Consider the following 144,179-nt stretch of genomic DNA (forward strand, 5'->3'; position numbering starts at 1 on the left):
CATATGGTCAAATCTTTATTTCTAATTTGAGAGTGGAACTTGGGAGGTTCCCAAGTTCTCTACTATAGTGTTATTTTCCTTCAAGAATAGGTAGGGGGAACTACAAGAGGCTAGTGGATCTAAGAATGATGTCCTTGTTCTGCTAGCATGAAATACATTTGATCACAAAATCCTTGACATCTCTCCGTAAGCCTTTCTAATGAAAGATCCAGGCAATTCTATAATATGTTTTGAAAACACCTAAGTGTCTAGCAATGGGGTAAGAATGCATCTCTTCCATGATATTTTGTGTGAAGGGAGAGGTGTGGGAAATGACAATCTTGCCATGGGACCAAATAAGGCCATGTTTGAGCTGATATTAGGGGTTTTTAACCATCACCCCATGCGGTAATTTTTGAAATATATAGTTGAAATCCTCATTCAACAAATAAGCTTCCTGAAGTTCCTCAATCTAATCACTATGCAACTCTGAAATGGAAGATACTCTACATGCCCACATCCATGAGAGTGAATTAGCTACGATATTATCTTTGCCTCGAGTGTGAGAGATGTCAAAATCATAGTTTTGCAAGGTTTTCACCCATCTCCTTTGCTTAGGAGTCAAAGTAGACTGAGTCAAGGAATACTGGTGGACTCGATGGTCGCTCTTCACTTTAAAATGACTGCCACATAGGTAGGGGTGTCATTTCTTAATAGCATGGAGGATGGCTAACATCTTTTGGTCATAAACATTCATTTTCATCTCCTTTTCATTAAGCTTAGGCTCTCAAAAGAAACCACACCATGATCTTGCAAAGCAATACAGTACCAATACCTCATCCACTAGCATCACATTGAATGGAAAACTCCTTAGAGAAATCATGGCATATGAGGATGGGGGCTGAAGTAAGCATTTTCTTCAGCTACGTAAAGCTCTTATTAACAATAGCATCCTAAAAGAATGATTTTGCAATGGTGGTATAATGCTTAATGAAGCGTCTATAAAATGAAGAGAGACTGTTTACCGCAGCACAGAGGAGCGGGAAATGGAAAAAAGGACATAGCAAAAGGCGCAGGACAAAAGGAAGAAAAAGGTGCCTTAACCGGTAACCAGACCCTGAAAAAATTAAAAGCACGGGCACGACCCTCGGAAAGTCTTAGAGTCGCCCAAGGAAAGTAAAAGAGTAAAAAGCGCACCATTAAGTGTGAAAGCGCTCCCGAATCCTTGTAAAAGAGCGCCAAGCTCACTCCTGTGCAAATTGTATGCATTAGTTGGGAATAGGATAGATTAGAACGATGGAAAATGAGAAATGGGCCTAGGCTAATGGCCGGCCATGTAAAAAGGGGAAAAGGGGATGACCGCCCAAAAGGGATTTAGGGTTTTGTATATAAAGTTGAAAAGTGAATGAGAAGCTCATTCTTGTGTGTGGCCAAAGCTTCTTCTTCTTCTTCTCTTGTTTCTTGCCTTCTTGCTTGTGCTTGAGAGAGGGATTGAGAGAGTGTGAGGGAGTGAGGGATCTTGGAGAAGAAGCTCTCCATCTTCTCTCTTCATCTTCCCCTCTTCTCTTCTCTTCTCTTGTCTCGCGCGTGGCTATGGAGGATGAAGCTCATGGGAGAGGGATTGAGGTTGCTTGAGCTTGCCTCAAGGATCGTGGAGCTACCAGTGTGCAAGAAAGAGGAGGGTACTCGATCGAGCATCAAGGTAAGCTCACTACACCCGTAAGGTAGGCATTACGCGTCGGCTATGTGAGAGGTAGCCATGGCCGCTCGGTTCGAAACACTTGAGCAATAAGTGGTCCGTAGGTCTCGGGGTAGAGCTTGTAGCTCCCCTTCATTTTGGTTCCGTTGCCGGGACAGACGGAATCGAGCCTTGAGCGTCGCACGCATCAAATCGAGCATAGAAGTAGGGTTTGCAGCCCGAACCGGTGCTCGAGATAGCTAGGAGATTTAGGAGGTTTTAATCCGTGAAACAAGTAAGTGTTTTGGTTTGTTGGAAGCATTAGTGTAGGACTACCATTGTACATCTCTATTTTGCATTTTGGTTGCACTAGATTAAGGTTAGATTAGATTAAGAAAAGAGAAAACAGAGGTTTTGGCTGTTGTTGGAAACAGGGAAACAGGGGACCAGATTCAAGTTTCTGGGTAAAACAGGGAAAAGGGAACTGGCTTTAAGATTTTGCAGTGCAAAGAAGGACCTTAAGAGGCTTGGGAGGCCAGGACAAACCTCATTTCACTGGTTAGCTTTATGAGAGAGAGAGAGAGAGAGCTTCTGGTTGCCAGAAAGAGGGAGCGCTATCACGATTCTGGGTGCCATCGATTTGTGCTGCTCCAGGTGAGTCTGGTGCTTCTTAATAGTGCCCTAATCAGATCTGGAAAGTCTCTTGTGATTGTGTGTAGCAGGCATCAAGTGGGATTGAAACACGTCGGAATCGCGCTTGCCGCCAGACGCAGTCGGACTAGGTCTCAGTGGTCCGATTCCCAGAATCGGACCACCCAAGTCCTGGAGTCGGACCGTCCGATTCCGTCCGACTGAGGGAGTCGGACCAGCCCTGTCCGATTTCCAGAATCGGACAGTCCGATCGGATGTGCCACGTGGCACTCGGACCGCCCAGCATAGTCGTACCATCCAACATTTGGATCAAACCAAACAATTTTAAGACTCGAACCACGCTGTCCGACTGCTGGACTCGGACCACTCTGTCCGACTACTAGAGTCGGACCAGCCCTGTCCGATTCTCAAAATCGGACAGTCCGATTTTGGAAATTGGACCATCTTGCCAGAAGGAAAAATAAGGATCTTTAGTTGACCCTGCCAGACCTGACCCCCAGGACACAACCGTGAACACCCCCAAGACCTAATTTGACCATTAGAACCTCAGAGACCAATCAAACTTAGAGCAAAATGGAAAACGTAGCACAGACCTTTAGAAAGACCATAGAATAGGCGGGAACCGAGCTTAGAACTCAAATCAGGCTAAGAATGTGGAGAGAAACAGAGTGGAGTTCGCATTAAACGCTTTCTACATCGGCACTTCACTCTTGTGTTCCACTAAGTTTGCACTGCAAGAAAAGAGAAAAGCCTGTTTTCGCACCAAGCACCACGAAAGCACTAAGCATAACATGTGAATAAGGATTGCAGCTGCTTTCAAATAACAAGGAACACATCAGGATATCTAATAGCATTAAGGAACCCACTAGTAGGAGAAGACCCCAAGACTTAGACAGGTACCTAAGTGCCCTACTAGTAGGACCTGGAGAAGACACGAAGACACGGAAAGCAATAATATAGAGGATTGGACGCTGCCGGAGCTGCTTGGATTTATTGACAACCTCGTGGAGCTAGAAGCAGAAACAATGTCGGGATCAAGAGGCGAACGAGGAGAGGACCAATTAGACTTAGGAGAATTTTCAACCTCAGTCCAGGAACTGGTCCACAACTACGATCTACTCACTAGGACTGTGATCCAGGGCAGACCTGTAGAGGAAGTGGTAGCAAACCTAGAAGAAGAGAGAAGAGCAATCAAGAGAGCGCTAGAAGGCATAATTGCCTACAACCATGAGCAAAACAAGTTATGACCCCCTTTTCACCACACACTACCTGTAGACTACACACTATTTAAGAACCATTTTGTGCCTACCTAAATTACAACCATGTGCTTCCTACATGGGCTGAAAGTATACATCATAAGCTTTGTTTGGACATGATACATACCCGATTTGAGCAACTTATCAAAAGTTATGGAAAATTTACCCCAACATACATATAGTGGACAGCATGATATCCACAGTCTTCCCTTACCCCTTTTCATTATAATGTGGATCAGAGTAGTACTCTGCACCCCACTCCTTAGCCCCTATGTTAAGTCCCTCCAGTTGTCTTTTGTTTTTTAGGGCAAAAAACTCTCAAGCTGGGGATGGAATGTAGGGTGTGAGATACACATGAACTAGGGGTCAAATACCCAGTCACGCTAACTGAGGTATATAAGGTGTGAGAGAACAAGTTTAGGGCATCCAAATATTATCAAGAATTGACTCTTCACCTTCATTTCAAGCTTCAATGGCTTTCTTCTTCTTTCTCCTTATTTTATGTCTTTCTCCCTCCTCTTCTTGTCCTTCTTCCTCTCTTTCTCTCTCTTCAACTCATTGTTCTCTCTTCTCTTAGCTTCATTCATTAAAATCCTAGCTAAAGAAGTGTTCTTTCACTTGTTCTACCCAAGTCTGTATTTGTTCCTTCCCTATTAAACTTAGGAGGTTTAACTTGCTTGATAAGAAATGTATTCTCCCACTTATCTATCATATTAGCTCAGAGGTTCGCATACTTGGAATACTAAACCCTCTTGGTTATGCCATCAATAATATGGTACAAAATTTTCATTACAAAACATTATCCCTTTTATTGTAGATTGAAAGACTTTCTCAACCACGAGGGAATTTGGTTCTCTAAACAAATCAAAATTTCCCTAAACTAATTCAACATTGCATCCATATCATTCCCAAATGTCTTTCTAGATATTGCCCTAGTGGTTGATCAAGATTTTCTTGAGATTTTTATAAAGGTGTTGCATATATATTAATCCCTATATATATATATATATATATATATATATATATATATATATATATATATATATATATATATATATATATATATATACACATACATATAGATAGATATATACATATATATGTATATATATACATATAGATAGATATATACATATATATGTATCTATATACATATACATATATATGTATATATATACATATATATATATGTATATATAAAGATCATACCGTGGATTACTTTGAGCCTAAGTACACAAGATTAATATACTTGAATTCAAAAAGTTTCACCAAAAAATAAAACCATATATTTATATTTTCCTTGTTATTTTCTCGTATGAAAAGTCACGTAGGGAAGTTCAAAAAGTTTCCAAGGGCGTTAATGATATAGGGAAGCTCATGATATTTGCATTGTATCACCCATAGAATTGATGTGAAGTGATGGCATAGTAGATAGGGGTCTCTCTCAAGGTATCTAGCATACTAGGTAGGTTAGGAAGCTGATCAATCTTATAGCTAGAGGTACAATACCAATTAGATACAATTATGCAATTAGGTCGGATGATCATTGTGAGACAATAGACCCACTGATTCTGGGCCATTATCTCTAATGAAAATCTAATCCATTACTCATTATATCTCCTCCCACAAGGTATGGCTAAAGTGGACCCCCTAGTAAATTAAAGGAAACATCCCTCGAAACTGATGTAACTCCCCGTACTACAAAACACCAAGAAGAGTGAGGAGAAGAATTTATCCCCATGTTATCATTATTATTTTCTTTGTTTTTCCCTATTATTGCATTCTACTAAAATAGCTTACAATAGTCTTCATTCACTAATCAGTTTTAGTTTTCCCATTTCAGAATATGGCTTCTTTTTTGTTTACAATTCTCATCAAATCACTATTCTCGTGAAGTCCAAAATACTATTTGATAATTAAGTTACTATGATTTCTCCATTCCATGATCCTAAACTTTTTTGGATGAAATATAATGATCCAATCACTCTTAGTTACATCATTACTTACTTCATTACTTTTCCAAAACAATCTTGTTTCCCTTCTATCAATTTTTCAAAATTTCACTCAGCTCTTTCGTCGATCCTTGTTTCCTTAAATTTATTATTTTCATGTTTGATTTATTTTGATAGCTTGTAACACTTTATTAAACAAAACATTTTTTAGTTGTTTAATTTTCCCTAATATCATATGAAATATACCTGCCCCATGTTGTTCCATAGGAGGGTATTATTCAATAGTCACTTATGGCCCTATCCAAATTGATGTCATCTAGAACCCATAGAGTTCACATATTTTGCTAATTGGATGGTCCTAGGTTTACCTTGCATTAAAGCACCACAACTTCAATCTATAAGAATTGACCTACGGTTCCTATGACTCCTCGGTCTCTATCAACAATCCAACACCCAATCAAGAAATATTACTTTGCAATCAATCAAGGTTAAGAGTAAACTAGCACCGTATTTCTTTCAACGAGAGTGAGAGACAATGAGGAGTTGAATATTAACACCTTTGCCTTAGCATAATCTTACTCCATCCCCCTAAAACAATGCTTAGTTAGGTTCTAAGACATTGAACCTAACTAGTCATTGTTTAGCTCTCTATCTAGTTATTTTGCTAGCAAAGTAGATGACTAATCAAGTCCATCTAGTTACCATTGAGCACTCCCATTGGGCGAGGCACCCACCCACTTCCACACACATCTAAACATTTTTAGTTGTCCAAAAAATGTACACTATGCATAATGTGTTACGTACATGAAAACAAGGCAAAACTTTCCAAATAGTTTTTCTTTGATATTTTCTAGTCATTCACAATCCCAAAATTTCACTCATGAATAGTCATACTCAAAAAAGTAACCACCCTTCTGGAGGGTAACCACCCGGTAGCAAGCCTTCAATGCCAACCACGTCAAACAGGAAGCGGATTCCTTCCTTATTATAGGATCGAACATGAGGGTACCATATCACTAGAGCCATGTGTAGCATTCTATTTATTAAAAATCCAAATTTTGTAATGATCTTTTCCAAGTTAATGTTGCTATAATTTTTCCTAACATTTCTAAACTAAAAAATCAAGCATTCAATTTCTCTAATAATTTTTTTAAAATTAATCTCGCTATAATCTTTCCAACAACTTTTCCTAGCATTTTGACTAAATACTTAAACAGTTAAATTTTCTAATAATTTTTTCAAGTGATTTTTGTGCATGATTATCTTGTCGTCGTTTCTAGAATTCATAATTTATATGTAACTAATTTTTTAACTATTTCTACAATTATTGTATTGCTAAGATGCTTACTAAATTTTTAGTTTCTCTATTTAATATTATTTCGTATTATTGTAACTTATGTTTTTCGTTTTTTAATTATTTAATAAAGAGGTGTCTATAGAAATTTGAGCTTAAATGATCGAACAAAGTAAGGTTGGGACTTGGATGGGTGGCATTTGAATGTTTTATTTGCGCGGGACTGGAAGGTCCCATGTGAATGTTTTATTTGCGCGGGACTGGAAGGTCCCACGATGTTAGTACGTCTCAAAGGCGGCTTGATGATGCGATAATGAAAGAGAGAGAACAAAGAGCGTGGGGGAGGAAGCGTGTAATGAGAACGTGCTTTCATATGTCCCCCTTTGTACACACCACCCTTGAACCTCATCACCACATATACAAGGAAAAACAACTCGCAAAGATGTGGAAACACCCAAAATACCATATGGAAAATGGAATATATGGCACTTCAAAGTCAAAGTATGTTACTTGGATATGGCCTAAATACCAAATTTTGACACAATACTATTGTTGCTTCTTACTAATGGCAACAAGGCATCATGATAAAAATAGATTCAAACACCTTTCTTAGATTGCATTTTTCATTTAACAATGTAACTTCACTAAGTGCAATTTGATAATTCAAGTTACCTACAGTTGTTATCTACACGCAATTTGGTGCAAAAGCAATTTGGTGCAAAAGTTTAGTCTTATCTAGATTTAATTAGTCGACACTACAAGAGCTCAAAACATATGGCCTTTCCAAAGAGTTAATCATCTTTTAACATCAAGGAAAAGAGGACCTTATTGTTCTTGCCATCTTTTAACTTTTTCAATGTCTCAACATTATCTTCATTTTCTTGAATCAATATTAAATGCGTTATTTGAATTCTTTGCTTGGGATGGAAATCCTTTAAAATTGTTCCTTGATGTGCTTTACATTTATTGTTTGTTTTTCCTTTAATAAGAAATTTCATCTATTCATAGAACAATTGTTGCATGTACTTACAACATAATCATATTCTAGAGGCTTAAACCTCAACAGCAAAACTATTGCAATGCCTTCAACCTTTAATGAGAGGCTATCGTTAAGCTTCACACGTGATTAATGTGAGAGGCATGTGAAATCAAATACTCTTTCTAACATAAAAGGCTTTATAAGTAGCTCAACTTAGAATTCTTCGCTTGACCACCAAATCAAGTGTCTAATTATTCCTATGTTGCCTTGGTGACCTCAACAAGATGCATGAAATGTTGCAGAGCTTGAGGGTGATGATAACTCTTGCCTTGCCATCACATACCTAGCATGGGCCGACTTCCTCTTCCCATTATTGTATAGGCATTCCTCACAAGGATTAGTTTAATCCTCATCGACCCCATGTGAAAATAATAACCCTTAAAACTCAAAGAAAACATTCTTTAAGCCAAAAGTATCAAAAGAAAAGAATGCAACTAACTTTGTTTGCCTAGATTAAGTTGAGGTAGTTCTAAGAGCTTGGAGTGTATTGTTTAAGTCATAGACATGATGAAGTTTAAGTACATAATATTATTGACAAGAAAGGTTTGACCAAAGCTACACTCCATCGATCACTTTATTTCTCTTCTCAAGCTTGACCTCTAAGCTAAGTTTGAGATTTGAAGCACCTCACCTTGCTTGAACTTGTGAAGTTGATCTTAGACCTTATTGCCTATGGTTAGTACTCATGCTCCTATGTATATCAAGAACCATGCCAACTATGCTACATCTTCTCTATTAGGAGAAAACAAGCATTAAAAATAGTCTATACAAGAACAATTAGGAAAAATTGCAATGTTCTCCAAACAATGTATATGTTGACTAACATAGTTATAAAAAGCACCAAATTTTGATATGGACCCTCCATTAGCTATCCAGGTTCTCCAAACAATGTATATGTTGACTAACATAGTTATAAAAAGCGCCAAATTTTGATATGGACCCTCCATTAGCTATCCATCCAAAATCAATAATTGTAACAAAATCATAAAAGTTCCAAACAAACAAATTGAGCAAGTAAAAAGACGCAAATGGAAATTCGAACTAATGAATAACCTAGCTCTAAGTTATTATCCTGAGAACCTTGAGAGAAAAGAAAGCATAAATGCATAATGGAGCTTGTATACATGAAATGGCTATGGAGGTTGGACCCCCAACAATGCCACTACTACACATGCACAGCTAGATAAGTTAAATTGATATACGAGAAAGGATACAAGCAAAGCAAAAGAAATATACTTGGAAAGTATACCTAGATTGAGCAAGAGAGGGGCCTCTTGGGTAGGTGAGGTGCCTCTTAAAGTGGTTAACACAAGAAAACATATTGAGTAGGAAAGGGGCATTTCCTTCGTTTTATCTAATCCAGAGAGCCTTGTATGCTTGCAGCCAAAGGATGCTCCTCAAAACAATCAAATCAGACTTGGTTAATAGAGCATAACATTACTTCCATGGTTAGTAGGACCGGTGTTCTACCACCCTATTCCCCTAAAATGAGTTGACCAAAGGTTTTGATATAATAAGTCTAGCCTATCTGCCATGTGGTCAAGGTTTTGGACAGTTGCTCATTGATCAGATCAATCTCTTAGTGAGTGCATCCATTTCACCATAAATAACAATCATGGATGGTGTGGCATTGTTGACATTTATGTAAACCATTTACAAAGGAGGATACCAAAAAATAAAAATAAAACAATCCAAAACCAGAGAGGATTTCTGCTAGGGCTTCAAAGAAATTGGCATGCGAATGAATTCACCAAAAAACTTTACACAAGGCTAAGATATTGAAATATGTTGTGGAGGCTTACTACACTCAAATTATAACAGCATAGTGGATGTTCAAAAGGCCCTTCAAAATTTCTATATCTCCAAGCATGACTCTAACAGACCTCGAAAAGAGAATACTTGTTCGTTCTAACTCCACCTGGAAAGGGGGGATAAGAGGGTTGGAAAAGGAAGGAATGTACAACCATACCAAAACAAGAGGTCCATTTTGTACAACCGTCTTTGTTATCCTTTCCTTGATACAAGTTTCTGTATATTATTTTCCATGCACCTATCATATCGTGTAACATTTCTACCGTGAACCTTTTCGCCCTCGTTTCTTGGTTCATATGCATGGCATGGTGCAAACCAGTATATATAATTTTCTAATTGTCGGATTCAAGATTTTCAATTGCAATATTTCTAGTGCGCACCATCATATACTTGAGTTGGCCAAGTGGTGATATTAAATTGGGAGAAAGGGGATTTATGATCGTTAAGCATCAGCGCAAGTCATCGGCACAATACTTGAATTTCACAAAAGTTACAAGCACATCTACCCTCTACTCTTTGAAATACAGATGGGTAGTGTTACACTATGTATGTTCAATTGTGTAATACGCTGAGGCAGAACCTAACACACTTATCATGGATGCTTTTGGGTGTACATCTCATGTACGGAGCTGTGGTCTTTATGGAATGTTAGGATGGAGTTGCTCAACAAGATATTCAACTTTCAGCTATCAAACAGCATCACCTTGGAGAGAGGGTTGATTGATATTTGAATGGGTGATGTCCAATGCTCATAACAATTTTGAACAAGAGTTTGTTTTTTCTTCAATATTCATGCAGTAGGTCTACTACAGCTGTGCCTGTAGTCCATGAAAATTAAAACATTCACAATGAGGAACAAGAAATAAAAAAGCCTGTAGATATGTGACTCTTTCAACAGGAGAAGGAAGATCCCAGTTCTAAGACTAAACAGTATTACAACAAACAATTAAAACTAGAAAACCATGAGAAAATGCTAGAACAAGTATGGATGTCTTACATGAGATTCAACTTTCATGACACATCAAGCAGGGTGTTGGAGTTCTGTGCCATCATGTAATGCACAACAAACAGCTGCCTTGTCATGCCCTTGGTATGTGCGAATTGCATTCCCAGATGACAGTTCCCAAAGTTTGGCAGTTTTGTCAGAGGAAGCTTGAGAGGAAAATTCAACTTCAGTTACCTAACAGTATAAACTTGGGCTGCCATTTCTACAATGATCATGACAGCAAGTACTTACCTGTGACAAGATAGGCCCCATCTACAGAAAACACACAATCCCATACCCACCGTTGATGACCTGCACATCAGCAGCTCACATAATTATGAATCGACTTTTTCTCCAGTGAAACAGAGCAGACACAGAGTTACAGGTCAAAAAAGGAATTACCTGTAAGAGTTCGTTCTAATGTAAACCCATCAACATTCCATATTTTTACCGTATGATCTGAGGAGGTTGTAGCTAGATAGCTGTGACAAGAAGAGTATCAAGTGTATTACACAGCCACATTACCATCAGCAAACCGAGCCTCCAAAATATTCCAAAGCAGAGGCGAGAAGACCCAATTGCTTTACCGATTCTCACAGAACTCTGGAGAAAGAAGGCACTTCAGGATGTAGGTATTGTGCGCTTGGAGTCTATGCCATGGGTTGAAACTTGCCATGGTCTGCAACCACCCCAAAAAAAAAAAATCTTAAAACCTACATTGAAAAGCAGGTGCCAAATTGTTTTTCCACTTCCAAAAATGCAGAATACAGGGTTTGCATTGTGGGGGAAATCACAAACCTGGTTTAAACGAGAGACAGACCAGACATAGCAGGTCCCATTGTTATTTGCAGCAACGACCAAACTCCCATCCCACATGACAGTCAATGATCTAATAGCTGTATCCACCTCAGGTACCTGGACATTCAACCCACATGAGTTTGTTGGCATGACTGCAGCCTTGTATGGGATGCATATCCATGGATATGTTGGCAAGAGAAGGAAGGAGATTCACTAGGCCTATAAAATTGCCATTAAATGTACAAAGTAAGAAGGTAAAAGTTGGAAAAGAAACAGTAGCAAAACAAATAAGGCAAATTACTTCAAAAAACAGAAACTAGATACATTAATGGCAAGACACTTTTACAGAAAAAGGCGAATAGGCATTACATGTTGCAAATGGAGAGAGAGAGAGAGAGAGAGTGTGTGTGTGTGTGTGTGAGAGAGAGAGAGAGAGAGAGTGTGTGTGTGTGTGTGTGAACACAAGACAATGAGCAAGGATGAGCAAGTATTGGAATGACAGAATGAAAGTACAATAGGTCTAAATTTAGACCTATCCCTAACTTAACTAGAGTTAAACTAACTCTGGAGATAGTGACACAACTTACTTGGTAAATGTGTCCACGCTACAGACTGAAACATTATGCACTGCCCAGAATTGACCAATACTAACACCTCCTTGGATTGTGATTCGGAAGGGACAGCTATCACAGGGCAACTGTTCTCCTACAGGAACCTCCCCAATGCATGCTGCCCTGAATTAACACCCAAGGAACCCTCAGTGAAGCAGAATCATCAAAAGACTGCAGATGAGGGATTCCAAACAGTCCAAAAGAAAGGGAAAAAAACAATAATAATACTGCTAACAACAACAATAATCAGGGGACCCAAAAAAAAAAGTAACAGTAATAGATGCTCTCCCCTCTTCCCAGAGATTCCTTTGACTCAGCTGGACCCAAACCAGTGGAAAGAAATTTTAAAGAGATCAGAGACAGAAAACGACGAGATATTAGCAAAGAACTTGCAAGAAAGGGATACTACTAACCTAGACCTCAATGAACAATGTGATGATGTTCTAATAGAAGATGTGGAAGAAAATGAAGACACTGAAGATCAATGCCAAAATCATTCAACATTCATTGACCACTAAGAAGGTGGATTCCGACCAGAAAAACAAAATAACCAAACAGAGATACTCTTAAGATTGGAGAGAGCGAGAGCAATTCATTTTCCAAGAACAAAGATAGTGGTAGAAAAGGTAAAGCTAAGCAATGAATTTAATGATAGGTACAATCAGAATTCTATCTCTAAACTGCAAAGGGAAAACTGACCCAAGGACAGCAAGAGTGATTAAGGGCTGCCTAGTCAACTCTAGACATACTTTGCCACCAAGAAATCAAGCCCACAGGAGGAAATCTGGATAAAAACTTAAAGTTAATCAGTAGTGAATATGAGTGGTTCTACACTCTCCACAATCATAGGAGCGGTGGGACAGTGGTTGGGATACATAGTAAATTCAAAGGATATATGATCAACCTTATAACAGATACAAATAATAGATGGCTTGCAGTCCATTTCAAAGAGCAACGGGTTTGCTGTGATCTCGGTATATGCACCCTGCAATGTGCAGGAAAGAACCCAACTTTGGACTTCAATAATGAGAGTCCAATATCCAATTATAATGGTAGGGGATTTTAACATGGTGGAAATATTGAAGATAGACTTCTTCTTAAAGGACAAGTGATTGCAGGACAGGAAAAACAAGCATGGTAGGACTGTAAGAACTACCGTAGACTGGTTGATGTAAGCACCAAGATTGGTTTCACATGATCGAACAACCAAAAGGGCTAGGCTACAAGAAATGCAAGACTAGACAGAACTTACATATTGGAAGGTCTGCTCTCATCCTTTGCTAATGTAAGCTATAGACTTCATAAAGATCTACTACTGTCTGATCATTTTCCATTAGTCACATGTTTTTCAAACAGTTAAAATCATATGAGAGCAGGGTGGTTCCACCATGACCCAACACTGCTTAAAACTAAAGAAATCCAAGATAAAATAAGGAAAATATGGGAAATAAGCTTTAAGGAAATCAACCAACCAGCCCAGGCTTTGAATGTGGTGTTTAGGAACACTCAGGAACTGCTCAAAATTTTTAAAAAAGGCCAGGATGGACTATAGAAAGGAAAAAAGGACATTGAAATACACCAAAGCTCTAGGGCTAGAGTCTCAGATCAATCAAGGCAAAATTGAATTGCAAGAGGAGTTGATAGCTGTCAAAATGGAGCTCAGAATCCTAGAGGAGGAAGCCAACAACATTCGATTGTGCACCAGACTAGTGGGCAGAGCAAGATAGATAGGCCTAAGAGGGAGATGTTTAACACAATTAGAAAAAAGAAAGAGAAGGAAGTCATCCCAATGCTGGTTCAAAAAGACAAGACTCTTGCCAAGAACAATGAGGAAAATCTGGAAACTGCTAGGCAGTTCTGATCTTTGCTGGCATCTTCTCCCCTACCCCCACAAAACTCAAACTCAAGACTATGCTAGCTAGAGCCAAGATAGCTAGAGTCAAACCTAAAGTAGTACCCACTCCTTAGCTCAAATATTAGATAGTGACTTCACAATCATAGAGTTCAAGAACACTATAGAGAGTCTAGCTCCAGGGAAAAGTCTAGGGTTAGATAGTCTCCCCAATGAGTTCCACAAAGAGTTTAAATAACTCCTAGTTAGACCCCACCATGTGTGGAAGGAAGCATTGAGGTTTGGTGCTCTTCCAATAGGGATCAACCAAGATTTATAAAAGGGACAGCATGGATAACCTTTCAAATTGGAGACTTAACACTTGTCTATCATCAACCTATAAGATCTTTGCCAAGACATTAGCAAGATGACTAAGTCCCCATTTAGACAACTAGATAAGAAAAGAACAAAAGGGGTTCATTAAGGAGAGAGATATTCTAGACTCAATCATTAGGCCTTTGGGAAGGATTTGAGTAAGCCCAAAAAAGAAATCAAGGCTTTACATTCTTCAAATTTGACTTTGACAAGGCCTATGACAAGGTGGACTGGCGTTTTATCCTATAGCCACTAAGATATGGGACATGGCGGGAAATTCATCAAATATGTTACTACACTGGGTTGGGTCAAAGAGAACGAGATCAAAGAAGGAACGCTATGAGGCACAAAACTACCAAACATCTCTGAGATGTTCTTAAACCAGTTTGCAGATGATAGCACTGGAAAAGTGAACAATGACCCCCAATCACTTCGGACTTTCTGGGACTACATCCAAATCTCTTGCTTGGCATCAGGTTCTATAATAAACCCAACTAAAACAAGGATCAAAACACTATTAGGGCTCCCTCCACAGTGGCTGGTAGAGGAAGGATGCAAAATTATTGATGAAGGACAAGTCCTTAGGCTGCTAGGAATACCAACAGGATTCGGAGTTAGCATGAAACAATGATGGGATTGGATCCTCAATAATGTGAAGAAGAAATTAGATTATGTAAAAGGCCTACTGTTCAATCTTGCAGGGAAGACCATTTCCCTTAAACATGTGCTAATTCCTTCTGCTGTTTACTTTTTGTTATGCTGGAGACCATCCAAAACTGGAATGAAAAGTCTAGAAAGTCTTGCAAGGAACTTCGTATGGTCAGGAGATGGAGAGAAGTTCAAAATACCAAAGGTAGCATGGGAAGACTGCACTAAACCAAGAGAAGAGGGAGGACTATAACTACCAAACCTGCCAAATTTGGCACACACTAAATGGGTAGTCAAAGCCTTTAGCCACTCTAAGCAAGACAAGGCTACTTTAATCTTGAATAGCTGTCACTTTTTGTGTTGTCAGTCTATCATCTCCCGGTTGTGAGCTCCTATCAAAGTCTAATGAAGAGATGGGAGCTCTAGCATTTTAGCATGCATTTCTCCTATTTTAGGCATGGTTCTTATGCCTATCAGTCGGATTTCATCTCTTGTCAGTTACACACTATCCGGACTGCCATGACATTCTTTATGGCAATTTTTTCAGCAATCAAACTGCATTTATTGTAGTCTTATCATTATTTCTAGCTGGTCAGTTATTTTCAGGTCAACCAGATTTAGGGCTTCCAGCTATTTATAGCTACCCCCCTCCCACACTTTGGTCATCATCTTTTGCAAGCTACTCCTCCGACTACGGACACTCCTCCATCTCCAATACTCCTACTGCCATTATCATTTCAGGACAGATCTGGTGCCTTCAGACATCTCGGGCTGAATGCAGGGACTGATCAATCCATCTGTTTGTATTCAACATTTATTTCAGTCAATACAGATTTATTTCTTCCTTTATCTTCCTGCTATATTCTTTCTCTGTGTTGGAGTTCCTTCTTCCATTGCGCACTCTCACATGGTATCATCACCTAACGAGAGATCACAGAGGAGCTTTTCATTGCAAAGACCACCCCAAACTATCAGCCGACCTCCAGATTTGCATTTTCTGCAAACACAGCTTTCCTAGCACTAGCTGGTTGCACCCCACTGCTTCTAAAATCCTCTGCTGCCCAGGCAACAGCCCTTCTCGCTAGGTGACTCCATTTGGCTGCTAAACACAGATTTCTGCTTTTTTTAAGTTTGTTTGCCCCTGGCGACACTCTTAACTGTAGGCGACCACTTTCTAGGTGTAGGCAACAGCGTCTAGGTGCAAGCGACAGCATCTGGTGCAAGAGACAAGTGATTCCTCCTATTTTTGTACTATTTGATAGTCAAATGCAGCTTTTTGGGTGATTGTAGGTTCTCGAAATGTCTCAACACCAATTTTTTGGCTTTAGTGACTCAGAGGATGAGGTTTTACATCATTCTTCTGAGCAACAACGAGATTATTGAAGGTCTAGGTCCCCCGTGCAGGCTCCCCGTTCGGAGCACCCCTCTCATCCTCCCTCCCTTCATGTTTCCCATAAGGCGCGGTCTACCGGCCTGAAGATGCCTTACATGGCACCTATTGTACAAGTGTACATGCTTCCTTCTTTGCCCAAAGAAAACAAGTTGGATGATTCCAACTATTCTCTATGGTCATGTAAGGTGGAGTGTATTCTCAATACGTTCGACCTTTGAGAGTTTTTTTCTCTCCCTATTCCCCGGCACATGAAAGACTCTACACATGGGTCATCAATGGATCCAGCAACCCTTTGGGATCAACTCAACTCTCACACACAACCCTTCCTCTTTATGAGCTTCCAAGATTCTATCTTGATTCATGTTCACACATTGAAGACTGCGGCGCAGGTGTGGAAGAAGCTTTCATCTCTTTACCATCCAAAGACATTTGCCCAAAAAATCTCCTTGAAGAAGCAACTTCGGATGCTCAGTGTTGATGACTCCCCTTCCATAAAGGATCACATCAACAAACTAGAGGATATGTGGGACGAGCTTGCATCCCTCGAAAGGATGATGGCTATGATTCTACTGACTCAGATACCATCTCCTAAGTATGATGTCTTATATACCAACCATCTAACTTGGAGGACCCAAGATACTCTTTTTTTGAAGGAGCTTTCACCGCTTGACTTGGAGAATGATAAGCATCTCAAAGAGGTGGGGACTAGTGGATCCGACACAACCAAGGCTTTTACTGCACGTACTAAGGGCGAGAAGAAGGGGAAGCCACAAGCTGACAAAAAGGAAGGCAAAAATGATGATTCCAAGGATGAGAAAAAGAAACAACCCTAGTGTCCATGCTGTCGTACCACTACGCGCACAACGTGTAAAAAAAATCTAAAGTGTGGCTTCCTTTTAGATTTAGAGAGCCAATGCCACTTTAGGCATTAGTGTTAGTATCCATGGTTCAAAATATTAGATTTTTTTGGACAAGTTTTTAACCAATTTTTGATATTCTAGATATTATCTCTTGCAAAAATCCATAAAACTATAGATAACTTCTAGATTAGAATGACATGTAAAAGAAAGCATGTAGCTTTCAATCAATTTGAGAGGATTTTATGTAAAAAGAGAGATTGACAAAATCGCGCGACGCGCGAACGCTGTTTTCAAGCAGTGAACAGCACTCAAAAGGGGGAGATAAAGGAGTGATCTAGCAAAATTATGGCCAAAGCGTGCTTATATTTTACCCCCCTTTCGGAGCCAATGGAAGCATCAGATTGGTGATCTGAGCAGCATAGAGGAAAGTATTGTTTTATACACGTTTTTGTCTATTAGAGTTATATCTTCTCATAATGCTGAAAGAAACTAACAAGCTTCATCTCTGTTAATATTCTTCTACATTTTCTAATTCTTTTTTTTTAGTATTCTTCTACGTCTTCAATTTCTTCAAACCCCTTCTCTTCCGTCTACTCCTCTCCCTGAATCTACCTTCATCCTGATGTCTCTTATCTTCAAAAACTTGGCTTGAAACCTTCAACCCTTCTCTTATCTCTACCATCTCCGGAGTCTAAGCTCTTGAACCCCCATACATTCTTCTCTTGCCAAACCCCTGTGGTAACCTTCAACCCTACGCGCTGCGACAATGCTGTGAGAAGGGCACTCCACCTGAGAAGTGTTGGGAGAAGGACCGCCATTTGAAGCCTAACAAGGGGTCCAAGGATTTGAAGGCTACACATGCTACCACCAAGTCTGCCTTTGTACATTTGTTTGAGGCGAAGGATAGTGGGGCCTCTTCTGACATGACTTACCGACAGGATTGTCTTCATGATACGTGATCTAGAGAGGGTTTCATCACCATTGGTGACAATTCTTCAATCCCCCTGCGTGAAGTCCAAACCATTCCATTGTTGCTTGATTGGCATTCTTCTTCGGCCAAAGTCCTCTATGTGCTAGATTTGGGCTTTAACCTTCTATCTGTTTACGGTCTTACACAACTAGATACCGAAGTCATCTTTACCCAAGATGCAATTATAGTGGAGGATGCATCTTCGAGAGCTACTCGTTCTATGGGTACACGGGAGGATGAACTCTACACACTCACAACCCTTGCAACACAATCTTCACACGAGCTTGGATTGCTTTGGCATGCTCACTATGGGCATTGGAATCTTGATGCTATTCGGTGGGTTCCAAGAAGGAAGATGGTTGAGGGACTTAGAAGTTTCCCTCCCATTCACACAGTATGCCCTAGCTACTCGAGGAGCAAGCAACATATATAGCCTCATCCAAAGGTTGCTACTCGAAGGACTTCTACACCGTTTGAGTTGGTTCACACTAACGTTTATGGATCTATGGGCACAACCTCTCTTGGAAAGACCAAGTACCCTATGCTAATTGTTGACAACTTTAGTCTCTCTTTTTTTTTTAATGCACTTTCCCATTCAGATAAGTAAAGAAATGTTTACATCACCCTTTTAGGCTCAATGCCTTGACAACTTTAGTCATTGTGTGGTGCTATTTCTTGGAGTACAAGAGCAAGGCAAACTTCCATTTCTACAAGAGGAAGGTGTTTATGGAGAAGCAAACCTCCTTCAAAGTTCGTGATGTTCAAGCCGATCACAATGGCAAGTTTCATTCTAACTTATTTTCTAAGTTTTGCAAGGATCAAGGTATTCAGGTGGAATATTTCCATTCGAGCACACCATCTAAAAATGGTGCGGTGGAGCATGCCAATCGAACCATGCTTGAGATGGCCCGCTCAATGTTGGAGCACAAGGGTGTCTTCCCCGTTCCTTATGGGATGAGGCTCTGGCTACTGCAATTCATATCCACAATAGATCACCTACTTTAGCATTGCAAGTTATAACTCCCTACCAAGTTTTCTTTGGGAAGAAGCCCTATATTACCCACTTTCACATCTTTGGATGCAAGGCATATGTCCATGTGGACAAGAAAAAAAGGCAAAAAAAACTTGATTCTAGGTCAGAGAAGCTTATCTTCGTTGGTTACAATATGACCACAAAGGACTATCGGCTCTATGACCTGACGATTCGCAAGATCCAGGTGAGCAAGGATGTGATCTTCGACGAAGTATCTTGCAAATGGGACATTGGATAAGTATAAGGCATGGCTTGTTGCCACGGAATTTTCTCAAAGGGTAGGATTGGAATATTTTGAGACTTTCGCATCGATAGCTCGAATGTCCACTATTCAAGCTATCCTAGCTTTGGCCACTCATCACCATTGGCCCGTTTATCAAATGGACGTAAAGTCGGCCCTTCTAAATGGCGTCTTGGAGGAGAACATTTATGTCTCATAACCTCATGGTTTCCTTGTGCAAGTAAAGGAGGACCATGTTTACACATTGTGGAAGGCCCTTAAAGGCTTGAAGCAAGCTCCTAGGGCATGGTATCAATGGATTGATTAATTCTTCTTGGACAATGACTTTCACCGATCCAATCATGACCCCAACCTTTATTACAAGGTTGCAAAGGACAGGTGTGTCTTAGTTATCTTATATGTTGATGACGTTATCATTATAGGGAGCGACACGAGGTTAATCATACTCATCAATAGATATTGGGTCAAGAGTTCGATAAGACGGATCTCGAGATCCTACCCTTCTTCCTTGGATTGGAGATCTATTAGATGGCACATGGCATTTTTATCTCCCAGCACAAGTACATCTCCGAGCTTCTTTCGAAGTTTCGTATGGTCGAGTCTCAACCTATTTCATGTCCCATGCAACCAAAGTCCAAGCTCTTGGTGACAGGAGATCGTCTAAGTGATACCACCCACTTCTTCCTTGGATTGGAGATCTATTAGATGGCACATGGCATTTTTATCTCCCAGCACAAGTACATCTCCGAGCTTCTTTCGAAGTTTCGTATGGCCGAGTCTCAGCCTATTTCATGCTTTTGGTGGCAAGAGATCGTCTAAGTGATACCACCCATTACAAATGCCTCATTGGCTCTTTGATCTGGCTAATCCATACTCATGTAAACATCTCTTTTTGGTAACTTTGTTGTCTTTTTTCATGAAGACTCCTAATCAAGCTCACTGACGAGCCACATTATGTGTTCTGCACTACCTACAAGGGACACGATCCTACGAAATCATGTATGGAGAGAGGGCCACTCTTTCAAGATGGAGTGACTCTAATTGGACAAGCACTGTGGACTTACAACAGTCCATCGTTGGTTATGTCTTCTCCCTTGGACTAGGAGGCATCTTTAAGAAGCAACCTATTGTGGCTCTTCCCTCTACATAGGCTGAGTACCGCACCTTTTGTTCTAGAACTATGGAAGCTGAAACCAGTCTTTATTCTCGAATAGGGTGCGATTGACAATTTGCGTGTTGATTGCATGAGAACTGTTGTCGGGCCCATTTTAGGTCCCGACACTTAGTTTTGAAACAATAGATTGCCTGAACTCTATTTCTTTTGGATTCTCTTGAAAATCCTCTTGTTGATCACAATCCTCCATTACTATGGTTTGTCGTGCTTCTGTAAACATCTCACTTGATGTAATGCTTGAGTTTTAACTTTTTTTTGTATTTCCAATCTAATCTCTTCTTCCTTTTGGCTCTTTTAACAACCATTGCTTCTACATCCTCTTAACAATCTTCCATAACCATGGAACTAAAATAATCACATTTAACTATGTGAAGTGCTCTTCGAGAGCGAGGAGATTGCTCTTATAACTTACAAGAGAAGAACTTAAAAGAGAAATTGAACTAGAACTTGATTGCAAGATAACTCGATTACAAGAGAATGCTAACAAGAGTGTGGCGTGATTACAAGACAAGACTAGAACAGGACAAGAACTAGAAGAGAACTTACCTCGCAAGAGCCTCAAAACTAGTGTTGGGAAGACTAAAGGTCTTGTAGCTCATCACCCCTATTGATACTATAGCCTAGAATGGTTAAGGGGACAAATGGCATGACATGCATTCTAACACATGACATGCTAATATCAACAATGGCATAAGTGATAATGCAAATATCTTCTAGAAGATTCTAAAATCTTCTAAAAACTTCATGGAACCAACAGCTATCCGATCTTTCATAAGAACCAAGGGCTATCCTTGCGTGAGTATCTGTTACATTACCCCCCCGAAAGGTAGAGCCCGAGTGAAAGCACACAAGCGGAAGCAAGAGCAATGGCGAATGGAGAAACAGCATATCACAACTCCCACTGCAAATGCAATGTCTAGATGAGTGGCTATCATAGCATAGATAAAACTACCCAATATGGATGCATAAGGGATCTTGGCCATCTCGACCTTTTGCTCATTAAATAGGGAACAATTTACCTACCTAACCTTCACATGAGAAGGCAAAGGATTGCCAATAGGCTTAATATCATACATATAAAACCACTCAAGGACCTTTTGAATATACAGTATACTCATGTGACAAATAAGGAGCTCCTTAAAGCGATCATGCATAATACGCATCCCAAGAATATGTGAGGCCTATCCCATGTTCTTCGTCTCAAAGCTCTTTTTGAGCTGAGTTTTCAAAGCATCCAACTCATCATGAGCTCTCCTAACAACCAACATATCATCCAACTCATCATGAGGTCTCCCAACAACCAACATATCATCCACATAAAGTACCAAGATAATATGGCTGTTTTTGAGCTGTTCTTCGTCTCCCAACTCTTTTTGAGCTGAGTTTTCAAAGCATCCAACTCATCATGAGCTCTCCCAACAACCAACATATCATCCACATAAAGTACCAAGATAATATGGCTGTGATCACGAACCTTCTTCGTGTAGAGACACGAATCCATATCACTACGGAAGTAAGACTGAGACTGCATAAATGCATCAAACTTATGATACCATTCTCTAAGTGCCTACTTAAGATCATAAAGACTCTTTATCAACTTGCATACTAGGTGCTCCATGTCCTTTTCTTGAAAGCCCTTGGGCTGCTACATATAAATCTCATCATATAAGTACTTGTGTAAAAAAACCATCGTAACATTCATCTGCTAGATATTTAGATCCAACTGAGGAACCAAGGCCAATACTAAGTAAGTGTAGGATAGTCATCTTGACTTCATGACAAAAGACCTCATCAAAGTAAACACCATGGTCCTGCTTACAACCCTTAGCAGCCAATTTGTCCTTGTATGCTAGCTTTGGGCATCCAAAGGTACTCTTCAACTTATACACCCACTTGCACGGCAAAGCATATTTCCCATTGGGCAAAGAAACCAAATCCCATGTATGGTTTCTCTGCAATGAGTCATACTCTAACTATATGGCCCTCTTTCAAGAGTAACTATCACCTCTATACATGGCCTCCTTAGTTAGAGTAATTATTACCTCTATACATGGCCTCCTTATAAGCAAGGGGCTCACCAAAATCTATCACTATAAAATAGTCCATAGAGAGCTCAAACCGATCATGTTGATGTCTAGTAAGCCATAAACAGGCTATGGGACCTGTATTTCCTATCCAACATCATGATCATGGGCCATTGGAACATCAGCTGCAGGTTGTCTAGCTAGTTGTACAATAATAAGATGCTCCTTCTAAAATATCACCTTGCGTATCTCAACTACTTGTTCAAGTTGCTTATGCATCTTCTCCTCATGAAAAACATCATGGCTACGGATGACCTTCCAAGCATGTAGATCCGATAGGTGATAGCGCATCTCACTTGCATCTCCATAACTAAGAAAGATGAATTTCACTACTATAGGATCCAACTTATTGTACTTATCCTTGGAACACAACAAAAGCCCTCACATCCAAAGACACGTAAGGCACGGAAACAAGCATATGACAGAGATTTTTCAAACCATACCTATTTTGCAACTTGACAACCAATAGTAGTGAATGGGAATCTGTTTATCAAGTATACAACAGTAGTCACTGTCTAAATGCTATGGTAAGCCTGTTTGGCTAAGCATACTACGAACTCTCTCATGAATCGTCATGTTCATGTTCTCAATCATACCATTCTAGGATGCGATATACAGCGCGGCCAACTGATGCCTAATGCCCCAATCATCGCAAAATTGCTCAAAGACTTTAGATACATACTCTCTCCCATTCTCAAATTGTAGGTATTTCAACCTATACCCAAACTCATTCTCAACAAAAGCAAGCCAACTCTAAAACATAGCCAAGACTCCCTATTTTTGCTTTACGGCGATACCCAATCCATATGTGAGTAATCATAAATGAAAGTAACAAAATACTTCATGCCCCCTAATCCCTTGCAAGACATAGGTCCACAAACATCAAAATGAACAAGAGCCAAAGGCTTACCCATGCGTGTAATGCTAGACTTCTTATACGAACTACAGATCTGCTAACCATAAAGACAATGATCACAAGAATCAAAACACTTATAGCCAAGGGACAAAAGATATTACAAACGAGTAAGCATTTTCATTCCCTTTAATGGCATGTGTCTAAGACAGCAATGCCATAACGATACATGTGATACTACAAACAACCACTGCCAAAACATGGTCAATAGACCCAAATATAAGGGATAAAGAGTGTCAAACTTGGCACCTCATGGCAGAACAAGATTCCCACGTGTAAGTTTTCATGAGGAAATTCCAAAGGATACAAAATAACTTGCATCATCTGATTGTCCAACAAAGCATAGGCATTTAGTCAAAGCCGAAACATGGTGCACATCATGCAAAGTGAACATACTGCATGAAGCAAACTGCAGTTGGATATTTTCAATACCAACAATATCCAATGCCAAGTCATTACCCAATCTAACAAACCCTATCATGCTGTGATAAAAGTGGAACCACTCTTAAATAGAGATAACATGAAATAAAGCCCTAAATCAATCAGCCAACCTTGGGCATAGGATGGACAAGGCATCAATCAACTGCGAAACATCAAGAGAAAAAACTATTAAGTATGTAATCATCATTAGAATCAATCTATATGACATTAATCTCTTCATTCTTGATCTTGACAATCAACTTGCTAGGAACAATGTTGCGATCATCATTTTTTCATGTACTTTGCATTTTTCTTTTCCTTGTACATTTCATCATGTATTTTATGGCACTGGCCAAATATGACCCTACTTCCTACAATAATGACAAGTCAATGTACAATTACAAGCATGAAATTTACAGAAAGACTATCCAAATGACTAAGAACAAGACTTCTAAGAGTCTTTTTCCACAGCGGTCATTACTGCTCTTAGCATTATTGCCTTTGATTGTCAAAGCATTAGAACTATGGGAAACCTCAACATTCTTTCTATTAACCTCTTCATTCAATAGTGCACCATCTATATCCTGCAATTTCAACCCATCAACAAGTGTCACGGACATGGCATAATCAAGTATACGGATTAATTCTTGCTCGTGCCATATGAATCCACATCCCATCCGAACGCACCCTTAACAAGAAATCCTAGAGCCAACTATGCAAACCCACCCTTGCCATGTCATCATAAAACCTTCTAGAAGATATATCATCACTTGCATCATCGATGATGTCATCATGGAACATTCTAAAAGATCTTTAGTTGCCCTCCAATACCTATAAAAGAAGAGGCTCGCCATAGAGCTCCTCAATCTTGCCAATGCCAGTCTTGGGAGCTTAAGGAGTCGAGACCTCCAAGTAAGTAACTTCGAGTTTCAATACTAGTTCTTGTCTAGTCATGGTATCTAGTCTTGTCTTGTCTTCCATTATACACATGTTGTCTTGTCACCTTGTAATCTCGTAGTACAAGATTTTGTCTAGTACTGTCTTGTATCTTGTTCATCCCCGTTGAGGGAGATCTTGTAATTTTGATATCTAGTATCCATATCTACGGTCTTGGGTTGTGGGATCCATCATATCCTATGGAGTCCTGTTGTCTATACCTACAATCCCCGTTTACGGGATTTTCCGTATCTTGTTAAGTTATCATTGTACCTTGTGCCCCTACGCGGGATTATCTTTTAATCAAAATTCTTGTAACAATTAGTCTACTCTCTCAAGCATAGTCTAGTGCTCCCATAAGAGTTTGGCAATACTGCTTTCTAGCCCTACTAAGCACCATGGAGACAACCCTTGAAAGAATCATGGCCTCCCTTCAAAACCTCCAACAAGAAATTCAAGACAAGACTTAAATGAACGACAAACATAACTTGGACTTAAATGAACGACAAGCATAACTTTAAATAGAACACCCTATGCATCTAGACCTTGCACTTCAAGAGATACAAGATCAAATCCAAGACTTGCAAAACAATAGAGAAAGTGATCAGATGATCCCACGTGTTTATTAACCCCCAACAAGAGAACCCAAGATCAACATGCTAGGCAAGTTCAATGGTGACCGTTCAAAGTTTCAAGGATTCCTGCAACAAGTAAAGCTCTATATCTGCATACAACCAGATAGGTACCCAGATGATGCTTCCAAGGTGGGATTCATTGGGACTTTGCTTTGTGGTCAAGCTTTACTATGGTTTTCCCCAATCTTGAAAAAGAATATACCGGTACTTCATAACTATGAAGCATTTCTTTGCGAGCTCACTTCCACATTTGGAGATACAAACACTAGTCAAGTAGCAAAAACAAAACTTCTGAAGCTATGACGAGATAACCGCTCTGTCTCTGCTTATGCATCTGAATTTAGGCAATTAATCTATGACCTCACTTGGCATGAGAAGTATTTTATCAACCAATTCAAATGGTGTCCTTGTTGAGCTAAAAATGCATTAGCTTTACTTAAACAGCCCCAAAACATGCATAATTAATGAAGAAACCTTGTTTATTTAAAAGAAACGCGATCCTAGAGAGATTCTGTGTTCCATAAGCACAAACCCACTTGGGAGGACCCAAACTTTCTATAAATATGTATGCTACCCTCCGTTCGGCCTTCAATCTCGTTTTTGCAAACATTGGACACTCCTCGCCTATTTCTGTCTACCCACCTTTTCCCCCTCATTCTTCCTATTAGACACACCCACCATTACAATCTTACTATCCACCTCCATCGTAACCCACTTTCACGACATCTCATGGTTTTGACTCATCTTCTGCCAACATCTTCTGCCAAGCATGCTTTCAATGATAAGACTCATTTTAACGAGTCAAACTTTACCACTTGGTCGAACTTGATGAGACATGTCCTCGACTCCCAAAACCTATGGGATCTTGTGCAAGCATGGAACTCCAACTTGATCCTGCACTTGTTCCATACGAGCTTGTCGGTTCATGGCAAGCTAGGAATGTCTCTGCTATTGTCGAGCTAACGCAAGGCTTATTGCCTAAGTTTCATTCTTAGCTTTAGCATTTTGACTTAGCGTTAGAACTATAAGCACACTTGACTAACCGCTATGTGGCTCGAGATAGGACCCGTCGTATAAATCTTGACCATGAGCTCCAACTCTTTTAAATCACAAACTAGGATAACTTGAAAGTCAAGTTGGCTGAGTATCAACGACTTCTTGCCAAATTCTCGACTATGGAAACTCCCAAGTCCTCTTATGATCAAGTCACATTGTTTCTGAAGAAACTTCCCAAGAAATACATCAATTTTGTGGAAGGTATAGTTTCAAAGCCTGCCATGCCTACTTTCTATGAATTTGAGTGTCGATTGTTGCGTTACGCACGGTTGTTCGATCAATTTCATATGAATTCTTCCTCAAAGGGGGCTCTTGTTGCTCATTCTTAAAAGGGACAACAAGAGAAAAACAAACAAATCAAACCTCTACTCAAAAATCAAAAAGAAAATCCACTTGGGAAATCCCAAAGAAACTCCCAGTCACAACTCAAACAAGGGTGGTAGAATGTACCTAAAAATAATAGGTATCGTCAACACTGTCAAAAGGCTAGTCATTTTGACGACGAGTGTCGCTCAAAGGCTCGAAGCACCACACCCAAATCCAAGTCTCAAATCCCAGCCCCTCAGTCGGGTAACCCCCAACAGGGAAGGTAGGGTGATAGCAAGGGGCAGTTTAAAGGTCAGACTCATAGTGCCACCACTCAATCATCTCAGTTGACAACGTTCTCAACTCCAGAGGGCTTGTTTGACTGGTTTGCAAAGGCCCACGTCGTCCCCATAGAGACAACAAATGCGAGTCTCATCCACATCTGTGAGTTGCGTCCCAGAAGAGTTTACCATAGAGACCCTCTCATCACAACCGAGCACTTCAGCTACTATTTGGATTGTGGAAAGTGGAGCTACATGCCCACTCGTCATAGCCGAGCACTTCAGCTCCTGTTTGGATTATGGATAGTGAAGCTACACATCATATGACTCCTATAGAGGACATTTTCTGTACTCGAGACACTGCCGCCGACGGGTCCATGTAGGAACCAACTCCTCGGTCAAGATTTAGGCTCAAGGTAGCGTCAGTTTTGCCACTGACAAGGGTTCGGATGTGGCCTCGCTATACAATGTATACCATGTTAGCTAGCTTGGGCCCACTCATCACAACCGAGCACTTCAGCTACTATTTGGATTGTGGAAAGCGGAGCTACATGCCCACTCATCATAGCCGAGCACTTCAGCTCCTGTTTGGATTATGGATAGTGAAGCTACACATCATATGACTCCTATAGAGGACATTTTCTGTACCCAAGACACTGCCGCCGACGGGTCCATGTAGAAACCAACTCCTCGGTCAAGATTTAGGCTCAAGGTAGCGTCAGTTTTGCCACTGACAAGGGTTCGGATGTGGCCTCGCTATACAATGTATACCATGTTACCTAGCTTGGGGTGAACTTGTTATCTGTTCAACAAGTTTGCCAATTGGGGTGAGCAGTTTTCTTTACGACGACCACAATCGAGATCCTTGACTCTCAAGCTCGTTTAGTTATTGCTCGCAGTGAGGCACAACCTAATGGCCTTTACCAGATGACTCCCTTTTTGACCGAGCCAACAGCCGAGGGCTCCGTGTTCCACAACTTCCAGACATTAGTCACATCTCCGGAGCCTACAAACAATGAGCGTCTTTGGCACTTTCGCTTAGGGCATATTGGTTATGACTCTCTTTATAAGTTATCCCGCCGTCAGCTTTTTCAAGGTCTTCCCTATCTAAAACTAGCTCACGATCTCTGTAAAGCTTGTCATCTTGAAAAGCAGCACCATACCCAATTCCCTCAATAGTTCACACATTGTGCTGAGGAGCCTCTTAGATTCATTCATGTTGATTTTTGTGGACCGACATCCACTGCCGCCTTCAATGGCGCGTTGTACTTCTTCATTATAGTGGATGATCATTCTAGATAGATGTGGGTGTACTTCCTTAATCATAAATCAAATGCTTTTACATATTTTTCTGCTCAAATACTGCTTGTTCATAACCAGACTTGGCATCATGTTGGTTGCATGAGGAGCAATAGCGGTGGTGAGTTTATCTCCCACGAGTTTTTCGAGTTTCTACTAAAACATGGCATCTCACACCAACTCACCTCTACTAACTCCCCCTCTTAGAATGGAGTCGTAGAGCATAGGAACCACATAGTCATAGAAATGGCATGCTCTATGATGTTCGCAACAGAGCTTCTTGAGCGCATTTGGATCGAGGTTGTTAACACTTCGGTGTATATCCTCAACCGGTACCCCACTGCGGCTCTTCCTAAGAAGGCCCCATATGAGGCATTTTTTGGCTCTCGGCCTATTATACCTACATACACACGCCTGATGATAAGATAGGAAAGCTCACTCCCCGAGCTAATCTCCTTATTTTTGTCAAATATTCCTCTGAAGTGAAAGCCTATCATTTGTTCGATTCTCGAACAAACAAGGTAATCCTTAGGAGGAACGTCGTTTTTTACGATATGGATATCGTGCAGTCCTCTACACCGGATTTAGATCTTATTTTTCCTTCCACATCATCGGAGATCGTCCCTCCTGAGCCTGATCTACTTCTCGCTCCTAACATTCCTGCAAATTCTTCATCTCCCAAACCCCCTTCACGAGACCCGTTACCTCGCTGGTACCAGCAGACCATACCGGATTCGAGGATCCTACCACCGGATTCCACTCCGGAGGGACCTAGAAGATCTACCCGATTTGCTCCTCAGGCTTCATTTGCATCATTATTTACAGCCGATTACATAGCGCATTCTAAGACGAATACATGGCAGGAGCATCTTTAGTACCTCAATGGCGAGAGGCCATGGAGAAGGAGCTAGAGAGGATTGACCGAAACGAGACTTGGACATGGGTGGATCGTTCAAGCCACAAGAAAATCATCGGGACAAAGTTAATTTTCAAGACCAAGCTAAAAGTTGATGGGACTTTAGATAAGTACAAGGCTCGCCTTATTGTGCAAGAGTTTCGACACAAACATGGTATTGATTATGAAGAGACCTTTGCTCCTACTGCACAGTTGACATCTTTCCGGTTGCTTCTCGCGCTAGCCGCTCACCACGGTTGGCTGATATATCAAATGGCTATCAAGAGTGTCTTCCTAAATAGTTATTTGGAGCACGAAGTCTATGTGGAGCAACCATCGGACTTTCCTTCAAGAAACCCGAGGGATAAGGTATTCCGCTTTGTAGAAAGCTCTTTATGGGTTGAAGCAAGCACCGCCATCTTGGTTCCATAGGATGGATGAGTTCTTACGAACTCATGGATACCATTCTACCCCTTATGACCCGAACTTATATATTCGATCTACTGCAGACGAGGTTAGCAATATCTTGCTATACGTTGACGACTTACTCATCACAGGCTCAGATTTTGCTACCATAGCTTAGTGCTACTTTTGAGATGACGGACCTTGGTTTGTTGTCTTATTTTTTGGGAATGGAGATAGTTCGTTTTGGGAGATGCATTTTTGTGTCACAACAAAAGTACGCCCTTCAGCTACTAGTGGAACAACACACTTTGGATCAAACACGGCCAATGGCCACACCTCTTGATCCTACTGTCCACTTGTCAAAGGATACCCTAGGACAACCCTTTGATGCACATACCTATCGCTCTGTTGTAGGAAAACTTCTTTGGTTAATTCACACTAGGCCAGATTTAGCTTACTCGGTCAACATACCCAGTCAGTATTTGACACCACCTAGGATGTCACATTGGATTGCATGTTTTCGTATCTTGCATTATTTACAATATACTTTTTTTAATGGCTTGACATATGGTTCTGGTTTATGTTTGCAAGGGTACACTGATTCTGATTGGGCAGGAGATCCTGACACTCGGCGTCCCCATGGCAGCTACCTCTTTACCTTGGGCACGACTCCCATTTCTTGGTCAAGCCATAAGCAGGACACGGTGGCGCTTCCACGGCCAAGGTTGAGTATTGGGCTCTCTTCGATGACACCACCGAGGCCATCTACCTAAGGAGTTTACTGACTGCACTTCATTTCCCATGGGACTCTCCCACTGTTGTCTTCTGCAACAACCAGAGAGCCATTGCCCTTGCAAGCATCCGATCATTATACCACAGATGCGGCATGTGGGAGTCCACTTCCATTTTTCCAGAGAGCAAATTGACACTATGCGCCTAAAGTTTGTACCTACATCTAACAATTTTGGAGATATTTTAACCAAAGCGGTCAACCGGTCGGTCCTTCAATACCTGTTACCCAGGATCCGTTTGGGTACACCCTCCCCTACTTCTTCAGCTTGACAGGGAGAGGATGCTTCCCTTTTGCTCTCCCTTCCAGTTTGAGAGGGGGCAGCTTCTACTCTTGATAGTGACAGTGATGATGCTTACAATTTTTAGACATTCATTCTATTGTATTGTATTATGGACATTTGTAACTTCATCCGCACTGTTAGGATGATATGATTGTAAAAGGGCACTTGGGCAAGTGAACAATTTCCCCACGATGATACTGTCCAAGTGGCACCATTGCATTGCATCTTGCGTGGGCATGACATCTTGCATCACTCTTTGCATTATCCCATACATTGGCATTCTGTTCATTAACATGCATCTGTGCGCATTTATTCGTTTTTCGGCTTTTGGAGTGGTCGAATCTGGATCCATCATATTCATGGCATTTCCCATGGCAATCTCCGAGGCAGTTTTTCCTTAGCTTGCTTGCTTGCTTTGTTTATCTTGCTTGCTTCACATGTTTACTATACCCACAGCCCTTTTTCTTCTTCACTGACACCCAAAAATGATAGACATAGTATGCTTGTTTTGTGAAGATCTTGAATAAACACACTATGCAGTGGATGAATACTGAACCTCAAACTCTAGTATCTCAAGGATCAGGGAACGAGTAATGTGATGAAGAGTGTGTCGTACTCCAAACAGATCCCAAATCGCAACAAGGCTCAGGGAATGAATAATGTGATGAAGAGTGTGTCGTACTCCGAACAGGATCCCAAATTGCAACAAGGCAACCTCCGGATGTCCAACATCAACAAACGCAACAGTGAGCAGCTGGATCTGATGCAGATGACAGTGAGGAGAGAGAAAGACTAAAAATGCAAGCAAGACAACCTACAAGAGAGAGAAATACTAAAAACGCAGAAGACTAAAAACGCAGGTAAGACACCCTGCAGGAGAGAGAAAACTGCCAAACACAAGCTGGATCCAAGCCACAGCCTGCAAAAGCTAGGCGACAGCTCCAGAGAGAGAACGTAAGCAATATGGCAGCAAGTCTATGTAGGAACAGCAATCACCTGGCTGGGATCAGCTCGAAACTGCGAGAAGAGGGCTGAAAATCAAGCACCAACTAATGTAGACAACAATGGACAGCTTCAACTAAGATGTCCTCCACGAACAAGGTGTGGGCAGCAAGCTGAAACACCTAAAATCTGTAAAAACGAGATTGAGAACTGAATGGAAGGCAGCATACACATTTATAGAAAGTTTGGGCTCTCCCAAGTGGATTTGTGCTTATGGGACACAGAAACTCTCTAGGATCGCATTTCTTTTAAATAAACAAGGTTTCTTCATTAATTAAGCAAGTTTTCGGACTGTAGAAACCTTGTTTATTTAAAAGAAACGTGATCCTAAAGAGTTTCTGTGTCTCATAAGCACAAACCCACTTGGGAGAGCCCAAACTTTCTACAAATACGTATGCTGCCCTCTATTCACCCTTCAATCTCGTTTTTGCATATTTCAGGTGTTTCAGCTTGCTGCCCACAGCCTGTTCGCGGAGGACATCTGAACCGAAGCTGTCCATTGCTATCTACATCAGTTGGCACTTGATTTCCAGCCCTCTTCTCGCAATTTGGAGCTCATCCCAACCAAGAGGCTGCTGTTCCTGCACAGACCTGCTGTCGTACTGCTTGCCGCGTCATTTGCAACCTGCGTTTGGCAGTTTTCTCTCTCCTGCAGGCTGTTATGCTTGCGTTTTTAGTCTCTCTCCTAAAAGCTGTCCGGCCTATGTTTTTGTATTTCTCTTTCCTATAGCCTATGTTTTTAGTCTTTCTCTCTCATCACTATTGTCTACATCAAATCTAGCTTCTCACTGCTGTGTTTGCTGGTGTTCGACATCGAAAGGCTGCCTTGTTGCGATTCACGATCCGTTCGGAGTACGACACACTCTTTAGCTCATTACCCCTACCCTCATCCTTGAGATACAAGAGTTCGCGATTCAATATTCATTCACTGCATAGTGTGTTTGTTGCATGAGCATTGTATATTCAACAGTTATATCACTTAAGTTATTTTCTGTGTTCATTCTTTGAGTTACACTAATCCTAACTCAGTTCTTTTATCAATCTGTACTTTGTCATACAATTGTTGTTTGTGTTTCCGTGTGAGAGTATTTCTTTACAATCTTCAAGATGACATCAAGGACCTCATGATCACTATGCCTAAGGCAAAAACATGAAGGCCTCGCCAATGGAACCCAACCCAATCAAATAAGAAACCAAGCCCGAACTAATGCAAATAGATAATACCAAATTAAATCCTTTGACCCCACAAGAAAAGCAAAGACAAAGAGAGAATCGTCTATGCCTATATTGTGGGAAACCCTAGATACATGGCCCTACATTGCCCAAATAAGAGAGTAAGAATCCCAAGAGTTGCGGTAATCATCCTCGAGTAAGGAAGCGAGGATGTTTGGTTATAAATGAGACTGTACCAACGGACCTTGATATAAAAAAGGATCTCTTGACCCCAACCACACCCATGGAAACTTTCCTTGTCACAATAAAGATGATCCTGCCAGGAAAAAACCTTCTCTCAAAGCCTTGGTCGACTCCAAGATTGCCCCATGTTGCATTGTTGATGGCTTTGTGAATAGATACCAGATTCCAGTACTCCAAAAAACTAATCCTACAGCAACTGAAGTTGTGGATGGAAGACCTCTAGCATCTGGAGATATTATCAAGAAAACCTAACCATTCATGGTAATACTTGGCGATCACAAATATCATGTTTGTTTTAATGTCATATCTAGTCCCACAAATCCTTGGGATGCCTTGGCTAAAGAAACACAACCCAAAAATTAATTGGGTCAACCAAAAGATTACACGTCATGAAAATCAAGGAAATGCAATATATCTAAGAGCCAAAATCCTTTATGCACACAACAAGGCAAGAACCAACCTACATGATATATCATATACCAACTCAAAAATCTAGTAGGGATGAGTCAATCAAGCTACCAAGCCAGTATCAAGAATTAGAAGATGTCTTTGAGAAAAAGAATGCAGATCTCTTGCCCGAACACAAACCATATGATTGTGAAATAGAACTCCATGAGGAAGCTCAACCACCTTTTGGACCCGTCTACAAGCTATCCCTTGATAACTAGCTGAACTACGCAAGAACATTGATGAGAACTTAATCAAGGGGTTCATTAGGCACTCAAAGTCTCCTGCCATAGCTCCAATTCTGTTTGTCAAGAAGAAAGACAGATCACTTTGAATATGTCTGGATTATCAAGGACTCCACAAGATAACTGTCAATAATCAATACTATTACAGGATTGCGACTGAGTATTACAGGACTGTCTTTGTGCAGACACCCCCCTGGAAGGAAGCACGAGAACTCACAATTCGCCACCCAGCCACGCTTAGGAAGATGCTGAAGAAACCCAACGTATCTCTCTTGCCAGCCATCAATTCCTGGTGAGTTATACTAATTTATAACTCGCTTCCTAAGCTCCCCTAATCCCATACGGGCGCCCAAAGCCCCCAGACGGTCATCTCTCGTGCTATTCCCAATAAGTCACATTCATTAATGTAACATTTCCTTCCCCTTTAAAATCGATATTTGGAAGGTCCAATTGTAAATTGGAAAACTTTTTTCTTAAAGTGCTTACTGGATCCCATGTTGAGTTTTCTTCTGAACAGTCTCTCCATTTTACCAAACATTCTTCATAAATAATATGCCTTGTTCGTCTATCACGAACATTTAAAACTATTTCTGGTTCATGCGAAATAGATTGGTCTCACTGAATAGCTCCTCAAACTTATCATTTAAGACTAGATTATCCATATCACCCACCTTTTTTCATATCTTGCTTACATGGAAAACTGGATGTGTTTTACTACCAGCAAGTAGTTGGAGCTTGTAAGCCTGTTCCCCCACCCTCTTAAGTATTGTGAAAGGACCACAATACCTGGGTGAGAGCTTTGGGCATCATCCTGTTTTCATAGTTTTAGTTTGTCCACGCACTTTAAGATAGACCAATTCCCCTTCTTCAAAGGAGATGTCTCTTCGGTGAGGATCTGCATAAGCTCTAGCTCGATCTTGAGCTTTCTTAATATTTTATTGAGTAAATGTTAATATACTATTCATATCCTCCAAAAAATCCTTTGCTATCTGAGCCTTTTCCTTATGCAGTCCTAGGAGCTCTGGGCTAAAACCCATCCATTAGAATAAATAGACTATATCCAGTGGAAGAGTGTTTGGCACTATTATATGCTAACTCTGCTATCGTTAAATAATCTTCCCAATTAGTTTGCCTTTTACTTACATATGCTCTCAACATATCTTCAAGGATTTGGTTAACCCATTCAGTTTGCCCATCAGTTTGCGGATGCCCCGCCGTACTCATGCTAAGTTTAGTATCCAACTTTCTAAATACCGCACGCCAAAATTGACTATCAAATTTTCTATCCCGATCAGAAACTATATTTTCCGAAAGGCCATACAATCGGTATATGTTTTCTATGAACAATCTAGCCAATTCTGGTGTTTTAACATCAGTAGAAATTGGAATAAACCTAGCCATTTTGGTTAACCTATTCACAATCACCCACACACAGTCGTGCCCCCTTTGCGTCCTAGGTAACGCGACAATAAATTCCATGGAGATACTCTCCCATTTTCCCAAAGGAATCTCTAATGGGTGGAGAAGTCCTTCCATTTTCAATCTTTCAGCTTTATTAACCTAGCGGTTATTACATTTGACTACATAGTTAAGGGCGTCCTTATTCATTCTAAGCCAATAGAATTGCCTTTTAATAAGACTATAAGTCTTATTAACTCATGGATGTCACGCACTAAGGGTATCATGACACTCAGAGTATCTGGAGCCTTATTTCTTCATCTTTCAAGACACATACCCTACCCTTGTAGAGTAAATAACCATTATCAATAGTAAAATTCTTCCATGTGAATCCCATTTGAGCAACCCCTAATGCTCCATTTCCTTGTTGAATATCCTCAGATGTTCCTTTCTCAATGGAGGCTATTGCTTCCCGTATGTTGGAATATGACGGATCAACTTGGCATTTCCCTTTTAAGGATTCAAGCAAATCAGAAGAGAATTGAGTAAAACTCAATTCATTTATGATGGGCATTCTGCTGAGTGCATCAGCCACTATATTATACTTTCCTTTTCTATACCTTATCTCATAGTCGAACTCTTGAAGGAGTTCTGCCCATCTGGCTTTACGCCCTTGTAGATCCAGTTGGTCATTAAGTCACTTAATGCTACAAGATCAAAAGTTTCGCACCATACAGATAGTGCCTCCATTTCTTCATTGAATGTACTATTGCATACAGCTCCCTCTCATAAACGAAATAATTCTGTTTTGCACGGTCTAATTTCTTGCTTTCAAAAGCAACCGATCGACCCTCTTGTAATAAGACCGCACCTACTACCCTGTCACTGGCATCAGCTTCAACCACAAATGGTTTATTGGGATCCACAATTAATAGTACTGGAGTTGTAGCAATAGCTACCTTGACTTTTTCAAAACTTTCATTTTATCCTGTTCCCCAATTGAAGCTCTTCCCTTTCCCTTTAAGTTGGTCCATCGTTGAAACAACTATCTTGGCATAATCTTGAATGAATCTACGATAAAATCCAGATAAACCTAGGAAGATCTACAGCTCTTCCAAGTTCCTTGGAGATGGCCATTCAATAATTGCCCTTAATTTTTCAAGATCCATCTTGATTCCCTCTTTCGGGATAATATGTCCTAAATATTTGACCTCTTGTGCAAAGAATTCACATTTAGTTTTCTTCACATAAAGGGAATGGGTTCTTAACAATTGGAATACTCACCGTAAGTATTCCAAATGTTCTTCTCTTGACTTACTAAAGATCAAGATATCATCCAAAAAGGCTACTACAAAGCATCCTAGATAGGGTCGTAACACATTATTCATCAGCTTCATAAATGCAGTTGGTGCATTTGTGAGGGCAAAAGGCATCACCAAAAAAATCATAATGCCCGTATCTAGTAGGAAATGTCGTCTTAGGAACATCCTGGGCCTTAATTCTTACTTGGTGATAGCCTGATCTTAAGTTAATCTTTGTAAAGAATTTTGCCCCTTGTAATTAATCAAAAAGATCTTCCATTCTGGACATAGGAAATTTATTTTTCACCATTATTTTATTAAGTGCTCTATAATCAACACAAAGTCGCATAGAACCATCTTTTTTCTTCACCAATAAAATTAGCAAAGCCCAATGTGAATTTCCAGATTGTATTAACCCCTTATCAAGGTAATCCTTGATTTGTCTTTCGACTTCTTGGTGCTGTGTTTTACTTGGCTTGTAATGTGGTTTAGAAAGGGCTTGTATCCCTATCTATGTCAATTGGGTGATTTACATCACCCCTATCTGGTGGAAGGCCACTAGGTAAGTCAGATGGAAACACATCTTTAAATTCATCTGACAAACCACTTAATTCATTATTTACATTCAACTCACAAACATAAGAAAATTGCTGCTTTAAATTACAAGTAAAAGTGTCATGTACAAGGAAGGACCATACATGTATACCTCACAAGCTTTCTTATTCATCAACTTCTGTACTTCAAGGGAACACATCAAAGGGTTATCACGTACTTCATGTTCACCTTGAATCACAAAAGTCTTACCATCCCTTTCAAATTCCAATGTATTATGATGATAACTACGCTTTAACCAATCCCCATAGCCACTCCCTCTCTAAAGCGATACGGGCCCTTTCCATATTCATAATTTGAAAATCAAGCTTATCTTTATATCCTTGCATCTCAAGTTCCAAATTGGATACCATTGTAACCCATATTTTATTATCCTGACCTCGCATCATACAAACAACATATTGATGCTCACTCTTTTGTTGGGGAAGTTTCAACTTTTTGAGGAGTGCATAACTTATGAAATTGTGGGTGGCAGAGTCATTAATCATAACTCTAACCCTCTTCCCACCTATCGATCCATGCACTCTAACTAAATCATGTGGCCCGAAGGTAGGTTGCCACAGAGAAGTTGACATACAACACCTGTGTTTGTGCAAGACCTCTAAAGATTTATACTTTTTATGCCCCTTTAATTCCAGGGTCTGCATTACATGGATTTGTTTCTCTTTTCCCTTGTCCTTGTCCTTATCCTTTCCTTTATCTTCCCTCTTTTCCTTTGAGAGCAATTCCAAGCAACATGATTAGAAGATAGGCAATTGAAACACAGTCTTTCTTTTTTGGCCTTATCAAAGTCATCTTGACTTAGCTTCGGCGTTACATATTGTTTCTTCTCAAAGGGTTGTTTCTTACCCTTGAGCAATGGCATTTTCCTTTTGGATTTACCTACAAATTTTGAGGTCTCAAATTCCTTAGTCTTGGGCTCCGTGTCGGTGAGACTAGTGAGTGCACCTCAACGCGTATTATCTTCATTGATTAATGCAAATTTAATTAATTGTCTCTTCAAGCATCTTAGGTGAACTCCTTTTCACTTCCTTTTTACAAGCCTTATCTAGTCCCCTTATGAATCCTCTTGTCTTTTGAAATTCATCTATTCCTTCCAATTTGAAGATTATCTCACGATACTCCTCGAGATATGTCAGCAAAGGTCTTTCCTTTTGTCTGACAAAATCCCAATCTTCCCAATTTCTTTCCATTTCATTTTCAAGAAGAAATTCTTTCAGAAAGACCGATTCAAATTGAGCCCAACTTTCAGGTATTTTATTTGTCTTTTTTAAAGTTCTCCACCATTTATATGCTTTTGATCCCAAGGTTAAACTAGCTTCCAGCGCTTGGAGATGTGGTAGAGTATTCTTTAATTTGTGTAAATCCTCCCATTTTTGGAGGAAATTAAAGATAGTGTCTTTATTCCTATCTTTTTCCTCCCCATGAAACTAAGGGGGTTTCATATCTTTTAACACTAGGTTATCCCTCAACTTTTGGTGGGGTTCCCTTGGGACTCGCATAGTCACATCTACATCTTTCAATGAAGATGGAATATCTGAGGTCTCTACTTTATCTTTATCCCTTTCTAGTAATAAGGATAATTGGGATTTTATTTCGGTGAGTGCTTGAGTTAGCAACTCAATTTGAACCCCATGTGCTTACACACGAGCAATTAGATCATCAAATTGCTCTGGTGCAGCAAAAAATTCTTCCTGGGGTTCTTCTTGCATTTCAATTTCATGGGGATCCACCATAGGGTGGTCCCCGGAACTAGAGCCTTCCGTTACCCCCTCTCTCTCTTTCCCCTCCATCTATACACTAGAATTAGAATTAGAAAGAAATCGTAAGAAATTTGGAAACAAAGGGTGAGACACTTCCCTGTATTTCGTCCGCCTGATTTTCGTCAGGTAGTGTGACAATAAACGAGCCGTGAAAGATGAGGTGGAGTTTTCATGCTTTCCTATCGAGTAGGAAAGCTGGGCTGTCCTATCACACTTGATACGGTTCTGAATGTATTATGTCGCTTGCAACCCGAAGAGGAGAAAATTTATGGCCGAAGGGGTGGACGTCACGGGCCACATGTATTACGGGGTCGCTTGAACTTGGGGATAGTCATAACGAATTACGAGGTCGCTTGGACCACCAGACACCAACCACGTCGCCCGTATTTAAATCGCGAGTGACCCTTAGCAACGGTGCCCATCTCCAATCGCAAATAATTCGCTCGTCTCCAGGTCGCAAAATGCTCCGATACAGTATAACGGGACTAGGACTGAGTATTACGGGATTGTCTATGTGCAGACACCCCCCCTGGAAGAAAGCACAAGAACTCACAATTTGCCACTCAGCCACGCTTAGGAAGATGCTAGAGAAACCCAACGTATCTCTCTTGCTAGCCGTCAATTCCTGGTGAGTTATACTAATTTATAACTCACTTGCTTCCTAAGCTCCCCTAACCCTGTACAGGCGCCCAAAGCCCCCGAACGGTCATCCTCATGCTATTCCCAATAAGTTACATTCATTAATGTAACAAATACCCTTTGTTGTTGATACCAAAGCTCTTCAAATGCCTTGGAAAAGCCAAGATCTTCATAAAGATTGATCTACGAGAAGCTTACAATCTTGTATGGATCAAAGAAGGAGACGAATGAAAGACAGTCTTGTACAAGGTATGGTCACTTCGAGTATGTAGTTATGTCATTTGGTCTCACCAATGCTCTTGCAATGTTTCAACATATAATAAATAATATCTTCCGAGAGCATCTATATGATTTTATAGTTATATATTTAGATAATATTTCGATATGCTCAAAAGATACAAAGGAGCATGAGTATCATGTTGAGTGTGAAGGCTCTTATGCTACTCCCGTGTATATATGTATTTACACATGTAAACAAACCCTTCGATGTAAATGTACCATACCCTAAGTATAAATACATTTTTTTTAATTCTTTGTATATATCACATTGATACACACCTATCCCTCGACTCTTCACTCTCTCACTCTGCGCATTTCCTAAGTGCTTCCTCTCACACTCTTCAAACTGGTATCAGAGCATTCATAAATGTGTCTAAATTGTCCAGGATCAAGAAAAGCAATCATTGTCAATCAGTGGTCTATTTGACTAACAAGTGCGTCAATCATGACCAACAGGCATAGAGCGACAAGCAAGTGTGGTGGGTTTCTGCAAGCATCAACTGTTGTCAAGAGCAATCGACAACCACAAACTGTAGCTGGCGGAATAGACGACAAGCTGGCGGGACAGGTGGCACGCTAGCGAGGTCGATTGCGTAGGCAAGTCCAACAACAGCAACAACATGCAACCTGTTACCTGGTCAATGGTTGGGTCATTCGTCAATTTTTTGACATTGTTTAATTCCCTCTAGTAAGCAAGCCTCTTATTTATTAACGGGGATTTACGTGTGTTAGCATAGATATGTGCAGATTTATGCCTAAAAATGCGGGGCTTTTACTAGATTTGATTTTGGTCATGTGAAATAGTGACATCCAACCCAAAAATTGCAGACATTGTGTGCATTTGCTTCAAAAATTTGGGTCTTTATTACACAAGTGAAATTTTGCTCAACTGATCTCATTTCACTGTAATTTGTGCACAATTGGACCCTGAAATTTCGGCGTTTGGCAGAATTTGTGAAATTTCTGCAACATTTGCCCGTATATGATTCTTGGAATGATTAATTAATGCAATTGGGGCAAATTTACGTCAAGAATTTTGGGGCTTTTCGCATTAGTGATGTATTTTGAGCCAATTTGTGTCTTGACTGTGAAATTACAGCAGATTCACTGCTGAGTGGGAGAAATTTGCACTTGGGATGTCTCAAATGTTAAAGGGAAGCTTCTCTTGATACATGTATTGCTAAATGCTCATTATGCAATGAAATAGTGGTATATACAGCACTTGGGTTTCATGTACATGCTGTAATCAGTACTTGGCACTGAAATTGCAGCAAAACATCTGCTTCTTGGACACCTTTGGAAGTACAAGTGTGTGTACTTGCTGTTAAATTCAGCAACCTTGCTATTGGCTGAAAGTATTCAGTATTTTATTGCAATCTCCTATTGCTGAAGATGGCTAGCAGTGCATCTACATCTAACACAAAGAATCTTTTTGAGATTCGTAAATTTGATGGCAATGGCTTTAATCTTTGGAAAGATCAAATCAAGGTATACCTTGTCTGAAGGATTGAGATGATGCTTTGGCAGAACATAAGCCTATTGCTTTGTCAGATGAGGATTGGGATAAAATGAATACGAAAGCCATTACTTACATTACAATGGTTGTCACAGATGATACCTTGGTTCATATCAAGGGACTTACAACTGCTTATGCAGTTTGGAAGAAACTCAAGGCTATGTATGAGAATACAACTCCTGTCAATCAAGTACATCTCATGCAAAAGTTAGTCAACTTGAAGCTTGATGAGTCTAAGCTCACCTCAGAGCATTTAAATGCTTTCACTAGTATTTTGAGTCAATTACAGGATGTAGGCTTGCCAGCTTTTGATCCTAAGTTGACAGCTATCTTCTTGCTCATGACTTTGCCAGATTCATGGGAAGCATTGGTTGTGTCATTGAGCGACAATCCTAACTTGACATTCGATGTTGTGCATGGCTCTATTCTCAATGAAGAGATTAGACTACCATGCCAATAAAAACTCATAGTGGTTTTCATTGTTTTGTGTCTTTTATTGATGATCATTCTAGAAAGCTATGGGTTTACTTGCTTGAGTTAAAAAGTGAGGCATTGGACGCCTTTAAAAGATTTTATGCATTTGTTAGTACTCAAAAGGGTTTAAAAATTAAAATGCATTAAAACAGACGAGGGAGAGTATGTACCTAAAGAATTCAATAAGTTTTGTGATATCAATGGGATTAAACGGGAGCTTATAGCTCCTTATAATCTGTCATCTAATGGTGTGGCTGAGAGAATGAATGGCATATTATGTGAAAAGATTCGATGCATGTTGTCCACAACTAATCTCCCGCAACCGTGTTGGGGAGAGGCACTTAAAACCACAATGCATATTTGCAACCAACCTCCACATCGTGCACTTGAAAGTGGCATCCCTATAGAGGTTTGGTCTAACAAACCTGCTTCATATGACCACTTAAGGATCTTTGGTTTGTGAATGCTATGTACATGTACCTGTTGATAGCAGGAGCAAACTTGAAATGAAATCCCATAAAGGCATCTTCACGGGTTATGGAGATGAAGGTGAAATGGGCTATAGAGTTAGGGTTCCAAGCATGAATAAGATACTACGCAGCCAAGATGTGATATTTAATAAGTCAAAGCTACTGAAAAATGCCACATCTAACGACTTGGACAAAAAGAAAGTGAAATTTCAACATGATCAGCCACTTGAACAACCACCAACCCCACTAAAAATTCCGCTCCATTTCATGTTGGTTATGATAATCAACGTATCATCATTGAGCCAGATGAAAATGGGTAGCAAAGGGATGCTGAAAATCAATTTGGGCAACAAATCAGCATGCTGAAAATGAATTATAGCAACCTAAACATGCAGTTCAACAGCGAAATAATGAGGTCATTGATATTCCTTTGGATGTGGATCCATTGCCTAATAGCACGGATCGTTGGGTAAGGTCTACACATATCAGGAGAACTATACAAAGGTTTAATCTCTCTTTGGATTGCATTTCTCTCACAGATGAGAGTGAGCCTCTCACATATAAAGAGGCATTCTTATGTGAGTTAAAGAAAAAGTTGAAGCTAGCTATGCAAGAAGAAATAAAGTCATTGTTCCAAAATGATACTTGGAATTTGGTTCCATTGCCCAAAGAAAAGCTATTCCTAACAAATGGGTCTATAAAATCAAGTGTGCGGATGGCAAAACCAAATACAAAGCCAAGCTTGTGACTAAGGGCTACACACAAAAAGAGGGGATTGACTTCCAAGAAGTCTTTTCGCTCGCAAGTCTACTAGCAAATACATATTTACCTTGACTAGTGGGGCAGTTTCTTAGTGCTCTATATTGCAAAAGATAGTAGCACTTTCTACCACTAAAGCTGAATATATTTCAGCCACTGAAGCTTCAAAAGAAGCTATTTGGCTTAGTTGTTTGGTCAAGGATTTTGGGCTGCCCATCAAAACACATGTACTTGGATGTGATAGCCAGACTGCTATATGCTTAGTTAAGAATGCCATGTTTCATGCACGTACCAAACATATTGATGTGCAGTATCACTTTATCAAACAGGTTCTAGATGATGGTCTAGTCACACTCACTAAGATCAAAACACAGGATAACCCTACCGATGTTCTCACTAAAAGTCTTGCAGATGCTCAACATGAGCACTGCATTCAACTAATGGGAGTTGGTTAAAGGTTTGATTAGGACCTGTAAGTGGGAGGTTGTTGGGTATAAAGGCCCTTACGCTACTCATGTATATATTTATTTACACATATGAATACACCCTTGGGTGTAAGTGTACCGTACCCTAAGTATAAACATATTCTTTTATTCTTTGTATGTACCACATTGGTACACACCCATCCCTCGACTCTTCACTCTCTCACTGCACTGAACAATTGCGCACACCTGGATTGACATGCGCATTTCCTAAGTGCTTCCTCTCGTACTCTTCACACCATGTAAAATTAGTTTTGGACAGAAGTGGAATTCTTGGGGTATAATGTCTCCCAAAGAAGAATCTTCATGGACCCCAAGAAGATCAAGACTATTAGTGACTGGTAGACACCCACATGTGTCCACGATGTCCAATGTTTCCTTGGCTTTGCCAACTTCTACAGGAAATTTATCAAGGATTACTCAAAGATAGTCACACCACTAACGAGACTCACCGGAAACTCAAAGAACTAGTGACTAGTAGACACCCACATGTGTCCACGATGTCCAATGTTTCCTTGGCTTTGCCAACTTCTACAGGATATTTATCAAGGATTACTCAAAGATAGTCACACCACTAACAAGACTCACCGGAAACTCAAAGAACTAATGGACCCCAAAAGCCAAGAAGGCCTTCCAAACCCTAAAGACTGCTTTCACCACTGCCCCAATCCTAGTCCACTTGGATCCTACCAAGCCATTTTTCTTGGAGACCGATGCATCAAACTATGCCTTAGGAGCCATCTTGTCCCAGTATGGAGATAGTCATATCCATCCAGTGGCATTCCACTCAAGGAAGTTCTTCCCTCCAAAGAAACTATGAGATCCATGACAAAGAAATCCTTGCCATTGCAGATGCCTTTGATACTTGGCGTGATTATCTAGAGGATGCAACCCATAAAGTTACCGTCTATACATATCACAAAAATCTAGAATACTTTATGACAACCCGCATCCTTAATCGAAGACAATCCAACTCAAGTAACTTTTTATCAAGGTTTGACTTTGTAATCACATATTGCCCATGACGCCAACAATGCCAATCAAATGCTTTATCAAGAAGATCCTACCTAGCACCTAAGAAGGGAGAAAAAGCTTTTGATCAACAACGAGCAATACTACTCAAGCCAGAGCACCTCCAGCTACCAACCATCTCCAATTATCACCAAGACGACCCTACTTAATCTAGTTAATCCATAGAGCCCTACCACATGATGATTTGGCCAACAATGTCAAGAGAAAAAATCGAGAGAGAGAAAAGGAAATAAAGTTTGTGAGTTTCAACAAACTAATGGATTGTTATACTATAAGGATCTACTTTACATTCCTCCAAGAAATGCAAGACTCCACGTACTCCAACAACATCATGACACCCCAACAATAGGATACTTTGGAGTTAATAAGACCTTAAAGCTTATTTCAAGAGATTTTCTATGGCCCCAAATGTGAAAAGTTAAGAAATATATAAAATCATGTGATACCTTCAACATTGCCAAGGTACCTCCTGACAAATCATGTGATACCTTCAACATTGCCAAGGTACCTCCTGCAACCCTTGCCCATTCCAGCACAGCTCTAGTCTTCTCTGTCTATGGATTTCATAACAAATCTTCCCAAATCAAACAAATATGACTCTATTCTTGTTGTGATAGATAGATTCACAAAAATTGTACATTTTATCACAGGTGCAACTACCGCTAGACTCTTTCTCAGATACATTTTCAGATTACATGGACTCCCAAACGACATCAACAACGATCGAGATTTTCGATTCATATCTAGTTTTTGAAAGAGCCTTTGCTACCTCCTTGGAGCCCAAGTTAAGTTATCTACAGTCAATCATCCACAAACTAATGTCAAATAAAATGGGTATATCAAGTCTTGAAACAATATCTCTACCGCACCATTAACTACCATCAAAATGATTGGTTTGAGCTCTTACCCTTTGCAGAGTTTGCTTAGAATAATAGTGTCCATGCATCTACCAAGCAAACTCCTTTCTTTGCAATTTATGGCCAACATCCAAGGATAGATGTACATCTCTCCAAACAAGTAAAGAACCCTACAACCCAAGATAAAGCTCAACACCTAGCAAATATACACCAAGAACTCAACCAACAAATCCAAATGGCTCAGAATCAATACAAGCACTATGTGGACCAGCATTATCTCCAATATTCAACATACAAAGTCAATGATAAAGTATAGTTACTTAGATACAATCTCTAGATAACAAGGCTCTCCACCAAGCTAGATCACCAAAGATTTGAGCCCTTCACTATCATAGCCCAAATCAACCTAGTTGCTTACCGATTCTAACTCCCCAACACCATGAAGATCCATCCAATCTTCCATGTTTCATTGCTCAAGCCATATCATAGGTCACCACTGAGGGGGAAGAGATCTAATTCCCCATCACCTGTCTAGATTAAAGATCATGGAGAATTTGAGATTGAGTATGTCTTAGACTCGAGGATCTCTTGAGGGGTCAATTGGAATATCTTGTTCATTGGAAAGGATAAGATATCAATGATTGCACTTGGAAACCTGCAAAATCTTCAAAGAGCACCTCTCAAAGTTAAAGAGTTTCACAAGAGAAATCCAGCAAAACTTGGACCAAACCACCAAGCTGCTCCTTGTGGAACTTGTCACTAGAGGAGGGGGTGATGTCATGGATATACCATGATCAAGTGTACGAATTAATTCTTGCTCATACCCACATCCCATACAAATGCACCCTTAACAAGGCATCCTCCAGCCAACCATACGAACCCACCCTTGCCATGTCATCATAGAACATTCTAAAAGATATATCATGCCATCGTTTGCATCATCAATGATGTCATCATGAAACATTCTAAAATATCTTTAGCAGCCCTACAATACCTATAAAAAAAGGGGTTGCCATAAAGTCGAGACCTTCATATAAGTAACTTTGAGTTTCAGTTCTAGTTCTTGTCTAGTCACGGTATCTTGTTCAACCCATTGAGAGAGATCTTGTGATTCTGATATCTTGTATTTATACCTATGGTCTCAGGTTGTGGGATCCTTCATAAACTATCGAATCCTATTGTCTATACCTATGGTCCTGCGTTGTGAGATTTTCCGTATCTTGTTAAGTTACCATTGTCCCTTGTGCCCCTACGTGGGATTATCTTGTAATCAGAATTCTTGTAATAAACCTTACATCTAGTCTAGTCTCTCTAGCACAATCTAGTGCTCCCATAACAACAAGTATATTTGCATACATAGCAGTACTAAATGTGTCCCATAATTCAAGCAATGTAACCAAAGAACAATGGTGTAAGATTATTCTTAAAGTCAATCCCTTGCGAAGACAAGTGGCTGTAAATAGAATGAAACTCATTCAAGTGGATGGACATGAAAGTCCCCTCCAAATAAAGATCCATGAGTTGCTTCAGCCAATACATCTAAGAGGCAAGGCTCTGCTTGTCATAGACATTACAAATCTTGTCCCATAATTGCCAAGCGTTCTGCCCTTCAAAGACAACACTATAGTAGACCTGCTTAGAGAGTGACAAAATGATTGCAAATCAATTGTAGATTTACATAACTCATTCAATTTAGCCCAATTCTCTGCATCAAATTGTTCGGGCTTTACATCTCCATGTCTCAATGGCTTAATCTACAATTTCTACACCAAAACTTGACATATTTATGCCCTTTAATAGCTATAATTAGTACCATCCAGTTTGTTAATGTTAAAGATAGCATTGTGATCCACCAACCATAATACAATAAATCAAAGCATAGTACAAGACAAACAAGCTGCTGTAAATGACAGCAAATCAGTCCGCAAAACTCAATCAAAACAAGGGCAAAACAAGAGAGAATACCAAAGTATAGAGCTATCCACCAATGCAAGTAATAGACTGCCAAAGTACAATGTCTGCTCTCCAAAAGAATGCTAAAAACTATAATTACAGCAATGCTGAAGTAAAGGCAGTTGTATATGTCAATCCAACTATGGGCAAATAGCCAAGAAAGCAAGCTCCCACTAATACGGATATCCGAGTAACAATCGAGATGTAAAGAATGAAACTAGCAATGACTAACCATAGACTACTAGTATCAAAGACTGCCACAAACTCAATTGTCAATAAGCCATATATTCCATAAGCATATACATCACTCACAAACTGCTAACAAAGGTAAGTGCCAATGTCCAAATCATACAAAATCAAATCAACTCACAAGCGGAGATAACTACAGCCAATAGCATACAAGAGATCATATACATGAACCAAGAGTCCCATCCGAAAACATGTGTTCAAATGACAGTTCAATACCCGTAAGTGAGTAAGAATAAAAGCAACAGACCAAAGCCCAAGTGCATCAAATGTCGCTCAAATCCAAGTGTCAAAACATGTCATAGCCATATCCGAACTCATACATCAACGCTAGACATCACTGTAGACATGTATTATACCCAAAATACCATATCTACACAATAGACATTCAAGGCATGAAGCTCACAATTGTATGATTGATGTCCAAACTCCTATGACAGCAATAAATCTCTACAAAATTGAGCTAATCAAGCTCTAAACAATCCAAGTAGCATCTGAAAGCATAACCATACCATTCGGGTACAAGAACAGCAATCGCCTGGCTGGGATCAGTGAAGGGATCGATTAGGCATGCGATCGAGGCAGACTGTCGTACGCGCAATGAGAGAGAGAGAGAGAGAGAGAGCGAGCGAGAGCAAGCAGTGTAGAGTGTGAACACATTTTTTTGGTACAATGACGAGTGTACCACTTTAGGTTTTAGATAGATATATATATATATGAAAGTACAATGTGCTAAGGGTGTGTTCACACCCGTGCACATATCAAAGGCACGATGGCCCTTTATTCCCAACAACCTCCCACCTAAAGGCAATGTGCCTTAAGAGGAGAAAAGAATCAACTAAGTCTAGATATGTACAAAGCTTAAATAAATATATCTATCCAACTCCCATCATCTGTCGGCAATGAGCAAACCTCTCTACTGGAAAACCCTTCGTGAGAAGGTCTGCAAGATTATCATCTGTATGCACTTTGACAAGCTCAATGTTCTTGCTGTCAAGTATATCTCTAATGAAATAGTACTTCACCTGTATGTACTTTGCCTTTGCATGAAAGACAAGATTCCATTCTAGCATAATAACACTCTGACTATCACAATGGAGAACAAGTAACTTTGTGATACCAAGCTCTCCCACCAGACGAGAAAGCCATAAAGCCTCCTTACATGCCTCAGTGGTAGCCACATACTCTACCTCTGTAGTAGACAATGCAACACACTTTTGTAGCTTGGAAAGCCAACAACAGATGCCTTCTGCTTTCCAAAGTAGATGCGCAACTCCTTTGTGCCTTTGAGGTATCTCATAATACCTTTCACTGCATTCCAATGCTTCTTGCCAGGAATTGCCATGTATCTGCTAACCACTTCCACTGCAAAGGCAATGTCAGGACGTGTAGCAACCATAGCATACATCAAACTGCCAACAGCTAAAGCATATGGTATCTTGGCCATTTCAGCCTTCTCATCATCAGATGTAGGGCTGCCCTCTGCACTAAGTTTTACATGTGGAGACAATGGAACCCCAATTGTTTTCCCCCCCTCCATATTGAAACGCTGCAAAACTTTGGAGATATACTCCTGTTGAGATAGATAGAGTAAGCTTTTCGATCTTTCTCTGAGTATTCGCATGCCAAGAATGTAATTTGCATCACTAAGATCCTTCATGTCAAAGCTGCCATGAAGACTTTGCTTCAGTGAGTCCAAGGCATGAGTATCCCTGCCAGCAATCAACATGTCATCAACATACAAAACCAAGATAATCAGGTTGCCATCTGCTACATTCTTGGTGTACAAGCCGTGATCCACTTGGCTTCTATGAAAGCCTTGGGACTGCATGAATGTATCAAACTTATGATACCATTCTCTTAATACTTGTTTCAGCACATACAAACTCCTTTTGAGTTTACATACCATTTTTTCCTTCCCTTGTTCAACAAACCCTTCAGGCTGCTGCATATATATGTCTTCATGCACATCACCATGAAAAAACCCAGTCTTTGCATCCATTTGTATGAGCTCCATATCCTCAACTGCAACCAAGCCCAAAATGGTTCTCAATGTAATCATCTTGACTACAGAAGAGAAAATCTCATCAAAGTCAATTCCATGCTCCTGCTTGTACCCTTTTGCAACCAATCTTGCTTTGAACTTTGGTGAGGCACCAGAAGTGACCTTTATCTTGTAAACCCATTTGCATGGAAGGGTTTTCTATCCTTTAGGCAACTACACCAAGTCCCAAGTGCCATTTCTTGTTGTCATGTCTGTCTATTGCTTCCTTGAAGCAAGACGGTTGGTTCACCACAATCTATCAACATGATATAATCAATCACATTAATTGCACCAGGAACAAACCTGTCAGGTTGTCTAGTAGCCCTAAACAATCTCTTAACCCAATGGTCATTGTTTGCTGGCTGTTCCTACAAATTTGCATTTTCAGCATGCTGTCCTACCATTTCAGCCTGCAAATCAGCATTAACAGCTTGTTGTCTTGGCTGTTCCTGCACATGTCATGGCTCATTTTCATGGGCAATAGTTGACTGATCATTTCCAGCATCATTTCCTGCATTTGTAGGTTCATTTACAACAGGTATTTGCTGCTGTACAGAGGCACATTTTGTTGTTCAAAAGGTATTTCTTCCCGGAATACAACCCTACGGACCTCCTCAATCTTTTCGGGCTGTTTGTGCATGCGATCTTCCCAGAAGATAACATCATTGCTGCGTACTACTTTCCTTTTCTCGCGATCCCATAATTTATATCCCATTTCACCCTCGTCACCATATCCTAGGAAAAAGCATTTACAGGACTTTGGCTCAAGGTTGCTACGTTTTTCTTTACAAATGTGCACAAAAGCCTCGTAGCCAAATGTGCACAAAAGCCTTCCCCCCCCGCCTCCCCCCAAAGACCTGTTTGGCAACCAATTAATTAAGTGAACGGTTGTCATAACAACCTCTGCCCAAAAACCATGGGGTAATGCAACATGAGACAGCATCGTACGGACCTTATCATATATGGTCCGATTCATACGTTCTGCAACTCCATTTTGGGGCGGATTATGAGGGGCAGTGAGCTCCCTCTTTATCCCTTTGCTATCACAAAATGCCTAAAAGGTCTTGGACACATATACCCCACCATTGTCAGAGTGAAGACACTTAAGTGTCTTATCTGTCTGATTTTCAGCCAATGCCAAGAATATTTTTAAACTTATCAAGCACTTCATCCTTGCTACGAATAGGGTAAACCCATACTTTCCGTGTAGCATCATCAACAAAGGTGACAAAATATTCCGTTCCCCTTAAAGATAATCTTGGCATTTGACATACATCCGAATGTACTAACTCTAGAGAAGAATACATCCGAATGTCAAAAAAGCCCCAAAATTTTGTACTCAAAGCCTCAAACACACATCTGCATTTCCTCTATCATACATAGAACTGTCCAATTTTGCCAAAATAAAGCAATTTCAGCAAAACCCCCAAATTTTACCAAGTGTTGATGTCCAAATTGCAGGAATTCAACCTACATGTACATAAAATGACCAAATGCTGCACAAATTTTGCCCAAATTGCAAAAGCCCCAAATTGCACGGGGTCCAATGTACCTCAATGTCGAGAAATTGGGTTAATTTCAGCCCAATTTGTGCATGTACATGAAAAGCCCCAAATCTCGGGGACAGAATGTCACAAATTCCTGCAATTTCCGAAACAGATTTGCTTGTCCTGCATCAAATCTCCCAAATCTGAGAAAAGCCCCAAATTCTTTGGCCTAAATCTACACGGATTTACACACTGTCGCCCATCACCAGTCACACAGCTGTCGCGCATGTCACCTGATGAAGCTATCGTGCCCGTCACCTAGTGAAAACGTCGACCTGCAGTCGACCAGTCACGAACAGCTGCCACCTAGCCGCCTTGTCGACACTGGTCTGCAGCGTGGTCTCAGACCTGGTTGCTTGTGCAGACTTTGGGTTTCTAGACTATCGACTGACAGTGCAGCACACACACATACCTGAAATCAATGGCGACCTGAAGATTTCGCGCAAGCAAAACACTAGAGATGTCCAACACGGACTTTGAGGAGCGCGAACACCTTAGCCGAAGCTCTGATACGAGTTTAAAGGGATCGATTAGGCACGGAGATTGAGGCAGATTGTTGTACGCGCAGTGAGAGACAGAGAGTGAGAGCAAGCAATGTAGAATGTGAGCACTTTTTTTGGTACAATGACGAGTGTCCCACTTTAGATTTTAGATAGATAGAGATATATATATATATATGAAAGTACAATGTGCTAAGGGTGTGTTCACACCCATGCACATATCAAAGGCACAATGGTCCTTTATTCCCAACAATCAGCTCCAAACTGTGAGAAGAGGACTGGAAATCAAGGGCCAACTAATGTAAATAACAATGGACAGCTTCGGCTGAGATGCCCTCCGCGAATGGGGTGTGGGTAGCAAGCTGAAACACCTAAAATCTGCAAAAACGAGATTGTGGGCTGAATGGAGGGCAGCATACATATTTATAGAAAGTTTGGACTCTCCCAAGTGGGTTTGTGCTTATGGGACACAAAAACTCTCTAGGATCGCGTTTCTTTTAAATAAAGAACGTTTCTTCATTAATTAAGCAACTTTTGGGGCTGTTTAAGTAAAGCTAATGCATTTTTAGCTCAATACCCCCTCTCACGCCCAACAACGGTGCCACGAGAAAGGATGTACATTGGCTGCCCAGCGGCCTAACCAAGCCTTACAAAGATAAAAGGAATCACCTATGGACTTTTTTTTTCTTTTTTTTGAATATGAAAGATCACCGAAAATGGTGGATCCAAAGTCGACCACTCCGAAAAGATCGAAAAGGGATAAATGCACATAGATTCTGAAAAGACCGAAAAGGGATAAATGCACACAGATGCACGTTTACATGAACAGAATGCCAATGTATGGGATAATACAAAGAGCGATGCAAGATGTCATGCCCACGCAAGATGCAATGCAACGGTGCCACTTGGACAATGCATTGTTTACTTGCCCAAGAGCCCTTTACAATCATATCATCCTAATAGTGCGGATGAAGTTACAAATGCCCATAATACAATATTGAAGATCCGGCCGATTGACTACTTTGGTCAAAATATGGGCAAAATTGTCAAATGTAAGCAGAAACTCTAGGTGCATAGTGCCTAGCTCAACTTGCTCTCTGGAAAAATGGAAGTGCACTTTCACATACTGCATCCGTGGTGTAATGATCGGATGCCCACAAGGGCAATGGCTCTCTGGTTGTCGTACTAGACAACAGTGAAAGAGTCGCATGGGAAATGAAGTGCCACCAGTAAACTCCTTAGGTAGATGGCCTCGGTGGTGCCATCGAAGAGAGCCCAGTACTCTGCCTCGGCCTTGGAAGCTGCCATCATCTCCTACTTATGGCTTGACCAAGAAATGGGAGCCGTGCCCAAGGTAAAGAGATAGCCGCCATGGAAACGCCGGGTGTCGAGATCTCCTGCCCAATCAAAATCAGTATACCCTTGCAAACATAAACCAGAACCATACGTCAGGCCATAAAAAAAAGTACACCATAAATAACACAAGACACGAAAACATGCAATCCAATGTGACATCCTAGGTGTTGTCAAATATTGATTGAGTAAGCTAAATCTAGCCTAGTGTGAATTAACTAAAGAAGTTTTCCTACAACAAAGCGATAGGTATGTGCATCAAAGGGTTGTCCTAGGTTATCCTCTGACAAGTGGACAGTAAGATCAAGAGGCATGGCCACTGGCCGTGCCTGATCCAAAGTGTGTTGTTCCACCAATATAGCTGAAGGGCATACTTCTGTTGTGACACAGAAATACATCTCCCAAAACGAACTATCTCTATCCCCAAAAAATAAGACAACAAACCAAGGTCCGTCATCTCAAAAGTAGCACTAAGCTTTGCCTTGTGTCTCCTATGGCAACAAAATCTGAGCATGTGATGAGTAAGTCTTCAACGTATAGCAAGATATAGCTGATCCCCTCTACAGTAGATCGAACATATAAGTTCGGGTCATAAGGGATAGAATGGTATCCATGAGTCCCTAAGAACTCATCCATCCTATGGAACCAAGATGAGGGTGCTTGCTTCAACCCATAAAGAGCTTTCTACAAAGCGGAATACATTATCCCTCGGATTCCCTAAAGGAAAGCCCAATGGCTACTCCACATAGACTTCCTGCTCCAATAACCATTCAAGAAGGCACACCCATCTGATATATCGGCCAACATTGGTGAGCGGCTAGCGCGAGAAGCAATCAGTAAGATGTCAACCACGCAATAGGAGCATGGGTCTCTTCATAATCAATACCATGCTTTTGTCGAAACCCTTGCACAACAAGGCAAGTCTTGTGCTTATCTAAAGTCCCATCAGCTTTTAGCTTGGTCCTGAAAATACACTTTGTTCCAATGACTTTTTTGTGGATTGGACGATCCACCAATGTCGAAGTCTCATTTCGGTCAATACTCTCAAGCTCCTTCTCCATGGTCTCTCACCATTGAGGATACTGAAGAGTCTCCTGCCATGTATCTGACTCAGAATGCGCTATGTAATCGGTTGCAAACAACGACACAAATGAAGCCTAAGGAGCAAACCGGGTAAATCTTCTAGGTCCCTCTGGAGTGGAATCCCGTGGTAGAATCCTTGAATCCCGCATGATCTGTTGGTACCAACGAGGTAACGGGTCTCACGGCAAGGGCCTGGGAAATAAAGAATCTGTAGAAATATCAAGAGCGGAAAGTAGACCAAGCTCAGTAGGCACGATCTCCAATAATATGGAAGGAGGACTAGAATCTGAATCCGGTGCAGAGGATTGCACGATATGTCTCTCGTCAAAAACGACATCTCTCCTAACGATCACCTTGTTTGTCCGAGGATGGAACAAAGGATAGACTTTCACTTTCAAGGAATATCTAACAAAAATAAGGAGATCAAATTGGGGGAGTGAGCTTTCCTATCTTGTCATCAGACGTGTGTCTGTCTGTCTCTGTGTGTGTGTGTGTGTATGTGTAGACACGACACCCAAAGACTCAAGTGAAAAATGGCAGACCAAGAGCCAAAAAATGCCTCATATAGAGTCTTCTTAGGAAGAGCCGTATCCCAGCACTGGTTAAGGATATACACTGAAGTGTTAACCTCGACCCAAATGCGCTCAAAAAGCTCTGCTACGAACAACATAGAGCATGCCATTTCCATGATTATCTGGTTCCTACGCTTTATGATCCATCCTAAGAGGGAAAATTAGTAGAGTTGAGCTTATGAAAGAAGGTAATCCTATAGCTTATTCTTCAAGGATCTGAGACTGAGGGGCTTATGAGTCTCTTGTTATCACCTTTAAATTGCTCCTTGCTATCACCCTACCTTCTGAGACTGAGGAGCGGGGATCTGAGACTTGGATTTGGGTATGGTGCCTGGAGTCTTTGAGCGACACTCGTCGTCAAAATGACCAACCTTTTGACAATGTTGACAATACCTATTCTTTTTAGGGACATTTTGCCACCCTTGTTTGTGTTGTGACTGGGAATTTCTTTGGGATTCCCCGAATGGACTTTCTTTTTTATTTTGAGTGGAGGTTTGATTTTGTCTGCCCTTCCCTTGTTGTCCCTTCTAAGAATGAGCAACAAGAGCCCCCCTTTGAGCAAGAATTCATATGAAATTGATCGAACAACCGTGCGTAACGCAACAATTGACACTCAAATTCATAGAAAGTAGGCATGATAGGCTTTGAAACTATACCTTCCACAAAATTGAAGTATTTCTTGGGAAGTTTGTTCAAAAACAATGTGACGATCATGATAGGCTTTGAAACTATACCTTTCACAAAATTGAAGTATTTCTTGGAAAGTTTGTTCAGAAACAATGTGACTTGATCGTCAGAGGACTTGGGAGTTCCCATAGTCGAGAATTCGGCAAGAAGTCGTCGATACCCAACCAACTTGACTTTCAAGTCATCCCAGTCTATGATTTTAAAGAGTTGTAGCTCATGGTCAAGATTTATACGACGGGTCCTATCCCGAGCCGCATAGCGGTCAGTCAAGTATGCCTATCGTTCTAACGCTAAGTCAAAATGCTGAAGCTGAGAATGAACCTTAAGCAATAAGCCCTACGTCAACTCGACAATAACAGAGGCATTCCTAGCTTGCCATGAGTCGATAACCTCGTATGGAACAAGTGACGTATCAACTGATGTAGACAGCAATTGACAGCTTTAGTTGAGATATCCTCCATGAACGGGATATGGGCAACAAGCAGAAACACCTAAAATATGCAAGAACGAGATTGTGGACTGAATGGAGGACAATATACATATTTATAGAAAGTTTGGGCCCTCCAAAGTGGATTTGTGCTTTATGGGACACAGAAACTCTCTAGGATCGCGTTTCTTTTAAATAAACAAGGTTTCTTCATTAATTGAGCAAGTTTTGGGGCTGTTTAAGTAAAGCTAATGCAGTTTTAGCTCAACAAGGTCTTCCACAATATACTTGAAAGACCCTTTCTACTTGGTCTTTTATCAAAATCAAAGTCAAAAGAAGACTGCAATTTTATTTTCTTCGTCTTTTTTTTTTGTATTTTCCTAACGATGTGTCAGCCACAATATTCCTCTTGATCATGTTTTTTGATGTTGCACATCCTACTCAAGTATCATAAGGACTAACTCCCATCATGCCATGGTGTTCCCAGCGTGAGGATTGAGAAGTCTCGTGTAGAAGATACCATACTTTAAAGATGTAAATGTGACAAAAGAGTCACACCCATCTCATCCAATGAAACATGTTTGCCAAGGAATACAAGTTCATCCGATATCGACTCCATCTTTGTGACATGATTCTTCATGGTCAAGGGGATCTACAACAACAAAAAGTTATCATAGCTTCATCTCAAGAGTAATCTTGTGGGTAAATATCCAACCTAATAAAGAGCAAATAATCTAGGCTATGCCTTAGAGACATAGCAAATGTGTCGCACATTGACAAGAACCGAATCACGGCAACTCAAGAAGATGAACCACCTGACTCAAGAATTGAGTCGATCCTATAAGACTACCAAATCACTATAGACCCAATCTATGGATCCATTAAGGAATAGGGAGCATAGTTGAGAAAAACTTTGAAACGGGAACGAAAATTTTCAAACGAGGCAAAACGAGAATGGCATCACCACATCATCAAGGAAAGACGAGCATTATGTGATATCCTAGTTAAGAAGATTTAAAGACTTACTTTAAAAACTTAAATTTATCAATATGAAAAAACTTACAATTGAAAGTTGGAAGATATTAATGAAGCAATAAGCTAGAATGAGTTACAAGTCCTTTTTTTTTTTTTGGGGGGAGGGGGGGGGGGGGGGGGGGGGGGGGGGGGGGGGGGGGGGTATATATAGAAAAGGGAAGCACATTCTCCTCCTTGGCATACAACAATCTCTATTGCTTCTTTGTCGTGACTTTTGTACTCTTTTAGTTGTTTGATCTTTCATAATGTGAGTTTATGCACGATGGCCTAAAGCACTTTTTATATCCCCACGCAAACTTTTTAAGAAGATTTTGACCTTGTTTTGGTGTTTCGCTCCTTCCCAAATAACATATCAAGCCGTTTCACGTAACAATGGCGAGAAGTAGGAAGGGTGATAAAATCCTAGAGATCAAATGCACACAAAATACACTTAATCTTGTATGTATTCTTGACTTGTATGGTTATATGGCCCAATTCAAAACGTTGAGCTTCTCTTTCTCCTTGAATTGAAAAAGGACATACACTTGAATCAATGGTGCCATAACGGCCATCAACAAAACAGAGGACACGGATGGTAAGGAAATATAGAAAAGATGAAGAGAAAGTGGATGGGAGGGAGGCTATGTTGGAAATGCAATCCTAGGTTAAATGCAAGAAGATTTCCATATTTGGATAGACCAAAGGTCATCCATTGCCTTAAGGTTTCAGGGGCTAGATGGCTAGCCCAATTATGGGAAACTTCCAATTAAGCGCATAGTGACGTGAACAATAGACCTCCGGGGAAGGGAAGATACAAAGGCTCCCACCTAGTTTGTAACTACGTTAGATATGCTCAATGCCCCATCCTCGTAAGGACCAATGATCCATGGTGCTCTAAGTTATAAGGTCCCCCATTATGACGAGAAGCCACATATAAACACAGACATTGGGTGGGTCTTGACTTGTATATCAAATGAGGTCTATGTGACTAGATGGCAAAAAGGCAAATGAGGTCTATGTGACTAGATGGCAAAAAGGTGACCTTTGTGGATTTAGCCTTTGGGTTAGATAGAGTAGTTATACTGGTAGCAACTTGAGACGCAATGCATCAAGTTACAAGGTGTGGGAATTATCAAGGACCCCTATTTTGGGGTTCGAGAGTTGCAAAAGTGGCCCCTGGCTAGGGGGTCTCAAACAAGCCTCCCTAACAGGGATTCGAGGACAATGCCCCCACCTAACGATGTCGTGATGTTATAAGGACACAGTGTCAAAAAGTATGGAATGCATCATCATCCGACTTCTCTATTGATCTAGAGAGTCAATGTGATTTGAGCCATTAGTACTAGTGTGAGTTGCATGGATTATCCAAAAATACTAGATTTTTGGATAATTTTAGTCTATTTTTTATATTATTTATTGTAAAAATCCGAAAAAGTTAAAAAAAGCTTCTAGATTAGGATGCAATGCAAAAAGCTAGTTGCTTTTTCAGCCAATTGAGAGATTTTTCATAAAAAAGACAGATTGACGAAATCGCGCGCATCGCAATCGCTGTAAACAAGCTGAAAACTGCAGATTGAACTGAAGGAAGGAGTAATCTGGGAGATCCGTGACCGGGTGTCCTAGTGTTTTACCCCCCTTTCGGAGCCATCAGATTTGGGTTCTGGACAACAGAGAAAGAGCTCATTTTTTTTATCCACGTTTTTTGTCTACGAAGGAGCTCCAAGAGAGCTAAGGCCTGAAGATTGCTTCTGAGTAGTGCAAAGATTCCAGATTCTTTCAATACATATTGATTCAATTCATTGTGATTTGTTTTTATCGTGTTTACCACTTGGGTATTCTCTATCTTCTCTTCCATCTCCTATCTCTACTTCCTTCTACTTATGATCCCCGGTGGATTCAACCTTTCGACAAAAACCCCTCCGACATTGGTGAACCCGACGTGAAAGGTCGTCACAGAAAAAGGAAAGATAATATGGGAGAACCTTCGAATATAATCTCCAGTGATGTTTTGCAACAATTGGTGCAAAATATAAATATGCTTATGCAAGTACAACAACAACAACAGGTGATGCAAGCTTCAGCTCAAACAAATAGTGTTGTGATGAATGCTTTGCAAGCAGTTGAGCGTGAGGTGAAGTTATTCAATGGCAGGAATGTATCTGCATATGTGCATACCTATGCTCAGAAGATGAAATTCTTTGGAGTGGCTCAATCTGCATGGAGCCGGTATTTTGTACGTATTACTGTTCATGAACTGAAAGCACGGATTACTAAATTATACTTGCAGAATGCACACTGGGTAGCCTTCAAGAAGACACTCAGGGAAGAATTTTACATTGAGGACACCAGTTTGATTACGCGCAAGACTTTTCAGGAGGGGATTATACAACCCAATAAGAATCTTGTGGCTACAGAATTGTTAAGAGAATTTGAAAGTCGATTTGAGCAGTTGGATCTTCTAGACAGCAAGCTCTTGCAAGTCAGAAAATTGAATTGTTTCTACAGGCAGCTGATCATCAAGCTTCAAAAGAAGCTTGATGATTTGTTGCACGATCAGACTACAGAGACAGGTTTAAAAACAGAGTGGAGACATGTCAAGGAAGTTGTTACTGCACTTATGAAGAAGCATAGAAAAAGAGAAAGATTGCATGTCTCTAGCTTGCCCACTGTTACGGGCAAGACAGTTGATGTATCCAGTAAGCCACCTACTTCTGTAGCTAACCCTATGACTGTACCTGCTATTGTTCCCTCTGTTAGGGAAGATGTCTTGGATGAATTGGTCAAAGGGATGCGGAATCCTTAATTGAAGGTTGCAAAATTGGATGAAAAAGAACAAGAGGAAAGGGGACGGGCAACAACCCCTAAACCTGGAAAAAGATGTATGTGATGTGACAGTTTGCAGCACGAGAGAAAGGATTGTACTGCCTATCAGGAGGCCTTGGTACGACAGCTTATCTTTTGAAAAGATGGCAAGATCCATGTACAAGAAACGGGATTGCCTCTTGCTTTGAATTTTGGAAAGGGAGAAATGCAGAAGTTGTTGGAAGACTTGGCTGTCTGAAATGCTTATGCGGCGGTACATGCTTCTACTTTTAGTCTACAATTGGATAGAATGAATGGCCAAGTGATGGTTGGTCCAAAAGCTGAAATATGGACACATGCTTTACACACAGCTGAAAAGAGAAAGGTCACTGATAGTGAAATGTCTCATGCAGGGCAAGACATTCGTGGCATAACTGGTTGGGAATCACCGGCAGATACATATTCAGTGTATGCATATTTAACAAAGGTACAAAGCACGGATGTACTTGTGGAAGAAAAACAAAAAAGAGATGAAGATATTGCAAGGACATCTAAAAGAATGACAAGAAAAAGTGTGGATCAACCTAAAGCTGCAAATCAGCCACCTCCCGAGCATGTTATGGAAGAGATCAGTCAAAAGCAAAAACAGGATAACAAACAAGAGGGCAAAAAGAAGGACAAGCAGCCAAGATATAAGTTACAATCTGACATTGAGACAACCACAGATCTTAAGAAGGTTCTTGAAGAACAGATCTTAAACAATCGGGTGGAATTTACCTTGAGAGAGGTGCTTGGCATTGCCAAGTGAGAATTTCATGATGAGATCATTGACATAATTAAAAGGAAGCGTCAGTTTCTTGGTGATACCACTAGTGCATTGCTGCAATTTGAAGAGGAAACTGGTTTGTTGGGTGTTCGGACTGAATATGAGCATGAAGTAAGTACTGGATTATCTATGCAAGATGCTACTAATCAGTGGACAGCATGTGAAAAAGAGAAGAAAGTGACTGAAAATGCATTGTCTTATAGCAATGTGCATGGTGAAGTAAGGCAAATGCAACAATATGGAGAAGAGACTCTAGGATTTATTCCTCGAAGTCACTACACAAGAAATCATTGGGCTAGAGCTACCACTGAAATGGTAGTGAAAATAGGGAAGCGTGAAACTCCTTGTGTTGCTTAACTTGACCATGGGTCTAAGATAAATGTCATTGAGCGGGGATTGTATGAAAATGGTGCATGGCCTGTGAACACTAATCATGGTTGGCGTATGAGGGCTGCAAATAATTCTTCAGCGGAGCTCTATGTTGCATGTCCTAATGTAAAAGAGACAATTGGTGATGTACAGGAAGAGCAACACTTCTTTGTGCAAGATAATTCCTCATATGCAATGATTTTGGAACAGCCCTATATTACAGAAGTGCATATGGAAACAAAGGTACTTGTTGTTGGTTCTGCTTATGCAACAGTCAAAAGCAAAGATGACAGGAAAGCAGTCCAATTTCTTACTGTTTGTGTTAATCATCTTAGAAATCATGATACGCTTCGAGAGTATCCTTTAGTTCCAAATGCAAGGGAATTCAAAGACCTGGATTTTCATTAAGCACTGCTGTAATGCGGGGCTACAATAGTGTTGTTCAGAGGGTGTACTTGCCTCTTGATGAAATGAAGCATGTATTTACCATTGGTAATTCTCAGTTTACAGCAAACAATTCATGTTGGTTTAAGCCTATGGAAGCTATGTGTAGGGCTGAATGCATATCTATGAAACGGGCTATTAAGAAATTGAGAGCATTGGGGCGGTTAGCTGAAAATGATGGCATTTCAGGCATCTTTTATGGGCTGAATATTACTGACACTATGGCTGAAATTTCAGCAACTATACATGCAGAAAATGAGGCTGAAAACAGTGTTGTCAGTATGTTCTTTGGATATGTATGATGTTATAACATTGTTTGCTCAACAAGAAGGATTACAATGGGTTGAAGCACTTGTGGAGACAAAGTATAAGACAGTTGACAAAAAGGTGAAACCAATTGTTTTGCCACTTCCACCAGAGAGTGAAGGTTTATATGAAAAAGTGTCAAGACAGCCAAGCTTACGAGATCCTAAAGATATAGGTTATCAATTTACATCTGAAACATTACAGGAATTGAAAGTTGATGCAGAAGGGTTTCTTTTGCCTGCTGAGAGAGACTGTTTTATGCAGATGTTGGCTAGACATGGAAAGGCATTTGCATTTTTCAACCAAGTGAAATAGGTTGTGTGGATCCAAATGTTGTCTCTCCTATGGTCATATTCACTGTGCCACATGTACCATGGAACTTGAGGCCTATTCCAGTGCCTAAAACTTACTTGCCAAAGCTGATGGATTTGCTAAATGAAAAGATTCGGATGAAGATCTTGGAGCCTTCTTCAGCCCCGTACTCAAATCGTTGGTTTACTGTGCCCAAAAAGAATGGGGCTTTGAGATTTATTCAAGACATGCAACCGGTCAATAAAGTGACCATAAGAAATGTGGGTGCAGGTCCTGTGGTTAATGAATTTGCAAAGGCTTTTGCAGGCAGAGCGATCTATTCTCTAGGTGATCTTTACTCGAGTTATGATCACTTTCAGCTTGCAATTGAAAGCAAGGATATCACAACCATGAAGACTCCTTTGAGGTTAGTACGAATGTGTACTCTTCCACGGGGTGGAACAAACTCAGTGGCACACATGACAAATGCTATGAATAGGGTACTCAGGGATTTTATACCACAATTGACTATGCCCTTCTTGGATGATGTTCCAATCAAGGGTGTGCAGTGGATGAAAAGAATGAAGAGATGGATGCACATGGATGCAGACAGTTTGTTGCAGATCATATTGTGGATTGTGAGAGGATTTTGATACGTCTAGAAGATGTGCATTTAACTCTTTCTGGACAAAAGTCTATCTTTGGAGTTGAGGAGGTTTTGATTGTTGGGCATATGTGTGGGCCTTATGGACGAAGGCCATCACCAACAAAAATAGATGGGATTAATAGAATGCGAGATATATACACGAATGTATCAGAGGTGCGTAGATTCTTGGGTGCATATGTGTTCTATTTGATATGGATTCCTCACTTGGCACATGTAGCAGATGCTCTTTATCAGCTTCTAAGAAAATGTCAAAAATTTCATTTAAAAAGAAAGCATCAGAAAGCAATGAAGAAATTGAAGCAACTCTTAAAATCTGCTCCAACGTTGAGAAAGGCTGACTATTCACATGGAAAGCCTATCATTATTACTGTTGATACAAGCCCAATTGAGATTGGATGGGCCATTGGGCAAGATGATGAGGAAGGGCAAAGATATGTAATACACTTTGGTGCAAAAGTATTGATTGAACGATAGAGAAGATATCCACAGGTAAAAAGAGAATTATGGAGAATTGTAACAGTCCTTAAATGTGATAAGGAGTATTTTATGGGTGCTCATGTAGTCATTGAGACTCATTGTTTGCCGATATTGGGTATGATTACTAGTTGTGCTACCCCGGACATTCTATGCTCCGGTAGATTGCATACATTAAATCTTTGAACCCTGAATTTCAGCATATTGCAAGAAGAGATAACCCAGTGGCAGACATGTTATCTCGAGCACGCTATGAGAATGAAGATGGAATGATAAATGAGGAGGAAGAATATGACTTTTTTATGGCTGAAAATGATGTTGCAAGAGTGAATTTAGCAATGCAAGGTATTGCTACAGCATTAACAGAAGCTTGGACAACAAAGAGAAGACACTTTAGGTGTTTTGTATCTTGTATAGAAGTATTTCTGAAAGACAAATATGCAGGAGAGTGACTGAGAATTGGTCAATATCTCGATACATTAACAAAGAGAGATGAATGGTCAAATGAGGAGTTTAAGAAGATCAAGACGAAAGCCTATGGATTTTTTTTAAAAGATGGATACTTATGAAAACATGCTAAAAAGAAACAAGATATGCCATTGCGAGTTTTGGGTGACAGAGCTTCACAAGTAAAAGTAATGCAAGAATTTCATGAAAGCTTGTGGGCTGGTCATAGAGGTGTTTGGGGTACTTTTACAAAGATCAAAGAAAGATATTGGTGGCAGGGTATATATAAGGATGTTGCTCACTTTGTGGAAACATGTACGACATGTCAAATGTATTCAACTGTGAGACATCAAGATGAATTGCAACCCACGTATCCATTGTCTCTTCATTTTAAGTGGGTGGTGGATTTGGTCACAATGCCTACAGGTCTTTGGCAAATGAGGTATCTTGTGCTTGCTCGTGAAGACTTGACTAATCAAGTAGAAGGGAGAGCTCTACATACTAAGACGACAAATGCCGTATGTATTTTTCTCTTAGAAGAGATCTTTTGTCGATATGCTTGTGTGGGAAAAATTAAAACAGATAGGGGTGAGTTGGATGCAAATGAAGCTCATGATTTCTTTGCACGGTTAGGGATAAAGCTTACTTTAACTTCAGCCTATAACCCTGAAGGAAATGGCAAAAGTGAAAGAGGTCATCCACCTATTGTGAAGGCATTGGCAAAAGCATGTGGAGAGAAGATAAAAGAGTGGCCACGATTGCTCCCTTATGCTTTGTGGGCTGACAGAACAACTCATAGTGCTGTTACAATATATATGCCTGCAAAATTTATGTATGGTCAAAAACCTATCATGCCGATAGAAGAGATGACAATCACATGGAGTATATTACCTTGGAAGGAGGAGTTGAATCGAGAGGAGTAGTTGGCCTTACGCATTAGACAGTTGGAAAGAAAGTCATAAGGCATAGAGGCAACAATTGCAAAGTTAAGGGCACCAAGGATACAGAATAAGAAACGGTTTGACAAAAGACATAGACTAAGACCAAGAACCATACAAGATGGGGATTGGGTATTGGTTTATGATAGCAGTTTAGATAACCAGCATAGTGCCATGCGTAAAGTTTCCAAAAGATGGTTTGAACCCTATGTGGTAAGAAAGGTGTTTGATAATGCTACTTATGCATTAAATGAGCTAGATAGGACAGTCATCAAACTTTCGGTAGCAGTGAAAAGAATCAAATTATTCAAAAGGCGGGAATCTACTACCTATGAGTTGCCAAAATTGGAAGAAAATAGTGGTCCTGATACAGGGGCTATCCAAGAAGATATGGAAGATGAAGAAGTAAAGGATATGATTGCAGAGGATGAGGAGGACTCAGAATCTGGTGACAACTAGGATTTTGACACATACCAGAGGATGTGCAGGTTCAAAGGAGGTGGATGTCGTGATGTTATGAGGACACAGTGTGAAAAAGTATGGAATGCATCATCATCCGACTTCTTTATTGATCTAGAGAGTCAATGTGATCTAGGCCATTAGTACTAGTGTGAGTTGCATGGATTATCCGAAAATACTAGATTTTTGGATAATTTTAGTCCATTTTTTATATTATTTATTGTAAAAATCTAAAAATTTAAAAAAAAAAGCTTCTAAATTAGGATGGCATGCAAAAAGCTAGTTGCTTTTTTAGCCAATTATGAGATTTTTCATAAAAAAGACAGATTGATCGTAATCGCTGTAAACAGGCTAAAAACTACAGATTGAACTGAATGAAGGAGTGATCTGGGAGATCTGTGAGCAGGCATTCTGCAGTTTTACCCCCCTTACGGAGCCAACAGAGCCATCAGATTTGGGTTCCGGAGAGCAGAGAAAGAGCTGATTTTTCTGATCCACGTTTTTGGTCTACGAAGGAGCTCCAGGAGAACTAATGCTTGGAGATTGCTTCTGAGTAGTGCAAAGATTCCAGGTTCTTTCAATACATATTGGTTTAATTAATTGTGATTTGTTTTTGTCGTGTTTACCACTTGGATATTCTCTATCTTCTCTTCCATCTCCTATCTCTACTTCCTTCTACTTATGATCCCCGATGGATTCGACCTTTCGACAAAAACCCCTCCGACAACGGTAAAGGGAATATTTCCTAGCAAACTAGGGACGGTTCATAATATGGTCGGACATGCCGACCAAACTACCTTTCCAAGCTATAAAAGAAAGACCCCTCTAAAGCCATTGTCAATCTATCTTTCACCAATCAAAGTTCTTCTAGCTACCCTTAAGCTCTTCACTTATCATCTATCTGGATCGCCATCTAAGCTTCACAATGGAAGCGTATGGATAGACAAAGCCATCTTTGTATCAGTTCGTTTGAAATTAAAGTAGTCTGCTCTTCTCATATTTGCTATGTATTCTCAACTCTTTGCTAAGATTCTATCTGTTGTGCCGTGTAATTTCTACAAGCTAGTCACAGACCACATCTCAATCCACATCATGATCTATGGGGTCTTTGCATCAATCCTTGTGATCATTGCAATCTTGGCAGCCTTCACAATGATCCTCGCAATCACGGCACTTGAACTGCCCATCTTTATTGTCTTAGTCATCATGTATAATGTTGCCACTCCTCACGGAGTCTTGGGGAGGCCCTCTCCATCCAATCTTGTTGATGGTACCAGTCTGCCATGCATATCCTTCAGAAAACCTACCAAAAAGCAAGGAAATATGTCACATTTTGATGGGAATTCGGAGATGCCACTCTGGCCACTGCTGTGTTTGACTTCAGCTGCCTCAAGAGAATAAAGACGACCTGTTCCTGCTCCAAAATCTGTGTTTTCATGTCAAGTGACCCTGTTGGATGATGGTGACCTGCTGGACGGATGAAAGGGCAGCTAGGAAGGCTGTATCAGCTTGTGTTTTGATGAGGAAGGCCTGCAGTAAGCTGTGTTTTGGGGAGAAAACCTGCAGAATAGTGAAATGACCTCGCCTGTTGTTATTGAAGAATATATGTGTTTTGACGATGTCAAGGACTGAGGACAGCTGGAAAGGGGTCCAAAACAGACTGTCTAGCATCAAGGTACCAAACGCAGCAGATTAGAGGGAAAATGCTGCAGTAGAGAGCTCTTCAACACTCGTCTTTGGCAATGATACCATTGCAATGGAAGCAAGAACACGGAGAGAAGAGAACAGCTGACGAAAATGCAAAAGAAACAGAAGGAAAACAATGATTGAACACATACAAAGCTGCACACAACCAGCACCTGCATGCTGCGGAGGTGCATCAGTGAGGGTGCCAGATTGATAGCAGAAGAGGGGAATCTGATTGAGGAAGATGAGAGAGTGACTAGCTAGAATGATGTGATCGATGAATGTATGGAGGCATGGGCTGAGCTGCCTAAAAATAGCCATAGGAGGCTAGAACAGGCTGACCAGATGTGTGCCAAGAGATAATGCCTAAAAGTGGCTGCCCTTATGATCACAAATGCCACCCATCTGCCCACATGGCTAAAATGGGAGACAATCCATGAGAAGATTAGTGTGCAGTGTGAACAGGCTAAGTGAACTGGTGGATGAAATGGAGAAGAAACCCTAACCTCCACCTAAGGTGCCTGAAATAGAGAAGACTGACACACAAGAATGATTGACAAACAGTGACAGTGATGGAGCTCCCAGTGTCCTTCCTTGTCTGACTCAAATTGACGCTCACAAGCAAGAGACATGCACCAGAAAAGCCGCTAAATTACATGTCCAGTAAGATCTCTAAGATATGCACTATGTCATTTGCCGGAGGTGTAGCTTGAAATTGGAACAGTTTAGTTTCTTACAACTGCAGGAGATGTAAACAGAAGAAGTCTCCACTAGTCACTTGGGACGTCTAGTTTGCCATACAATGCTATTTTACTTTCTGCACCACTACTAAATGATCAAATCCTAGTAGAAGCAAAAGCCATCTACCAATTCTCCCCATACCACAAGGCTTGTTCATTCACTAGATACAATAGAGCTCAGTGGTGGTCAACAAAAAAAGGTAACTAGGATGGCCACATTAAACTTCTTAATGGCATAAACTATCCTCAATCCCTCTCTTTCACTTGTGGAGTAATCCATTTCCGCATGTAGCAAAGCTCACAGGAAAATCAAGAATATGCATTTGCGTTGACACAACACCTCCCAATGGCTATCTTGGATATGTCAATATATACGTGGAAATTGAGAATCCAATCTGAGGCTTCTAGAATTGCTGCAAAGATTAGAAGCTTCTTTAGCTTTTCATAAGCTTGTTGGCACTCTTCAGTCCACACATACACTATAAGCAGCTTCTACAAGGGTCTAGCAATTTCAGCAAAGTTTCAAGACAAATAGCACATAGTCAACAAGAACTCACAAGGAAAGAGAACAAAAGAAAAACACTACTAAAAATATAAATAGTGTGAAAGCATCAGATGATAAAGCATACCCACTCAGTAAACAAACCCAAAAAATCTTGTGATGAAACAAAACAAACTAATGCAAGTGCTAACAAACAACTTTGATTCTATTGGTAGGTCACAAGGAGGATCAATGGAATGTGATACTTAGTAACTTCAAGTCCCTTGTAGATCATTGATCAGAGTGCTCAGGGTCCAAACCTATTGTCATCAATAAAGAAGTTGAACTTACCAATTCACAGCTGCACGAATTAGCAGTCAAATCCCAAACACGGATATTGCCATTCTGATCACCTGATATCAGCTCAGTCTGCCATACATATAAACAGGAAAATACACCAAATCAAAAAGATGGGACATGAAAACTAACACCCTCCATTCAAAGCCACATTTTAGATTACCACCAGCCTTTGTCATCCCCAGTTGTTAAAATACCAGTCAACTTATTGTGTTTTTTCCACTCTAGTACTTAACCCGCATGGCTGTGTGAAGTCGCCTGCCACTTGTGACTTGTCAACTTGCATGCAAGCTCGGCCCATTGGTTTAAATTTTCCAAAAATTCTAACCAAACCTTGTGTTTTAGTAGAAGTGTGCAACAAGAGACTTTGAATTGGGACAAAGCCATCATACTTATTGACACAAAAGTAGGACACAATTTAAGAACCTCTTTATCTGTGCTTGACTATATACCCATCTCAGTTTAGCTGTGTGAGTTGTCCAGAATAGTTGTTCTACTCGCCTCTGCAGTTTTTTCTCCTCTCAGGTTCATCATGCCCAACTATGGTGTCGATATCGTAGTGAGTGTCATAGATATTTGATTTGATATTGTCTATAATCACCTCTACAGCATAGTTGTAACCTTAATGTTTTTGAAAGAAAATAACGAATAAACATTATACAAGCCCACCTGATTTGGATGTAGTACAACAGTGTTTACGGCTGCCCGACTTTCATATTCTCTTTGATAGCCCTGAGCACTAGATCAAAGTCACAAACCATGTAAATTATATACAGCAATGTGGCTTCAGAATCCATGCAAATTATGAGCAAAACATGCTATAGTCACCTTTCAGATTTTGTTGTAGTATGTATAGACACTGATTATAACTTTTTACTTACCTAAGTGCATTACGCGGGGTAATGGAATTCTTAGAACAGCATTACATTTAGTGCCAATGAGACTTATTTCTTTGAAGAAATGTGTATAGCAAGTCTATTGATCCATTGAGAGTAAATGTTTTCAATCATCATTTCCATTATTATGCAAATCATGATAATCCCCATCTTGTCTAAGAAGCCCATCAAAAGATCTGAAGTACCGAAGATCCCATATCTTGACAGTGCCATCCTCGGATCCTGAATACATCCACTTCCCATCACACTGAAAGCCTACTGCTGTAACATTGTTGGTGTGTGAATCATAAGTGAGGACCTGTTCAAAATATTGTGTACAGATGTGTATGAGTTCCGAAGCTTTTATGGCAGAAGTGGGAGCAGTGTTTTCAAACCAGCAGTACACAACGCACAGGTTGACTGTTATCTGTGTTGACTTCAAAGAGCCGTATATGAGGATTGCCTGCTGCAGCTAGATACTGCTTATCAGGTGTTATTTCAAGGCGATTCACTTGCTGCCAGAATGAAAACAAAATATGAAAGAGTATCAATACAGGAGTCAGACACAAAGAGAAGCATGCAAAACTTACTAACATGATGTGAAGCATTTCCAAGCATCACCACTAGCTAAGATGATTCTAATAAGTCAGGATTAAAACACCAGCTTGCACCTACAACTTTCATGGTAGCTTACATGATATCTAGTAACCCCCTTTACGAGTAGTGACATAAAAGTTACTCTCGTCACAACATCTGGCTGTTTCAGAATGAACTCAAGTCAAGAATCCTTTACTACCTGTCATCACCAACTTCCTCAGATTCACTGCAGCAATGTCAGTTTAGAGGTATTGCATCTACTATGCAGGTCTGCCGGTTCCTTTCTCAACACTTCTGTGCTCCCATGGCAATGTCTGCTTGCAGCAAGATTTCAGACTGCAAGCATGATTAAACCACAACTTATAGTGCTCCTGTGTGCTCCCCATCACCTCTGAATGTTCAAACCTGCTACTCGACAGCAGCCTTGTGCAATTGGGTGTAGTAGAAAGTGTGAGGATGTGTACATGCATGTGTGTGGTGTGTAGGATTCCCTATTAGGTTTTCAGTGGAGTGAGATTAGAAGTCCAGATATATGGTCACCAGGGAAAGATGTTAGAATCAAGCAAAGGAAAGCATGTGTTGCTTAACAATAATCCAAAGGTGCCTGCTGGACAGCAAGACTCTGCTGAAGCACAGTTTGTTTTTTATTAGATGCATGAGGATATTCTTGAATGCAGGAATACATGGGCAATTCTTTACCAATTTTCAATTACAAAATTCAACTACCACCTATTATGAAACCTTTGAAAAAGCATTCAGAAAGGGAACTTATCATTTTCTATGACCAACAAGAGGAAGAGGAATTTGATGACCAATTTAACGATCAGCTGTGCATAGCAGCTGAAATGTTTGTTGGGAATAAAGACTCACCATGCCTTTTATGGTTTTCTGGTGTGAACGCACCCTTACACTTGTACTATATATATATCGAAACTTAAAGTGGTACATCTTGTCATTGTACCAAACACTCAGTGTGTCGTGCTCTCACTCCTACTCACTCTTCCTACTAAGAACCCCGCACTCATTCTGACCTGCACTTTGTCTCGATCCTTGCACATTGACATCAAACTGGTATCAGAGCAAGCAAGAGACAGCTCAGGCGTACACGCACCTCAAGACAATTGACAAACATTGGTGGGTGAAAATGAGCGACCAGGGACATGATGTTGCATGGAGTCAAGTGTGGTAACACATGCAAATATCATTTTTTTGTCCAAACCTACAACAAAAATAAGATAGGAGTATAGATATCATGAGCTAGCCTACCCGTATGGGCACTACATGGTATTGTAATGGTATGAGAACGTATTATTGACATATATATATATTTCACACACTTACCCGTAGTGGGAGTCAGGTTCATGCATGTTCAACACATGGTTGTGATATTTCAATTTTAAGACACGTGCCTCATGCAAGAAGAAATATCCTCATACAAGGAACATGTTCTCGCTTCCGATTTTGAGTCACCGAGTGAAATTTTACATGGCAGGGGGCATGTTTCCCATCTAGCAACTAAGGGGAAGCAAGAGGCAACTTCGTAAAATAGGGGAAAAGCAAAAATGTGAAGAGTTTTTTGAAAAAAAAAGAGAGGGAGAGAGACTCGACTCTACACAAGACACGCGCCTCATGCAGGAAGAAATATCCTCATACAAGAAACGTGTTCTCGCTTTTGATTTTGAGTCCCCAAGTGGAATTTTACGTGGCAGGGGGCATGTTTGCCATCTAGCAACTAAGGGGAAGCAAGAGGCAACTTGGTAAAATAGGGAAAAAAGTAAAAATGTAGAGAGTTTTTTGAAAAAAAGAAGAGAGGGAGAGAGACTCTACACGAGACAATCAGCATATCAAAGAGAGAGAGAGAGAGAGAGAGAGAGAGAGAAATCTTGTGGCCTGAAGAGAAGGGAAAATCCAAAAAAAGAGGCCGTGAAGCTGAAGCTATCGGAGCTGTCCTTTTGTCTTGTTTTCTTCTACTGCTGCATGGGGCACAGAGTATGCAGATTTGTTTTGATGTATGGATATGAGTGAGAGATAGCAGAGTGCTGTTATTCATCGTGTTGAGAGTGATGTATGTTAGTTGTTTACGTGAGGCTTCCCATCAAGAGAGAAGAATGGAAGTAAAAGATCTCTACATTTGAAACTAGGTATGTGGCAGAGAATATGTATCATGGGCAAGTATTGAATGCACGAACTCAAGTTAGTGAAAATTTGGAAGGATCTGCAACCAAAAAAATAATGAATTAGAGCTCATAACGTTCAAAGCGGCGTAACTCTTCATCAATGCAAGATATGCTGCAATGTATCTACTAGTATGCTGAAATGATAATCCGAAATCAAAGAAAGTGTCTTCCTGTTTGCAAGTTTGGGCTTCTTGGAACAAAGAAATTATGTGTTTGCTTTATAGAGTAGCAGTGTATTTCTGCAATGCTCTAATAAAAGAAGGACATAAAGGATCTACAACTGATTTTGCACTGCTTGAGGCAACCACGCTTTGTGGGGCAATTACTACGTGGGGCAGCCATCCCTAAAAATAGGAGTTGTGTGAATATGAAAGCTTGTGTTGTCAAAGTCTCAACCATGGTTGTTTCTACATCAGATTCTCTCTATATTGCTCATGATTGCCCTTATCTAAGAAAAATAAGAGGAGAGATATATCCCATACCACAACGGAATGCTAGACAAGATAACAAGACCTCAACAGGAACAAAGGCTACTTAAACCAGCTAGGCAACAGTTGGAAAGAAGATTTGATGAAGGCACATCAGATATGAATCTAATCGAAACCAACATGTCTGATGATGGGGAAAATGCAGATGTTTTAGCTAACAAGAGAGCCAAAGAGAGGGATACTGAAACTGTAACTCAGAGGGCAGCAAGGATTAAAAAGTGAAAACAGGTTGCAAACGATCCAAAAACCAGTAAGAAAGCTAGACAACGAAGGAAGATTCAAATGGAAAACTTTGCTTTGGGAGTCAATCAAGTTCCTTACAACTTGCTTGAGGATTTAAAAGGTAAGAAGGCTAATGTTATATATGGTCAACTGCTGCAAATGAACTCATCTTTGAGGAGGCAATGGCAAGGTTTGGTTAGCATCAAGAAAGGAAAAAAGCCGAACTAAGCATGTTGGAGTGGTATACCTATCAGATGTGAAAGACATTATACTTGTCATATGGATGCATGGATACACGGAAGGAAAATTGATCAAGTTGATGTTAATGGTGGTGGGCAAGCTTATGTAATCACTAAAGAAGCAATGATGCAAATGCATCTTAAAATGACAAGGAAGTCACTGTTTAAGGTTAAAGTGACAAACAGCTCAAAAGTGAAATGTTGGGAGTCATCAAGAACTTGGAAATCAACATTGGAGGCCAAAGAGCATGTTTGGATTTTCATGTTATGCTTGCAAAACTTGGGGCATATCCTCTCATTTTGGGACGATCATGGTTGATAGGTATGAGGTCCAAACAAGACTAATATAGAGGTCAATTGGAACTTTATCTAGAGAAACCAGCTCATAAGAGGGTGATCTTTGACATGAAAACAAGGTCCATCATTCAAAATGAACATGAAAGTGATCCTGGAGGTTATGAAAGTAGTGATTCAAAAAATTCTAGCATTGATGAGGAAGATAGAGAAGGGGAAGCTAGGCTCTCTAGTGATGTTGACCTCTTCGGGTTGTCAATCCAGGGTTCAAAAAGAGAGAAAAAGGTTGTAAATATTGCTACAGGAAGTACAAACCTCATGCAAGAAACCTGTGATCAGCAACTTGAAATGAATATTGGACTGCCCAAGCTTATGAGTATGCTAGGAAACGACTTGACTAATTATGAAAGAGATAAATATTCAGCCATTTTTTGAAAATACCCGAAACTGTTTGCTACAAAACATCACCAACATTGTCTAATGCCGAGAGTATTAACTAATGCCGAGAGTATTGTCTAATGCTCAGGGAAGGAGGTTACACCTCCACTCCCCTGGTGATGAACAGCTCAGTTATATAATGAATCTCAAATGTACATTGTCACGGGGACGTGAAATTTTGAGATGCTTTAATCTTGCTAGTAACATTTGATTTAGTCTGTCACAAGGACGTGAAATTTTGAGATGCTTTAATCTTGCTAGTAACATTTAATTAAGTTATTAATCAAATGTGCAAGGTTGTTTAACACATGTGATGCACATGGCAGTTATTTCATGGGAACAGGCCAAGGACCCTGAGAATGCAATGGGCGTTAAAGGCAAAAGTTGTGTTAAGTTATGCCAACTGGGTTTTGGTGGTCAGTTGGTGCCAGGTTGGACCCTAGGACAATTGTTTGGCCATCAAGTGTCAGTGGTGACACTAGGGACTAGCATTAATTAATTAATTAATGCTAGTCTAAGGGTCAACAGAGATTGGAAACCACTCCAAGTTGCAAATGGCCCAATCAATTTCATTACAGATGGGTATGTTTAATTTTGGGCAAGGTCAAAAGGGATGAAATTAATTTTCAAAATTAATTAATTCTGAAAATTAATTTAATGGCTGAAAATTAGGAAAGCTGCCACTTGGCAAAACTTTCCTATGCAACTAGGAAGAAGCTGAATGGCAACCATTCTGAGCTTGGTGGAGGGAGAGGAGGTAATCAGATTTGGCTCTAAGAGGCGACGACGAGACTGATCGTGCGCTACAACAAGACAGGGGGCAACAGGTTTTCTCTTCCGCCTCAAGAGAGGCAGCAGTAGGAGGGGAGGGCTCGCCAGCCGAGCTGGCTCCAACCGAGCTAGAGTTTTATCCCCCTTTTGAAGCTGTTGGTGCCATTAGTTTTGTCATCAGAGCTACGAATCAAAAGATACATTTCAGCTGATTTTCTCTCTCTCTCTACAGCATTCTCTCATCTCCTCCAGTCGATGCTCAAGCATTCTCAGTAATTCTCAATCATTGATAGCAGAGTACAACCAAATTTGGTGGACAACAGAGAGTTTATTGCTGTAAAACCTAAATTACAGCAGTAATTAGGGTTAACCAGTCACCTTGGGATCCGTGCCATCAATCAAAGGCATTGTACACTGAGATCAACACCAGAAATTCGTGGAATTGTGAGGATTTCAGATGCCAGCCCATCTATTGTGAATTTGGGGCAGCATTTGACCAGTTGGGATTCCATTAGAGCAAGTCCTAGGTAAAAAGCGTTTGAATCAGACAAGGAGATCGTAAAATCTCGGCTTGTAATTTATCCATTGGCAATTGAAATTAAAGAAATACCGAAAGAGGTGCCAGTTTTGGGGCTAACAGGGTGCCCGATGTCCAAGCTTATGAAGGTAAAGTGAGCATTTCAGTTTATGTTCATTTGCTGACTGCTGTAATTAAGTGCTTAATTAGGTTAAACCACCCTATCCGAGAAGGAAGGCTGGTTACATACATGGTTTGCATCCAAGGCATTGTATGCTCACATTATTTCTACCATTGTGATTACTATTCAATGTACTAGTCTATGTGAATTGAAATATAGATGTGTATGGTTTACACCTAGGCTCTAAAATTATGCGTTTGCAAGATTGATGACATATATGGAATACATGGAAAGTACATTTAGATATGATATTGATTTGCACAAAATGTATGAGACACATGAATGGTATGCAATGTACGTTTGCAAGTGATGCAACAAAAGTACATTTGCATAAGTTACGTGTGGTTTGCAACTGGTGTATGCTTTAAATGAATATCATGTTGTACATCATTTCTATGACACATTGGTTATGCTCAATTTACACATTACTTTGCCTTGATGGTCAGAACAGTGTTGGGTTTTGGCATGTCGATGCACCCCTTAGGGTTCTAATAGTAGTTATGATTTATGTGTGTGAATCGTAATTAGTCATTGGAATTTCAAACATGCAAAGGCCATGAGCCCATATGGTTAAGCAATAGGTGCACATGTTGTTTGACTATGATACCATCATGTATCATGTATTTCCAATAGTAGGAATGGCTGCTTTTGACAAAATTGCAGTGATCAAGGGCGATCGCAAGGATTTCAAGGGAAAGGTCTATCACAAGGGCATGTATTCTTTATGCTTTGCTTAGCATTTGATTTAGTTATTCATCAAATATGCAAATGTAAGGTGCACATGCATTGTGCAAAGTCACAATGACAAGCCAAGGATCCCAAGATGTTCGTGGGTGTCAAAGCTAAAAGTTGTAATAAGTTATACGATGTCCAGTGTTAGTTTTGGCCTAGTGTATTTAACTAACCAATAAATGTTAGTAGTGACATTGGAAACTAGGCATTAATTAATAAATTAATGCTAGCTCAAGGGTCAATTCATGCACATGACCATTTGGGAGTCAAAATGGCCTAGCCAATTTAATTGTTGGTAGGCACTATTAATTTTCAAGGCAAGAACAAAGGGCTAAAATAATTTTCAGAATTATTAATTCATATAAATTAATAAAATGGCTGAAGTATGCTTTTACAAGGCTGCCACTTGGCAAAACTTGCCTGTGCAAGTGAGGAAAAGGATATTAGAGGCTAGTGGAGCCTCATTCCAACATTCTGGAAGTTATGAGAGGAAGAGAGAGAGGTATTGCTGTAATTTTCCAACCATTAGTGATCAGCCCAGCCATTGAAGATTGTCAAAGAGCTACTGCCAACTGATCAAAATACTATTGGAGGCAAGTGACAACCGCTATAGGCTGTCTAGATGCAAGTGACAGCAAGTTTGGGACCCACAAGGACATGCCACAACATGTGGGTGGTTGATTGTACTCATTCAATGATTTCCAGCAGTGCAACGATAAATTTGAGCAATTTCTTGTGATAGAAATTGGAAAGATTTCTCTCTCTTCAACTTTCTCTCCCCTCTACAAGAAATCCCACGATAGATTTCAGCCATTTTACAACACTAATGAAGAGCAGCTATGTTTTTGTTGTTGTAAACCCTAATTTACAGCAAAAATTAGGGTTTAGCAACCACCTGGGTTCCCATGCCAAGACAATGAAGGCCGTGGTGCTTGAAAACAACAATTGGAATTTAAGAAATTGCCAGAGATTTCAAGAAACCAGCCATGCCGATTAGATTTGGGATAAGGCTTGGCCAACCAAGGACCAATTGAAGGCCAATCCCCAAGCAAACCAAGAGGCAATTTAGTTTGAAGGCTCATTGGTTACTATGGACAACAAGATGTATTGAAGATTGAGAGAGATTGAGTTGGATCTTCATGTACTTCAACCTTTAGCAATACAAGATAAAAAACACTCAAAGGGGTGCCAATGTTGGGGCCAATAGGGCATTCCATTGTCCAATATTAAGTGGTAACATTTGCATTTTGTTTTCTTTGAATTTCATTGCTTGCTATAATTAGTGTATAATCAAGTCATTACCACCCTTCCCAAGAAGGAAGGCTGGTTTCAACCATAGCTGCCCTAAAGATGTGAGAATACCAAACTGCTGATATGCAATCAGATTTGCTACGTCATTGCTTCTACCATCAAGATGACATAAAATGCAGCCTTTTTCATGACAATTTGGATGGATCTAACCCCCTTGAACCTTCGAAAGCCTCCTGCCCTCAAAATGCAGCCTTTGTAGCACTCTTTCATTGCTCTTCAAACAGTACAAACATCAAAATACAATGGTTTCTTTGTGTGTGTGTGTGTGTGTGTGTGTGTTTTTATTGAAGGATAGATAGCAAAACGACACGATTGGCAAGACAAGGTGGATCATCACTTCAACAGTGACTATAAGAACCAAAGAAACCACAATAATGATGTGAAGAAAATACCCTAACACAGAAACACAAATAACTCATAGAAGAACACAATTAGGGCTAGGATAACTCAGAGATAATAAACACAAAGAATGAATGAAATGATATGACTTTTGAATGTGCAATGCTCATGCAGCAAACACACTATGCAATGAATGAATATTGTACTTCAAACTCTTGTATCTCAAGGATCAAGGCAAGGATAATGAGCTGGAGAGTGTGTCCTACTCCGAACGGATCCCAAATCTCAACAAGGCAATCTCTGAATATCAAACACCAGCAAATGCAACCAAGGCAAGCTGGATCTAATGTAGACGGCAATGCAAGAGAGAGAAAGACTAAAAATGCAAGTGAGGAGAGAGAAAGACTAAAACGAAGGCTGAGGAGATGATGGCGACAACTAGAGGAGAGAGAAAATCTGCAAGGCCGCAACTAGGGCTTGCAAATGTAGCAATAGTCAAAGTGAAGCAATGCGGAAGTGAATGACCAAGACAGAGTGAACAGAGAGGAGAGAGAGTGTGAAATGCACAAAATCTACAGTGTAAAATGTTGTATAAGGATGCAAAAATATATATGGGTGCAGAGAGAATGTCTGCGTATGTCTCCACCTCGAAGATCTCAATCTCTATTAGCCCCAAGGGCAGTCTCCATGGTATGCAATCTAGAATTTGTGAGAACAACTGTGAAAGATTGCTGAAATCACGGCCAATAAATAGGCCAGTAAGAAATAGTGAAATAGACGAAGCCAATTGGATTGACAACAATGCTGTCCAACCAGCCTGTCCGACTTGTTGCCACGTATAGCCTGCTCATGTCAAACTTGCCACACATCATCTACACCGACTACTCCTGCTGCTCTTGCCTATCCAAGGAATGACTAACTGTCCAACTCTAACATTCCCTCTCAGATCCTGGACACAACAAAAGGCTAAGGGATCTGGAGTGCTGTCAAAGTAAAGCCTCGAGAAGCACCTTGGTAAACAAATCTGCAACATTGTCCTCTATCTTGCAATAGACCAGGCAAATGGTCTCATCCAAAATCTTCTCCCGAATGAAATGGTACTCGATCTTAATATGGTTCATGCAAGCATGAAACACAGGATTCCTAGCCAAGGCAATACAACTCTCATTGTCGCACTGTAGAACAATAGGTCCTATTTGCAAGAAGCCAAGCTCCTCCATGAGCCTGCAAAGCCACACCGTCTCACATGTAGTAGAAGACACTGCCCAATACTCCACCTCAATCGATGAGAGGGCAACCGTGGGTTGCTTCTTGCAGCTCCATGAAACAGCACCAACACCCAAGGTAAAGCAATAACCTGTCGTAGACCTCCGATGATCCACATTACTAGCCCAATGTGAATCACTCCATATTATAAGTACCAAGTCCGTAGCACCTATACCACAGGAATAATAGATCCCAAGATCAAGAGTCCCCTATAGGAACCGTAAAATCCTCTAAGCAGCCTAGTAATGCACCATCTTGGGTTCACTCATGAACCCGGCCAACACACCCACAACATAACATAAGTCAAAACGGGTATTAAGAAGCCAGATTAAGGAGCCAACCAACTGCCTATAACGGGTAGCATCCGCCAAAGGAGAATCGGAACGAGTTGCAACCTTCCAATTCAAGTCCATAGGAGTTGTAAGAGACTTGCATCCCTCCATCTCACACGTAGCCAAGAGCTCTTGTACATACCGCTGCTGGATAATAAAGATCCCCCTTAGAGTCTGATAGATCTCATGACCTAGAAAGAAATAAAGAAGTTTCATATCCATCATCTCAAACTTCTCATGAAGTGTGCCTTCGTCTGCTCGACCATCTGAGTATCGTCACCTGTCACAATCAAATTGTCCACATAAAGGACAAACAACACACAGCCTCCACCTAAGGTGTGTACATACAATTGGAGGTCGGCTTTGGAACGTTGATATCCCAATTTCTCTTGGAGGAACGAGTCAATCTTGTCATTCCAAGCACAAGGAGCTTGCTTAAGGCCATAAAGAGCCTTCCTCAACCTAAACACCTTATCATCAAAAGAACCAAAGCCAAGAGGCTGCTCAACATAGATCTCCTCCTTCAACTCCCCATTCATGAAGGCAAACTTCACATCCAGCTAATAGACCGGCCATCTCCTATGGCTAGTCAAGGCAAGAACAATGCGAGCAGTAGCCATCAGAGCAGTAGGGGTAAAAGTATCATGGAAATCAATGCCTAGGCATTGTGCAAAACCTTTAGCAACAAGGCGGACCTTGTGCTTGTCCAACATGCCATCACTGCAATACTTGGACTTGAAGACCCATTTGATGCCAATGATCCTCTTATGAGGAGGCTTTGGCACAAGACACCAAGTGCCATTCTTCTCAATTGATTCCAGCTCCTACTCCACTTTCCACCAATGATCATGCTCTAAAGTCTCTTTCACACAAAAGTGGGCTCTCGATCCTGCGTGACACAAGTCATCAAACAGTAATTAGTGTAAACACGCTCGGTGTGGTATCCTTGGTTCCTCTGAGAACGTCATGGACCAACCTACGGTGGCTGCCACTCCTCAAGGACACCCTCAATCCCTACACAGAGTGTCACGAGCCCAACGAGGAGAAAGCCAGATCTCACCTTGTCGCTCTCCATCTGTTGAAGTTTCTGGATGGTCCACTAATGACCGAGAAGCAATTGGTGAATCCAGTGGCTGAAAACTAACCCCCTCATCCAAAGAAGAGTCCTCAAGAAGCACAAGCTCCAAAGAAACAGTTGCTAGCACCCAGTTATCACCGAGATCTCCAAGAACAAGGCGCTTCTTACCCCCCTCTGAGGTTGGAACTTCCACAAACCTAACATCACGACTCGTATAAACATATCGCTTAATGGGGTCATACAATCGGTAGCCTTGAGACTATGAGCTATAGCCTACAAACACCTATCTTTGGAAGCTGCTTCAAATTTGTCACGTTGAGTCTTCGAGATGTAAACATAAGCATCACACCCAAAAACCCTGAAATAAAAAACATCTGGCTTAGACCCAAAGTACGCCTCATATGGATTCATACCAACAATAACAGAAGTAGGAAAATGATTAAGGATGTGAATTGAGGTAGCCACAACATCAGCTCATGGACTCTGAGGTGTTTGACAGTGCTCCATCATGATATGGACCATCTCGATTACATTGTGATTCTTCCGCTCCAAGATGTCATTCTCATGAGGGGTGTTTGTATTTGCAAACTCCTCGTGGGTACCACAATCTACACAAAAATGAGCAAGCTCATTAGAAACAAATCCTCTGCCCTTATCCAATCGTAAGGTTTTCAGCTTCCGGCCTGATCGGTTCTCCTCATAGGGTAACCTTCCTTAAAGTAGGAGAAAGTCTCTGACTTCAGCTTCAGGAAATAAGCCCATGTCATCTTGATATAATCATCCACAAGTAGCATGAAATACAAGCTCCCTCTAAGGGATTTCATCCTCATCGGTCCACAAAGATCAATAGAAACAAGCTCCAAGGGTGCAAAAGACCGCCTCAAAGCCTTGCTGGGAATAGCATCATGAGTCTGCTTCCCACAGAAGCAAGATATACAAGGCTACTAGCTTACCACAATATCCGGCAAACCTTGAACAAGCTGTCCCTTAGATGCCTTCCGAAGATAATCATAATTGAGGTGGCCAAACTGAGCATGTCAAAGCTTGAATTGAGTTTGTGAGGTAAGAAGAAGAGAAGTCAAGGTAGAAAAAGACCGCAACTTGTAGAATCCATTCTCCTCATAACCTGAAGAAAAAACATGTCTCGATCCACGATCAAGAATCCACATCAAATTCGACCAAGAGACCTAGGGCACAAATCTTGTGTATGGAAAGTAGACAGTATCCCAAGGCTAACACATAAAGCACCGTAGATGAATGCGCACCACCTCGTTCATTTGGAATAAAATGCATGTCACCTCGTCCTTGTATAGGAATAGACGAACTGTCACCGATGAGAATTTTGCCATGCAAAGGCCACAAATGAGCAACACCTCCTGAAGAAGAAGTCGTGCCATGAGGCACCACTGTCAACAATCCACTCCCGAGTATATGGGGCCCTCAATGAAACATCAGAAGCCGTCAGGATCGAATCCTCAACCACCTCTAAGTGGAGGAAAGCAACTGATGAGGGAGCAACCACCGCTTCGAAATCGTTTGAAGATTTCTCCTTCTTCTCCTTGTCAAGGCAATCCTTCTTCAATGATCTATTTCGCCACAAATGTGACAAGTAGACTCCTTTTCTTTGTTCTTCTTGGCTTTGTCCTCCTTTTGATCCTTCTCCTTCTTCTGAGAGGATTGACCAACCAAGGCCTCAAATTTAGAAGCATTGGTCCCTTTTAATTGCTCCTCTTGGTCCAAGACCATAGGAACCAACTCTTCCCACTGAAGAGTCTCAGACCACCCTGAAGCAATCAAGGCAAAATAAAAACCACTGAAAGGGAACAGTAACTATGAAAAAAGAGTTATCGCCATGTCTTCAAAAGTGATCACCTTCCTTGCATTTTGAACCTGCATCTGAAGCTGCCTCAACTTGCTGATATGCCCTACATAGAAGATAACTTGTTGACACTCATGGTCTGCATTTGCACTTCTAAAGAAACTCGCTTCATGACGGTCATCCAATTGTACATCTGATCAAGCTTTGGCCATATCTCCTGAGCCACCGTTAAATGCTCAATATGAGAGATAACAGCTATAGTACAAGAGAAAAATAAAAACGAGTGAATGCGAGCATATTGAGTTTATTCAAATGTGCTTGAGCCTTTGCCAACTCCACCTTATCACTAGAAGAGAGTCAAGACTCGTCTACCAAAGAAGGACAATAAATAGCCTCCATAACAAGCTCTATTAAATCATAGGACTCCAGAATGGCATGCATCATGATCCGCCAGATGCAGTAATTCTCACCATGAAACTTTTGATATGATGGAAGAGTTGATAAGACGAACATCTTTCAATCCATGATTGCCTGAAACTCTAGCTCGGTCTCAGAAGACATCTTCACCTATGATATCAGCACAAAACAGAAAAAGCAACCCCCTCTGACAATGAAAATACAACCTGCTAGGGCTTGTGTCCACTCGTTGCGCTCCTTCACCTGTCGGAGATGATGAAAAGGTAAAATTTGCACTTGAAGGCCTAAAACATAGTCTTCTTCCTTCTCTAACAACCAAAACCAACAGCACCTTCAACAAATCTTCTCCTTTCTCGCACACCCATGCTCGTCTCAACCTTGTCCTGATGCGCAGCCCTCCTAGCAACAGCTTCAACAAATCTTCTCCTTTCTCGCACACCCACGCTCGTCTCAACCTTGTTCTGGTGCGTAGCCCTCCTACTTCCCCTTGAACACTGAAAATGCAACCTTGTGTCATGTTGAAATCTCCTCTTCAAGTAGGTCCACCCCCAAGTTAGTCCTTCAATGCTCCGATACCATGTCAAACCAAAGCAATGCAGAAGTAAATGACCAAGACAAAGAGTGAACAAAGAGAGAAGAGAGAGAGAGAGAGAGAAAGTGACTATGAATTACCAAAAATCAACAGTGTAGAATGCTATATAAGGATGCAAAAATATACACAGTTGCAAAGAGAATATCTACGTATGTCTCTACCTCGAAGATCTCAGTCTCCGTCAACCCTGAGGGCAATCTCCACAAGCTACAGTCTAAAATCGGTGAGAACAACTGTGAAAGACTGCTGAAATCAGGGCCAATAAATAGGCTAGCAAGAAATAGTGAAAAAAACTAGGTCGACTACATTAAATGCAGCCAACTCACAACAATATTGTCCGACCAACCTATCCGACCTGCTGCCACGTGTAACTTACTCATGTTTGACCTGCCACTTGTCATCTGCACCGACTGCTTCTGCTGCACTTGCCTATCCAGGGAATAACTAGCTGTCCAACTCTAACGGCAATATACTAATGTGGTAGCCTATATGATACCTGGATGACAGACAACAACAGTCACGTGGCAAGATACAACAGCAAAATGATGACAAGCACGAGATGAGTGAAAACTACAATGAACAACTTGGACTGCGATGTTCTCCGCGAACGGGATGTAGGCAACAAGCTGAAAACACCTAAAACCTACAAAAACAAGGTTAGGGCTCAATGGAGGGCAGCATACCTATTTATAAAAAGTTTAGGCTCTCCCAAGTGGATTTGTGCTTATGGGATACAAACACTCCCTATGAACGCATTTCTTTTAAATAAACAAGGTCTCTTCCTTAAGTATGTTTTGGGACTGTTTAACTGAAGCTAATGCATTTTTAGCTCAACACCCTCTCTCAGACCAAACAACAGCATCACGAGGAGGCTAGCCAAGCCTCTCTTTTTTTTTTATCTTTTACGCCAAGGTGTCCCACCTGAAAGTAGCCAAAGCATCACCTGCCCAATGGCCTACTAAGACTACAGAGGCAATGATTATCCTACCAAGGGAGCCCAAGTGATCACTCCAAAGAGGCTATGGCATCGGACAAAGAGTGCACAGCAACTACCCAGTGGCCAACCAAGTCGTGTAAAGACGGATGGAATCAGCTATGGATTTTTTTTTAAAAAGAGCTTTGTAGTTTTGATAGATTCGGCATTAAGTGAGGGTTTCAAGTCAATTTTCATCCTATTGAGTATCTATGCCCCAAACAGGAGAGTGATAATAAGGGATGGTTAATAGACCCAAGACCTTCACAAAACAAGCAGACTATCCCTACCATTACTGGGTGTTGGTGAAAAAGGAAAATGGCTAAGATGTGGGTAACACAAATATAGCAAAGATGTAAAGCAAGCAAGCAAGCTAGGAAAAACTACCTTGGGGACTACCATGTGCAATGCCATGAATATGATAGATCTAGAGTCGACCACCCCAAAAGACCGAAAAGGGATAAATTCGCACAGATGCATGTTTATATGAACAAAATGCCAATGCATCGGATAGTGCAAAGGGAGATGCAAGATGTCATACTCACACGCAATGCAATGCAAGGGTGCCACTTGGACAGTGCCCTCATAGGGAAATTGTTCACTTGCCCAAGTACCCTTTTTCAATTATGTCATCCTGACAATGCAGGTGAAGTTACAAATGTCCATAAGTACAATACAAAAGAATAAATAAATGTCTAAAAACTGTAAGCATCATCACTATCACTATCAAGAAAAGTAGTTGCCCCCTCTCAAACTAGAATGGAAAGCAAGAGAGAAGCATCCTCTCCTCATCATTTTGAAGTAGAGAAAGGTGTACCCAAGTCAATCCCAGATAGAAGATACTAAAGAATTGACCGATTGACCGCTTTGGTCAAAATGTTTGCAAAATTGTCTGATGAAGGCACAAACTCTAGGCGTATAGTGTCTAGCTCAACCTGCTCTCTAGAAAAGTGGAAGTGGACTCCCACATGCCACATCTGTGGCGTGATAATCGGATTGCCCACAAGGGCAATAGCACTCTAGTTGTCGCAGTAGACAATGATGGGAGAGTCACAAGGAAAGTGAGGCACCACCAGTAAGCTCCTCAAGTAGATAGCCTCAATGGTGCCATCAAAGAGAGCCCTATACTCAATCTCAACCATGAAAGCTGCCACTATTCTCTTGCTTATGGCTAGACCAAGAAATGGGAGCCGTGCACAAGGTGAAAAGATAGCCATCATGGAAATACCGAGTGTCAAGATCTCCTGCCCAATCAAAATCAATGTACCCCTGTAAACATAAACCAAAACCATAAGTGAGGCCATGAGAATAAATACACCGTAAATAATGCACCACACGAAGACATGCAATCCGAAGTGACATCCTAGATGCTATGAAATACTGATTGACAATGCTAAGTAAGCTAAGTCTGGCCTAGTATGAATTAACCAAACAAGTTTCCTCACAACACACCTACAGGTATACACATCTCTAAAGTGGAATATGACACAAGCCGAGAGCCAATGAATGCCTCGTACGGGGTCTTCTAAGGAAGAGCTGCAATCGGGCACCGATTGAGGATGTACACCGTAGTATTAGCAACCTCAACCCAAAGGACGCTCAAGAAGCTCTCCAGCAAACAATATAGATCGTACCATTTCCATGACTGACCGATTGCTACACTCTACGACTCCATTCTGAGAGAGGGATTTGATAGAGGTGTAGTGTTGGCAGCTTCAACCCAAAAGACGCTCAGGAAGCTCTCCTACAAACAATATAGACCGTATCATTTCCATGACTCACCGATTGCTACACTCTACGACTTCATTCTAAGAGAGGGATTTGATAGAGGTGAGCTTGCAAGAGATACTATTCAGCCTGTGGAAACTCGAAAAACTCATGCGAGATGTACTCACCACCGCTAACACTCCTCATGCAACCAATACTACGATCCATTTAATTATGAATTAACAGTACCCAAGCAAAGAAATATTCGAAAGCATCGGACTTATACTTGAGGAAGTACACCCACATGTATCTCGAATGATCATCCACTACCAAAAAGAAATACAACACGCCATTCAAGGCGGCAATGGATGTTGACCCACAATGTTCAACATAAATCAATCTAAGAGGCGCCTCAGCTTTGTGTAAAATGTTGAGAAAATGGGGTACGGTGCTGCTTCCCCAAGTTGATAGGCTTTACAGACATCTCGAGCTAGCTTTAAGCGAGAAAAGACCTCAACCATCTCATGGCGAGACAACTCATAAGAGTCATAGCCAAGATGCCCTAGGCGGAAATGCCAAAGACGCCCATTGTTCGTAGGCTCCCAAGATGTGGCTAATGCTGCTCGGAAGCTATGAAACACGAAACCCTCAGTTGTGGGCTCAATAATAAAATGGGTCATGTGGTATAGGCCATTAGGTTGTGCCTCACTACAAGCAATCACTAAACCAGTCTTAAGAGTCAAGGACCTCGATTGTGGTCGCTATAAAGAAAATTGCTCGCCCCAACCAACAAAGCTGTTAAACAAATAACAAGTCCACCCCAAGCCAAGGGACATAGTATACATTGTCCAACAAAGCTAGATCCAAACCCTTGTCATTGACAAAACTAACACAACCTTGAGCCTCGATCTTGACTGAGAAGTTGTTTCCTATACGGACTCGCCTGGATGCAAGGGCTCGACTACATAAGATGTCCTCTATAGGAGTCGTGTGGTGTGTAGCTCCACTGTCTAGCTGAACAGATAATAAGTTCACCCCAAGCCGAGGGACAAGGTATACATTGTCCAACAAAGCTAGATCCGGACCCTCGTCATTGACAAAACTAAGGCAACCTTAAGCCTCAATCTTGACCGAGGAGTTGTTTCCTATATGGACACACCTAGCTGTAAGGGCTCGGCTATAGAAGACGTCCTCTATAGGAATCATGTGATGTGTAGTTCTACTATCCAACTGAACAGATAACAAGTTCACCCCAAGCCGAGGGACATGGTATACATTGTCTAGCAAAGCTAGATCCGGACCCTTGTCATTGACCAAACTAACGCAACCTTGAGCCTCGATCTTGACCGAGAAGTTGTTTCCTACACGGACCCGCCTGCCTACAAGGGCTTGGCTACAGAAGATGTTCTCTATAGGAGTCATGTGATGTGTAGCTCCACTGTCCACAATCCAAACAGATATTGATATGCTCTGTTGTGACAAATGGGGCCTCTACAATAACCTCATCAAGAGATAACTCACAAATGTGGACGAGACTCACATCGGATGTCTCTATGAAGAGGATATGGGCCTCTATAGACCAGTTAGACAAGCCCTCTAGAGTTAAAAACGTTGTCGACTAAGATGACTGACCAATGGCAATGTGAGCCTAACCTTTCAACTATCCCTTGCCATCACCCTGCCTCCCCTAAGGGGGATTGCCCGACTAAGGGTCAAGGGTATATGACTTGGATTTTGGTGTTGTCCCTCTTGCCTTTGATCGACACTCATCGTCAAAATAGCCAACCTTTTAACAATATTGACAATACACATTCTTCTTAGGTGCATTCTGCCATCTAGGTTTGAGTTAAGATTGGGAGTTTCCTTACGATTCCCTACTTATTTTTTATATTGATTTTGATTTTGTTTAGCCTTCCCTTGCTGCCCTTTTGAGAATGAGCAACACGAGCCCCCTCTAAGGGATTATTCGTATAAAACTGATCAAACAACCGTGCATAGCACAATAGCTGACACTCAAAATCATAGAATGTGGATAAATTGAACAAAGAAACCACTTGCTACACAAAATTGAAATATTTACACAACAACTTGTTAAGAAATAATGTGACATGATCGTCAGAGAACTTAGAAGTCCCCATAGTGGAAAATTCGGCAAGGAGATACCGATTCTTTACCAACTTGACTTTCAAGTCATCTCGGTCACAGATTTTGAAGTTCTGAAGCTCATGGTCAAGATTTATTTGACGGGTCCGATCTTGAGCTACATAACAATCAGTCAAGTGTGCCCATAGCTCTAACACTAAGTCAAAATGCTGAAGTTGAGAATAAAACCCAAGCAATAAGCCCTGCATCAACTCGACAATAGTGGAGGCATTCCTAGCCTTTCATGAGCGGACGATCTCATATGAAACAAGTGTGGGATCGAGTGGGGATTCCAACCCCTTCACAAGATCCCATAGGTTCTGTGAGTCAAGGATATGTCTCATCAAGTTCGACCAAGTTGTAAAGTTTAACCCTTTAAAACAAGTCTTATCATTGAATGCATGCTTGGCAGCCATGTCGAGAGCTTGTGAAGAGGCCCACTCCAACTCGTTCCTCGATGGATTTAGCTCAGATGTGAGAAGTGATGCGGAATCTAAAAAGTGAAATTCAAACTTACCTTCTAGCTGTCGTTGGGCTCCATACATCAAAATGAGATCACACTCGGCTGCAACGATCTCATAAGGTCGTGGAACTCCATGGTGGTCCAATGTCTGTCTTGCCATATCGAGAGCTTGTAAAGTAAGCTGTGAGGCCCACTCCAACTCGTTCCTCGATGGATTTAGCTCGGATGTGAGAAGTGATACGGAAGTATTGTTCAAAGTCATCTGTCCTTCTGTTGTTCTTGCTTCTTATGTAGAGCTTTCAGATCAAGGCCTAGGTTTCTCTCAGAGAACTTGATTCTGATACCATGTGAAAAAAATACCCTAACACAGAAATGAAAATAATACCATACGACAAAGCACATGCTAATAAACAAACACGGTTAGAGTTAGGATAACTGAAAGACAATGAACACAAAGAATAAATGAAATGATATGACTTGAATACACAATACTCATGCAACAAACACACTATACAATGAATGAAATTGTACCTCGAACTCCTGTATCTCAAGGATCAAGGCAAGGATAATAAGCTAGAGAGTGTGTCATACTTCGAACGGATCCCGAATCGCAGCAAGGTAACCTCTGGATGTCAAACACCAACAAATGCAGCCAAGAAAGGCTGGATCTGATGTAGATAGCAGTGCAAGAGAGAGAAAGACTAAAAACCAAGTGAGGAGAGAAAAGACTAAAAACCAAGTGAAAAAGACTTAAAACGCAGGTAAGAAAAGAAAAAACAACAAATGCAAGCTGAGGAGATGATGGCAAACAGCTAGAGAAGAAAGAAAATCTTTAGGGCAACAACTGGGGCCTACAAACACAGTAGTATGCTGGCGTGGCAAGCTGTATGACAGCTGGATGACAGACAACAACAATCGCCTCGCTCGAAACAACAGCAAAATGATAACGAAGGACCGAAAACAAACACCAAATGAGCGAAGACTGCAATGGACAACTTGGACTACGATATCCTTCGCGAATAGGACATGGGCAACAAGCTGAAAACACTTGTAACCTACAAAAACAAGATTAGGACTAAGTGGAGGGTAACATACCTATTTATAGAAAGTTTGGGCCCTCGCAAGTGGGTTTATGCTTATGGGATACAAACACTCTCTAGGAACACATTTCTTTTAAATAAACAAAGTTTCTTTCTTAATTAAGCATGTTTTGGGGCTGTTTAAGTGAAGCTAATGCATTTTTAGCTCAAAAAATCATACATCGAGATAATTGTTATGAAGGCCATCACAATTGAGAAGATCGCGAGGATTGTCACGAAGATGAGAGATCAGAGATGTAAACGAGATCAAGGATTCGAGTGTGCTTCAAATTGTGATTAGGCACAATTTCCAATCCTCCTCCCTTCATGTTTCTACCCTCAAAGCAACCAAGAAATCTCACCCGGCTATTATGGCACCATCCATGCAATTGCATGTGCTTTCTTCTCTCCCTAAAAAAGAGCATGTGGTAGTTTCAACTACTACCTTTGGGCATGGAAAGTGAATAGCATCCTAGATACTTTGAGACAGTGCAACGAAAGAGGAAACATGAACACAAGGAGAGAGAAAAGAAGAGAGAGACTGCAATGAAATAAGGGAATGGAAGAAGACAATCTCCATTGAACCCCAAAAGAATGCAAAATACAAAGAAGACTGATCAATCCCTCCACATAGCCCAAGGCGCATGGAGAGAGAAGGGAAGAAAAACAATGCAATGAAAGAAGGAAATGGAAGAAGAAAATCTACACTAAACTCCAAAAGAATGCCGAATACAAAGAGGACTAATCAATCCCTCCACGCAGCCCAAGACATCAAAATGAGAATACTAGATCAGGTTGATGACAGAAGGCAACACAAGAAGACAAAGAAGAATCCTTGAATGTGAGAGGTTGCTAATATTTGCAGCAAAAACCTATAAATGATGGCTGCCACCAAATTACCATGCTATAAATAGCAAGAAACGCCCCGACCCAGCTGTCCTCATCAAACTAGCACCAAAAATGTTGGCTGACTATGTTTCTAGCAATAGAATAATGCTAGTGGCCATATAAGATGCATATCACAATATAATAATGCTAATCGTCTCTACAAGTGTGAACAAGTTTCTCCAACCAGTTAAAAAAGAGACACAGAGGAGTTGGAAAGTGATGTTTCGCAATGTGAACACACCCAAAACTCACTTAGAAAGAAATGCATGCTCTAGAGAGAGTTTGCCTCCTCTATCAAAACATATGAAAAATTGAGTGTCAAAGCTTCTAATGTCCTTGTCCAACTCAAACTAAGGATCAAAGGCAAGAAATGATTGTGCAAGACACACATGACTGCTAACACCCGCTCTAGATCTTGGATGTGGCTGAAGGCCAAAGAAGAAGGAATGGATCCAAGGGTGGCAAAAAAAATAACAAAGCTAATGAAGTTCATCAATGTAGTCTGTCAATGAAGAAGCTCCTCACACAATCCTAGGAATTGCCCTTTGAAACACAAGGGACCAAGGAATCCACACATGCATAACCCATATAATCCCCCTCTAAAAGGGATGAGAGGTATGGGGGAGCCATCAGAGAAGATGGTGGGGGAACTTGGAAGGGATGGAATTTGTGCGATAGGCGGTGTACAATTAGGAATAGGTGTAGCTATGGAAAATTGCCTTGGGAGGCCCCTATACGATGAAAGGAAAATGGAGCATGTAAAGACTACTCTCCTACCAGCTTATCACTAAAATGGCTCTTGAAGACCTCAATAAAGACGGCTTGCTTGATAAAAACCTAGATATTGAGTCTAGTAAGCCCAACTACATGCAAGGCTTTCACAATGGAGCTCAATGGAGGGTTGGGCAATAACAACAAAATGTCAACACCACTAATAGGCACCGCACAAAAACTAGCACTAGTGACTATACCCTCTAATGGACAAAGATCCTACAACAAACCTCCTTGAGTACTCATATGACTTAAGGCGCCATCCTCTCTAAAGACGAGGCAACCGATGCAAAAGGCTCCTCCATCTAAGATTCTCATGGACATGAAGAAACACGAACTCATGGGTAACAACTAGTGAAGAAGTAAGTAGTGTCATGAGGACATGTATTTTTTAAACCTCACTTAACACGTGGATTAATTTGTAATCACATGGTTAAGTAAATGTTGCACGTGTGAGATAATTGTAATTGGGTTTAGAGTAAATATACGAGCCCGAGACTCGAGAAAAGCACGAGATGTCTTAAGGCAAAAATTACTATAAGTTACACCGCAAAGATACTTAGTGGTATCTCGTGCCAATTGTTGGCCTAGATCATTCATTTGGCCATAAGTGTCAATCGGTGATACTAGAGAAGTAGCGTTTAATGGTACCTAGCGCCAATCCGAAGATCAAAGATTGCGCGCAAACACTCGGGAATGGAAGTTGCCTAACCAATTTAATTATTGGCCAATCATATTATTTTTCAAGGCACCGAAATAATTATTAGATTACTTTTCGATACTTAAAGACTGAAATTTAATATTGAATTATGAATAATGCTAAAAAAACCATTTGGAAAGCTACCACTTGTCAAAAATACCCATGCAAGTGTTAGAGATCATAGCCAGGCAGGTAGACTGCTGTGCGCCTGCACAGCAGTCTGCACAGTCGGACTGTGCAGTCGGACTGCCACATGGCAGTCCGACTATCTGCAGCCCAGTCGGCTGCATTTAATGCAGCCGACCTGTCCTGGTTGCGCCCTATTTTTGGCGCCCTCTTTTTGCCCCGGTTGTCGGCTATTTATACCCGACGTTCCCAGCAGTCTTACACACTTCTCTGACGCAGATTACAGACCGGTGACGCGCAGATTCTGTCTCTGTTCACAGATTTCAGACAGCAGACAGTGCAGACTGCAGCAGACTTAGAGGTGGACAGCAGGTTGCATCGTCGAGGTGGAGACACGCAGTCTAGCGCACTGCGCCCGTGTATATATCTGCATATCTTTGTATTCAGCATTCTTTATACAGCAGATCTTCATCGTCCACTGTCTCTTTCTCTCCCTTCTCTCTCTGCGTTCTCTCTCTCTCAGTCCTACGCTTCCGCACCGCTGCACTCTGACATGGTATCAGAGCAGTGTTTGAGGGCTGACTGAGCGCAGAATCAACCTGAAGAGGAGTTTCCATCGCGACACAAATTTGCGTTTTTTGCGTTTAAGGGCAGACAGGAGGGCTGCGCCTTGGAACAAGGCTGAAACGAGTGTGGGCGCACAGGAAAGGAGTACAGGTGGTGGATTTGCTGCTGTTTACTGCTGTTTTACGCGGAGGAAGTTTGAGTTTTTAGCCTACAAGTGCAGGTTTTGCTTTTTTCATCGCCTCCGGCGGGTGAAGAAGCTTCAGGACGCGGAAGAGCCTTAGCAGGCTGAGTTTTCCCAGTCAGAGGGGGCTGCTTTTGCGTTTGTGAAGGCATTGTAGGTGAAGATGTCTACAGAGATGGACTTGGAGTTCCAGGCGATTATGGACCGGAAGGTGCCTGTCTTACCGGCTCTTCCTACAGATCAGAAGCTCGACGGCGACAACTACCGCATTTGGCGCGTCATGATGTTGGCCATCCTTGAGTCCTATGATTTGGCGGAGTTGGTACAGGAGGAGATTGACCGGCCCTCGGTAATAGATGAGTCCAAACTCTCTTCCGATGCTCGTGCGGAGTTGGCCAAGGCCCAGTCTCATTGGGACAAACTGAATGCCAGGATTCGATCCTTTCTCTTTCTATCATGCACTACAGCCGTGATCGCTCACATCGAGCACTTGACGGTGGCTCGTGAGATATGGCTAGAGCTTGATCAAATGTACAATCGGATAACCCTAATGAAGAGGGTTTCTTTGGAGGTACAGATGCGGACCTTGTCCGTAAATAAGTCTTCTTCACTACGGGAACACATTAACAAGCTAAGGCAGCTACAGATGCAAGTTCAGAATGTGGGGAAGCCGATTTCCTCCGAAGACATGGCGATCACACTATTGTCCCAGTTGCCGCCACGATTCGGTACATTTTACTCTGCCCTTATTGCTTCGAGGCGAGAGTCTACTCTTCGGTGGGAAGAGTTGGTTCCTATGGTCTTGGACCAAGAGGAACAGTTAAAGGGACAGAATGCTTCCAAGTCGGAGGCGCTGACAGGGCAAGCTTCTCAGAAGAAGGGGAAGGACCAAAAGAAGAAGAAGGGGGATAACAAGTCCAAGAAGGACAAGGAGAAGGACAAGGACAAAGACTCCACATGCCATATTTGTGGAAAGACTGGCCATTGGAAGAAGGATTGCCCTGACAAAGACACGAAGGACACCAAGAAGAAGGATACCAAGGATTCTGGAGCGGTGGCTGCACCCTCATCAGCTGCATTTCTTCATCTAGCTGTCATTGAGGACGCTTCACCGAATGCTTCTGATGCTGCGATGACGGCTCCCCAAGCTCGAGAGTGGATTGTTGATAGTGGTGCCTCACGGCACATGACTCCTTCATCAGATGGTGTTGCCCAGCTGCGACCCTCGCGTGGGCAGATTCTCATTGGAGACAGCTCTTCAGTTTCTGTTGCAGGTCGGGATAAGATGCAGCTTATTCCGGATGGACGAGGTGGTACCCATACCTCAGAGGTTTTGCATGTACCAGGATTAGGGTACCATCTCCTTTCAGTTCATAAGATTTGCTCCCTTGGTCTTTTGGTGGAGTTTGACAGTTCTACGGTGCGAGTCCTTGATCGTGGATCGAGGAAGATTCTCTCATCTGGATATGAGGAGAACGGCATTTACAAACTGAAGTCTTCCACTGCCCTCTCTACTCTTCTTCTTACCTCACAGTCACAGTCTGAGTTATGGCATGCTCGGTTTGGTCACCTGAACTATGACTATCTTCGGAGGGCGTCACGTGGACAGCTTGTTCGAGGGTTGCCGGATATAGTGGTGAGCCAGCAGCCATGTGTCTCCTCCATTCGGGGGAAGCAGCATAGAGATGCCATTCCCCACACAGCTTCGCGGCGGTCTACTTCACCGATGGAGCTAGTATCTACGGATCTATGTGGCCCTATGAGGAATGAGTCCCTTCGTGGATGACTATAGCAGGATGACATGGGCCTATTTTTTGACATTAAAGTCAGAAGCTTTCTCGCACTTCAAGGATTGGCTTCTGTTTGAGGAGTACCGATCAGGCCGGAAGTTGAAGACCTTGCGATCCGACAAGGGAGGTGAATTTGTGTCTAATGAGTTTGCTCGGTTTTGTGCAGATAAAGGAATTCACCAGGAATTTGCCAATACCAATACTCCTCAAGAAAATGGTATTCTTGAACGGAAGAACCGCAGTGTGATTGAGATGGCGCGCACCATGATGGAGCACCGACAGACCCCTCAGGTTCTGTGGGCCAAGGCTGTGGCTACTGCAATCCACATCCTTAATCAATCCCCTACTTTGGCCGTGGAAGGGATGACTCCATTTGAGGCTTATTTTGGGACGAAGCCAGATGTTTCTTACTTTCGGGTCTTTGGCTGTGATGCCTATGTTCACATTCCCAAGGCTCACCGTGATAAATTTGAAGCGGCTTCCCGAAAACAGGTATTTGTTGGCTACAGCTCCCAGTCCCAAGGCTACCGACTGTATGATCCCGTCAAGCGGGATGTGTACACTAGCCGTGATGTGCGGTTTGTGGAGGTTCCGGCTGCTTCAAAGGGTGAGGAGCATCCCGTTCTTGGAGATCCCGAGGAGAGTTGGGCTCCTTCTACAGTTCCACTGGAGCCCGTGCCTTTTGATTATGATTCTGTTTCTGACACAGAGTCTACAGTTCCACCGGACACCTCTGAGGAGTTACCACCAGTGGATATTCCAGAGTCTTCTGCTGATGGAGAACGACGAGGGGAGGTTCGGCCTCCTCCTTGCTGGGCCCGTGACACCCTCCGTGATTCAGGGATCGAGGGGGTTCCTGATGAGTGGGGACCGCAGGATGGTCCGCGGCGGTCACGGAGGCACCAGGCACATTCTACGGAGCTGGTTTGCTCCAACTATTGTTTGATGACCCGTGTTATGCAGGATCGAGAGCCCGCCTCCGTGAAGGAGGCTTTACAGTCCGCCCCATGGAAGAAAGCTATGGAAGCCGAGTTGGAGGCTATTGAGAGGAATGGCACTTGGTCACTCGTGCCCCGCCCCCCGAAGAAGAAGGTGATTGGAGTCAAGTGGGTCTTCAAGACCAAATATCTCAGTGATGGTACTTTGGATAAGCACAAGGCTCACCTTGTTGCTAAAGGTTTTGCACAATGCCCAGGTATTGACTGTCATGACACTTTTGCCCCCAAAGCTCGTATGGCGACCATTAGAGCTGTTCTTGCTTTGGCTGGCCATAGGAGATGGCCTGTTTATCAGTTGGATGTGAAGTCGGCCTTCCTGAATGGTGATTTAAAGGAGGAGATCTATGTTGAGCAGCCTCCGGGCTTTGGTTCTTCAGATGGGAAAGTCTACAGGTTGAAGAAGGCCTTGTATGGCCTCAAGCAGGCCCCGCGTGCATGGAACGAGAAGATTGATTCGTTCCTCCAGTCTCAGTTGGGATATCGGCGGTCCAAGGCCGATCCGCAGCTGTATGTTCACACTTCCGAGTATGGTTGTGTGCTGTTTGTATTATATGTTGATGATTTGATTGTCACAGGTGATGCTGCACAACAGGTCCAGGAGACGAAGTCAGCTTTACATCGGACGTTCGAGATAACGGATTTGGGTCTACTCCATTTCTTTTTGGGCCATGAGATTTATCAGTCTCAGAGGGGGATCTTTATCTCTCAACAGAGATATGTACAGGAGCTCTTGGTGTCTTTTGAGATGAAGGATTGTCGCTCCTATGGATCCGAACTGGAAGGCCACTTCTCATTCAGCTTCTCCTTTGGCGGATGCGTCCCGCTATCGACAGTTGATTGGGTCCTTGATTTGGCTTCTCAACACCAGGGTTGATCTATGTTTTGCTGTTGGGCTCTTGGCAGGGTTCATGAGTGAACCTAAGACAGTGCATTGGCAGGCTGCTCAGAGGATACTTCGGTACGTCTGATTTAGGGATTCTTTACCCCGCAGGGACAGATGGGTCAGATCTTGTACTTACAGGTTGGAGCGACTCGGATTGGGCCGGTGACGTGAACCACAGGCGGTCTACTACAGGTTACTGTTTTACTTTGGATGCAGGTGTTATTTCATGGAGTAGCAAGAAGCAGCCCACGGTAGCCCTTTCGTCTACTGAGGCGGAGTATCGGGCCGCGTCTTCCACCACATGCGAGGTTATGTGGCTTCGGACATTATTGGAGGAGCTTGGGTGCCCCCAGACTCGTCCTACATTGCTGCGATGTGACAATGAGAGTTGCATTGCCTTGGCAAGGAACCCTGTTTTTCATGCCCGGACGAAGCACATTGAGATCCAGTACCACTTCATCCGAGAAAAGCTTCTGGATGAGACCATCACTGTGGAGTATTGCAAGACGGAGGACAATCTTGCGGATTTGTTTACGAAGGCGCTTCCTCAGGCTCTGCTTCGGATACATTTCAGATCCCTCAAGCTTCTGCCCTGCCCAGGCTCTGAGAGGGGGTGTTAGAGATCATAGCCAGGCAGGCAGACTGCCTGCACAGCAGTCTGCACAGTCGGACTGTGCAGTCGGACTGCCACATGGCAGTCCGACTATCTGCAGCCCAGTCGGCTGCATTTAATGCAGCCGACCTGTCCTGGTTGCGCCCTATTTTTGGCGCCCTCTTTTTGCCCCGGTTGTCGGCTATTTATACCCGACATTCCCAGCAGTCTTACACACTTCTCTGACGCAGATTACAGACCGGTGACGCGCAGATTCTGTCTCTGTTCACAGATTTCAGACAGCAGACAGTGCAGATTGCAGCAGACTTAGAGGTGGACAGCAGGTTGCATCGTCGAGATGGAGACATGCAGTCCAACGCACTGCGCCCGTGTATATATCTGCATATCTTTGTATTCAGCATTCTTTATACAGCAGATCTTCATCGTCCACTGTCTCTTTCTCTCCCTTCTCTCTCTGCATTCTCTCTCTCTCAGTCCTACGCTTCCGCACCGCTGCACTCTGACAGCAAGACCTAAAAAAACAACTTTAGAAACACATTTGGGCTGAAAATCATGGCTGGCAACAATGACAACAGTCATCTCATGCACATTAAGAAGCTTGAAGGAGCACATAACTTTGCAGTCTGGCAGAAACAGTGCTATAATATCTTGTTGCAGAAGAAGCAGGTGAAGCCGATTAAGACCAAAGGGGCAAAGCCCGCAGATATGAAACAAGAAGACTAGAATGAGTTAAATAAGCTTGCACACTCAACCATCGAGCTATGGATTTTTTATGCCTTGTTGTTTAACATTGAAGGTTTGGATTCTAACTATGCTATTTGGACTCAACTGGAAGAATCGTATGCCCAAAAGAGTGCCGCAAGCAAAGTTTATTGGATGAAAAAGCTTATGGATTTGCGTATGAGAGAGAGTACAGCAATGTCTACTCATTTGAGTGAGTTTAACTCCATTTTCAACCAACTAGTTGCCTTGAAGTTCATGATTGAGTTTAACTCCATTTTGTGACAACAAAGGGATAAAGAGAGAGCTCACTGCCCCTCATAATCGACCCCAAAATGGAGTTGCAAAGCGTATGAATCGGACCATACAAGATAAGGTCCGTACAATGCCGTCTCATGCTGCATTACCCCATGGTTTTTGGATAGAGGCTGTTATGACAGCCGTACACTTGATTAATCGGTCACCAAACAAGTCTTTGGGGAGGGAAGGGGAGTTCTCCAAGAAGTGTGGTTGGGCAAGCCACCTTCGTATGCACACTTAAAAGTGTTTAGCTACGAAGCATTTGTGCACATACGTAAAGAAGAACGCAGCAAACTTGAGCCAAAGTCCTGTAAATGTATTTTCCTAGGATATGATGATGAAGGTGAAATAGGGTATAGATTATGGGATCCTGAGAAAAAGAAAATAGTACGCAACAATGATGTTATCTTCCGAGAAGATCGCATGCATGAACAACCCGAAAAGACTGAGGGGGTCCGTAGGATTGTATTCCGAGAAGAAATACCTTTTGGACAGCAAAATATGCCCGCTGTACAGCAGCAAATACTGTAAATGAATCTACGAATGCAGAAAACAATTCTGAAAATGATCAACCAACTATTGCCCATAATGATGAGCCATTGGATGTGCAAGAACAGCCAGGACAGCAAGCTGTTAATGCTGATTTGCAGGCTGAAATGCCAAGACATTAAGCTGAAAATGGAAATTTACTGGCTCAACAACCAGCAAAAAATGATCATTGGGTTAGGAGATCGTCTAAGACTGTGGTGAACCATCTTGCTTCAAGGAAGCAATGGACAGACAAGACAACAAGAAATGGTATAAAGCCATGTTGTCAGAGATGAAATCTTTTTGAGAAAAATGACGCTTGGGAATTGGTGCACATGGGTTTACAAGATGAAGGTCACTTTTGGTTCCTCGCCAAAGCACAAAGCGGGTACAAGCAGGAACATGGAGTTGACTTTGATGAGATCTTCTCTCCTATAGTCAAGATGACTAGATTGAGAACCAATTTGGACTTGGTTGCAGCTGAAGATATGGAGCTCATACAGATGGATATAAAGGCTACATTCTTACATGGTGATCTGCTTGAAGACATATATATCCAGCAGCCTAAAGGGTTTGTGGCAAAAGGGAAAGAGAAGATGGTATGTAAACTCAAAAGGAGTTTGTATGGGCTGAAACAAGCACCAAGAGAATGGTATCATAAGTTTGATACATTCATGTAGTCTCAAGGTTTTCATAGAAGTCAAGTGGATCACTGCTTGTACACCAAGAAGATAGCAGATAGCAACCTAATATTATCTTGGTTCTATATGTTGATGGCATACTGATTGTTGGCAAGGATACTCGCGCCTCGGACTCACTGAAGCAAAGTCTTCATGGCAGCTTTGATATGAAGAATCTTGGTGATGCAAATCACATTCTTGGCATGTGAATACTCAGAGATAGATCAAAAGGATTACTCTATCTATCTCAGCAGGAGTATATCTCCAAGGTTTTGCAGCATTTCAATATGGAGAGGGGGAAAACAATTGAAGTTCCATTGCCTCCATATGTGAAACTCAATGCAGAGGACAGCCCTACATCTAATGATGAGAAGGCTGAAATGGCCAAGATACCATATGCTTCAGCTGTTGGCAGTTTTATGTATGCTATGGTTGCTATACGTCCTGACATTGCCATGGCAAACCCTAGTAAAAAGCATTGGGAAGCAGTGAAAGGTATTATGAGATACCTCAAAGGCACAAAGGATTTGTGCATCTGCTTTGGAAAGCAGAAGGCATATGATGTTGGCTTTACGGATGCTAGTCATGCGGATTGCAAAAAGTCCCACTTCTGGGTATGTGTTTACATTCACAGGAGGAGCAATCTCTTGGATTTCCAGGCTACAAAAGTGTGTTGCATTGTCTACTACAGAGAAAAGAGTATGTGGCTGCCACTGAGGCATGCAAGAAGGCTTTACGGCTTTCACATTTGGTAGGAGAGCTTAGCATTACAAAGTTACCTGTTCTCCATTGTGATAGTCAGAGTGCTATCATGCTAGCACGAAATCCCGTATATCATGCAAAGATGAAGCACATACAAGTGAAGTATCACTTCATTAGAGATATACTTGACAACAAGAGCATTGAGCTCGTCAAAGTACATACAGATGATAATCATGCAGATCTTCTCACGAAAGGTGTAACCGGCCTGTTCACTCGGAAGGGCGGTAGTGTACAACCAAAATATATAAATGCTTTCACCCAATTTAACAGTCGCCCACTTTACCGGCCTGTTCTACCCAAGTCTGAATCTTCTGGTTGGAGTGCAGAATTGACCATTTCAGCCTGCTGTATTTACTGGTTCAGACCTGTTCTGAAACCTGTTTACAACTCTTATTGTTCCCTGTACTATTCAGCCCACTGTAATTACTGGTTCAGACCAGTTCTAACACCCTGTTTTCAACTCATATTGTTCCCTGCACTGTCCTGCATCATTTGTGCCAAGTGCCCCTTGATTCTAACATCAATTGGGCTCTGAAATACCCTCTGAACAGTCCAAAATCAGTTCTGGTTTTGTGCTGTTTCAGGCACTTGCTTGGTGAGGTTACCACCCTCACCTGTCCCTGCTGGGAACTGCAAACTGCTCCTGCTCCTGGAGAAAGGAGGCTCTTGCCTCATGCAAAAACAGCATATTCCACGCAGCTGTACCTGAATCAAAAGAAAAGCCCTTGATTCTGCAGCATAACCGTACTGTCAGGGAGAGAGAGAGAGAGAGAGTAGGAAGCAAGCCCAGCCCTCTGTACACCATAGACAAGGTAGACCAGCTCTCAAGAGCTCTCCAACTGGAGCTGCTTTTCACAAATGAGCCCCTTTCAGCCCAAAAACTGCACGCCAACCCTCTTTAAAGAGGCAAGTGCACACATTTGTGCCAAGTGGCAGCACTAGAAGATATTTCCCGTTTCAGCCTTCCGGTCTAAAATTCTCCATGCTCGGTGCAAAATTTGACCTCGGCACAGACCAGAGGATTGATCCTCGTGCAAAAACGAAGGTAATGACGCGAACAGATTCTGAGGTCCAAAATTAGTAACTCCCTAAATTTTAGGAGTTGCTTCCATTGCATCCCCACTAGTCTTCTGACCATCTTTGCTGACTATGGCTACATCCAAATTTACAATGTAGCTCAATTGAAAGTGAATTTTCCATTGATGACCCCACATGGATTAATCTCTTGAAGATTTGTCCATCTTCACTTTGAACTAGTCTCTTCCAAGCTAGTTCTTCAACACACTTGTCCATATACACTTTCACAAGTCTCTTCTAGACTTGTCAATCTACAGTGCCATCAATCTCTTCCAGACTTGTACTGGACCTTAACTGTCTAGTCTTGACTCACTGAACATTCCTGTCCGTTTCACATACTGGCCATGCAACTCAGGCGTTTAGATTTCAAGAGGGATCCTTCCAAAAAGAAAAACCAAATAAAATATGTAATAAAGAAATCAACAAAAAGGTAATAGTTGTCACAGTCTTGTGACATACCTCCCTCTCGAAATCGCAAACGTCCTCGTTTGCATGAATGTCATACATGCTTCCAGCTAACCCAGTGAACTTACACTTGGCAGCACATGTACAACACATACATGCTATCAATCAACATTGTGAACTGAACACACTGTTAACACCTGTATGTTCTAATTGTGAAACATGGCAAACTATCATCATGTGACTCCACATCACTGTTTCCAGATATAGTGGCCGGTACACCACAATGATATCCCCATAGTGGCAGATTCTCATTTGATGACTCCACATCACCCTGACTAGAGATCTAGTGGCCGGTACATCAAAATGATATCCCCACTGAGTCAATTCACAAAATACATGCCCAATCGAGTAACCATTGTTACAACATGTATTCAATTCAATAGAAGTAAAAACTGTATTCTTACAAGCAATACTTACTTCTTTAGCACTAAGAAAACCATATGGACACAATAAGTGTTAACCTGTACAAAATCTGTTTCTGTATATAATTTCTTTCTTGAGCAATTGTCACTTTGACAATCTATTTCAGCTTAGAGATACAAGGGGTCAAGGTAGGTTGCAAGCGAAATGCTTCAAGATAAAGTTCCAACACATTAGGTGACTCTGCAAGTTCACCTTCGTCCATCCACTTAGCATCTATAGCTGGATAGTTCTTGAACTTAACCAAATACCTTCTAGCAACCTTGCCTTTCACTTTCCTTTCTTTGTGTGCCAATACCTGTTCTAGAACAAGAATTTCATCAAGTTCCTCAACTTCGGGCTGTTCCTCAGCTGACATATCTTCTGGCACATCACCCACATTGGGTCTAAGAAGACTTACATGGAAAGCATTATGAATCTTCCAATTGTCAGGCAATTTCAGCCTATAGCTGACATCACTAATATTCTCTGTTACTTGAAAAGGCCCATAGTATCGCATACTAAGTTTAGTGAAAAGGCTTTCCTTGCCTTTCCGCTTCTTTAAGCGTGCCTTTTCAAACCGCAACAGTACCCAATCACCAAGTGAAAATATCAATTCACGACGATGATGATCAGTAGCTTTCTTTTGCTTTGCTTGAGTCCTTTCAAGGGCATGCTTAACTTTCTGATACATTTCACCCATACTCTGCACATACTGATCTGCCTGAAAGATCTTATCCTTTGTATGCAAAATGGGAGGAACCTTTTTACCACCTTCAACAACTTCAAAAGGGGCTTTGCCTGTTGACGAATGCACAGTATTATTGTATGCATACTCGACCAAAGGCAAATACTGCTCCCACTTTGACTTGTGCTCTAACACATAGCACTTTAGCAAATCCAAGCCAGTAGAATTTGCCTCTTCTAACTGTCCATCAGTCTGTGGATGAAATGACGATGAGAACTTAAGCGTTGTGCCCATGTTCTCAAATATGCCTCTCCAGAATAGACTTATCATCCATGGATCATGGTCACTGACAATAGACTGTGGCATACCATGATACTTGATGACATTGCACATAAACAAACGTGCCATCTGATCTGGTTTATCTTCTTCCTGTCAGGAATGAAATGAGCTTGTTTGCTAAACCTGCAAATAATAGTCCATATCCCATCATTTCCTGTTTGCGTCCTTGGAAGATCAAAGTGTCCTTGGAAGATCAAAGATAAAATCCATAGCTATGCTTTCCCATGGTTTATCTGGAATAGGCAAAGGCTGTAAAAGCCCTGGTGCTTTTTGCCTGTCAAACTTGACCTTCTGGCAAATCAAACACTGCCGCACAAAAGCATCCACATCTCTTCTCAAAGTAGCATCAACACGAAACCATCCTTGAGAAGATAATGCTCATGATGTTGTCCATTGACAAGCTGATCAAAGATCCTTGCAAAATCTGCATCATCAGCATATTGTTCCTTCATATCATCAAGCTCATGATGATAAGGAATTGATACAGCTGAAATTTGTGGCTTCCTTGACAAAGCATCAACCACAACATTCTTTTTGCCTTCCACATACATAATCTGAAAATGGAACATACACAAAAAGTTTGCCCAACGCATATGCTTTTCTGACAGCTTAGTCTGAGTTAAGAAATAACGCAATGTCTGATGATCTGTCTGGACAACAAAATCTGCCCCAAGTAGGTAGTGTTTCCAACAAGAAAGCGCATGAATCACAGCCAGCAATTCTTTCTCATAGACCTGCATAGTCTGCTCTGGCCCTCGCAAGATTCTGCTTTCATAAGCCACTACCCGGCCATCTTGCATTAACACTGCACCAATGCTATTGCCACAGGCATCACATTGGACAACAAATGACTTCCTAAGATCTGGCAGAATGATCACTGGACTAGAAGTCATCTTTTCTTTAAGAAGATTAAAAGCTGAAATCTCTTTCTGTGTCCACTAGAAAGAGACTCCTTTCTTCTGTAAAGCATGTAAAGGTGAAGCAATCTCTGCAAAATTGCGAATGAACCTCCTCTAATAAGAACACGAACCCAAGAAGCTTCTAACATCATGGACAGTCTTCAAATCTGGCCATGTTCTAATTGCTTCAACCTTAGCAGGATCCATTCGGACACCATCCGTTGACACTATGTGCCCCAGGAACTGGATTTCTTCCAAGAAGAACTCACTCTTCTTGCCATTGATAAGCAACCTATTACTGCGAAGCTCATCAAAGACTGCTTTCAAGTGTTCTCTATGCTCCTGTTCATTCTTTGAAAAGACAATCATGTCATCAAAGAATGTACCAACAAACTGCCTCTATGGACGAAAAATCATGTTCGATTAAACGTAGCAAGAGCATTAGTAAGTCCAAATGGCATTACCAAGAACTCATAGAGACCAAACGTGGTCCTAAATGCAGTCTTATGCACATCCTCTTGCTTAATCCTGATCTGATGGTATCCACTCTTCAAATCTATCCTGCTGAAAATTGACACTCCTTCCAAACGGTCGAGGATGTCGTCAATTCTTGGAATGGGGAACCTGTTCTTGATGGTACTCTTGTTCAACGCTCGATAATCTATGCACATGCGCCAAGAGCCATCCTTCTTCTGCACTAGGAGCACTGGTGAGAAAAAGGGAGATGAACTTGGCTGAATCAGCCCTTTTTCCAACAGCTCATTCACCTAGCTCAATATCTCTTTCTATTGGGGTGCACCAAATCGATCGCATGATCCTCAGACCTCTCTGGTGGCAACTGTGATGGTAATGAGTCAAAAAAACAATCACTGAACTAAGACAAAAAAGCAGACGTGTCTCTATCTAACATAGAGAAATTTGACTCGTTATTATCCTTAACATCACATGCAAAAATCAAGTACGCAAAAAGATGATTCTTTATTACAGATATAATGGCAGAAGCCGATACAACAGGTACAAACTCTCCTTTAAGCTTCACATCAAGCACATGAGTCTTTCCCCTATGTTCCAAAGTCAGTGTCTTGTTAACGGCATCCATCACACCATGCTTTCTGAACATCCATGGCATTCCCAACAAGACATCACAGCCTTCAAGTGGCATGATATAAAATTCTTCTGCATCAACATAAGACTGTATATGAAGACGCAGCTTCCCAAGAATGGGTGTCACAGACTCTGAGTGGCCAGGACATGCCAACCCTGCCTCTGCTGTGTAGCCCATCTCATCTGCTCTGATGCCCAAAGTAGAAGCCAACTTTGGTGAGATAAAGTTTGACTTAGCTCCAGGATCAAAGAAAATGAGTACATGTTGATCCCTAACTTTACCCCAAGTGGCATGATATAAAATTCTTCTGCATCAACATAAGACTGTATATGAAGACGCAGCTTCCCAAGAATGGGTGTCACAGACTCTGAGTGGCCAGGACATACCAACCCTGCCTCTGCTGTGTAGCCCATCTCATCTGCTCTGATGCCCAAAGTAGAAGCCAACTCTGGTGAGATAAAGTTTGCCTTAGCTCCAGGATCAAAGAAAATGAGTACATGTTGATCCCTAACTTTACCCCAAGCTCTGCAAAGCTCATTAGCATCCGAGTGTGGCTTGTCTCCCAGCATACCTGGCACTAAACCTGCTAAAGGTTTGGGCTTCTTTCCTTTCCTGTCCTCTTTATCATCATCAGCTGATCTCTTATTCTTGTCCAGACAGTTAGACGCAATATGACCAGTCTGCTCACAGATAAACCATTTCCTCTCAGCCATTAAAGCCTTTCTCTCTTCAAGAGACTTGCGTACAAAAGGTTTCTTCTGGTCCTTTGACTGCTGTCGAAAGAACTTGGCTGGCTTCTTCTTGAACTGCCAAGATTTACCTGTGCTCTGAGAAATCTGAGAAACCTGTTTACCAAATGGCTTCTTTGCTGAAAATTTTTCAGATTTGTCATGTTTAATGCTGCCCCCAAAACCACTTGATTGTCCCAACAATAATGCATTTCCTGTGGTGGCATTCTCTATTAACTGAGTCAAAGTGGTGACCTTTGTCTTTGTACAATAATTTCGGAGTTCCTTGGGCAGTCCACAGCAATATTTCTCTATCTGCTCAATCAATGGCACAACCCTGTAAGAAGTGACTAGAAGCAAAGCCTCCCAAAACTTCTTGTTATAGTCTTCCAAATCCTTGCATTTAGATGCATCCAAATTGTGCCAAGCTGACATAACATCAATCTCAAATTCATTGGTCAACCAAGCAGAAGCAAATACTTGCTTGAAGCAAGTCCAAGTAGCAGGAGCCTGTCCTTGCATCAACAGTGTACTCCACCACAGACTAGCATTGTCCTTCAGGAAAGTAGCAACTTTCCGGACCTTAGAAGGCTCTGTAAAGTTCCCTCCTGCAAAGGCGGCATCAAACTACTGTAAGAAAGAAAGAGCCTTAGTCCTATCTTCAAATCCTCGAAAGATGTCAAACTGTACAGCTGCACCACCTTCCTTGTATGGCTTTGGCTTCTCATGAGCCATCAAAGGATCCGTAGGATATGCTTGTAATATAGGAACACTAACAGGTGGCATAGGAGTTGCCGGACCACTGACTACAAGGCTTGTAGACACAATACTTGCTTGCTAGTTTTGATAACCAGCCATATCAAAAGTGCCATGTGGCATGCCAGAACTGCCCTGAACACCCTGAAATCCAGGCTGCATGCCTATATTACCATACATGGGGTTTGGCACATAAAACCCTGTGTACCCCCAAACACTGTTCCTGGTACATAAATCTGGTTTCCAGGTGCATAACCAGCCATACTCTGAAATACAAATCCACCTCCAAAGTACCAAGGATGTACAGAGATCGGTGGGAAAACCTGTGGTAAAGCCTGAAAACTGTTTCCCTGTCCATTTAGGCTAACATTTGGCTGTTGTAAAGTGGCAAGCTGAACTGGCAATGCCTGTGTAACTAGCGTTTCCGCCACCTGTTCCTGGACAATCAGAACCAATCTTGGAGTCTCCATTGACTCCGCAAGCTGCCTTGGTATTTCCACTGAATCTGCAGCATGCTTACCCTTATCCTGGACCTCTATTGGATCCAAAATCTTTGCAGATGGCTGCAAAAATGCCAAAAACCTTGGATTCTGCATCACTTGAGTAAACATACTCACAACAGCAACTAACTGAGTCTTGAAAATGTCTTCATCCATAGAAGAAGCCGTAAGAACTTGTGGCTCAACCATAACAGGAGGAGTAACAAACTGTGGAGGTATAGAAGACTCTCCCACCTCATGAACAACAAGGATCTCCTGTGATGCAAACGCTTTCTCTCTGGTGTCTTCCTTTCTATCAACCATGACGCACAATTCTGTGTCTACACCCAAACAAACCCTGGCTCACTCTTTAGGGAAAAAGTGATTCGATCCCGGCAATGGAACCATGTAACCGGCCTGTTCACTGGGAAGGGCGGAGGTGTACAACCAAAATATATAAATGCTTTCACCCAATTTAACAGTCGCCCACTTTACCTAAACTTAAAGACACAGAATCAAGAAGACATACAGGAAGCTAGATTGCTCCTGTTGCAACACATACACCCTGTTGGCCCCTAAGTTAGGCACCCCTTGCGGTATTTCTTTATTTTTAAAAAGAGAAAGTACAATGGGCTGTCTTTCACCTATTCCGGGTGAAATTTGACAACATAACAGTGCAATTACTGACCCAAATCAAGTTGACCATGAGGGGAAACTCTGCCCAAGTCTGAATCTTCTGGTTGGAGTGCAGAATTGACCATTTCAGCCTGCTGTATTTACTGGTTCAGACCTGTTCTGAAACCTGTTTACAACTCTTACTGTTCCCTGTACTATTCAGCCCACTGTAATTACTGGTTCAGACCTGTTCTGACACCTGTTTTCAGCTCATATTGTTCCCTGCACTGTCCTGCATCATCTGTGCCAAGTGCCCCTTGATTCTGACATCAATTGGGCTCTGAAATACCCTCTAAACAGTCCAAAATCAATTCTGGTTTTGTGCTGTTTCAGGCACTTGCTTGGTGAGGTTACCACCCTCACCTATCCCTACCTACTGGGAATTGCAAACAAGTGCTCCTGTTCCTGGAGAAAGGAGGCTCTTGTCTCATGCAAAAACAGCATATTCCATGCAGCTGTACCTGAATCAAAAGAAAAGCCCTTGATTCTGCAGCATAACCGTACTGTCAGGGAGAGAGAGAGAGAGAGTAGGAAGCAAGCCCAGCCCTCTGTACACCATAGACAAGGTAGACCAGCTCTCAAGAGCTCTCCAACTGGAGCTGCTTTTCATAAATGAGCCCCTTTCAGCCCAAAAACTGCACGCCAACCCTCTTTAAAGAGGCAAGTGCACACATTTGTGCCAAGTGGCAGCACTAGAAGATATTTCCCGTTTCAGCCTTCCGGTCTAAAATTCTCCATGCTCGGTGCAAAATTTGACCTCGGCACAACCAGAGGATTGATCCTCGTGCAAAAACAAAGGTAATGACGCGAACAGATTCTGAGGTCCAAAATTAGTAACTCCCTAAATTTTAGGAGTTGCTTCCATTGCATCCCCACTAGTCTTCTGACCATCTTTGCTGACTATGGCTACATCCAAATTTACAATGTAGCTCAACTGAAAGTGAATTTTCCACTGATGACCCCACATGGACTAATCTCTTGAAGATTTGTCCATATTCACTTTGAACTAGTCTCTTCCAGGCTAGTTCTTCAACACACTTGTCCATATACACTTTCACAAGTCTCTTCTAGACTTGTCAATCTACAGTGCCATCAATCTCTTCCAGACTTGTACTGGACCTTAACTGTCCAGTCTTGACTCACTGAACATTCCTGTCCGTTTCACATACTGGCCATGCAACTCAGGTGTTTAGATTTCAAGAGGGATCCTTCCAAAAAGAAAAGCCAAATAAAATATGTAATAAAAAAATCAACAAAAAGGTAATAGTTGTCACAATCTTGTGACAAAAGGTCTTCCAGCAAAGCAGTTTGCTCATTGCTAATAGATTATGGGAGTTGGATAGGTATATGTATTTCAGCTTTGTACATACCTACACTTAGCTGATTCTTTTCTCCTCTTAAGGCACATTGCCTTTAGGTGGGAGGTTGTTGGAAATAAAGGGCCATCGTGCCTTTATATCTGCACCTGTGTGAACACACCTTAGCACATTTATACTTTTATATTTATCTATCCAAAAACCTAAAGAGACACACTAGTCATTGTACCGAACATCAAGTGTCATGCTTACGCTGCACTCCGCACACACACACACACACTCTCTCTCTCTCTCTCTCTCTCTCTCTCTCTCTCTCTCTCTCTCTCTCTATGTTGTGAGAAAGCATTGCACGTCTCGATCCTCACGCTCTCTGTCATAACATTTATTTGGGCAATAAAATAATGCAATTCATCAGCATAAGCCACACCAACCACCTACCCACAAACCAAGAAATGTAGGCGCAAATATTTGGATAGGCCATCCCCTCCTTCCCACCAAGGAAAATCATGATGACCACCCACTGAAAAAGAATTGCATGTGGTCGATACCTGTGTGAACACACCTAAGGCACACTGGAAAAGAAATACACACACCTAGACTCCGTTGAAACCGTCAAAGCTTCTCTATCTCTACCATCACACTCTAACGAAGTTCACAACTAAGAGATGACATACTAACAAAATGCAAGCCAATAGTGTTTAAATATCCTAGCATGCCTCAGACGATCATTAGTAATCGAGATTCACAAATGACCAATTTGTTTTGCAAGAGATTGTTTAAGAACATGGGTACCACATTGAAATTTTCTTCATCTTTCATCCATAGACATGGTCAATCCGAAGAGGTAAACTCTATAGTTTTAGATCTCTTGAGATACTATGTGTCAACACAAGACACAGTGGAAGTAGCACTTGCATTTGGTAGAGTTTACACATAATAATACAATGCATAGTTCCACTAATAAGGCTCCATTTCAGGTCACGGAGGGTGGTAAGAAAGTACCCCCTATTTTGCACACCTAGACTAAGATCTTTGAGACTGATTGTTATGTGAAGAACATGGATGCAACCTTTGAAGATTAAGTATGCACTTCAAAGATCACAAGGAAAGTAAAAGAGGACAGGGCAACTGATCGCCATAGACATGCTTTGCAATTTGCAAAGGGTGATTATATATTTCTGCGTTTTGAAAAAGCAAGACTGGAAAATATGAAAGGCAAAGAGAGATTGTATCCAAAGCTAAGTATGCCTTATTACGGACCCTTCCAAGTGCTAGAGAAGATCAATGATGTTGCTTATAGACTGAACCTCCACAATGGCGGATGCATAATGTCTTTCATGTTAATTTCTTGAGACCCTTTCATAGAGATATGACTAAGGATACATCTACTAAAGTTCAACCAAAGGTTGAGGAGCTCGATGAGATATTGGTACCTAAGCAAATTTTGGCACAAAAAGAGGGAAAGATCAAAGGTAAAGGTTCCAAGAGATACTTGGTCTAGTTTCAAAATTACTCGCCAATGAATACTAAATGAATGGAAGACAATGACTTGACAAACCACTCTCACTTGTTGCAACCTTAGCTCAATACCTTTCAACTAGAGCCAACTTCAGATCACGCTCCTTCAAGTTCAATTGAGCATGAGGTCCTAAGCACTACCTAATGCTCAAGGAAGGGGGAAGCACTTCCACTCCTCTAGCGATGGGCAAGTCATGTATATAGTGGATCTAAGATGTATTCAGCATGCATCCAAAGTATTGATGGCTAACAATATGTTTGCCCAAAAGCAACTCTTTAATATACTAGCATTGCAAATAGAAAATGGATGCATATCATTTTTACCATGGCTCTAAAACTATGCAATTGCACCAATTTATGATCATCGGATATTGATATCAATTGCTAGTTTTCAAAAGATGATCATTAATTCTTAGTGCATTCAGCTAGTTTTTATGGACAGCAAAGTCGGTCTTATTGGATGCCACTAATAATTCAGCCATGGTTTATGCTCAATTTTTGCTTTATTGTGGTTGTTTGATCAGAAAACTTTTGGTTTAGAGTTAACAAATGCATCCCCTGTGGTTCTGACAGCAGTTATGATTCATTTTTGGTCAATTATAGCTTAGTTCTGTTGGCTGGAAATTTCAACATATATTGGCAACAGCATAGTATGAACAACGGCAGTTTTGTAGGCCATCTCATGGGCTACACGTTGATGCCCTTTGATCCATGATCTGGGCTCCCTAGGCATTTAAACTACCATTAGATGCAATTGTTGCCCCTAGTGTCCTACGCAATAAGTGACACTAGTGTCCTAGGCATTAAGGGACACTAGAGTTAAGGTTTGTTTTAGGGTTTTCTACGACAGTTAAGCTGTTAGGGTTTTGTTTTTTATTATTTAAAGACACTTCATGCCTCATTTGCACGTGACATTACTCAATGTGATCACCTTTAGCATCATACTCTCTCTCACTCAATAATGCATTGATCTCATTCGTGATCGAGTATCATTCTACATTGATTAATTCTTTCATTCTCATTCATTTTCCATTAAATTAATCACACAATTGCTCCACGCTTGGGCCAACATTGGTGTCAAAGCCATCTACAATTATTCACCACCAACAAGCGCCAGTGAGCTCCTCTTGCTCAACCCGCCACCCCATGAGCCATTGCACCAATAGAAACTCAAGTCTTCTTGGTGATTGCACTTCATGCCGCCATCCTTGTGTTAAGAGTCAGCTCCCTGCCACGTAGCAATTTTGCCACGTGGCAACCATCCGACTGTTTGACTGCAGTCGACTCCATTAAGTGCAGTCGACTTGCCTTTTTTGGGCATTTTTCAAGGCATTCTTTTTAGACAAACTGAAATCCAAGATTCGTTCTTTTCTCTTTTTGTCTTGTACAACAGCCATGATAGCCCATATTGGTCGCTCGAGAGATATGATTGGAACTTGACCAAATGTACAACCGGATGACCCTTATAAAGAGGGTTTCTTTGGAGGTGCAGATGCGAACCTTGTCCGTAAATAAGTTTTCTTCGCTTCAGGAACACATCAACCAACTTCGGCAACTTCAAATGTAGGTTCAAAATGCGGGGAATCCCATTTCCTCCAAAGACATAGCAATCACTTTATTGTCCCAGTTACCTCCACGATTCGGTACTTTTTATTCCGCTCTTATTGCTTCATGGCGAGAGTCGACTCTTCGATGGGAAGAGTTGGTTCCTATGGTCTTGGACCAAGAGAAACAATTGAAGGGACAAAATGCTTCCAAATTGGAGGCATTGGTTGGTCAAGCCTCTCAAAAGAAGGGGAAGGACCAAAAGGAGGAGGACAACAAATCCAAGGACAAAGAGAAAGAATCAACATGCCATATTTGTGATAAGACCAGCCATTGGAAGAAGGATTGCCCCAACAAGGACAAGGACACCAAGAAGAAGGACACAAAGGATTCCGGAGCAATGGTTGCACCCTCATCAGCTGATTTCTACACTTAGCGGTCATTGAGGACCCTACATTGAAGACTTTTAATATTGCAATGACAACTCCCCAGGCTCGAGACTGGATCGTGGACAGTGGTGCCTCATGGCACATGACTCCTTCAAAAGTAGGTGTTGCCCATTTACAACCCTCGCGTGGGTAGATTCTCATCGGAGATAGCTATTCTGTGTCTATTGCTGCATGGGGTGAGATGCTGCTGATTCCAAATGGATGTAGTGGTACCCACACTTCCAAGGTGTTGCATGTGCCAAGTTTAGGGTATCATTTACTCTCGGTACATACGATTTGTTCTCTTGGCCTCTTGGTGGAGTTTGGCAGTGATGTTCGCATTCTTGATCGTGGATCAAGGTTCTCTCTTCAAGGTATGAGGAGAATGGAATCTACAAATTGAAGTCTTCTTCCACTCTTACCTCTCTTCTCCTAACCTCTCAGACACAGTCTGAGCTATGGCATGCTCGGTTTGGCCACCTGAACTATGGGTATCTTCGGAAGGCATCACGAGGATTGCTCGTTCAAGGTTTGTCGGACATAGTGGTGAGCCAATGGCCATGTGTCTTTTACATTCATGGGAAGCAACATAGGGATGCAATTCCCAACAAAGCTTCGAGGTGGTCTACTTCACCTATGCAGCTTGTATCTATGGATCTTTGTGGCCCGATGAGGAATGAGTCCCTGAAGGGGAGCTTGTACTTCATGTTGATCGTAGATGACTACAACAGGATGACATGGGCCTACTTCTTGACGCTGAAGTCGAAGGCTTTCTCCCACTTCAAGAATTGGCTTCTCTTTGAGGAGAACCGATCTGGCTGAAGATTGAAGACCTTGCAATCAGACAAGGGTGGCGAATTTGTTTCTAATGAGTTTGCTCGTTTTTGTGCAAATTGGGGCATTCACTAAGAGTTTTCAAATACCAACACTCCTCAAGAGAATGGCATTTTGGAGCTGAAGAACCGAAGTGTGTTCGAGATGGCGCGCACCATGATGGAGCACTGACAAACACCTCAGTTTCTATGGGCCGAGACAGTGGCTACCACAATCCACATCCTAAATCAATCTCCCACTTCGACCATTGACACAATGACACCTTTTGAGGCTTACTTTGGGACTAAGCCTGATGTCTCTTATTTCAAGATCTTTGGGTGTGACGCCTATGTGCACATCCCAAAGACGCAATGTGACACATTTGAGGCGGCTTCTCGTCCCCCAAGTCGTCCGTTCCTTGCTTTTCTTCCCTACCCACATAACAACCTTTCCTATACAGTATTTTGTGGATAAGCGAAGACTAGAGGCCATTAGGCAACAGACCCGCAACCTAGCTATCAAGGTATTTGTTGGCTACAATTCCCAGTCCCAAGGTTATCGCTTGTATGATCCCATGAAGCGGGATGTCTACACAAGCCGATATGTGCAGTTCGTGGAAGTTCCAACCACAAAGGGGGATAAGGAATACCCCATACTTGGAGATCTAGGGAAGAGTTGGGCTCCCGAGACAATTCCTTTGGAGCCAGAGCCTCTTGATGGAGATTCTTCTTCAAATTCCGAGTCTTCTCTTCCAATGACCACCCCAATGGGGATCCCGCCAATGGATGTACCCGAGTCTTCAATGGATGAAGAGTGCAGAGGAGAGATTCGGCCTCCTTCTCGTTGGGCCTATGACACCCTCTGAGATTCAAGGATCGAGAGGATCCCTGAGGAGTGGGAACCACAAGATGGACCGCGGAGGTTACAGAGGCACCAAGCACATACTACAGAGCTTGTTTGCTCTAACTATTGTTTGATGTCCCGTGTTATGCAAGATAGAGAGCCTACATCACTAAAGGAGGCTTTACAATCTGATCATTAACGGAAGGCGATGGAAGCGGAGTTGGAGGCTGTTGAGTAGAGTGGCACTCAGTTCCTTGTGCCTCATCCCTCTCATAAGAAGGTGATTGGTGTCAAATGGGTCTTCAAGACAAAGTACCATAGTGATGGCTCCTTAGACAAGCACAAGGCTCGCCTTGTTGCTAAAGATTTTGCATAGCGCCCAAGTGTAGACTTCCATGATACTTTTACCCCTACAACTCACCTAGCGACTATTCGTGTTGTTCTTGCCTTGGCTGGCCATAGGAGATGGCCTGTTTTTCAATTGGATGTGAAGTTGGCCTTCTTGAATGGTGATTTGAAGGAGGAGATCTACGTAGAGCAACCTCCTCAATTTGGTTCTTCAAATGGGCAGGTTTATAAGTTAAAGAAGGCCTTGTATGGCCTGAAGCAAGCTCCACCTGCTTGAAACGAGAAGATTAATTCGTTTCTCCATGCCAAGTTGGAATATCGACGCTCTAGGGCCAATCCACAACTTTATTTGCACACTTCTGAGGGTGGTCGTGTGTTGTTTGTTTTGTATGTTAATGACTTGATTATTGTAGATGCTCATACCCAAAAGATCAAAGAGACGAAGGCGGCCCTACACTAGAAGTTCGAGATGACGGATTTAGGACTTCTCAGTTTCTTTTTGGGCCATGAGATTTATCAGTCTCAGAGGGGGATTTCATCACTCAATAGAGATATATACAAAAGCTCTTGGTGACTTTTAGATGGAGGATTATCGATCCATTTCTACTCCTATGGATCTGAAATGGAAGGCCACTTCACACAGATTCTCCTTTGGCGGATGCTACTCACTACCATCAAAACTGATTGGATCATTGATTTGGCTCCTCAACACACGGGTTGATCTATGTTTTGCTCTAGGCCTCTTGGCTGGGTTCATGAGTTCGCTTCAACAAGTACATTGGCAGGCTACTCAAAGGATCCTACATTATTTGAAGGGCACCTCTAACTTAGGGATTCATTATCCAATAAATACAAGTGCTTCTAATCTTGTTTTTGCAAGTTGGAGTGATTCTTATTGGGCTGGCAATGTGGATCACAAGCAGTCTACTACAGGTTATTGTTTTACCTTGGGTGCTAGTGCTATCTCTTGGAGTAGCAAGAAGCAACCCACGATAGCCTTATCTTCAACTGAGACAGAGTATCAAGCTCGTCTTCTACCACATGTGAGATTCTGTGGCTTCGACGGTTATTGAAACTTGGCTATCTCCAAACTCGTCCTACTATCTTACGATGCAACAATGAGAGTTGCATTGCCTTGGCACAGAACCCCATATTCCATGCCCGAATGAAGCACATAGAGATCCAATATCACTTCATCAGGGAGAAGCTTCTAGATGCAACATTGATGTGGAGTACTGTAAGACTAAAGACAATCTTGCAGATGTGTTTACGAAAGCACTTCCCTAGGCTTTACTTCATGGACATTCCAAATCCCTACATCTACTATCTTGTCCAAGATCTGAGAGGGGGTGTTAAGAGTCAGCTCCCTGCCACGTCGACAGTGCCACGTGGCAACAATCGAACTATCCGACTACAATCAGTTGCATTAAATGCAATCAACTTGCCTTTTTTGGGCATTTTTTAAGGCATTCTTTTCAACCTTTTTAAGGCTGAGTTTCCAACAAACTTCATCACTTGTATCTGATAGATTTCAGCCTGTAGTGACGAAGACAACACTCAAGGCTAATGGAGATCAAGGTCCTCAAGGCAAAGACATAGGCAAATATTCTTTGCACAGACCTACTAACAAGCTTCATATCGCCTAATACACCATGTTGGCCAATCCAACTGACACGCTTTTTGACGCTAAGCCAAGTGTCACCTAGCTTGTGCTTGTTCACCAACACATCAAATTTGCCAAGTGTTGTCTACTTCCACCAACTCAATCAAACAAGCTTCCATGTTGCCGCCAAAAGTACCTACCACGTCCTCGACCAATTGCCATCTTATGACCCGCCATATCAACCTTGTCCCCAATCAACCAACATATTATCATTAAATTATTCATTATCTTATTTCTCTATATTCCAACACAAGCCTCAATCCATATACTCTCGTTTTTCAAGCAAAAAACCTTGTTCACACCCACTATCCTTCCCAAGCACAAATTTGGGACTTTACCCAAATCTCACACAATTTATGTCCGAATTTTATAAAGGTTTGGAATTTCCATCAACTTTGCCCAAAGTCATTATTGGCCAAGCTAGTTTTAGATGCCCTTTTGTCGATCTTAGTGAGACAATTATCACCCACTCCTATCTATACTAACAGTTAGAGTGCCATGGTAGCTACCAAGGAATCCAATTTTTCATACTTGCACTAAACACGTTGAAATGCATTATCATTATGTCAAAGAGAGGCCCCATGTAAGGGAGATTGACTTGGTTTATATCCCTACACAAGCCAACTTGGTAGATGTGTCTAGAAAAGCTCAAGACAGATAGACGTTGGAAGCCTTTCAAAAAGCTTTAAGCTTGATACAATTTGGGGATTTGATCTGTTGATTCCATGTATAAGTTCACATCATTCACTCAAGGGGGGTTTGTTACTCTTATTGTATTCCTTCATAGTTTTGGTGTAAACATTCCATTATCTACAAGCACTTCTTACCTTCTAGCTGGAGAATAATGTTTTCCCCATATAAAAACTTGTAAATGGATGTGGTGCTTAGTACCTTAGGGATTGTACTTTCATTATCATTCTCACATAGTGGATGTGACCTTCCAACACTCACTTCTCTTGTTGTTCACTTGTTCCCTATGAGGGGGTGTAAGTGTATTTGTGTACTGTTAAATCCTAACCTAGCATAAGCTACTTGAGCATGAATCTACCTTGCAATTACAAGGGAGGTTGCCATCTCATTGTCGATGCCTTCACTCAAGTGTATTGCCTATTCTGGAGAGAGATGACATGCAAAAGCAGAAAAAGAATCAAACTTCAACGCTACTTTTGTGGCAAGAAGGACCACAAGAGCTAGTGGTGTGGCAAAAATAAGAGGAGGAGAAGAAAAGCAAGGACTCCTCTAATTCTTCATCATCCTCGAATTTTGACACAAATTCCAACCATGTGGTTGAAGGTCACCATGACCTTGAAATCATTCTTCTAGTCCTAGTGGATGTCATCTCTCGCGACTCTCCAATGCTAGAGGGAAAGTGTGAGCGAGTATTGGTAGTGGGGCATGTGAGACTCGTGATAATCTCATCCATTTACAGATGAGCAATTTAATGGCTCAACATTTGGGCATTTCGTTTTTGTATGGGCTGCTTGTTTGTAGCCTAACCAACCAGCTTTTATGGTGGCATCTGTGGATGTTCAACTTGTTTTATGTTTTCCTCCGTTTCAGCCTATTATAAGCCACCTCTCCCCCTAGGAGCACTCTGTTGGTTGCCCACAACCCACGTGGCCATGTGCATTCTTGTGCTTTGGCATATGGATTTTGTTTCCCAAGTTCATTACTTTTGAGTTCATGTGCTATTGTTCTTTCATTCACTTCTCTGGGTATACTGCAACTTCATTACTTTGCTTCCATAGCTCTACATTTCTCCATCATCAATTGTATTCTAAATGTGGTAGTCATACTTTGGGCTTGAGGTGTCTTCTTCAAAAGACTTATGGCTTGCATAGTAACAAGGGATGGCCATTTTCTAGCTTCCCATCCCATCCCCATACCGTCCTAATCCCATCCCCATGTTAGAGCCCCCTCTCATGGTAACAAGGGATGCCAATTCCTGCCCTCGTCTCCAAAACCCATCCCATGTTACTATGATGGCTTCGCATAAGATTAAATTTAGGATTACAAAACCTACATGGTGAAAGATCTTCTTGACTAGATAATCTCTCTTTACTACTATTTTCATCGTGGAGAATTCGAATCTAATAAGTACTTTGCCCAACGTCTTCTACTAAGGATCTGATGATTGTGGGCCCTTATCCTATAAAAGCTCCATCAGTGTCAGGAACAATACATAAGAAATTGACATGCAATTCTACCAAGTTAGAACAACTAGTGGGAACATTTTGTCTTTCTACATCATCCAGATCCAGCTGCAATATCAAATTGATAGCCTCTGCATTTCCTGTTTTGACCTATTAAAAAAGGGACTGCAGCTAGCACTAAACATTGTAAAGCACAGACTAGCATTGTCAGCAATTGTAAAGTGCTGACTACCATAGGTTACTGCTAGTAGAGCGCCAGTTGTAGTGCTGGTCCTCTTGAACCTTTTGGAGGAGGCTTCTCTGTCTTGGCCACACCATGTCTATAGGTGGTTTAGAAATAGTCTTGCTTCTTCATCCCCAAGTATTCGAGTTTCTTATGGATGTATGAACTGCCAGTGGCTATAAGGCTTTTGGTGTCTTCAGCATTCAAAGTATTTAAGAAGGATCAACTGCAACCAACAGAAAATACAAACTGGCAAGCTTGACCTTATTGTCACATAACTAGCATCAGTTTATGCCCGTCCATGTTGAGACTTGAAGCATACAATAGACAGCGCAATGGCCAACTGATCAGACATGTATAATCCTCCATCAGGGTTCACCTATCGAAAAATGCAGAGAACCTAGTTGCCAAAATGAAGGTCACAAATATTGTCAATCCTTTGAGCATGCTTGGATGCAGCATGGCTATGGAATAGCTTTGCTCTAGTCCTAAACTGCAAGTTAAGCAGACAGCTACAGCGTTCTAATCAGCAGTGAGGATTGTAAAGCGATCTTACCGAATCCGCATACTGGAGAGTGCGATAGCACCGCCCAGTGGGAGCCTCCCAAAACCGGATCGTGTGGTCATACCCAGCAGTGGCCAACACGACTGCTGTCTGAGGCATTGTGGAAATGTCTGATAAACCTCCAAGACTCGGAGAGAGCAGGTATTAAGGTGCGAAGTTTTGCTCCGCATCTGCGTATGGCTTCTTCCTTCGTGTGCAGTATGGAGACATCGATGACGAGCAAGGGCAAGGGAGAACCGTGGCTCTGAACAACAGATGACCGGGGTATGAAAAGGCGCCTCTCTTGCCTCAGATGCTTGAATCAGGCAGCAGAAATTTCCGATTTCCAATGTAGGAAGGTAATGGTTTGCGACTGCGTCTCTCTTTGCCACCAAAGTTTGAACTGCTCTGCTCCCTCTGTCTCTCTCACAGAAAGACTATTGTTTATACCCTCCCGTTGGACGCCACCCTGCCTGCACGGCTACGAACACACGTGCCGAATTCCACCTCCTCTCTCTTTCTCTCTCTCTCTCTCTCTCTCTCTCGAATCTCAGCCTAAGACTTCAATAAAAGATGGTCCCCGACTCCCGAGTCCCAACTTCCAAGCATCATCACCACCAACTATGTATTGATTATGAATCCGCATGGAGCCACTCCCACAAGGGCCCCACATTGGACATTCCAACCTCTTAAGTAATTCTGTGGGTTCTTCTCTCTCGTGTATCTATTTAAAGAAACAAGCCGGCATTGACACAGTTTTTTTGTTAGGGTTGCATAGCCCTTCTAGAGGCATTTTGACCTTCAAGAGAAGGCAAATCTTTTTAAAACCTTGTTCTCGAAGGGCAAGTAAAAAAATTTGCCCTTCCTAGAGAAGGGCATGATTTTACAAACCTTGCTATAGAATGGTAGTTATGGCATGCATGCTGCTTGGTCAATGTTGCAAGCACGGTTGATTGTGAGAGGGGTTTCTCCAAAATGAATCATATCAAGTCCGATGATCGCAATAGATTGTCACTCAAGAGCTTGAATCAACTCATGTTCCTTTCATACAATGGTGCTAGGACCCTACAGATATTGATTGGGATGTCATCTATGCAATGTGGGATGGATTAAAAGCTCATTGCAATGTTAATGTGGTAGCAATAGAGTTGATATAAGAAAGTATAAGTAATGGTGTGCTTTGATTGTATTGCTATTTCATTTGAGACTATGGATGATTGTAGAGCTATCTTATTGCCTTTCTAGACTATCTTAATTGATTGAGCTTTAGCCTCAACCTGACATTGCAATTTTATTTTTGGTGATAGCATTATAATTTTTTTAATGCTTAAATAATTACTCATATGTTGTACTAAGTTTTAAATATTCTATCATCATATCATGTCGGTATTGGATTTTTCTAAATTAATGGACACAAAAAACCAACAAGATGGCTTATATAAATGTCATAGTTATTTATTTTTTTTCTCAAATACTATTCTATTAGCTAGAAATGCAAATTTTAGAATACATGTCTATCGAAGGTCAAATTTTTGAAAAAGCCCTTCCACAAGAAATGCACTTGTTTACGAGCCCTTCAATGGAAAAAACCTAGGGGACTTGCAAAAATAAACATTACATCTCAATCTCTCACTAATAACATGTAATCTCTCTCTCTCTCTCTCTCTCTCTCTCTCTCTCTCTCTCTCTCTCTCTCTCTCTCTCTCTCTCTCTCTCTCTCTCTCTCTCTACCATTTCACTCGCCTTTATGGTAGTGGAATGGATAGTATAAGGCTTTGCAATTTCAATTTTTAATTCGCAAGGGTTCATCTATACATGTATCTGTATGGCACTTTTTGGATGCTCCCAAACTTTTTTTCTTTTTTTTTTAGAATACCCTACAATTGTATCTCTCTCTCTCTCTCTCTCTCTCTCTCTCTCTCTCTCTCTCTCTCTCTCTCTCTCTCTCTCTCTCTCTCTCTCTCTCTCTCTCTCTCTCTCTCTCTCTCTCTCTACCATTTCACTCGCCTTTATGGTAGTGGAATGGATAGTATAAGGCTTTGCAATTTCAATTTTTAATTCGCAAGGGTTCATCTATACATGTATCTGTATGGCACTTTTTGGATGCTCCCAAACTTTTTTTCTTTTTTTTTTAGAATACCCTACAATTGTATCCTCTCTCTCTCTCTCTCTCTCTCTCTCTCTCTCTCTCTCTCTCTCTCTCTCTCTCTCTACCATTTCACTCGCCTTTATGGTAGTGGAATGGATAGTATAAGGCTTTGCAATTTCAATTTTTAATTCGCAAGGGTTCATCTATACATGTATCTGTATGGCACTTTTTGGATGCTCCCAAACTTTTTTTCTTTTTTTTTTAGAATACCCTACAATTGTATCCTCTCTCTCTCTCTCTCTCTCTCTCTCTCTCTCTCTCTCTCTCTCTCTCTCTCTCTCTCTCTCTCTCTCTCTCTCTCTCTCTCATATAGCAGTGAATTACCCATCCCTTCCTCTCACACACATTGCATGCCATTTTTGTACTATAGTCATCTCTCTTTGAGGGATACATTTCTCGCAAAAGATATAAATTTTGAGGCTAAGTAGTGGGAGCATGCGCAACAATTGGCGGATGTTGCCTCTGCTATTAATGTATGTGGTGGCACACCTACTCGTAGTCAATAACATCTCTCTCTCTCTCTCTCTCTCTCTCTCTCTCTCTCTCTCTCTCTCTCTCTCTCTCTCTCTCTCTCTCTCTCTCTCTCTCTCTCTATATATATATATATATATATATATATATATATATATATATATATATATATATATGGAGGTGGACATAAGGTTGAGGCAACTAGATTTTTTATTTGTCCTATCTACAACTCTAGAGGTTTGCCTTCTTCGACACATGGCACATCTCCAACTTTCCTCTATGCTTGTGATTCAAGTCAAATGGTTTGTACAAAAGATTATCAATGAGCATAGGCAAATCATTGTTGTGGAGAGACACGCGCGTCTAAGTCGAATTTTATCTATGTAATGTTGCCTTTGGATGCCTTGGAAAATGTGAGATTCAGTAGCTGGCTAAGCTGGTATTGCACCCAAAGGTTCAAGCTCATGTGCAACAATACATTGATCACGTGGTCGATGGCATAAATATCGGAGCAGCAAATTTGATAAGCCTATTATACCCGAATCAATGTTGAGGATGTCACATAGTTGAGGGAGGTGTACAACATATTGTCGTTGTACCCTCTAACTTGAAAATTCATGTTGCAAATCATTGTGTTCTTTGGTTTATTTTGGTAATGATATGATCACCAGGCAATATGTTGAAACAATGAGAAATAAAGAAAGAAATAAGAGAAGCAACAGAGAGAAAATGTATTAATGAGGTTCCCTTATGACTTTAGCCATGTTTTCCAAGAATTTCATTGAGATTGAAGGGCAATATTTTATGTGATATTAATGTCTTATCACTTGGAGTTTAATTTTTTGGACTATTGCATTTGAAATAGATAATTATTACCATTGAAAAAATGGGCTTTTTAGTTTCAGTACATTGTTTAGTTGTAAAATAAAGAAAATGCTTAATACAAGTGTCAAAGATGATAATTAGTAAGAGAAGAAAGAGTGGTTGTTTGTGTACTTATAATCTAATCTAAGTGCTTGAGAAATGTGATATGTGTAAAGAATCTCATGCAAGTGTATCTCAATGCTCAAGCTAAATATAATTGGAGTAAGAGATGCAAGTGCTCACAAGCATGGCCAAGTTCATGAAAATTAGGCAATAATTAGAAGAGATACAAATACTCATGGTTCTTCCTATGCTCGAATCTGAAGCAAGGATAATGAACGATCCGTCCAATTTCTTACTATGTGTGTTAACTATCATCGAAATAGAGATCGACTGTGTGATTATCCTATACCTTCTAATGCTCGAGAATTCAAGGGTTTTCGAGCTGCACTACTATAAAAGGAGGCTATGGTAGTGCGTCTCCTTATGCTACAGAAATTGTGTCTCTAGCAAATTTGTATGTATGTACAGCCAATAGTATGGGTTGTTATAAGTCTCTTCCGGCCATGACTAAGGCTGAAAGAAAATATTTATGTCATGTAAAAAGGAAACTGAAAACTTATGACATGATGGCTGAAAATGAAGATATTTCAGGTATTTTTTTTGGACTGATTACTACTGACACATTAGCTGAAATATATGTAGCTGCTCATGCAGAAAATCAGGCTGATTCATCGAAGATCGAGTTTTTTCCCCTTCTCCACCATGCCCTTCACCATCTATCTATATACCTTCTACTTTTCCTATTTATCAATTGACACCTTTCCTAACGGATTCCACTTTTATGATTTTGCCTACCCATCTCTTCATCCTCTTTTACTTATTCCACTTCCATCTCCTGCCACTTCTATTTCTCAACCCCTTCAATTGGTTAGTGAGTACGAAGGATTTGATCAGCAGATTTCAAGAAGAAGAGGATGGAGCTCGACTGATTCTCTTGCAGGACCACAGATTAACTGGCCATTAATTCCACGGGACTGGACTACTACTAGTCAAGCTTACCAAAATTACCTCCATTTTGCTCACCAATATTCACAATCCCTAGATCCTTCAGTGAGATTGACAGCTCATTTTGCTTAGTATCTAGCATACATGCATAGGCATTCCCATAATGATCAAAAGGCCATTCCAAAGCTTTGTATGAATGTCAATGTGAACATTGATTCCCAACAGTTGGATGTCCTATATTTTCATGCCCTATGTCTACCTAGCAGATAACTTGTTTTGCTAGAAAGGATGTGCTGCCTGCAGTTCTTTCAAAATCCTCCCAAGACATTTGTGGATGAGTCCTTCTCCATGGATCTTTTCAAAACCACCGAGCCTTCAAAAGAGATCACCTTCATTGATGCCTTTGCAATGTATTTTGGATAATTCTTAATGATATATCTCTCCTTTTGGAGGTGTCATTCAGATGGTTGTGTTAGTGTTGGTGCGTGTTGTAATAATTGTATGTGATGAGTTCGTGCTGATTGAGAATAATTTGTTCGAGAGCTCTTTTCAAACTATTGATGGTGGATGGACACCTATGGTGGAAAGATGAAGAAGAACCTCTTATATCCTTTACAAATTTGTTATGATTTTTAATTGTTTATCAGATGAGTTAATGAATAACGAAAGTTTTCCTTTAGTAGTATTTTTCTAGAGATACAGATGATAAGGTGGGATCGTGGTTAAGAGAGATTATTGAAGATCCTAGGGAAGATTAAATTGAGCTCTTTAGTGAACTTATATTCTTCTTTACCTTAGGTTGCGAGGACGCTTCTTTTCTAAGTGTGGGGATATGTTGAGAGTGGAAAAAGACTAAATTTTTTACTGATTTTTGTTGTTTTTTAGGACTGAATGATTGATTTTTGATGGATTTAGAGTGATGTATGGTTGTTAATGGAAGTGTTTTAGAGTGTTTTGGATAATATTGATTGTATTCTGGAAGTTCATGATGATTCTTAGTAGAGATATGAAGCTCTGTGATGTTCTGATAGGTTCTGTTGAGGTTCTGATTGGTTCTGTATAGCTTCTGTTTTGTGTTGATTTTCTTCTGTATGAAGCATGGATTGATGATTAATGAAGATTGAAATCTTTTTGAAAGATTATTGAATAGTTTTTGATAGTTTGGAATGGTTTTAGTATGAGTTATGAGGTTCTGATAACCTTAACTGCTCTGTAACTGCTTTGTCTCTGCTCTGGTTCAAGCGATAGCCATTGATCAGCAAGGGATCATCAGAGGCATCAACGGGTTGCACCTGAATAGAGCCGTTAGGATTGACAACAAGTACCTTATATGGGCCCATCCACTATTGTTGAAGCTTGCCAAGAAACTTGCCAAATCTCGAATCATAGGCCAGAACAAGATCACCTTCTTTGAACTCCTTGTGCTTGATGAAATTGTCATGATAGGCCTTGCGTCGCACTTGAGTAGTTTCCATGCACTGTAGGGCCATTTGTCGTATCTTATCCAAGCATTCCAAGTGCAAGAGGCATACCTTTTAAGAAAAACCTTTTGCTAAGGCATACCTCTTTTAATATTTATTCTCACAAGAGTTATAGCTTTATTCTTCTTTTTCATAGCACTACTAAACTCCACCTAATGAAACACATGAAGATGTGTCTACAACCAACCCAACTAACCCCTCTCTTCAAGTGCCTTTGGAGCTACGTGATGGATGGAAACATTCATCTTCCTTCATTGTGGGATGGAGAAGTTATTCTTATGGATCCTTATTGAAGATAGAACCCTATCTTTTGAAGTATACAATTTTTTCAGTGTGGGAGTGATGGAGGCAGGAGTTTCCTTACTCTGGTGGTCGTGGATTTGGAGTCCCATACCCTACCATGGCTAGGCCTCATCCTTATGATCGAAGTTGTATTACTAACAATTTTGGAAGTTGTTTTGTGTTAGACAGTGGTTCTTTTTTGACAAGGTTCACAAGGATGCTTCACATTTCAGTGTGGGAGGAATATGATGATACTCAAAAGAAGCATAAAAACAAGGCACAAAGATGTCCATGCATATATCACATTTTTAGTTTAGTTGACTATTCAAATGGTCAACCCATCATCCTTACTGTGGATACAAGTCCCATTAGGATAGGATGGGCTGTTGGCCAAGAGGATCTTAATGGTAACAAGTATGCAATTCATTTTAGAGCAAAAGTTCTCAATGAACGTCAAAGAAGGTATGCACAAGTAAAAAGGGAATTGTGGGGAGTTGTAACAGCATTAAAGTGTGATCCTGAATACTTTATAGGTGCTTCCGTAGTGGTAGAAACTGATTGTCTTCCACTCTTGGGCATGATTGCCAACTGCTCTACACCCGACATTGCTATGCTAAGATGGATTGCATATATTAAGTCTCTCAACCCCGAATTAAAGCATATTGCAGGAAAGGCGAATCTAGTTGCTGACATGTTATCACATGCAAGATATGACAATGAAGAAGAGCTGATGGAAGAAGATAAAGCTGAAGAATCTATACTTGCTGAATTTCATTCCATGGCTGTTGAAAATACCTTTTCAATTACTGCATATACTAGTCAAAAGCTGCAAAAGTTCTCAATGAACGTCAAAGAAGGTATGCACAAGTAAAAAGGGAATTGTGGGGAGTTATAACAGTATTAAAGTGTGATCGTGAATACTTTATAGGTGCTTCCGTAGTGGTAGAAACTAATTGTCTTCCACTCTTGGGCATGATTGCCAACTGCTCTACACCCAACATTGCTATGCTAAGATGGATTGCATATATTAAGTCTCTCAACCCCGAATTAAAGCATATTGTAGGAAAGGCGAATCCAGTTGCTAGCATGCTATCACGTGCAAGATATGACAATGAAGAAGAGCTGATGGAAGAAGATGAAGCTGAAGAATCTATACTTGCTGAATTTCATTCCATGGCTGCTGAAAATACCTTTTCAATTACTGCATATACTGGTCCAAAGCTGAAAACAACAGGATGGTCAACTAGAAGCCAGCATGCTCATTGCATTGCTCAAGTTCTAGTTCATTTCCTTAAAGAAGATTATGAAGAAGATTGGCTAAAGATTGGCCAATATTTGAGCACAATGAAGAAGAAGAAGACTTGGACTGATGAGGATTTCAAGCATATCAAGAGGAAAGCTTATGGCTTTTTTCTTAAAGAAGGACATCTATGGAAGCACGCAAAGAAGAAGAAAGGAGCGCATGTCCGAGTTTTAGGTAACAAAAGATTGCAACAACAGGTAATGAAGGAATTTCATGAAGGCATGTGGGCTGGCCATAGAGGCATATGGGGAACCTTTAGAAAAGTCAAAGAAAAATATTGGTGGCAAAACATGTATCGGGACATAGCACATTTTGTTGAAACCTGTTATGTGTGTCAAATGTATTCTATGGTCAAGCATCGAGATGGGTTACAACCAACTTATTCTTTGTCTATACATTATAGATGGGTTATTGTTATTGTAACCATGCCTACAAGAATATGGAATATGTGGTATTTAATGCTTGCAAGAGAGGATCTAACCAATCAAGTTGAAGGCAAAGCCTTAACAACCAACTCCACTCAAGTTGTTTGTCATTTTTTGCTTGAAGAAGTATTTTGTAGATATGGTTGTGTGGGTAAAGTAACTGCAGATAGAGGAGAGTTGGTTGCTGATGAGGCATGCAACTTCTTTGCTCAATTGGGTATTAAGTTGGCTTTAACATCATCCTACAATCCTGAAGGCAATGGAAAGAGTGAGAGAGGTCATCAACCTATTCTCAAAGCTCTAGCAAAGTCTTGTAGAGGAAAGATCAAAGAATGGCCTAAAATGCTACCTTTTGCATTATGGGCTGACCGGACTACTCACAGTTCAGTGACTGGCTATATGCCAACTAAACTTATGCATGGACAACAACCAATTATGCCAATTGAAAAATCTATTCTCGCATGGAGTCTTCTACCTTGGGAGGAAGGCATCAATAGAGAAGAGTTGCTAACTTTGCATATATGGCAGCTAGAAAGAAGGCTTGAAGATGTTCAAGCAGCCATTGAGAAGCTAAAGACAGCAAGACTAAAGAACAAAAGAAGTTTTGATAAGCAAGATTGACTTTGGCCAAGAGCAATTCAAGAAAATAGCTGGGTGCTTGTCTATGACAGCAGCCTAGACAATCAATACAGTGCTTCTAGGAAGATGGTAAAGTGTTGGTTTGGCCCATATGTGGTAAAGGTCGTTCATGACAATGCCACATATTCATTGGCTGAATTGGATGGAACAAGCATGAAGATACCCATAATTGGAAAAAGAATCAAGCTCTTCAAATGAAGAGAAAGTTCAGCATATGAGCTAGAAGACTTGAATATAATTCAAGAGCGTGAAGACATAGAGGAAGAAGAAGAGGCAGAAGATGAAGACATTGACATGGCAAAATATACTTCTCTTGACACTGCAAATCCGTAAGACTTTGGCACATACCAGAGGATGTGCAGGTTAGGAGGGGGTGGATGTCGTGCCGCTACGTGCACACCGTGTAAAAAAAATCTAGAGTGTGGCTTCCTTTTAGATTTAGAGAGCCAATGCCACTTTAGGCATTAGTATTAGTGTCCATGGTTCAAAATATTAGATTTTTTTGGACAAGTTTTTAGTCAAATTTTGATATTCTAGATATTATCTCTTGTAAAAATCCATAAAACTATAGATAACTTCTAGATTAGGAGGACATGCAAAAGAAAGCATGTAGCTTTTAGCCAATTTGAGAGGATTTTATGTTTAAAAAAAAGAGATTAGCGAAATCGCGCGACGCGCAATCGCTGTTTTCAAGCAGTGAACAACACTCCGAAAGTGGGAGATGAAGAGGAGTGATCTGGCAGGATCCTGGCCAGGTATCCTAGTACTTAACCCCCCTTTCGAAGCCATTGGAAGCATTAGATTGGCGATTTGAGCAGCATAGAGGAAGGTATTATTTTGTACACGTTTTGTCTATTAGAGTTATATTTTCTCATAATGCTGAAAGAAACTGACAGGCTTCATCTCTGTTAGTATTCTTCTATATTTTCTAATTCTTTTTGGGAGTATTCTTCTACATTTTCAATCTCTTCGAACCCCTTTTCTTCCGTCTACTCCTCTTCTTGAATCTACCTACACCCTGCTGTCTCTTATCTTCAAGAACTTGGCTTGAAACCTTCAACCATTCTCTTATCTCTACCATCTCTGAAGTCTAAGCTCTTGAACCCCCATACATTCTTCTCTTGCCAAACCCCTGTGGTGACCTTCAACCCTACGCGCTGCAACACTGTGAACACATAAAGCACTTATGATACATAATCCTCTCTTTTAATCAATCGTTCCAGGAGATAAAAGTTAATTCTCACTAAACACTCCCCAAAGGAAACCGATCGCTAGCCCTACGGCTTGGGATACCGCACTCTCAGCATGGGTCAATGTTTATGAAGACAATTATTATGCATTCAAGATGATACCATGTGTTGAATGCAATGCAACTACTAATGATTCATAGTGCTCAACCTTTCTTATTCATTTAAAATAGCATTGTGATAGTGTGAAATCATTTCTTTTCATGCTTTCATTCTAAGCATAATTGCTATGTTGCATAGGGTCAACACAACATCGAGCATGCTCGTGCTACTAAACCCTATAATTCTCAAAATACAAATCTCCTATATGCAAAAGTCATTTAAAAAAACTAGATTCAACATGTAATCAACACTTATTACCCCCTCCTCTCCCTACCATTTAGAGTTGTACAAATGGTGGTAGGTTTAGAGAGCATTTTTTATGTATTTTTCTTCATAAAGAGTGATAAATGCTCACTTTATCATAAGATAGAGCTAAATTGAGGCTAAACCTCATGCTTTAACCATACCATATATCCGCACATATATATATATTATTTTTCTCTATTTTTAAGCATAAAAATATATATTTTTCCTATTTATTTATCAATAAATATGGATATTTTTTTATTTTCTTATGTGACTTGATCAGACTTGTTGAGAATTATTTTCATTCCTCATTTCATCCCATGAGAAGACCATTGTCAACTTAAAACGCTCAAAATCCATGATTTACCTTAAAACCACAAATTTATGGGTTTTGTATGTTTATGAAAAAATCAATATATTACTGAATCTTGTTGATTTCCTTAATGTCACTCATAAAACAAATCATTGTCAATAAAGAGCAACCATTTTCAACCATTTGCAATCAAGATCTATGATAAAATGATGAAATTTATCACTTGCATAAAACCACGCTTTATCTCACACCTATCTCGTATTTGGAAGACCGTTGACACTCACCAATAGCTGCTAACGCTCCTCCAAATATTGATCTACACTCCATCATGTCTCAACAACATCTCCCAATGAAATCTCTCAAATTAGCCCACCTCCTTCTCTCATAGAATAAGGCATGAAAACAAGCACTAAGAGGGGAGAGAGAGAGAGAGAGAGAGAGAGAGAGAGAGAGAGAGAGAGAGAGAGAGAGAGAGAGAGAGAGAGAGAGAGAGAGAGAGAGAGAGAGAGAGAGAGAGAGAGAGAGAGAGAGAGAGAGAGTAAAACTACATCTTTCCATTCATGGCTCCATTTTGCATGAGACATCAGGCAATCTGAAGTGAAAAATTGGTGGATCTCATGCCTCTGTCCATTCCTAATGATTCTCACAATTGCAAACTACCCAAATTCATCAAATCCATGGGTTGTAAAAAAATTTGCGGCCCCCTACTCCCAATTATCAAATTTTTGAGTTTTTTAAGCTTTAATTTTTTAAAATAAAATAACAAGTTTACATCTTGCATGTTCACACTACCTAACAAGTGGTTTCTTCTCCGTTGAGGGTGCAAATGGCCTCAAATCATGATCAAACTAAATGACTCACTTCATAAAGCATTATAATCTACCAATCTGGCCTCTATCACGCTTTTTTTGACCTCTTGGATCTTGTAGCCGCTTTGTAATGCAAAACCTTACATGGATTAAATGGGGGGTCAAATGAACTCCCATTGATGAACAAAGACTTACATTGGGTTCCTGGACTCGAAATCTATCTAGCAAAACTCCAGCTCATCAATCCACAATCGTTTGATTTTCCATGAAATTTTGCTCTTTTATGCCTCCCAGGCCACTTTTTGCGCATTAAATTGGGCTCCAAATATCTACTCTTAGGCATTTAAGTGCAATTGTTGTAATTACAATCTGCAGTCCACATGATTTTGATTTTAGCATTGAGTTCACAATAGCAAATTTATGCTTCCATTTCAGACACCTTTGCCCAAGATTAGATGCCCACATGTTGTAACCACAAGTGAAGGGCAAGTGCATGGGTATTAGAGGTATATACCCTTGAGCACAACAGATCCCTATTTGTGGCTCCCATTTAGTGAAATAACCCTAGCATAAAGGACTATAGATATAGCAATAATACAGGGTAGATCATACCAAGTAAGGATGTGGCTCATTCCACACTATGAAAGCTTGCTTGTTAACACAAGAAGCAATTGGCCAAGTAAAAATGGACTTCTTTATGATGACTATAGTACATTGAAAAGATGATCATTCAGGTCTATTGTTCTTACAACCATAATATATTGTAAATCCATATAAAATAGAATATTGTAATGTATTGCAAAATAGTACCTAAATTATCAAGGAGTGGTGATGGTACCAATTAAATTTATATGTCTCAACTCCTATGCCTAATCATACTATGGGAAACTATGGCTGCATCAATGAGATTACAGTACAATAGAAACATTAGTACCTCTTAGGATGAACTAGTTATGATGATTATCATGATAGAGAAGATTATTAGAAGTGTCAATTTGTTGATTAGACAACCATTATAGTGAGAGATGTACTTTCTTACCTTGGAGACTTGGAGATTGTAGATTACCAAGTGATGATGAAGATGTGGTAGAATATTGTAGAACCACACAAAGTTAGAGAGTATTGCTTCTTTTTCTTGTGTGTACCTTGTGGTAGCTCAATGCACAAAGTACAAACTCTTGTCTTGTGAAAGGAACAAAAAGAAAAAGAAAAGAAGTAGTACTTTGGAGTATCATGCAAGAACTTAAAAATGTAAAGAAGAGAAACTATAAGGATTTGTGGCTAACGGTAGGATGAGAATTTTATTTTTATAAATCTTAATTTTATGGTAGGATTCTCCTCTTTTAAATAAAATATTTATTTTATGATCTTATAATCACTTATTGTTATGATACATAAGCATTTATGCTCAAGCCGTTCACTTTACATTGTCGTGCCACTATGTAGACATAGTGTGGAAAACCCTAGAGTGGATCATCATATGTATTTCTTATTAATCTATAGAGTCAATGCCATGTTAGTCATTAGTGTTAGTGTCCATATTATGGATAGTTTCAAAATACAAGATTTTTGGATAGTTTAGTCTATTTTTGATATTTTGGATATTATTTCTTGTAAATATCCTAAAAAGGTATAGAAAACTTTTAGAATAGGGTGACATGCAAAAAAGAAAGTGGCTTTTTAGCCAATTTTGAAAGATCTCATGCAAAAAGAAGGGAGTTTTGAATTTTCATGACACGTGATTGTAGTTTTTAGGTAGCAAACGGCACTTCAGATGGGAAGAAGAGGAGAGAGTAATATGGGAGAATCCTAGTTAGGTAGCAAACGATGCTTCAGATGGGAAGAGGAAAGAGCGATCTGGGAGAATCCTAATTAGGTGTACTGCTGTTTTATTCCCCTTTCAAAACCAACATAACAATCGGATTTATTGTCTGAGTAGTAGAGCAGAAGCTAGTGTTTGGTGCGTGTTTTTGGTCTACCAGGGAGCTCCAAGAGATCTAATTCTTGAAGATTACTTCCGAGTAGTCCCAAACAAGGATTTTGTTTATCTTCTCAGGTTCTATCAATACATAGTACTTTGAATCATTGAACTTTATCTTTATCTTGAGTACCTCTTATCTATCCTTTTTCTTCTCTTCTATCTCCTATTCTCTACTTCCTTCTCTCTCTAGTCCCATGTGGATACGGCCTTTTGACTAAAACCCCTTTGACAATGTATGACAAACATTTACAAAAATAGATGTTCACAACAATGGTTTTGGTCTCAAAGTAGTGCAACATGGGAAGACATAGAAGGGATGCAAGATGGACATAGTGTAAAGCCCATGCCCATCCTCAAGGCCCATGATTTAGACAATTTGGCTTCTACATAACATGCGATATCATCAGGACTTGTGGCATAGGGATTTGATGCTAACTATCGAATAGGAATATGGAAGGTTACTAGATGATGTAAAAGTGTAGTTGACTTTTTATTTTGACATATGAATCCACTTACTTTTATTCTTTAAGCTCTAAATTTTGTTATAGTACACAAGTATGGGTGCATGTAAGAGCTTTCCACATGTATGTATATATATATATATATATATATATATATATATATATATATATATATAAAGGCACATGCTCTTACTTAAAGTGTGCATGAGAGAGAGAGAGAGAGAGAGAGAGAGAGAGAGAGAGAGAGAGAGAGAGAGAGAGAGAGAGAGATGCATGATTTTCTTTTACAAGAAATCATGTATCTCTCTTTACAAATATTTTTTTGAGTTGCGCACGTAGATTGCTCGGTAGACACACAAAGTTTGTTTGGGATTCAACTTCCCTTGAGTTTATCTTCCTAACCACCTTTTGTAGATTTGATATGTGCAACCACAAAGATATGGTTACAAATGAGTATGTATGACTTTTGTAGACTGTAGCATTAATACTTTTCTAAACTTGATAATAAGGACTTGGGGAGTCTTTCTTCCTATTAATAATAAGGACATAAAAAAATATTATGAGTCTTTTGAATCCACGAATGTACATTTGGAAAATGCTAAGATCCAGAACCTAAACTTGACATGAAATACTTAAAACCATTTGAGCCTTTGAAACCTAGGAACATATGTTTAGAGAACACTAAGATCCATAGCCTAAACTTAGCATCAAATACTTTTTAAAAACGGAATTAATTGTCTTCTTCCCACATGGATGCAAGTTTGCTCATTAGCGAGTGATCTCCACTTCCTAGATCTATCCAACACAAAAGTTTTGCAAAGCCAATCATCCCAATCATTAGTCTCCACATTAGAACAACACCCCTTTTGTTTTTATGTTCAACTATTCGACGAGGTTTGTGTGTAACTTGCATTGGTTGGATGTGCTTAGTTAATGTAATAAAGGATGGAAAGAGCCAAAGCTAATGTGTGGAACCCATCATCTTCTGGGAAAGTTACTGGCTTAGTCAATCTAGAGCATCAACCCAAATAGCAAACAATTTTGAATTGAATTATCAATATAGTAGTCAAAGGTCATTGACATCTTGCAAGATTAAGGGAGCTAGATGGACACTAAGTATTGTACTAACAAGTGGTGGACTAAGACTCTATGTACATTGATATGTTCAATGTGAATATAATATGTACGATGAAGAGTTGGGCATAATTTCCTCTATAGTTTACAAACATGGCTCATGGTGTACATGGAGGATGTGAAAAATATAGATCGTGTATAATAGACTAGACTATAGATTTCACAAATTCAATTGTGGTACTCTTTCACATGGATTCTACAAGTGTAGGTTTAATAGGTACCTTTAAGTCTTCTTGGTTTTCTTAGCTAGATCTAGACATGCTTTTTGTTGGATAACTCATACATCATCATGAAAGTGTATCTACATTTTTATGATCTTTTTCTCCCAATTGCTTCTTCTAAAACTCAAGTAGTAGACTTAGGTTACCAAGAATGGTGAAATCTATATGAATATGTAACTTTCAACAAAGAATGTGGAATAACACAATCAAGTATCTCTCAAAGTTCATTATCATCATTACCTTGGGTTTTGGTTAACATTGTTTGGTAGTGATATGTTTGAACATACTTAAGGCCATCAAGGCACCTTTTTCCCTCAGTAGGAGATTCTTTTAAACCCAATACATTTTTATTTTGGATACATAATTAGGTGTATTCAAGTTTGAATCATTATTATTAGTGTTGGATATTCTTCCTTTGTAGTATGAACTCATTTTATTATGACACAAGGAAACAAGTCCCAATGATGTTACCTTTGAGATATTTTACTAGATGGTGGGTGTTTCGAGGCTCTAAGTGCAATGACACTTCTTGATACATATTTGATTGTAGCTAAGAAGGTTGCTACAAATTCCACTATATACTTCAAATCCTTTCTTATGTAGTACCCAACACTATACCTTAGGTTTATGCTAGAAGTTTGTTTTGATTGTGGTTTTCAAGTGGCTTGGGCTCCTGGCTTATCATAGTTTCATTCAGATTCCATGGTGATACATAAAGTAATGCATCATGCAATGCAAAGTAGATGTGCTAAAGTTTCATATGAAGCACTCCCTTGAAACAAATATTTATCCATCACATTAAACAAATAGATATCGCATTAGATTGGAATGCCTTAATCATCATGAGCAAGATAAAAATATTTATTTTTTTGTAACATTTCCCATTGAATTAGTGCTTAAAAATTAGTTGTTTTGTTGGTTTTCACAAATGTACCTAACCCATGAACAATTAGCTTGTCCATCTAGGAAATGCCCATTTCTAAAATCCATGTGGAAAATTCCTCAGATTTGTATCAAACTTAATGTTTCCTATTTGTAAATTTTATTATGGCAGCTATCACAATGAGTGATGATCTTGCTAATGAATAAGAAGTTAATGTGTAAATGGAAACTCATGAAGGTTTCCTACCAACAACTTTTAGTTCTAGTACAAGACATTCTTTCCATTTAATTTGTCTCACATTTGAGTTTGACACGCACTAATTGCTTTCTTAATATGCTTCAAGAATGACCAAGAAGAAAAACTCTTAAAATGTGAGCAATGTTAATACCAAACTAAGAAGCAATCTAATTTGCACGAGCACATAGTTTTCTCACTCCACTAAAGGAGCAAGTTGATTCTATGGAGTTTGACTGAGTGACTTTTTATTATTGATGCCTTGTCTATATTGGCCTATGTTATGAATTGCAAAAATGGAGTATAAAAATAGTGGCATTAACTTCTCAGTAGACTTCAATAGGTGACTTGTTGCATATAAATAATTGGGTCAAAGATGTACCCCATAGCTACAACCTTAAGAGTCTAATAGGGTGATTCTTCACATATAGATAATTTGATCAATGGAGTTGCAATAGTTACAACCTTAGGAGCCCAATAATGTCACTCACATAAAAAATTGACTTGGAATGATAGTACATGTAAAAAAGGAGCTTAATAGATAAAAAGCATTTGCACCATGAAAAAAATATGAAACTACAATCAAGATTCAACATGAAACCATCACAAAATCCAACATCACTTACAATAGGTTGATGTAGCACACTTGATTAATGGGCTATTCGAGTGTCACAAAAGCTTCTACTTAAGTTCATGCATATATCAAGTTGCATACTAAATATCAAGTTGAGCTGAGAGTGATGAGAAAACTTGACTATTGCTCATAAGTGGAAAATTAGGGAGAGATGAGAATACTTGATTATTGCTCATTAGTGTGGGAAACTAGGAAGAGAAGTTTCTTGGTACTTGATGATTGAGGGGAAGTAGGAATTCTTTTGCCAGTAGTAGTCAACTCTATTATGTCAATGGATGGGTATGCTCCTAGTTTAGAAGGGGCCCACCCAATTAACTATTGAAAACGTATTCACTAAGATGAATTAGATATGATTCTAGTCATTGTTTATCTTCTTTTAATGTGCAAAGGAAATATTTACATTATCAAGAAAAGGATATTAATTCATCTACATGTTAAGTTATTTGGCTTACTTATCCCATGTGTGTGGGAATGAAAATTAATCTAAGTGTGTAGGAATTGTATCTCAAAGGACATGTACATTTTGAATGTATACATAGATGTTGTTATTCACCATTGTTTTATTTTAGATTGTGTTCTATGGTAATTCAGAGCTAAGCCCATTGATCGTGATGTGGTACTTAACCTAATTTAAATATAAAATAGGAACTCAATTGGATTCACCATGCATAGTTGTAAAATAGGAACTCAAATGGATTCACTATGCATAGTTGTTTTACTAGTTATAGTTGGATTTTTACATAACAGAGGTAGCTACGTTAGATACTATATAGAAATTTGTCTTGTTTTACTATGTAGATACTTATTCTACTAGATATAGATTCATTTTATCTAGTAAAATTAAAAATAAAGTTGCATTTAGAAAATTCCTAGTTGCTATATAGAAAAAATTGTGCATTTACTAGATACTGATAGTTCTACTATCTAGATAAGTGTCTAAAGTTCCTTATGAGATTAGAGAGTTCAACTAGTGCAAGGAATCGGATTCCATGTCACTATTCATGTTGTGAGGCCTGTGGCCTTGCAAAAAGCTCGTCAATAGAAAAGACCATGTGTGCAATAGCATGAAGGGTAACGTGTTGACATGCATTAGAAGATAATACATGAGAAGTATCATAGCAAAGAAGAGCAAAAGTAAATAGGATGAGCCATGGAGGACCCTTCGCATCCTGCCAACCTCTCAATTTTGCTATCCAATTTGACCTCACAAGAATGTAAAGTTTGCATCATTCTTAATGTGTATAGAAGCCGTGCAAATTTCATTTCTCAACATTTTCATGTCCATGCCATAAGTAAGTGAGGTAAGTAGTGTATATAGCTATAGTAATCATGTCTAAAGTAGGTGCTAGTGCTACTTCCTCCTAATGTCTATTATTAAGAATAAAGCAAGCTTGTCACCTTAGCTCTGAATCATATACATTATCTTCAACTAAAATAATTCAACAAGTTTCACAAATAGTGTGAGACTATTATTCATGATCAACTTTGCCAAAAGCACTATTATCACAATGACAGCCACATTCCCATGATAATATGCATAATCATGCCAAACTTATGACGCCAAACCTATAATTTGATCAATGGAGTTCCAATAGTTACAACCTTAAGAGCCCAATAATGTCACTCACATAAAAAATTGGCTTGGAATGATAGTACATCCAATAATGAGCTTAGTAAATAAAAAGCATTTGCATGATGAAAAAACTATGAAACTATTATGAAGATTCAACATGAAATCATTATGAAATCTAGCATCACTTACAATAGGGTGATGTAGCACACTTGATTAATGGACTATTCAAGTGTCACAAAAGCTTCAAGCTAGTGCTTAAGATCATGTTTAGGTCAAGTTGCATATTAAATAGCAAGTTGAGTTGAAAGTGATGAGAAAACTTGTCTATTCCTCATCAATGGAAAATTAGGGAGAGATGAGAAGACTTGATTATTACTCAACAATGTGGAAAACTAGGAAGAGAATTTTCTTGGTACCTGGATGATTGGGGGAAGTAGGGATTCTTTTACCAATAGTCAACTCTATTATGCCAATGGATGGGTACACTCCTTGTTGAGAACAAAATCATTGATGTGAATTAGATGAGATTCTCATTGCTTATTTTATTTTAATGTGCAAAGGAAATATTTACATTATCAAGAAAATGATATTTATTCATCTACATGTAAAGTTATTTGGCGTACTTATGCCATGTATGTGGGAATGAAAATTAATCTAAGTGTGCATGAACTGTATCTAAAATGACATATACATTTTGAATGTATACATACATGTTGTTATGAGTTATTCACCATTGTTTTATTTTAGATTGTGTTTGATGGTAATCGACGGCTAAGCCCATTGATCGTGATGTGGTACTTAACTTGATTATATAAAATAGGAACTCAACTGGATTCACTATGCATAGTTGTAAAATAAGAACTCAAATGGATTCACTATGCATAATTGTTTTACAAGTTCTAGCTTGATTTTTACATAATAGAGATGGCTATATTAGATACTATATAGAAATTTATCTTATTTTACTATGTAGACACTTATTCTACTAGATATAGATTCATTTTATCTAGTAAAATTAAAAATCGAGTTGCATTTAGAAAATTCCTAGTTGCTAACTAGAAAAAATTGTGCATTTACTAGATGCTAATAGTTTTACTATCTAGATAAGTGTCTAACGTCCCTTGTGAGATTAGAGAATTCAATTGCTGTAAGGAATCAAATTCTGTGTCACTATTCATGTTGTGAGGCATGTGGCCCTGCAAAAAGCTGGTCAACAGAAAAGGCCATGTGTGCAATAGCATCAAGGGCAATGTGCTGACATGTGTTAGAAGATAATACATGAGAAGTATCATAGGAAAGATGAGAAAAAGAAAATAGGGGGAGCAATGGAGGACCCTTTCCGGTCCATCAACCTCTCAATTTTGTTGTCCAAATTGACCTCATAGGTATGGAAAGTTTGCACCATTCTTAGTGTGTGTATAGAACCATGCTGGTTTCACTTTCTCAGCATTTTTGTATCCATGCCATATATTATATATAACTGCAATAATCACGTCTAAAGTAAGTGCTAGTGCTACTTTCTCCCAGTGTCTATTGTGAAGAATAATGCAAGCTCATCACCTTAGTTTCTAATCATATATATTGCATTCAACTAAAATTGATTCAATAAGTTTCATGAATAGTGTGTGACTATTCTTTCATAGTCAACTTTGCCAAAAGCGCAACTATCATAGTGATAGCCACATTCCCATGATAATATGCACCAGATAACATGCTTGACCATGTACTTGAGTGAAGGTTTTTTTAAATAAGATGGCAAGGAGATTATAAAGTGAAAGAGCATAATTTCTCAAAGAGATAAGTTGGGGACTTCAATCACTGACAATCATAGCATTATTGGAAACATTGTGATTGTGAAGTTAAAAGAGGATTAATATTCTAGAGCTTCTTCAAAAACTAGAGGCTAAATCTATAACGTTGTTGTGCCGCTATGCACACACCGTGTAAAAAAATCTAGAGTGGCTGCCTTTTAGATTTAGAGAGCCAATGCCACTTTAGGAATTAGTGTTAGTGTCCGTGGTTCAAAATATTAGATTTTTTTGGACAATTTTTTAGTCAATTTTGATATTCTAGATATTATCTCTTGCAAAAATCCATAAAAACTATAGAAAACTTCTAGATTAGGATGACATGTAAAAGAAAGCATATAGCTTTCAGCCAATTTGAGAGGATTTTATGTAAAAAGAGAGATTGACGAAATCGCGCGACGTGCGATTGCTGTTTTCAGGCAGTGAACAGCACTTTGAAGTGGGAGATGAAGAAGGAGTGATTTGGCTGAATTTTGGCTAGGCGTCCCGGTATTTAACCCCCATTTCAGAGCTAATGAAAGTATCAGATTGGCGATCTGAGCAACATAGAGGAAGGTATTATTTTGTATACGTTTTTGTCTGTTAGAGTTATATTTTCTCATAATGCTGAAAGAAACTGACAGGCTTCGTCTCTGTTAGTATTATTCTATATTTTCAAATTCCTTTTGGGAGTATTCTTCTACATCTTCAATCTCTTCGAAACCCTTCTCTCTTCTGTCTACTCCTCTCCCTAAATCTACCTTCACCCTGGTGTCTTTTATATTTAAGAACTTGGCTTGAAACCTTCAACCCTTCTCCTTATCTCTACCATCTCCGGAGTAAAAGCTCTTGAACCCCATGCATTCTTCTCTTGCCAAACCCCTGTGGTGAACTTCAACCCTACGTGCTGTGACAATGTCTCTCTTGAGCTTTCATAATATTTGGAGTCTCAAACTTGGTAAAAAATTTATCTCCTTGTCCCTTCTTGCTTTGGTTATTTTTTGTTGAGATGGCAAGCTCAACACATGTGGACATTGATGATGGACCGCCTGGCTAGATGGGTCCACACGTCTACACTTAGCATGTGGATGGTCATTATAATCCTCACATGGCAACTGCCTTATCCCTTAGTATATTTAGTTTGTTTCGTACCTATAACTAGCATAGTTATAGCACCGGTCAATTAGTATAATTAGTTACACATTGCATGACTTAGTCCACTTTCCTTTATGTTGTATCTCATCTATAATGTATACATTGTTTTGTGAGAGGAGGAAGAAGAAGGAACCAGCAAGAAAACATTTTGGTCTTCATCCCTCTTCTTGTGTTTTTGAGCACTTTTTCTTGTGTATATGGTGTGCTTTTGGCACAGTAGCTCAAGCAAGTCCCCCCACCACATGATTCTTGACATGGTATCAAAGTGGCACTACCGAGAGAGGCAAGTTTTGAAGGTTGAAGTGAATGAGAAGAATGAAGGATTTGAGTAAGCAAGAAATGTGTAAGAAGCTCTCTTATTCTTTTGCTCTTTCTCTTGGATAGTGTTTGTGGAGGTTCTAGAAGCAAGGCATAGTGAAAATCTCAGATTGCTATGAGATTTGGTATGTAAGCAAAGCAACAGTGTATAGTTTGCAAACAATCCTTTAGGGCTATTGTGTAGCTTTTTTGGCAATCTAAGATTGTTTTAGACTCCTTTTTAGAGCAATAAGGTTACAGATAGTAGCTTTAGGGTATACTGCAATTTTGGTTTTGTTGACCAAATGTGGATGCATAGGTAGGTTTCAAATCTATAAGTCTAAGGTATTTGCTAGGAAGAAAAGATAAGTTTTATTTGCAAATAGGTTGTAGATTACATGTACTATTGAACATTTAGTGAAAAAGGCTGCTTGATGTATTATTGTACACTTGTTGTGAAAGGTTACATAAGACTTGCTAGCTGTTTTGTATCATTTTTGTGATAATGGTAGAGAACACTAGAAATCCCATGGTTGAGAAGCTAGACAAGAATAACTATCCATCATGAAAGTCTTGTATGATGAACTTCTTTATTGGAAAAGAATTTTATGAGCTCATTTTAGGTGAAGAAAGGGAGCCAAAGCTTAGTAACATTGCGACTGTAGATGAATTAAATGCACGAAAAGAATGAAATGCAAAGGATAAAAATGTGATGTATTGGATATCTATGGTCTTTGATGATACTATGCTAGGGCATATCAGAAATGCAGAAACTTGACATGCATCTTGGACAAATTTTGAGATATTTTTAGTAAATACAAAGGTATGGAAAATTCAACTCAAGCAAGAGTTGAATACTTTGAAGAAACAAAAATGTTTATCAATGAGTATGTTTTAAAGATGAGGAGTATTGCAGATGCCTTAGTAGAAATTAATGCAATGCTTGGTGATGATGATGATTTGGTTTTGTCTACTGTGGGTAGCCTTAATAGTGAGAAGGCTTGAAAATCATTTGCCACTTTTGTATATGTATGAAAGCCATTTTTAAATTTTGATGACTTAGTCTCTCTCATGATCATCAAAGAGATCAATATATAGGGTGAATCATCTAAAAAAAGTAGTAAACATAATCAAGCATTTTACTCAAGTTTAGGAAGGGAACATAGCATATCCTCTTTGACAGGCTATGGTATGCGATATGATAGTGATAACCAACAAAACATGTTAAATCAGCAGTTTGATGAAATCCAAGTTTTAGGAGGCCATGGAAACTTTAGATGGGGGAGCTCTAAGAGGAAGAGATGGATGGCACAATGGAGGTTCTGGAAATTCTGGTATGGTTTGTCATTATTGTGAAAAAATAAGTCATATTGCAGCTCATTTTGTTATGCTAAGAAGAATGATATCCATAGTGGTAAATTATAGCAAGCACACTATGCATTGTCTTCATGACAGAATGAAAATAAAAGTTAGTGTCTTTTTGTTATGTAGCATATGATGAATGATGTTATAGGAAAGGGGACACATGATGATGCATGATACGTGTATTTAGGTGCATGTAACCATATTATCAATCATGCTGAATGCTTTAGTGAGATGTAGGATTCACTGGGTAATTCACTATATGTATACCCTCTATATCACGTGCGTTCAATACCTATTTATAAACATCCTTATCTATGAATTTTTCATTAATAAAACATAACCCTTTTCTATTGGGTGAGCTAAGGTACTTTCTTGGCATTGAGGTGACCAAATGTGATGATGACATATGTATGGTATGGCTTGTATATGTTATCCAAGTGTGATATGACAACTTGCAAGTCTCTTTTAGTATCACCATTGGAGCAAAATGTGAAGTTGATTGCTAATGTTGGAGATGAGATAAAAGACCCTACTATGTTTAGGAGGATAGTAGGGAGTTTGATTTACATGACTATGACAAGCCCAGACTTGAGTTTTGATGTTGGACTTGTTAGTCAATTTATGCAAATGCATAGGAAGCCTCATTTGGATGTAGTTGGATGCATATTGAGGTATGTCAAGTCCACTTTGCATTATGGACTTTTGTATGAGGCACATAAGGATGTACATGTGTTTGGATACATAGATATAGATTGGGCTGGTAGCATGTCTCACAAAAGATCTACCAGTGGATTCATGTTTTCCCGTGGTAGTGCAATAGTTACATGGAGTAGATAAAAGTAACCTATAACTGCTTTATTAAGTACAAAGGCTAAGTATAGAGGTGCTACTATGGCAGTATGTAAGGTGGTATGATTGCAAAAGTTATTTGGTGATTTGGATGTGTAGGGAGATGGTTCGGTTGTCATTCATTGTGAGAACATGAGTAGCATACAATTAGCTAGGAACTGAGTGTTCCATGTTAGGACAAACATATTGAGTTGCATTACCACTTTATGAGAGGAAAGGTCCTTGCAGGAGAGATTGACTTGGTATATGTTAGCATATAGGATCAAATAGCTAACATTTGCATAAAAGCATCAGGTGTAGAGAAGCTTCAAAAGTTTCAAAGCTTACTTGGAGTTGTAGAGATATAATTGAGCTTGAGGGGGAGTGTTGAGATGGCAAGCTCAACACGTGTGGATATTAATGATGGATCACATAGCTAGATGGGTCTGCACATCTACACTTAGTATGCCAGTGGTCGTTATGATCCTCATATGGTCATTGGCTCATCACTTACTATATTTAGTTTGTTACATCTACTTACAAGTGGCATAGTTATGTTTAATCAACTAGTATAATGTAGTCAATTATGCATAGTTTGACTTAGTAGGCCACTTTTCTTTATGTTATATCTTATCTATACTATGTGTACATTGTATAATGAGAGGAATAAGAACAAGAAACCAACAAGAAAACATTTTGAACTCCATCTCTCTTTTTGTGTTTTTGAGTGAGCTTCCTCTTGTGTGTATGGTGTGTGTTTGGTGCAACATCTCAAGCAAGTCTCCCCACCATGCAAATTTTGACATTTTTTCCCTCTAGTTTGTAGCTAGTCACAAAACCCTCTGACAATGTTTAGTCTCTTCATTCTTGTATATGGATTTCAACCTTGATCACCAATTACAATGGATTAGTCAATTAAAAAATCCAACATGTTAAGGATTTTCTCTAAGGACATTTTCATATGCTAAAAGTAGCAGGCTTGAATGTTAAGAAAGGTCAAGGCTGTTATAAGAAATATGTAGATGAACATAGACAGATGGTCACTTTTGAAAATGTGATAAAGTCTACTTACATGTTCTAGAACATTCAAGAAGTTTGAAGTGTGGACTAGTTCCTAGGTTATATCCATGATGTTGTGGCTCATTAAGAATCCTTAAATGTGTTGCTAAAGTCACATACAAATTAGATCTACATGCTCTAATAGAGTCCAACTAGTCTTTCATGTTAGCTAATTGTAAAGGAAATCTTGTGATGATGATAGTTTGGTGGACCAAGGAGTGTTATTAGAAATCATTGAGCCATCAATTCAACCTCATGAAATAGAATAGATCTTGGATTTCCATGAGCATTATACATGTCATCATGTGTAAAAACAAGTTTTGGTTAAGTAGAAAAATAAACATGAAGAAGGTTCTACTTGAAAGAACATTACTATATTT

At 40.6% G+C, this 144,179-nt stretch overlaps 1 protein-coding gene across 2 annotated transcripts; it reads right to left on the reverse strand.

Annotated features, from left to right (window-relative positions):
- Positions 1 to 10,110: 10,110 nt before the first annotated feature.
- On the reverse strand, positions 10,111 to 119,471 carry LST8-1 (Transducin/WD40 repeat-like superfamily protein). Of its 2 annotated transcripts, none has more exons than XM_087676161.1 (11): positions 118,861 to 119,471; positions 69,577 to 69,678; positions 69,370 to 69,482; positions 68,958 to 69,027; positions 68,283 to 68,360; positions 11,445 to 11,561; positions 11,234 to 11,325; positions 11,049 to 11,128; positions 10,899 to 10,958; positions 10,659 to 10,747; positions 10,111 to 10,479 (listed from the first exon to the last, which is right to left on the reverse strand). In XM_087676161.1, the coding sequence occupies exons 1-10, from the start codon at positions 118,966 to 118,968 to the stop codon at positions 10,683 to 10,685; spliced, it is 885 nt and encodes a 294-aa protein (XP_087532287.1). In that variant the 5' UTR covers positions 118,969 to 119,471; the 3' UTR covers positions 10,111 to 10,479; positions 10,659 to 10,682. The 2 variants fall into 2 exon arrangements, with proteins under 2 accessions (XP_087532287.1, XP_087532286.1); XM_087676160.1 differs by having other exon boundaries at positions 10,659 to 10,813; positions 118,861 to 119,457.
- Positions 119,472 to 144,179: the final 24,708 nt, after the last annotated feature.

This window comes from Lygodium microphyllum, chromosome 4, assembly GCF_053477565.2.
Source record: "Lygodium microphyllum isolate KBCC chromosome 4, Lygodium_microphyllum_v1.1.10, whole genome shotgun sequence".
NCBI classification, from domain to species: domain Eukaryota; kingdom Viridiplantae; phylum Streptophyta; class Polypodiopsida; order Schizaeales; family Lygodiaceae; genus Lygodium; species Lygodium microphyllum.

Bases quoted from the DNA above. Each gene is read 5' to 3' on its own strand.
- LST8-1 (XM_087676160.1), bottom strand. From the start codon at position 118,968: ATGCCTCAGACAGCAGTCGTGTTGGCCACTGCTGGGTATGACCACACG. The intron at 69,028-69,369 runs GTACTTCAGATC...ACTTTGATCTAG, and splicing joins GTCAAGATATGGGATCTTCG to TGCTCAGGGCTATCAAAGAG. The intron at 68,361-68,957 runs GTGGGCTTGTAT...TATGTATGGCAG, and splicing joins TTGTACTACATCCAAATCAG to ACTGAGCTGATATCAGGTGA.